Consider the following 138,472-nt stretch of genomic DNA (forward strand, 5'->3'; position numbering starts at 1 on the left):
CAAGGAAGAAAGGTAATAAAAAAGACCACAAATAAACTAATTACAGTATCACTTGTGAATGTGCAAAATTTAGAGGATAAAAATCACCGATCCAATACCTGAAACTAATACAACACTGTAAATTATACTGGAATTAAAACAAACAACATGCGACAACATGGATGGAACTAGAGCTTATCATGCTTAGCGAAATAAGTCAAGCAGAGAAAGACAACTATCATATGATCTCCCTGATATGAGGAAGTGGTGATGCAACATGGGGGCTTAAGTGGGTAGAAGAAGATTCAATGAAACAAGATGGAATTGGGAGGGAGACAAACCATAAGTGACTCTTAATCTCACGAAACAAACTGAGGGTTGCTGGGGGGAAGGAGGTTGGGAGAAGGGGGTGGGATTATGGACATTGGGGAGGGTATGTGCTTTGGTGAGTGCTGTGAAGTGTGTAAACCTGGTGATTCACAGACCTGTACCCCTGGGGATAAAAATATATGTTTATTAAAAACAACAACAACAACAACAACAACAACAAAACACAAAGAAAGTCTAGAGAAGATGATAACTTTGTGAAAATAACTAATTCAATTCTAGACAGGCAGTGTTTTACGTGAAATTAAGGAGGAAAGGACAATACTCGAAACATGTATTTAAGATAACTGCACAAAGATTATAGTTCAAGGCTTAAGACAAGTAACAGTGGAATGTGAGAAGAGACATGGCAGAAGCTTCTTGAATGGCCATCCTAACTGGAAGCCCTGAGATGCTGATAGCCCATTATCCTCTTGGTTCCATTCTCTGTCCTTCATGTCCTTTCATTCAGAGGTAAAGTGAAAATGAAGGGAGTGGTTTGGAGATACCTACCCTAGAACTCAAAACCAAGGGCAGGATACCAGGATTGTCAGGTAGCGCCCTTGAGAATGTCAGAAACACAGATTAGAGATTGCTACCACAAGAACATGGTAAATTCAGCTATTCTCTCACATCTGCTGTTTTGTAATCCTTAATCTGTTGCCTTAAACTGTAAAAGAGCCTTATTTTGGGGGGTGGCAGGAACACAGTGAAGAGACAAGACAGAAAACAAGGCCTGAGAGAACTCTAAGGGGTTAGGCTGAAGCGACTGTTCAATCCCTGTGACCTGTTTCAATAAAGGAGATCTGTATGACAAATCTGAGCCTGGGGATGATCTTAGGGCCAAGAATTATAATTATACAGTTTCTAAAACCTGGGGAAAATACAGAAAGAGAAGATCCAATATGGAGAAATGACCTTGGAAAAACGGTCATGATTATCTTCCTCAAGAAAGAAAAGGTGTCAGCAGTCACAGAAAACAACTGTAGGAGAGCAGAACCAGGACGGTGTTATGCCATGGAGACCAAAAGAGTTTTAAGGGCAGCTGATTAAGGGTATTAAATAATGCACAGAGATTAAGGAAAAGGAAAACGGAGAAGAAAAAAAAATTGGCAATTTGGAAATTTCTAGTTATCTTTAAGAATACAGCTTCAGAAAAGCAGAGTAGTCAGAAACCAGACTACAAATTAATTAAAAGGATAAACACTTATTGAAAGCTTCCTATGAGAAAAGTATCCTAGTAAGTGCTACAGGGATTATCAAGAGGGAGTAAAATGGTCCCTACTTTAAAGCAATTTGGGCAACTGCGTGGTTCAGTCGGTTAAGCGGTTGCCTTTGGGTCAGGTCATGATCCCAGGGTTTGGGATTGAGCCCCACGTCAGGCTCTTTGCTCAGCAGGGAGCCTGCTTCTCCTTCTCCCTCTGCCTGCTGCACAGCCCCCGCCCCGCTTGTGCTCTCCCTCTGTCAAATGAATAAATAAAATCTTTTTTAAAAAATCAAGCAATTTACAGTCTAAGGAAGAGGGTGGACAAGTTAGGCAAGGACTAAAACAAAAATATAAACGTCTTAGGTATCTTAAGAGACACTGATACATACTGGTACCAGATTTCAAGAGACTAAATAATCACACTCTGTTTGATGGGGGAAGGTGACAAAAAATCAGGAGAATCTCAGGGACCCAACCTTAAATACTAGGTAGTAACAGTAGTACAATAACAAACTGTGGCTGATATTTCTGTGGGCAGAGAAAGGAAGGGAAAGGGCCTAAGAGGAGTAACAACAAGCAAAATCATAGCAGTGGAAAACTCACAGTATGCTAAGAACAGTTAGGAAAGAGCATTGATTAATAAGTGGCTCCATTGCATCAGAAACTTTACATATATTACTCTATTGAATCCAGACATTGGGTAGATATTATCATCTACAGCTAAGATTAAGAGTCCTTAAGAGGTTAAAGATGGGTCCAAGATCACAAAGGCACAATGCTATTCCACCTGTCTTACACCACATAGCCCAGTTTCACTGGGAATTATAGGCAGAGACCTAGTATGTGGTGATACTATACTGAAAAGTGGCTGGCACTCATATTAAAGAGCATATCTAAGAGCAAATGGTATATATGTAAATTTCACGATCAACTCCAAAAAGAAAATAGCAGCTACCAAACAATGAGAAATTTAATAGCTTGCCCAAAGTTATGGTCAGTAAGCTACAGAATTCAAACCCAGGCTATGCTCCAAAAGCTGTACATTTTATACTACTTCTGCATATTGTGTTATAAATGAAAAAGATACAAAAATGTTCAACCTCACTAATAATAAAAAAAAATTATAAAACAATAAAATAAAATTTCCATTTGTCAGAGTAGTAGAATTTTTGAAGATAAGAACACCAGTGTGGTCAAAGATGTCATTAAATCAGCATAGTCATATACTGGGTGGTAAAACCCTTTAGAAAGCAATCTGGCTAACACAGCAAGACAATAAAGGTAATCCTATAGTTTCCGAGCATTTCCCAAAGCTTTTGTTATATAAAATACTATTTCCATATGATAATAATAAAAGTTACCCCCCAAAATCATTAAATAAGTTTGGCCAATTATGGGTTAAACACAGGAAAGCAATTTTATTTTATCGGCAAGACTTAATGTGTTCTTATTCACGTGACTACTCACAATGGGAGTGTGATTTACAGTTTTCCCAGATTTATCTGACCACAGGAACCTTATTTATTTATTTGCTATTTATTTTGTTTTTACTTATTTTGTAGCATATCTTATAGGACTACTAAGCATTCCGAGGATCATATTTTGGGAAATATAGCTATTTGCTTTGATCCCAATTATATAAAATATAGATAAGCTACATATGTACACAGAAAAACTAAAAGGAATTGTAATTATAGTTATCTTTGGGTTCTAGAATTACCAAATATGCGTGTGACTTGTATTTTTATACTGCTTACAAAAACATTTTCCAAGGTTCCTATAATCAATATGAATTAAATCAATAAATGCTTATTCCCTATAACCCAGTAATTCTATTTCTGGGAACTCAATCCTAAGAAAATAACCCCAAATGCAGGCAAAAAATTATGCACAAAAGTATTCACAGAATTCTTCTAACAAAAATACTGGAAACAATCTAAAAGTTCAGTAACAGGGATGACTGGGTGGCTCAGTCAGTTAAATGTCTGCCTTTGGCTCAGGTCAGAGCCCTGGGATCCAGTCCCACATCAGGCTCTTTGCTCAGCACAGAGCCTGCTTCTCCCTCTGCTCTTCCCCCACTCATGTTTTCTCTCTTTCTCTGACAAATAAATAAAATCTTTAAAAATAAATAAATAAATAAAATACAAGTTCAATAACAGAAGAAACATAAGAGAAAGCGCATGCCTAAGCAATAAAACACTCTGCCAATATTTTAAAAAACTATAGTTTTCAAAGAATTTCTAATAGCAAGGAAAAATATTTATAGCATAAGGTTAAATAAAAAGGCAAAATATAATTATATATACCATCTAATTAAAAAATGTTTAAAGGAGCGCCGGGTTGGCTCAGTGGGTTAAGCCTCTGCCTTCAGCTCAGGTCATGGTCTCAGGGTCCTGGGATTGAGCCCCGCATTGGGCTCTCTGCTCAGCAGGGAGCCTGCTTCCTCCTCTCTCTGCCTGCCTCTCTGCCTACTTGTGATCTCTCTCTCTCTCTGTGTCAAATAAAATAAATAAAATCTTTTAAAAAATAGAAAAAAAAAATTTTAAAATGTTTTAAAAATGCACAGAAAAGGGGCGCCTGGGTGGCTCAGTGGGTTGTCTCTGCCTTTGTCTCAGGTCATAATCTCAGGGTCCTGGGATCAAGACCGCATTACCACATTGGGCTCTCTGCTCAGCAGGGAGCCCGCTTCCTCCTTTCTCTCTCTGCCTCTCTGCCTACTTGTGATCCTGTCAAGTGAATAAATAAAATCTTTTTAAAAGAATGCACAGATGGGCACCTGGGCGGCTCAGTGGGTTAAGCCTCTGCCTTCGGCTCAGGTCATGATCCCAGCATACTGGGATTGAGCCCCCTATCAGGCTCCCTACTTGGCAGGAAGCCTGCTTCTCCTTCTCCCACTACCCCCGGCTTGTCAAAATCCTTCTCTTGCTGTGTCTCTCTCTGTCAAATAAATAAATAAAATCTTTTTTTTTTAAATGCACAGAAAAAATAAAGATCAGAAGGATATGTCCCAAATTAAACAGAAGACTCTGGGTGAATGATTTATATTGAACAAAAATTACATAAATAAATCTGTACTTAAGGAACAGTATTCTGGCAACAGTGTGTCATATGAACTGGAACAGAGAGAGAGAGACTGGAGATAGCACAACTATTTAGGAGGTCACAGCAATATTTTCAGGATAAAGGAAAATAGAATTTTATCAAGGATGAAGAAGGACTCAAGTACTATGCTTGATACTTTGCATATATAATCTCTTCTGATCCATACAATAATCCTTACGAACAGTAATACTTACAGAACCATTTGCTGGGCACTTTGTATGTGCCAGAAATGTACATCCTTTCATTTAAATTTTAATTCTCACAATAATACTATGTGGTAGGAGTTATTATTCCAATTTCATTGATGAGTGCTTGCTTTGGCAGCACATATACCAATTTCATTGATGAGAAGACTAAAACTTAGATTCCTAAGGTTTAAAATTCCCAAGGCCATGTACCTGACAAGTATTGAAGATGGGATAAGGATATCAGCAGTAGGAACAGAAGAATGACATTTTGACAACTAGTGTATGGCAGGGGATGGGGAAAGAGAGGAATAAAAGATGATGCAACAAATAAAATACCTAGTGCTCTGATCTTGGTTTCTTGATACTATTCTCTAGTGAAAGGAATAGGGGCTCCTTGGAGAAAGGCTGATTCTAGGACTGGGACAGGAAATAAAAAGACGAGCCTGGAGCATCTTCTAGCGCCAGAAAGTAAGGAAGAGCTAAAAAAACAAAAACAAAAACCTACACTGTTGGGGGTAAGTCAAAGGGACATAGGGCCAACTAAAATTTTCCAATGTCCAAAGCTGGAACATTTGAGCAATAAAATAAATAGTAGATTATAGCCTAAAGTCCATACTGCTATAAATAAATGATTGAATAAATAAATGGAGAAGAGATAAATCTGCAGAAAAATTCCAAATAACATGTATAAATACTCCATCCTTAAGGAAGGAAGTGTAACTTCCCTCTTTATGGGCCATGAATAGAGACTTCTATCTCAAGTGCAGTATGAAAAAGATAAGGGAAATAAGGGTAACTTTACTGTGGAGAAACCTTACAACACTACTTCAGCCAAGTGATCATGGTCAGTATCAACAGTAAAAAAATCGTTATGGAGCGCCTGGGTGGCTCAGTGGGTTAAAGCCTCTGCCTTCGGCTCGGGTCGTGATCCCAGGGTCCTGGGATAGAGCCCCACATCGGGCTCTCTGCTCAGCGGGGAGCCTGCTTCCCTTCCTCTCTTTGTCTGCCTCTCTATTTGTAATCTCTGTCTGTCAAATAAAGAAATAAAATCTTTAAAAAAAAATCGTTATGATAGGTACCCCTGATATGATGAAAATGTCACTTTTCCTCTGAGGTTATACACCAAAAACACGTAACCCCAGTCTAATCATGAGAAAAACATCAGACAAATTCCAAAAGAGAGGCATCCTATAAAATACTTGACTAGTATTCCTCAAAACTATCAAGGTCATCAAAAACAAGGAATAGTCTGAGAAACTGTTCACAGCCAAAAGGAGCTTAAGGAGACGTGAAAACTAAAAGCAATGTGGTATCTGGGATGGGAACCTGGAACAGAAAAGAAAGTTAGGTGAAAACTAAGGAACTCTGAATAATGTACAGACTATAATTAATAATAATGGATCAGGGGCACCTGGGTAGCTCAGTCGGTTAAGCAGCTGTCTTTGGCTCGGGTCATGACCCTAGGGTTCTGGGATAGAACCCATCAGGCTCCTTGCTCAGCAGGGAACCTGCTTCTCTCTCTGCCTGCCACTCCCTCTGCTTGTGCTCTCTTCCTTTCTCTGACAAATAAATAAAATCTTAAAAAAAAAAGTATCAGTATCAGTTCGTTAATTGTAATAATGGCACCGTACTAATGTAAGATGTTAATAATAGGAGAAACTGAGTGTAACATATATTGGAATTGTACCATCTTCCCAAGTTTTCTATAAATCTAATACTGTTCTAAAAAGTAAAGTCTATTTAAAATTAAAAAGGGTCGGGGCACCTGGGTGGCTCAGTGGTTTAAGCCTTTGCCTTCGGCTCAGGTCATGATCTCAGGGTCCTGGGATTGAGCCCCGCGTCGGGCTCTCTGCTCAGTGGAGAGCCTGCTTCCCCCTCTCTTTCTCTGCCTGCCTCTCTGCCTACTTGTGATCTCTGTCTGTCAAATAAATAAATAAAATCTTTAAAAAATAATTAAATTAAATTAAATTGAAAAGGGTGATGGTGCAAAAAGCTGATCTTGGTTTGGCTAAGTGTCATTAACAGAAATAAGGAAGGAAAAAAATACAATGATTTTGGGCAGACTGACTTTAAGGTATGACAGTGTATTTAAGAATGAAAGTTATTCGCCCATCAATTAGAAAAGAGAATAGGCGACCAGGAAAAGAGGGTGGCACTAGAAACAAAACTAAAGAATTAAGGGACAAATAAGCAGTAAGGAAATGAAAACAGTATGTGGAGACCTGTTACTCAAGAAATCAGGCTGTGAACAGGAAAGAAATGATAAGCCTTGACTTTTCAATGAAACAGAAAGTTGGCGGGGGGGGGCGGGCAGTGAAGCCATGGTGGGGGAAAAAAGCCATGACGGAATGTAAGCAAAGGAAAAAGAACTGCAGAGAAGCCAGGATCTTGGCAGAAATTAACACTAAGTTTTATTATACTGAATGTGCTAGTTTTGTGCTTTTTCTCTAGCCATGTGCTATGGCCTAGACATTAGAAGCCAAGAAAATAGATGATGGGTATGATGCAAGATAACAAAAGTGCTTGCTAAGTATAGATCAAAATAAATGAAGAAAAGCAATGAAGATAGTATCAAAGTGGCTAGTCACCAAGGTCTAGCAGAGCAGCATCAAAGGTAGTCATGAAGGTACTGGTAGATGTAATGAAATGGGAAAGGTCAAGAACCGAAGAAGGGCAAAAAGCAGATTCTCTGGATACCAGAAACAGGTATGTGAAATAGGATGTGAAAAAGTAACTGGTACGAAGGCTAAAGTAAGTGATGGAGAGCACCTAAAGGGTAAGCAGTGTCACAGAGGAGGTCCCGATTACAGTGATTCTGCTGTGCAGCTACTTTTTTGTTTTAAGAATTTATTCATTTATTTGAGAGAGAGAGAGAGCAAGCAAGCACTGGGAGGAGCAGCGGGAGAGCAACAAGCAGACTGTGCTGAGCCCAAAGCCTGATGCCAGGCTGGATCTCACAGACATTGAGACCACCACCTGAGTTGAAACCAAGAGTGGGACCCCTAACAGACTGAGCCAGCCGGTCGCCCCTGATGTGCAGCTACTTTAAAAATACAAAGAAGGGGGGCGCCTGAGTGGCTCAGTGGGTTAAAGCCTCTGCCTTCGGCTCAGGTCATGATCTCAGAGTCCTGGGATCGAGTCCCGCATCGGGCTCTCTGCTCAACAGGGAGCCTGCTTCCCTTCCTCTCTCTCTACCTGCCTCTCTGCCTATTTGTGATCTCTCTGTCGAATGAATAAATAAAATCTTTTAAAAAAATAAATAAATAAAAATACAAATAAGGGGTGCCTGGGTGGTTTAGTTGGTTAAGAGACCGACTTTTGATGTCAGCTCAGGTCTTGATCTCAGGATTGTGAATCCAAGCTTCAAGTTAAGCTCCACACTGAGCAAGGCCTACTTAAGGAAAAAAAAAAAAAATACAAATGACAATCAACCATCTTGTGCTGAGGAACTATAAGATTAGAGTATTCCAAAGATGCTGGAGACACAGAATAAGAGCAAGAAACACTGGAGGAAAAAGTGTGATGCAATAGTCCTGGGCCCTTGTGGGCAATAAATGATGGCCCTGAGGTTTTAGAGAAAATGCTATAATTGCATGGTGATACCTTCCATAAAGATTAGAGAGACCATGGTAGGTTAATGATCTAGAAATAGTAAGAGAAAGCAAAAAAGCAGTGTGATTCCTTCTTCTACATAGCCACAGAGAATAGAAGATACCTCTTAGTAGGAGGGTAGGGTGAAACGTGGTACCTGGATTTTCATGAAATCAGTTTAAAAAGAAAATAGTTGGACGTCTGGGTGGCTCAGTCGGTTAAGTCGCTGCCTTCGGCTCAGGTCATGATCCCAGGGTCCTAGGATGGAGTCCCACATGGGAACAGAGAGCCTGCTTCTCTCTCTGCCTCTGCCTGCCACTCTGCCTGCTTGTGCTCTCTCTCTCTCTCTCTCTATCTCTTTCTCTGACAAATAAATAAATTTTTTAAAAATCTTAAAAAGAAAATAGTTAAAAATAAAGAAAAGTGTACTGGACAATGAGTAATATTTTCAAAGCACACATTAAAAGGAGTCAGTAGATGAAGGACCCACTGAGTAGAGAACTGGAGAAGAGAGGTTCTGTGTACCACTTTGAAATGTGAGGCTGGGGAGAAACAGCAGAGACCTGGCTTGTCCTAAAATACCATAGGAGAGGTGGGCTGAGATGTAAGGAACATGCAAGGTAGCAAATCAAGAAGCATAAAGGGCACATTTTAAAACACAGCATACACAGAGTCAGTTCTACAGAAGATGCACATACACAAGTGAAGGCTACAAAAAACAGTTAACACCTTGCCTTGTAGATTTTATAAATTGCTTTTACATATGCTATCTTATTTGATCGTCACTACGTAGATATTCCTATGCACATTTTTCTAAAGATGAGGAAATTAGGATGGGACAAAACCAGAATGAAAACATTGATTTCAGTTTTCAACACATAAACCTCCATACACAACGGACACTTCAGCACCTCAATCAGCCAGGCCAGAAATTCTTCTCTAACCAGAAGTAACAATGGATTCTATGAATTTGTCAGAGGGCTTGAGAGGCCACACTAGACACCTCCTGTTTGCCTTCTTCCTACTCAGATCCCTCAACTTTTATCACTATCACCACCAGAGAAAATACAGAAGAGTGATGCCATCAGGAAGAAAACTCAAGCTGAAAGTTATATTAGGTTCTTCTTCCCTTCACACCTCTGAACCTCAGTGACCCAAAATTGAAGACGAGGAAGAGAATGTTAAAAATATTATATAGCAGTAAAGAGATCTTTAACAGACACAACTTCGAGAAAGAGAATCAAAACGAAGCTGGGGTAGGGCAGGAGGCAGGTACAGCAGATAGATGGGGGAGGGGAACAGAGGAGGAAAAGCTAGAATTGGAGGGAACTGAGCGTGTAGGAGCTCCCAAGACTGGAGAAACCAAGAGATATGGGATCGCCAGCTACTGGAGAAAAACTAAGGGCCCGTGAGGGTTCTGGAGCAGGGACTTCCACTGAAGGACCCCAGGGTTTGGGTGACCGGAAGCAGAGACCCCCAAACACGAGACCAGAAGGGGGCGCAGGTGACACCCCATAGGAGAGAATGAATGGGGAAGGCGGTCCGGAGGGCGGGGCAAAAGGAGGGGCCCCGGGATGGGCGGGGCACAGACCCCTTTCCAAGTCCGAACCCCTGCCCCGAGAGCCCGGGGAGAAGCGGCTCCGCGCCTCCCGCACTCACCGCCGGTCTCGTCAGTTACATAGGGAGTCGCCATCTTGAAAACGCAAACCACTTCCGGCGTGAGCGGGCTGGGGTCCCGCCCCCCTCCCCACCGGAAGTGGAGTCCCGATCATAGCCAGCCACCATTTTAGTCTTAAAGGGAGAGTACACCATTTCGTGGAAGGAGGTGGAAGAGGCAGAAGGTAGAAGAAGCTAAAGACTTCAATAAATAAAAGCCGTAGGCTCTGTTACTGCCACGGATACCAATACTGGGTGCCTGCTCCGTGTAAAGCAGTCCTCTGGTTGCCGAGAGAAGTTCCGAGGCACGGCCCCTCTCCGTCATCCAGGACCTTCCAGGGAAAAGGGGGCAAGACCCACCTGTACCCGGAAAGTGGGGCCGAAAACTCAGAATATTCAAGCCTTAGCCTGCACCGAGGTCCCAGAGCGGCTTGGGGAATGGGGCGCGCAAACTCTGGGAACATACTGGGGCGCACCAATATTGTCAGGGGTGAATGGAAGACCCCCCAACTGACCCTCTCTTAGGAAGTGGGGCGGTCGAAATCGCGTGTCAATTGCCCTCGGCTACCCAGCTCAACCCTCGGGACAGAGATCCGCGAGAGGGGCGTGCAAGGCAGAGTGTGCTGCCGGTCGGTCACCTGTCCCCAAAGCCTCAGGGCTGCTGGCGATTTCCACGACCGAGGAGGCGGTGGGCCGGGTTGGGCGGGCAGCCCTGGCTGGCCCTGCCCCTGGGGCGGCCGCGAGGATTCGGGCGGCGTAGTGAGGACTGATCCGAGTTTGCTCTGGCCTTCGACCCCGGGAACCTCCTCAGGCAGGGCCCCGGGGTCAGAGGGCAGAGTGAAGGCTTCGGGGCGGAGCCAGTTAATATTCTAATGAACCTCGTCCAGGTCTGGGCGCTGGGGATCCAATGTTAGTGTATGTGCTGCCGAAGCGAGCACGGGCGCTGGGGATCCAAAGCCGGGCAACTCGCCAATAGTCGGGGCTTGTATGGTCACTCCCTTTGCAGTCCGGCCCGCCCCGCGCCTCCCTATTCTTTAGAGGAACCCTAGTGTTTTCCCTCCCCCGCTCTTCTCAGCCACTGTCGTTCCTTAAGGGCTAAATCCTGCTAAACTAGTTTACCCTACAGCCTGGGAGTGGCCGGCTGCAGGTTCCTCTCCTCAGGTGTTGACTCTCCCAACTACGTTGTTTTTTGTTTTTTTGTGTTTTCTTTCCCCCCTTTTCATTGTTTTACCTTCCTCCAAATTTCCCACTTTGGCTTAGGCTAATGTCCAACTCTACCGCTGGAACCCGTAGAGAGGGGCAAATATTTGTGACTACCTCTAGCTGTGTGCCCACTTAAAAAATAAAAAGGTGAGAGTAATGACCGACCAGGAACTGTCTAAAGCTTTGACATGAAGCTTTTGAAGTTTTCTCAGGTCACAGCTTGTCTTCCATCCCATGCTTTACCTTCTGACTTCCACCAGAGGCCCAACTCAAAAGGTCTCAAAAAGACTCGTTTTAAAACTGATTTGCATTCCATACACACTTATTGCAAGTGTTCTAACACTGCCATTCTTAACCCCTACTCTCTTTCAACAATGTGCTCTGGGCTCACTGAGTCAGCATCCTGTCCTTAGCCTTGTTACTAATGATTATCACAGGTGAGAGTGTGGGCTTAAACCTTTAGAGGGATATGTTGCACCTTTCTGCAAGAGTGAATCCTAAAGTGGCCCCTGTCCACCACCAACCTTAACCCTCCCTCCCCTTGTGCCGCTAGACATTTTGCCTCTGTTCTGGGTTGGACAGGAAGTGAAACTCAATTGTCTTCCCAGCAGACCTGACTGGGACCCAGCCCTGAGCCCCGGATGTGCCCCCCCTACCCCACACAAACACACACCCTGTGAAGGAAGAGGAGAAAGAAGAGGCTGGGGAGAACAAGGCTGTTGTTTTTTCCTTTCCCTTTGTTCATTGCGGTTTCTTTCTTTCTGATTTTTGTGATGTGGTTGATTAAAGAAATGAGCACCTGGAACAGTAGGCATTATACGCCTCCTCCTTAGATGTTTCTGGGCCTTTCTTCCCCTCCTACCCTCACCAATAACTGACGATGTATGATGGACCACAGATCTTAAAGAAGACACAAAGAAGCTTTGGGTATGACAGATTTCATCCTATTCCTTAGAGAGATCACCCCGGGCCCCACTTTGAAGTCTCAAAAAAAAAACCTTAACAGGAGCAATTTAAGTGCAAGTAGAGACATATCCAAGGATGGAGTGAAAAACACAGGTCATATGTAATGTGTTATCACCACTAGCATTGTTTGCAAGCAAAGCTGAGTGCCTTAAGGTTTAGTATCATTCTAGATGAGAGAAAACTGCAAGAGGTGCTAGGAGACTTGTTCTTTCTTGTATTTTGTATGTTTAGGATAGCTTAGAGTGGGGAGGCTTTACACATACACATACACACACACCAAGCCACTCTTTACTGCAGTCCTTAAGTTGTGCTATGTCTTTGGCTGTCTACAGAACTAAGCACAGGACCTAGTGCATAATGGGCCTTCAAGAGATTATGATTCCTTATGACTGAAGAGGTTATATAGGTAGGGGACAGGCTCAGTGGGTGGAGCATGAGTTCAAGCCCCATGTTGGGTGTGGAGATTACTTTAAAATAATAATTTAAAAAAAAAAAAAAAAAAAAAGGAAGGGGAGAAAAAGCATGGGAATAGCATGGCCCTTGTCTTTTTAAGACTGGGAGACAGGAGCAGAGAGACAGACCTTCTCCAACCCCTGCCTCCTTCAGATCTCCAGTTCAGGTACAACAATACTCCCAAGCCCTATTTCTCAGCAGTTACATTTCTGATAAAAATGGAGGTTTTTTTTCCAACAAGCCTGTATGGAAACATTCAAGAACTGCTTAGATCCCTTCATTGCCACTAGAGGGCCTCATGTAGTTATGTCTTCTCTCCAACCCCCACCAAAAGTATGTCTATATTATGTGTGTGGATATGTGTGTATACACACACATACACACATCACACAATACAACCTTCCAGTCAGAGCTCTCCCCTCCCCCTCTCTTCTATCACCAGGTGTAAGAGGGAAGATTCCAGGAACTCAAGCCCTGTTACTGTGCCCTAGTTCAAGGACGGGTAGGAGGGGGTTAGCCTGGGTTGGGGCGGGGCCAGGGAGGAGGATGCCTGGGTCCCCAGTTCCTACCAGTAAGTCCTAGGCCTCTGTCTATCTCCGTTGTACTCACCGTCAGTCCCGCCATCATCCATGCTGCCCCAAGAGCCTTAACAACTTCAAAAACAGATTCCAGACAGGAGGAGCTGAAAGGATCTTCTCTCACCCCTACTTCTGGCAGGGGCCTTTTACAGCACCTGCCAAGGTCAGCAGGTAAAGTGGGAGGGTTAGAGCATGGAGAAAGAGTGGACACCGACCTGAGTGCTCCTCGCACCTGAACAACCCAAGAATTAAGGGAAGGCCCTGAGTCTTGAGAGAAGGAGGTGTACTTATATTGGGGAAAACAAGTCTGAGCCCTCTGGGGTTTGGGTTTTAGAGGGGTGAAAAACCTAGAGGCAAAGGTGGGCCTCAAATAGTGTTAAACACTGGGGAGCCCATGGGAGGAGGGAGGCATTTGTATCTCACGATGCAGTGTCTGGGACTCTGGGCTTGCTGCTGTGGAATCTTCTGAGTATGAATTCTGTCAGTGGTGGATGGAAAGGAGTTGGGGAGGGAAATCCCTGGATGGGGGCAATTAGGAGAGGGTCAGACGTTGCCTGGGTGGGCCCCTGCCGAGCTGTGCCATCAGCGGCCCTGCCCTCTATCATGACCTTCCAGGGCTGGGATGAGGGGAGAGGCTAATGGGTTGATTAGAAAGACTGGAAGATGGATAGAAACCGAGCTGTCCCAAGGCGGGAAGAAGATGAGAAGCGCAGGATGTGGAGAAAGAGGCACAGGCCAGAACTCTGGAGATACTGGGGGGGGGGGGGGGGGGGGCGGCTCAAGCTTGGTGAACTGGAAACAGGGGCCTCTCCAGACCGGAGTTCCCGTAGTCGGGGGCGCGGACACTAGGCGCGGGCGGCCAGGCCGGGGCGAGGGGCGGGCAGCTGTGTCGTCAGGAACGGGGCGGCCTCGCGGCGGCCGCGCCTGCCTGGTCGGTCCCCTCCAGCCCCGCTCGGGCTCCAGCTCCCGCGCCGGCGCTTCAGCTCCCACCGCGCGCCATCCGCAGGCAAGGTAGAGACCCCGCGCGACCCCCGAGCCTCCCACTCTCCCCACCCCCCCCCGGAGCCGGAGGGGGCGGGGGCCGCGGGAGGGGCCGCCGCCGGGCTGGGGTAGGGCTGCAGGGCCGAGGAGGAAGCCCCACAGCTGGAGCGGGTAGCTAGAAGGGTTTGCGCCAGGACGTGGGGGGCAGCTGGAGGGCTGGGCCAGAGCTCCGTAGGGAGCGTCTCCCCCAGACCTTCCCCTCCATCCCCGCTGTCACTCGGAGGGATGGTGAAGCTTGGCTCCTAGGGGCCCGAGTCAAGCGAAGTCCGTTTTGGAACCTCCACAGCGCTGCGGGGGGTGCACAGGGGTTCTTCTTTGGCCTCCTGGTGCCCAACTTCCCACCCCTACCCTTTCCACACCTGTCACCGGGAAGTTTCTGAAACTACCTGGGTCTGAATCCCCACTTTTCACCTCTAAATGGGGGAAGTGAGCTTTACTCAGGAAGAAATGTGACTACTACTGGGCATCTCTTCAGCCTCATTACTATGAGCCCACATCCCCCAACCATGCCAACATCGTAACTTCCTCCTGTACTACATACTCTCTCTCTCTCTCTCTCTCTCTCTCTCACACACACACACACACACATACCCTTAATCAGGCAACATTACCATCTGCAGTGTTCGTGGAGGCTTAATGAATTTTGAGACTTCAAGGCTAATTATTCCCTTGCCAGGGCCACTGACAAGTAACAGGGATGGGCAAGAAAGAATAGACCCTCCCTCGGTCCTGGGAAAGAGGAGGAGGATGCAGGCCCTGTTGTGGTTAAGAGATTCAGAAGTCCAGGTAATCAGGCCTGGACCTGCCTCTTGGGATTCTTGCTGGGTCAGCCTGAATGTTCTGGGGGCATAGCTGATTCTTGAGTAATGATGAATTTATATGATTTGGAATGGGAGTGATAAATATTGAAGTGAAAAAGGAAACTTTAAATATTGGCACTGGCCTTGGAAATCATATTTATCTCTTGGTTATGAGCAATTTTGGTATTTACTGTCTAAAGTCTAAAGTAAGATCTAGAAAGTAGAGGCGCTACAATTTAATGGAATGGACAAAGGACAGGATGTCTGGAATTTGGGTATGATCCTGAGATTGTGGCTCTCTGTCTGGGCCTCAGTTTCCTCCTCTGAAAAGTGTGAGAGTTGGTACCTCCCAGCTCTGAGGATGTTCCAGGAGTCTCTGCCTCCAAGTCAGCTTCTTACTTTCTCACCTCAGGTTGGTAGGGGTGGGCAGGGAACCAGAGGAGGGAAAGGAAGGGTGAGTCACAGATAGCTGGCAGGCGGGCAGCAGACCTCACCCGCCCAACCCTGGCATTCGCCTGGACTAGCCCAGGTTATAGCCTCAGGGCTGGGATGGAGCAGGGAGGACAAAATTGGACTTGTTACGGTTTGTTAGGGTCCAGGATTCTAACAGTTTATATGCCTTTCAGCAACATGGGCAGCAAAACTTTTGGTGAGACAACTCAGGAGGACAACTGAAAAGATACCAGGAGCCCTTTGTCTGAGGTCCCAGCCCAGAGGTGTCCTTGGACCTTGACAGTCTAGCTTCTAGCCACCTCCTCACCCTCCCAAAGGCAGAGTGCAGGATCTCAATACTCCATGTCTATGCCTGAGATGACACAATGGGGCAAAGGGTATGACTGGGCTTCCCTGCTCTTGAGAGCCCCTTGAACTGATGACTTCCTGGCACCATTTTTCCTAATGTCCAGATGTGTTTCTCCATGTACCACCTTTGTATAACAACAAGAACAACAACAAAAGTAAGAGCTAACATTTACTGAATTCTTTCTTTGTGCCGTACAACTGCTTCCTCTGTGCCTTACAATACCTAAGTTTATTGCATGTATTATCTTACCTAATCTCCATGCTGTGACTGATTTCTCCAGGTATACATTTTACCAATGAGGAAACAGATTCAGGAAGATGAAATAACTCACCCAAGAGCCAGGATTCTAATCCATGCCTGTCTAGTTCAAAAGTCCATTCCTTAAATTCTACTATAAATTACATGCAAGATCTGGGGGAACTAGGAGGGGTCGATGTGAAAAGAGAGATGTGTCTTCTCTCCTGTTCATCGTCCCTCTTTTGCTCTCTCCTAGTCACTTTCTCTCTCAGATTTCATTTCCTAGAACCTTGGAGCCATCTAAGAATCCCCAGGGGTAATCAGAGAGACTAATTAAGTCATAGAGGCCCAATTAGCCCTAAGACTATTATGTATTCATTAGATCTGTTGGCAGTAGAAGTTGGATTATAGTCATTGAAAAGAGCCAGATAGATGGAGTCCTTTCTCCAGAATATCAGTGTCCTAGGATCCCCTTTTTAGTGTTCCCAGAGAGCCCGCAGAGGAGGAATGGTATACTACATAGATGTGGACAGCAGAGATGTCCCAAGTGCAGAGGCTGCAAAGAAGATTCTTGCACCATCAGAAAGGAAATTCTTGTAGGCCCTAACTGCCTCCTGGAGCCTTACCCAACAAACCCTAAATAAATGGGCAAAAGAGAGGAGGAAGCCCCAGATGGAATGCCACAGTAAGTGCTTTTTAGCAAAATTCATTCATTCAACAAATATCTATTTAGCACCTCCTATATGTGTTACAAATTATTTCCTCTTCCTGTCAAGATGGATACTCTGGCATCCCATTTAAGCATATTTGACTAATATTTTCGAACCTATGGCTCCCTAACTTTGCACAATGATTTGTATAAACAATATGGAGGACCTATACCATGTTGGGCACAGGCTTAGGAATTAGGGATATAGTGGGAACAATACTGACAATTCCTGCCCTCATCGAACTTAGCTTTTGATAGGAGAAGACAAACAGTAAACAAAGAAACAAATAGGGGCGCCTGGGTGGCTCAGTGGGTTGAGCCGCTGACTTCGGCTCGGGTCACGATCTCAGGGTCCTGGGATTGAGTCCCGCGTCGGCCTCTCTGCTCAGCAGGGAGCCTGCTTCCTCCTCTCCTCTCTCTGCCTGCCTCTCTGCCTACTTGTTCTCTCTCTCTCTCTGTCAAATAAATAAATAAATAAATAATCTTTAAAAAAAAAAAAAAACAAAGAAACAAATAAATTAGCAAGGTAATTTCCACTCTTGGTAAGTTCTATGAAGGAAACAAAGGAGGCTGCTGTGCAAAAGATTGGGGGGTGCTTTGGGAGGGAACGATCGGGGAAGGTCTCTTGAAGGAGCTGACGCTTCAGCTGAGGCAAGAAAGCAGCTCTGCTAAGAGTGGGGAAGGCTGTTCTAGGCAGAGAGAACAGTAAGTCTCATGGCCCTAAGCAGGGGAGAACTTGGCTTGAGGAACAGAAAGGAGGGCAGTGAGATCAGAAGGCAGTGTGTGGAGGGGAGAGTGGAACAAGAGGAGGACAGAGACAGGCAGGGGCCCCATGACATGGTTCTTGGGGTAGAGCTTTGACTCCCACTTATCACCTGCCATGGGAAGTCCCAACCTCTTCAAACTCCAGTTTCTTCCTGTGAAGAATGGCTCTACCAGGAATTTCTTTTTTTTTTTTTTTTTAAGATTTTATTTATTTATTTGACAGACAGAGATCACAAGTAGGCTAAGAGGCAGGCAGAGAGAGAGGAGGAAGCAGGCTCCCTGCGGAGCAGAGAGCCCGATCTGGGGCTCGATCCCAGGACCCTGGGATCATGACCTGAGCCAAAGGCAGAGGCTTTAACCCACTGAGCCACCCAGGCGCCCCTACCAGGAATTTCTTATCTCATAAGATCTAATTGTAATTGTTAGTACAATAATAAGTACCATTTCTTGTAGGCCTTCTGTATGCAGGTGTCATACTGGGTACTTTTTGTACGTTATTTGCCTTAATCTTCACAGTAGTGGCAGATAGGAATCATTCTTCCCATTTTACAGATGTCATGTGTCCCAGTCACACAGCGGTATCAGAGCTAAGAACAGAACCCAGATATGACTGACTAGTTCTGCTGGACTCCTAAACACTGCTGTACTACACCAGTGTGAGATATTACTGCTATTGCTGTTACTGAATCATCCAGTCGAGTTGACCTCTGAGACTTGGCCCCAGGGCCATTGGGCACTGTGATCCACGTGATGGCTCCTCCTTGCTCCCTGGGTCTTCTAGCTGCAAGTTAGGACTCCTTGAACACTGCTAACCTAGCAGGGTGCAAGGAAAACCCCGCGTCTGAGATTCCCGCGCTCAGCTCACCCTCCTACTAGTGGGAAGCGAGGCAGATACTCAGAGCCTTCTTCCCCTACCTCCTCCCAATCTCCGCGCGCCTGGGTCCCCGCCCTTCCCCGGTGGAGCTCTGAAGGGCGCTGGCGAGGCGGGACCGGGGCCAGGGACCTGGCCAGAGCTGGTTCTGTGTCGCGCGTCAGAAGCGCGCTAGAGGTCGTTGAGGGGCGTGGGTGGTTCGGGAAGTGGGTGGCTGAACCCGGCTGGGGACCGAGGCTGGAGGCGGAGCAAGATGGGATCGTGGCCGGGGAGGCGTGCCACAGAAGCAGTGAGAACCACCCGAAGGGCCGAAGGACCAGGACTGCGGGATCTGAGAGGGGAGAGATCGCAGAGACTGAGGGTGGCAGGAGAAAAGGTAGAAACGGGGGAGGGACATACCCACAGAAACACATATAGATTGGTAAAACCAGGTGGGGGGGAGGGTGAAGAGAAGGGGATGGGGGGAGAGTCAGAAACGAATCACGACAGATTCGGGGAGAAATCAGAGAGATGGAGAAGGATCCAGAAATGGAGGGGAGAGAGTCAGAGATGAGTCAGAGAAACAGACACAGAGGACAGACTCAGTTAGGGAGAGACAGACATAGGGGAGAGGTAAAACGGGAAAGGAAGTGACTTGGGAGGGACTCAGAGACAAGGAAAGAACAGAAATAATAGTGGGAGTGAAGAATTAATGGAGCAGACAGAAGCAAAGTCAGGCAGACAGATGGCTCCTCCCACCACATACTCTTCCCATCTCCCTCCAGACCTACACTCGGAAGCGCAGGTTGAGACGCGAGAAGTACTACCAAGCTGCCTTTTTGGTATTCCTTAAGAAAAAAAGAAAAATGGCCAAGGAGAAGGGCCTAATCAGCCCCAATGATTTTGCCCAGCTGCAGAAGTACATGGAATGTGAGTCTTCCTCTCTGTCCTGAAGTTCGGGAAAAATTATCCCAGACAATCCCTACTCCTCATCCCCCCTTCCCCTCGTTTCCCCAGTGGTCTTAAGCCAGTTGGCTCCTGACATAATGCCAGGGAATATGGCTGGGAAACAGAGGAGAGGGAGATGGGGCGATGTCTGTGGTCTCGGCTTTCCACCCACCTTCTCTGAATCTCCAATGCCTGCTCCAAGTTTCAGAGAAGAGATGTAAACAGAGGTACCACTCTGGAGCATTTGAAATGTTAGTCTTTCGATATTTCTGTCTGCATTTCTGTGTTTCTTCCTGGAATTTCTTCTTTCTTCATTTGACTAGAATCTTTTTTCCTGCTGGATGTCTGGGTGGGACTCCGTCAGAGGGCAGGGAGAGCCCAACCAGACTAATGCTCTTCCCTCATCCTCTTCGTACCCCAGACTCCACCAACAAGGTCAGCGATGTCCTAAAGCTCTTTGAAGATGGTGACATGGCTGAATATCTCCAAGGAGATGTGAGTGGCAACTGGGAAATCCTCTCCTTGCCCAGCTCCTCCCATCTTTGATTTTGCTACTCCACTGGGATCCCCAACTTCCAGGAATTATTCTGGGCCCTCCCCTTTCTGTTCTCCCTCTAGATACCCCAGTGTCCATTGTTACCACAGCTATTGCTATAGGAGAAAGCAAGAGATTCTTTTTTTTTTTTTTAAGATTTTATTTATTTATTTGACAGACAGAGATCACAAGTAGGCAGAGAGGCAGGCAGAGAGAGGGAGGAAAGCAGGCTCCCCGCTGAGCAGAGAGCCCAATATGGGGCTCGATCCCAGGATCCTGAGATCATGACCTGAGCCGAAGGCAGAGGCTTAACCCACTGAGCCACCCAGATGCCCCAAAGCAAGAGATTCTAATTGAAGACTCAGCCTTGAGAAGAAACCATAGTCTGCCCTGGATACTTCTTAGCCCTTCACTTGTCTCTGTCCTTGCTACTCCTAGTTCTTCAGTCCCTGCCTCCCATCCTGCACACTCCCCAGGGTAATGCTTACCCTTCTCATCATAGGCCATTGGGTACGAGGGATTCCAGCAATTTTTGAAAATCTATCTGGAAGCAGATAATGTTCCCAATCACCTAAGCCTGGCACTGTTTCAGTCCTTCAAGATGGGTCACTTAGAAGACACTGTGAAAAATGGTATGGTCATGAAGGTGGGACTGGGCTGGACTTCCAGAAGAAAAATCAAAGTAGTATGGGTTTTGGGGTGAGAGTTGAATTGAATTACATTTTGGAGACAGGGTTGGGGAAGAGAGGTGAAGGATGGCCATTCTGGTCTAGGAGGTGGAGGGAGGAAAGTTAAAGGGAAGAGTTGGAACAAAGGAAAAGAGAAGAGCCAGAGTGGAGAGACCCCTAACCTCAGATCTACTCTCCTTTCTGTAACCAGATGTGGTGTATCTCAGTGATGTCTCCTGCTACTTTTCCCTTCTGGAGGGTGGCCGGCCAGAAGACAAGCTAGAATGTGAGTTGCCGTCCTAGACTGGGGGAAGGAAAGAAAAGAGAGTAGAGGGGAGGGGGTATTTCCCAGCCTTCCTTCCCTCATTTTTTCAGGACTCCTAAAAGCTGACAGGGCCAGACAAAGGTGGGGCCAGAGTATGGGCTCATTTCCTCTGTTTCCCTAGACTTCTTATCCCTAATGCCACGCCAGTTCCCATGTCCTGTATGTTTTTATGTGGGTGGCCTGGGTTTTTCTGGGGTTGTGGGAGGTGTGTTCTGTCTCCCCTATTAGATTCACCAAGGGTTGAATCCAGGCCTGTTTCCCCTCCCTTTTTGTCTCCTCTCTCAGTCCCAGTGCCAGGCTCTGGGCTCTTCATCTAAAAGATGTCTCCCACTTCTTTATTTCCCCTGTATTCTGTTATGAATTTGGGGGGTATTCCTCACAAACTGACCCTGGCCCCCCTAAAACACCCCACAGTCACCTTCAAGCTGTACGACACGGACAGAAATGGGATCCTGGACAGCTCAGTGAGTTGGGGGACCTGTATGCTGGCCAAGGGAGTATGTGTCCATTTGTCTGTGCCCTCCTGTCCCAACTCTTCCAGGATCTTAAGAAGCAGAGGAAGTTAGAGGGAGAAGCCGAGTCCTCCAGGACTAAATTTGGGAGTGGGTCCCCAGATCTTGGCTCCTTAAAGAGGAGGCTAGAGACATGAATTGGGGGCTGCCTTGCAAACATACCAACACACATACACACTCATTTACTTGGCAGAGATACTTGAGAATGAGAGGTGGCTCTTGGGTGGCCCAGGAACCCTGATTTCTAGAGAAGAGTTTGAATGGTGGTAGTGAGGTGGGATATGGCTGTGGCTCTTACCTCTTGGCCCCCAGGAAGTGGACAGAATCATCATACAGATGATGCGAGTGGCTGAATACCTGGATTGGGATGTGTCTGAGCTGAGGCCGGTAAGGCAGTTTTTCCTTCATGTCCCTCCTTGTGCCTTCTCTCTAGTGAATCCTGCATCTATCTATGCCATTTCTGACAGGCGGCCGGGTTCCCTTGGCGAGGATGGCTGGGCTGGATGTCCTAGGGGGCAGAGGTGTCAGACCACACCAAAAGTCCCCTCCATTCCCGGCTCAGATTCTTCAGGAGATGATGAAAGAGATCGACTATGATGGCAGCGGCTCTGTCTCCCTGGCCGAGTGGCTCCGGGCAGGGGCCACCACCGTGCCATTGCTAGTGCTGCTGGGGCTGGAGATGGTAAGTAGGAGAGACTTGTGGAGAACGGTAAGATAGCTGCCTTGGGTTGTGTGTACCAAGGGCTGGTGCTCTAAGGGCCCAGGCTCTCCCTAGCATCTACTTTGTCCTCCCAGACTCTGAAGGACAATGGACAGCACCTGTGGAGACCTAAGAGGTTCCCCCGACCAGTCTACTGCAACCTGTGCGAGTCCAGCATTGGTCTTGGCAAACAGGGACTGAGCTGTAACCGTGAGTGGTGGAGCTGGGGGGTGTGGGGGCAGAGGGACAGCCCAGCTACCTGCAGGAGCATGCTGCTTTGATCTTCGAGAGATCTGGGTTCAAGTCCTGGGCTCTGCCATTGGCTAGTTAAGTGGGAAAGCCATACAACTTTCTCTTCCTTCCCTTCAATACAGTTGACACGTAATGTTACATTAGTTTCAGGTGTACAGCATAGCCACAGAACATCTTTAAGCCTCAATTTAAAATAAGGTGTCCTTGACTGAAAATGAGTACTGTGAGCATTGAATAAGTGGATGCAAGAAAAGTACTTCACATGGGGCATGTCCATACTGTTAAGTCTGCAATAAAAATTAGCTATTATTATTGTTATTGCTGTTGTTAAATCTAGGCCTCCCTGGGACGCCTGGGTGGCTCAGTTGGTTAAGCAGCTGCCTTCGGCTCAGGTCATGATCCCAGCGTCCTGGGATCGAGTCCCACATCGGGCTCCTTGCTCAGCAGGGAGCCTGCTTCTCCCTCTGCCTCTGCCTGCCATTCTGTCTGCCTGTGCTCGCTCTCTCTCCCTCTCTCTCTGATAAATAAATAAAATCTTAAAAAAAAAAAAATCTAGGCCTCCCTTGCATCTTCCAACTGAGTTCCTGGCATTTAGAAGGAGTGGGAGTAGGCATGGGGTAGCCATTGCTCTTTCATGGGGAAGAGTGAGCAAAAGGCACAGGTCTTGGAGGTGAGCCCCCACACTGTCACAGCAAGGGCTTATATGTCTTGTTTAAGTGAATAATCCCGCCTTACACCCAGGTAAAGAAGAGATGGGGGAGGCGCTGTAACTAAGTCTCTGACCCTTTTCCTTCTCGCCCAGTCTGTAAGTACGTCGTTCATGACCAGTGTGCCATGAAGGCCTTGCCTTGTGAAGTCAGCACCTATGCCAAGTCTCGGAAGGACATTGGTGTGAGTGATCCCAGGCCCACCCCAATACCAGCCGCACCCTGGCCCTGCCCTTAGCCAGTTGCTGCCCTCAGCCCTTCCCCTAGTCTCTGCTCGGACCCTCTCGGACAAGGGATTGTCTTTCTCCCCAAGGTCCAGTCACACGTGTGGGTGAGAGGAGGCTGTGAGTCTGGCCGATGTGACCGCTGTCAGAAGAAGATCCGCATTTACCACAGTCTGGTTGGACTGCATTGTGTGTGGTGCCACCTAGAGGTCAGTTTGGGAGGACTCCAGCCTCTGCCTTGGGGCTCCTCCCTAATCTACCCTCTGTGCTGGTCTCCCTGACAGCAGCTCTCTCAGAGCCACAGTTGCCCTTGCTCCCAAGGACTCTCTTTCCAGTACCAGACCCTCAGAGTTGAGAGGTGACAGGTTCCCTCCATGATGTCTGCATACCCACCTTGTCTTTCAGATTCATGATGACTGCCTGCAAGCCATGGGTCATGAGTGTGACTGTGGTCTGCTCCGGGATCACATCCTGCCTCCATCTTCCATCTATCCCAGTGTCCTGGTGAGACCCTTAGACAGTGGCTAGGAGGGGACAGGAGGAGTGCATCCCTGATTTAAACACACTTACACACATACACACACACACACACACACACACACGCACACGCATGCCATGCCCTTTATAGCAGAGAGTCTATACTTTCAGGATTTGAGTCAGACCCTTATTTGTTTAGGGATTCACATACAATCCAATTTTCTTTCCCTTTGGTTCTCTCCCTTTCTAGGCCTCTGGACAGGAGCGTAAAACTAGCAAAACGAGCCAGAAGACCATGGATGACTTACATTTGAGCACCTTTGAGGCTCTGCGGGTACATGAAGGGGGTGGGTTTTTCTTGGCTGGAGCCCTCATAGGAGGGAATGAAGTGGGAAAGATGGGGAATGGCATTTGTTCTCTACAAGACTCACAAGCATCTCTGGAGACAGGCTAGCCTTCTGCCACTGTCTCTGGGGCCCACCTTAACTCTGAGAAAATCCTGTTTTCCTTATCCTTGCTTTGTTTTCTTTTCTTCCCAAATGCAGATTGACCCTGTTTCTAACACCCACCCGCTTCTGGTCTTTGTCAACCCTAAGAGTGGCGGGAAGCAGGGGGAGAGGTGAGAAGAGACATACTGGGTCTTCTAAGTTGGAGAAGGAGGACCATAGAGGTTGGGAATCTGTGTGTATGGAGGAGGCACCTTGAGAAGGACATGAAGAGGGTGGAGTACAGACTGTCCATCCCCTACCATAAACTCTCCTTTTTCCCTCATACAGGGTGCTTTGGAAATTCCAGTATCTACTCAATCCTCGACAGGTATTCAATCTCCTAAAGGACGGTCCTGAGCCAGGGTGAGTATAGGTTGGGGACTGTATTGTAGTGTTTGTATGTGTCTGCCTGTGTGTGTTGGGAGAACAGGGCTAGGGAACCCCAAGAAAGCAGAATCCAGAATGCTGCTTTTACTAGTGTCATTGAGTTCTCTGGTTCAACTTTGTTCTGCTCTCAAAACATGAAAATACCAGTTTCTCCCTAACCACTGATGAGTGGCTATAACTTTCCCAGTTGTATTTTTTTCTCTGACCTTAACAGAAACAAGTCTTTTGACAAAGGGAAAGGGGGCCCTAAAGAATAAGAGATAAGAAGTAATCTGCCTGTCCAGGAGTTGGTAGATTCAATCCTATTGTCCTTCCTCATCTTCTCTCTTCCCTTTTATCTCAGGCTCAGATTCTTCAGGGATGTCCCTGGTTGCCGGATTTTGGTGTGTGGTGGAGATGGCACAGTAGGCTGGATTCTAGAGACCATAGGTCAGTACAGGGAGGGGCTCTGGGAAGGGCACTGGGGCACTGGCCTTCTAGAGCTAACTCCCTTCATCCATCCCCTGACCTGCTTTCCTAGACAAAGCCAACATGCCTGTTGTGCCTCCTGTTGCTGTGTTGCCCCTGGGCACTGGAAATGATCTGGCTCGTTGCCTAAGATGGGGAGGAGGTAAGTGGTTAGAAATTGTTTTCCTGGGAGAGGGAGGGAGTTGGGTAGGAAAGGAAAGGCACATAGAGAAGGTGTCTAGGCATTGTTATAGAAAAGAGGGTTGGGGAAGAAGAGGGACACAGATGGGTGGTTACCAAAGTGGATTGTCCCCAAGGAAGAAAGCTTGGGATGAAGCAAAGACCAGTCTGAACCTAGAAGGGTCAGGGTGACAGTCCTCTTCCCTATATACCTAAAAATATCTTTCTGTTTCTCCCAACCAATTCTTAGGGCTCAGGGAATTCAGAAATACAGAGGACAATGTGGGAATAAGAAAGGTTGTAAAAGAGCTAACCCAGATGTTCAGTGATGAAGCTAGCAGGGATCTTGGCTGTGATTCATTCAGCCACTCAGCCAGTTAATCAGGGGTCATTCATTCATTTATAATCATTTCTTCCTAAGTCAATTGCAACAGTTTCTTAAATATACTCTGGTCTCCCTTCAAAAAGAAAGAGTTCAAAGGATGGTCTAGTAGATAAATAGGTCAGGGTGGAGCAGGTTGAGCCTGAGTTGTCTTTTTTTGAGGCTGTTGGACTCAGAGTCCAGCTCGGAGATGTTGCAGAAGTTTATAGAATAGGGGTCTGCTAAGGAAATTGAAAAGCACTCTAGATAGAAGTTGTGTAAGGCCAAATGAGCCACCAAACAGCATGGTAGTGCATGCATTCGGGAGTGTGAGCCATTGGTTATGAGTGGGACACGCAGTACAAGGTGGGAATCGGGGGAGGAAGGACTGAGTTGAACCGAGTCCAGATTATGGAGGGTCATGAATGCTGTGCTGAGGAGTTTTGTACTTTATTCTGACAGAGATTGAAAGCAGAGAGCCCACAGAAATGATTTGTATTGTTTTGCATTGTTTGCTTGCAGTGTTTTGAATTTTTTAAACCTTGCCTATTTCTAAGAAGTGGGTTACATGTTTTAGTTCACCACGATCTCTTCAGCTCTCTGCTAGTCACTCATTCACTTCACCTTTCTAGCTGCTGAGGCATTTGAATGTGCAAACCCTGAACCATACGAAACTCTTGAACTTATGAAAAATGTAACTCAAAGAAAAAATAGGCATATATATGCCTATTTGCATATACTTACATATATAAGTTATGTCCTCTATATATACATATGTAAAAAAAGCTGTTGTGTATATAAAGAGTTATTCCAGAATGTAGAAATATCTTTGAGTACATATTATTATAATCTAAATCTCATATTAGGGGCACCTGGGTGGTTCAGTTGGTTAAGCATCTTTCTTTGGCTGAGGTCATAATCCTAGGGTCCTGAGATGAAGCACCAAGTCAGGCTCCCTGTTCAGCAGGGAGTCTGCTTCTCCCTCTCTCTCTGCCCCTACGCCCTGCTCGTGCTCTCTCTCTCACTCATTCTCTTTCTCAAATAAATAAATAAAATCTTAAAAAATAAATGTATATAAGCATAGAACCAATTTTTTACCAGTTTTTTTTTTTTTTAGATTTATTTATTTGAGAGAGAGAGAGAGTGGACAGGAAGAGGGACAGAGGAAGAGGGGGAGAGAAACAGACTCCCTGCTGAGCCCAGAGCCTGGGAGCCTGTCTCAGGGTTCAATCGCATTACCTAAGATCATGACCTGAGCCAAAATCAAGAGTCAGACACTTAACAGACTGAGCCACTCAGATGCCCCTGGCCAGTTTTTAAATCTTCATCATTTAACTTTGTGTTGACTTAAAATACTAGACACTTTGAGATTATGTATTTTGGGTCTTTACTGTGTGTTCTGCAAATGAAACTGTCATAGTAGTTTCTGCCAACTCAGCCTAAATCATGAAATAATGATATAAATACAACACTAAATTTGTTTTTGAAAATTTGTGTTGATACTGAAAAAAATCACAAGATTTGCAGAAGAAGAGATGAAAGGAGTACCACAATGGGAGCTCTGTGGAGGGTGGATTGGAGGAAGGAGACAGGATAAAAAATTACCTGTATTGCAATAGTCTGGTCCAAAGACACTGAACCCCCAAGCAACGACAACAGCAGTGCAGTTCATGACACTTGGTAACCAATGGGTTGTGGAGGATGAGAGGACAAGTCTAGGACATTTTCTGATTTGTGGAATGAGCATATGGGATGCCACTTAAGATAGAGCATACGGGAGGAGAACCAGTTTAAGGAAGATCGATTCCATTTTGCACATGTTAGGTTGGGATGTCAGTGGAGCACCCCGAAGGAAATGTGTGCTGAGTAGTTACAAATAGGTATTAGAAAGATACATGTTTGAGAGTCATCTGCTCCTAGGAGATAACTGACATCCTGAGAGTAAATGGGTTACCTCAGGGAAAGAAGAGAAGAGGGACAAGGATGCAATATCTGATTTGAATGCCCTATTTAACCGTTGAGCAGAGGAAAATCCATTATTAAAGATGTCTGTGTTAATGTACTATTGTTACTATTAGAAATCAATATAAACGGTGGCTTAAAACAATACAAATTTATTATCTTACAGTTCTGGAGGTCAGACATCCCAAATAGGTCCCACTGGGCTAGAATTAAGGTGTTAGCAGGGCTGTGGGTTTTTGTTTTGTTTTGTTTTTTAAAGATTTTTTTATTTATTTACTTGACAGACAGAGATCACAAGCAGGCAGAGAGGCAGGCAGAGAGAGGGAGAGGAGGAAGCAGCCTTCCCACCAAGCAGAGAGCCCGATGTGGGGCTCGATCCCAGGACTCCGGGATCATGACCTGAGCTGAAGGCAGAGGCTTTAACCCACTGAGCCACCCAGGCACCCCAGAGCTGTGTTTTTTCTAGAGGCTATAGGAGAGAATTCTTTGCCTTGCCTTTTCCAGTTTCTAGAACCTGCCTGTATTCCTGGGCTCATGGCTTTGCTTCCAACCCGCAGCGTTATCACTCCAACCTCTGTTGCCATTGTCACATTGCTTTCCATCCACTTATTTCTTACCTTCGTCTTTCACTTATAAATAAGGACCCCTGTGATTATATTGGACCTGCCCAGATAATCCAGGATAATCTCCCCACTTAAAAATCCTTAATGCCAGGGTGCCTGGGTGGCTCAGTGGTTTAAGCCTCTGCCTTTGGCTCAGGTCATGATCTCAGGGTCCTGGGATCAAGCCCTGCATCAGCCCCTGCATAGGACTCTCTGCTTAGCAGGGAGTCTGCTTCTGCCTCTCTCTGCCTGCCTCTGCCTACTTGTGATCTCTGTCTGTCATATAAGTAAATTAAAGCTTTAAAAAAAAAAAAGTCCTTAATGCCTAGAGTAGGGGCAGCTGGCTGGCTCAGTCAGTAGAGAATGGACTCTTGATCTCCAGGTCATAGAGTTCAAGCCCCATGTTGGGTGTAGAGCTTACTTTAAAAAAAATCCTTGGGACGCCTGGGTGGCTCAGTGGGTTAAAGCCTCTGCTTTCGGCTCAGATCATGGTCCAGGGTCCAAGGAGCCCCACATTGGGCTCTCTGCTCAGTGGGGAGCCTGCTTCCCCCTCTTTCTCTGCCAGCCTCTCTGCCTACTTGTGATCTCTGTCTGTCAAATAAATAAATAAAATCTTTTTTTAAAATCCTTAGTTTAGGGGCGCCTGGGTGGCTCAGTGGGTTAAGCCGCTGCCTTCAGCTCAGGTCATGATCTCAGGGTCCTGGGATCGAGTCCCGCATCGGGCTCTCTGCTCAGCAGGGAGCCTGCTTCCCTCTCTCTCTCTCTCTCTCTGCCTGCCTCTCCATCTACTTGTGATTTCTCTCTGTCAAATAAATAAATAAAATCTTTAAAAAATATATTAAAAAAAATCCTTAGTTTAATCACATTATCAAAGTCTCTTTTGCCATGAAAGGCGACATATTCACAGACTCTGGAGATAAGAATGTAGACCTCTTTGGGGCACCTGGCTGGCTCAGTCGGTAGAGCATGCAACTCTTGATCTTGGGGTTGTAGTTCTAAGCCCCACACTGAGTGTAGAAATTACTTAAAAATAAAATCTTTTTTTTTTTTTTTTTTTTAAAAAGAACTCAGGGGCGCCTGGGTGGCTCAGGCGGTTGAATGTCTGACTCTTGGTTTTGGCTCAGGTCATGATCTCTAGGTCAGAAGATCTCAGGCTGGGCTCCTGGCTCAGCAGGGAGTCTGCTTCCCCTCTCCCTCTGCCCCTTCCCCGTACTCACGCACAAAGGTGAATGTGTGTGTGCTCCTTCTCTCTGAAATAAAAATTTTTTTTAAAGGCTGGAGACATCTTTAAGGGATCACTATTCTGCCTGCCAAAGATACTAAGAAGGAATAGTCAGAGAGGGTCCTCTGTAGCTTAGAGAAAGGCATTTTAGAGGCCAAATGAGTTTCATGAGTTAAAAAAGAACTAAAGATATACTGTTGGTTTTGGCAGGAATTATTGGCAATCTTTGCCAGAAGAGTTTCAGCAGGGTGGCATGGCAAAAGACAAATTACATTGGGTTGAACCATCAGTGGAATATGAGAAAGTGGAGACTTACTTTTTTTAATCTTTTTTTTTTCCTGATTACAAAAATAATCCATGCTTGTGGTAAAAAATAATTCAAACATTTCAGAATGCCAAAAAAACTCCCTGTGATCTACTCCCTTAAGTTTTGGAATCTATTCCTCCATATTTTTCTTTCTAGATACATACTAATATGTACTTAAACAATGAGATCATTCTATTGATGTTCTTCTTATTTTTTTTTTAAACTAAACATTGTGGTTATCATTATATTTCAGTACAGTCAGATTTACCTCACTCTTTTTACTACTGAGTAGTATTCCGTTGTATGGCTATGTCATAATTTATTTAACCAGTCCCCTATTGATAGACATTTGGGTAGTGGCCAGTTTTTTATTACCAGCCATGCTGCAGTGAACACCTTGCACATCTATCTCTGCACACAGATGTGAGAATTTCTCTAAGTGATATTTCTAGAATTGCTGGCTCAAAGAGTGTGAACATTTTACATTTGGCTAGTTATTTCCTTTTTTTTTTATTTTTTTTTAAAGATTTTATTTATTTATTTGACAGAGAGAAATTACAAGTACACTGAGAGGCAGGCAGAGAGAGAAGGAAGCAGGCTCCCTGCTGAGTAGAGAGCCCGATGCGGGACTCGATCCCAGGACCCTGAGATCATGACCTGAGCCGAAGGCAGCGGCTTAACCCACTGAGCCACCCAGGCGCCCTAGTTATTTCCTTTTTAAAAGTTTTACAAATGGGGCGCCTGGGTGGCTCAGTGGGTTAAGCCTCTGCCTTCGGCTCAGGTCATGATCTCAGGGTCCTGGAATCCAGCCCTGCATCAGTGTCTCTGCTCGGCAGGGAGCCTGCTTCCCTCTCGCCCTCTGCCTGCCTCTCTGCCTACTTGTGATCTCTTTCTCTCTGTCAAATAAATAAATAACATCTTTTTAAAAAGGTTTTACAAATAAGAAATAAGTAAAAGTTACACAAATAATATATCAGTACATTTTCACTGTAAAAGACTTTAACAAAGTAAAGTATGTAAATGTTCACATATAGATCTCCTCCCTCTACTCCCTACCAAATCCCATGTCCTTCCCCAAAAATAACCACTGTGTCCTATTTGTATTCATTTTCCAGTTTTTATATGTACACACACACACACATACACACACACACACACACACACAACTTTTAAGCAAACATAAATGGGAACATACTACAGAGATTGTTCTGGGACTTTTTTTTTTAAGATTTTATTTATTTATTTGACACAGAGAGATCACAAGTAGACAGAGAGGCAGGCAGAGAGAGAGGGGGAAGCAGGCACCCCACTGAGCAGAGAGCCCGATGCGGGGCTCGATCCCAGGACCCTGAGATCATGACCTGAGCTGAAGGCAGCGGCTTAACCCACTGAGCCACCCAGGCGCCCCTGGGACTTCTTTTTTCATTGAATAATATGTCCTGGAGATCTTTCCATGTTAGTACATATAGATTACATTGTAAATTCAACAGTTGTATGTTATTTCTTGGCATGAATTTGCCATAATTTATATAACCTTCCCCTGCTAAAGGGCATTTAGACTGTTTCCAATTTTTTGTTGTTTTAGAGAGTACCTCAGCAAACATCCTTGTACACACACAGCCTGGTACAGGGCTCCATCCCAGGACCCTGGGATCATGACCTGAGCCAAAGGCAGACGCTAAATGACTGACCCACCCAAGTGCCCCAATACTGACCATCTTTAATCTGCGTATTAGTCATTTGTATTTCTTCTTCTGTGATTGGCTTATTTGTGTTATTTGCCCGTTTTCTACTGACTTTCTAGATTTAGTGATTTATAAGCAGCTTTCAGATGTTGGTGAAGTTAGCCTGTTATATGTGCTAGAGATACTTTTTCCAATTTGTATTTTTTTAGGTGTGTGTTTATTTAACCATATAGAAGTTTAAAATTCTAAAGATTTATTTATTTATTTATTGGGGCACCTGGGTGGCTCAGTCATTCAGCGTCTGCCTTCGGCTCAGGTCGTAATCCCAGGATCCTGGGATCAAGCCCCGCATGGGGCTCCCTGCTCAGTGGGGAGTCTGCTTCTCCCTTTCCCACTTCCTCTGCTTGTGTTCCCTCTTTCACTGTCTCTTTTCCTGTGTCAGATAAGTAAATAAAATCTTTATTAGAAGAAGGTTTATTTATTTGAGAGAGACTGCATGAGTGCACGTGCATTGGGGGGGGAGAGGCAGAGGGAGAGGAAAGAATCCCAAGCAGACTCCCCACTAAGCATGAAACCTGATGTGGGGCTTGACCCCACAACCCTGAGATCATGACCCTAGCCAAAACAAAGAGGCCGATGCTCAACGGCCTGGGGCACCCAGAAGCAACAGGAAGTTTTAAATTTTAACATAACTGTATTTACCAGGGACACCTGGGTGGCTCAGTCACTCTGCCTTCAGCTCAGGTCATGATCCCAGAGTCCTGGGATTGAGCCCCGCACAGGGCTTCTTGCTCCGTGGGGAGCCTGCTTCTCCCTTTGTCTGCCACTCCCCCTGCTTGTACTCTCTCTCTCTCTGATGCATAAATAAATAAAATCTTTTTTTAAAATTGTATTTATCAGTCTTTTCCCTTTTTTGGCTCCTAGTTTTGTATTATGCTCTAGAACAGCCTTTTCCACTCACAGATTTCAAAAACATGCACTCACGCTTTCTGCTAGTCCAAATTCTGCTTCATTTTTTGCATTTAAATTCTTTGGCTCGTCTTGAATTTATTTTGGTATAAGGAGTGACTTCTACATCCACCACCCTTTATTGAATAATCTGTCTTTGAAATGCCATCATATACTAAATTCCCATGTATATTTGAGGCTATTTGTAGGCACTCTGTTCCTTACTACTGAACTTTTTATTCTGTTCATTGTGCCAGTGTCACAGTGTTTTGATTCCACTGCTGCCTGCTGCATTCTTTCTGGTAGAATAGGGAAAGAAAGTGTGTGTGAGAGAGAGAAAGGGAGAGAGATTCCTTATTAATCACTCATCTTTTTCAGCAGCATTTTGTATTTTCCAGGCTGTTATCTCTAATCTTTTAGATGAACTTTGGTTTTATTGTTAGATGCATACACACATTGGAAACTTGGACTCTCTATGACAGTGTGGAGAAAAGGGTCTGCTGGGGCTGACCTTAAGATTGCTCCATGGGAGGAGCGCCTGGCGGGTTCAGTCAGTAGAGCATGCAACTCTTGGTCTCAGGGTTGTGAGTTTGAACCCCACATTGGACGTAGCGCTTACACTTAAAAAGAGAGAGAGAGAGAGCTATGGGACTTAGGACAAAGCACCCTACCCTTTCTTTCTTTTTTTAAAGACTTTGTTCATTTGTCAGAGAGAGAGAGAGCACAAGCAGGGGAAGCTCCAGGCTCCCCACTGAGCAAGGAGCCTGATGTGGCACTTGATCCCAGGACTCGGGATCATGACCTCAGCCGGAGGCAGATGCTTAACCAACTGAGACACAGAGGTGTCCCATACCCTACTGTTGCACTGGCTGGGGCTAGGAGGGTCTGGTCTGCAGAATCAGGGCAGAGGATCACTAGGAATCTGTCGGGTTGGGAGCTGAGAAAAGGGCCCTCTGAGACCCCTGGTTCAGTTCTAATCTGTCTTCTCCCCCATCCTTAGGATATGAGGGACAGAATTTGGGGAAGATCCTCAAGGATTTAGAGATGAGTAAGGTGGTACATATGGATCGATGGTCCGTGGAGGTGATACCTCAACAAACTGAAGAAAAGTGTGACCCAGTCCCCTTTCAAATCATCAATAACTACTTCTCCATTGGTGTGGTCAGTGAAGTGGGGTATGGGGGCTAGGGAGGAAATATGGGTTAAGCAGCAAGAAGCTAGAGCTGGTTAGAAAGAGGAGGTAGAGGTTAAGGGAGCTGTGACACAGGGAAATGGTGGGTGGGGTACAGTGGTGAGAGTTGCAAGAAAAGACCATGGGACATACTGCTACCGAATAGGGGAGTTAAAGAGAGTGTTCTGTGCTGAGAGAGGAGGCAGGCCTCTGATCCTACATGCCCTGAACTCCCCAGGATGCCTCTATTGCTCACCGATTCCACATCATGCGAGAGAAATATCCTGAGAAGTTCAACAGCAGGTGAGGGAAAGGAGGGTGGGGGTGGACATACACAGTGGCAGGGACCAGGCAGTGGCCAAGTTTAACTCAGAGCACTTACATGGCCCGTGGCACCTCTGAGAAGCCCCTTAGCCAAAGCCATCCTCTTCCCTAAGGACCGGAGTCAGGAGGTTGATGTCCCCTGTCACTTAGCCTTCCTCTGCCAGCACTGTGTAACTTGTCCCCTTCCTCTTGGGCCTTATACTGGCACTGATACAGAATGAAGAACAAGCTATGGTACTTTGAATTTGCCACTTCTGAATCCATCTTCTCAACATGCAAAAAGCTGGAAGAGTCTTTGACAGTCGAGGTGGGTATGATGAGACCCAACCCTACATGCTTCTCACTTATTTATTTTAGTCTCTCCCTCCACAGGTGCCCTCAGGAACTTCCCCTATTCTTAAACCTATTACTTCAACCTCCCAGCTCTCCAGTCCCAATGTCCCAGGTTTTCAATACACTGGTCCCTATTTCCTGCCATCCTTTGCAAACCCCCAATTCCTGGCCTTCCCAGTTTGTCATCTGGTGGGGGGAGGAGTGGTGTCCATGATGATGCCAGGAGAGAAGGACTTATGCTCTCCTCTTTCTCAGATCTGTGGGAAACCACTGGATCTGAGCAGCCTGTCACTAGAAGGAATCGCTGTGCTGAACATCCCTAGCATGCATGGTGGTTCCAACCTCTGGGGTGACACCAAGAGACCTCCTGGAGATACCCATGGGATCAACCAGGCCTTAGGCACTACAGCTAAAGTCATCACTGACCCAGATATCCTGAAAACCTGCGTACCAGGTGAGCAGCCTTGGGAGCTGAGTGGGCAGGACTAAGGGGAAGGTGTGGCTCCCTTTGGAGGCACGCTGCTCCTACAAAACCCATCTCCTTACTTCCTACCCACAGACCTAAGCGACAAGCGGCTGGAAGTAGTAGGGCTGGAGGGTGCAATTGAGATGGGCCAGATTTATACCAAGCTCAAGAATGCTGGACATCGGCTGGCCAAGTGCTCTGAAATCACCTTCCAGTAAGGAAAACTCTGGCCAGGGGCTCTGAGGGAAGGAGGAGGGCCAGGAGAGCAGAAGGGTCATGGGGATAGTAGGGGGGAGCTGTACTAGGAGATCTTCCTCAGTAACAAAAGTCTCTCAACCAAGCTAAGAAACAGTTTTGGTATTCAGTTGGTAAAGAAATCTCCACCAATCTGCCTTGGCTTCCCACAGCACCACAAAAACCCTCCCCATGCAAATTGATGGAGAACCCTGGATGCAGACACCCTGTACGGTGAGTATTGCCTTCGCCTGCCCAAAACTGAACCCTCAAGCTTCATGGATCCTAAACCTGCATTCCACAGCTTCCTTACTCCATCCCATCTCAAGTTCCCCTGTGCATCTTTCTTCCCAAATCACGGTTTCTTAGCCCCTGGCCTTCCTGCCATGGCCTCTCTAGGACCCTGGTAAGTCCCCTACACCCCACAGATTTACCCTCAAATCTCTACTGCTCTAGTCCCAAGGGAACCAGGTCCTGCCTCTGAACTTGACCCCTTCCCTTCCAGATCAAGATCACCCACAAGAACCAGATGCCCATGCTTGTGGGCCCACCCCCTCGCTCCTCCAATTTCTTTGGCTTCTTATGCTGAGGGGGACACCTCAGCCTCCAAGCCAGCCTTGAACCCACCTCTTCGTTCCTGGACTCTACTCCTAGGCTCTGTACATTGCTGCCATGCCCTCCTGCCAGCTCAGGGGAGTCTTCCTCCACCCTCACGGTATTTATTATCCTTGCACCACCTCTACTATTCCCCATGCACACATACACCCATGCGCGTGCGTGTACACACACACACACACACACACACACACACTGAAAGTGCCTCATCTGAATAAAATGACTTTTTTCCCCACACTGGGATATCTGTTAAGTAAATGGTACACCTCCTTCCCATATACCTCCCCTCCTCAAATGACATAGATACTCCCAGAAGCCAGGTCAGGTTCTGAGTATTTATTCCAGGTAATGGTAGTCTCCAAGGGAAGACTGGAGAAAAGATAGGTATGGCTGTCCACCCTCAGCAAATCACAGCATCACGTGAGACTACTCAGACCTGCTGCTGCCCACTGAGGAGGGGCCTGTTCTCACCAATGGGGCAAGAGCGGAAGACCCGGGGCAGCCGCAGCCAATGGCTGCTACCATGTGGCAGCTGGGGAACGGGGAGAGCTGAGCCCTGCTTCAGAAGTCTTCGCCTGAAATTGGGAGAAGAAGGCAGAAACTGATTAGCAATGGACAAGGGAAGCCTATCTGTGCTTCTCCAAAACAGAGGCCCCCGGTTTACTTGACCTTGATCCTAGCTCCCTCCCATTCTCACCAACAAGTTTCATCTTGTCTTGTTTTTATGGTAACCTCTGTCCATTCCCCTGTTACCCTACAAGCTTCCTGGCTTTGAGGACCTTGGCATTCTAGGCCTGAGGATCTGCCCTTCACACATATGGGCAGAGGACTCCGGTCACCCAATTTCCTCCACTCTTTTTTTTTTTTTAAAAGATTCTATTTATTTATTTGACAGACAGAGATCACAAGTAGGCAGAGAGGCAGGCAGAGAGAGAGGGGAGGAAGCAGGCTCCCTGCAGAGCAGAGAGCCTGATGCAGGGCTCGATCCCAGGACCCTGGGATCATGACCTGAGCCAAAGGCAGAGGCTTTAACCAACCCACTGAGCCACCCATGCGCCCCTCTTTTTTTTTTTTTTTTAAGATTTTTATTTATTTGACAGAGAGATCACAAGTAGGCGGAGAGGCAGGCAGAGAGAGGGGGAAGCAGGCTCCCTGCTGAGCAGAGAGCCTGATGCAGGGCTCTATCCTGAGATCATGGCTCTATCCCTGAGATCATGACCTGAGCTGAAGGCAGAGGCCTAACCCACTGAGCCACCCAGGCACCTCAGTTTACTCCACTCTTGATATTATTTTTTTTTTAAGATTTTATTTATTTATTTGACAGAGAGAGATCACAAGTAGGCAGAGAGGCAGGCAGGGAGAGGGAGAAGCAGGCTCCCTGCTGAGCAGAGAGCCCAATGCAGGGCTTGATCCCAGAACCCTGGAATCATGACCTGAGCCGAAGGCAGAGGCTTAACCCACTAAGCCACCCAGGTGCCCCACTCTTGATATTATTAATAACAATAGTCATCAGTGGGGCGCCTGGGTGGCTCAGTGGGTTAAAGCCTCTGCCTTCGGCTCAGGTCATGATCCCAGGGTCCTGGGATCGAGCCCCGCATCGGGCTCTTTGCTCATCAGGAGCTTCCTCCTCTCTTTCTCTGCCTGCCTCTCTGCCTACTTGTAATCTCTGTCTGTCAAATAAAATAAATAAAATCTTTAAAAAAAAATAGTCATCAGTATCATCACTTATTATACTCCTACTTCAGAGCTGGAGTATAATATGGTGCTTTACCCATATTATCTCTAATCCTTACAACGGCCTCCTATGGCAGATACTAGTTTTCCTACTTAGTAGAGGCTCAGAGATGTTAAGCTGCTTTCCCAAGGTCCCTCCAGCCAGACTACAGCCCAGGTCCATTTAACTTCCAAGTTTGGACTCTTTCCTTGGATACCATGCTTCTTCAAAAGAAGTGGTGGTTTCTTCTCCTCTTGAGGAAAAATGAGTAGTGGTAATAAGGGATAAGGGGGTGTGAACTAGACAGTGGGACTCTCACCTATATATCAGAGATACAAGCACCGTAGCCATCAACACCAGCAAGATGCCCACAAACAGGGGAGCCTGTCCAAGGCCTGCTTCTTGACCTGTGAGCAGAATCCCAGGCTTCGGTTAGTGTCTGCTCCCTGCCACATAGCCTCTGCCCATTCCCCCTCTTCATCCTAACTCTTGTCCAGGTACCTACCAGGCATTACAAGCTGGGTGCTGACCATTGCCAGACTGTTGGCATCGGCCAAAGACACATTGAGGCAGTAGGTCCCTGAGCCACCCTTTAGGACTTGGTGTAAAACCAGCTGGCAGGCAGGGCTGGGTGGCACAGGCTGACAGAGCCGCTGGGCAGGGGGCTGGCAGCCTGGTGAGGAGATGTCCATGCAAGCTTCCTTGGGCAGTCTGCAAGAGGTGTCCAGCTTAAGTCAGGGCAACTGGGAGGGAGCACTAGACACCAGAGAGCAATGCAACAGTCAACCTAAGAGTTCTCAGGACAACTAGTGGGACACTCACCCTCCTTGGCAAGAAACTGTCAGCTCAAATGCATCCCCTTCGCTGGATGGCACAGCCTGTAGGATCTCAGCTCTCTCAATACCTCCTGCAAAGTTACAAGAGTTTAGGTCTGGGATGCCTCTACCAGGCCTCTCCAAAGGCCCACGGAGAGGAAAACCCTAGGCCTGCTTCCCCAATCCCATCCCTGCCTTCAAAAGAAAAACGCTGGGATTTGAGTGTTCTTGTCCCGCTTAGTAACTCCCTCCAAGGTATGCTTCCACTGGCCGGCCTTAGGCAGTACACACCTCCCTCCACCAGCCCCCAAAGCAGTCAAGACTCACGGACAATGTCCAGGGTGAGAGAAAAGGAGCCGTATCGATATAGAACACAATCCAGGGGGGTCTGTCGCTTTGCCAGGATTAAGGTAGCTGCATCATCCAGCAGGGGACTCTGGGAACCTGGCAGGAGAGGATTGAAGAAGAGACAAATGACTCACCTGGAAGTAGAGGCCACACAGGCATTTTTCTAGGTAGACCCAGAGCTGGTGGATCATGACTTGGAATCAGAAAAAACCTGGAAAACCTCATTTTACAGATAAGGAAACTAGAGCCCAGAAGGAGGAATAGGCACCCTAGAGTCACACAGTTAGGAGTAGAGTTGGAGTTTTAAGAAATCCCAAATGTGGGCGCCTGGGTGGCTCAGTGGGTTAAGCCGCTGCCTTCGGCTCAGGTCATGATCACAGGGTCCTGGGATCGAGTCCCGAATCGGGCTCTCTGCTCAGCAGGGAGCCTGCTTCCCTCTCTCTCTCTCTCTCTCTCTGCCTGCCTCTCCATCTACTTGTGATTTCTCTCTATCAAATAAATTAATAAAATCTTTAAAAAAAAAATCCCAAATGTTTCTCTCCCCCCACATTGTGCTGGGTCCTTGTCTAGACACGACACAAGTGCCACCCTGTCACGCCTACCTTTTCAGCGTTCCTACCACAATTTCAGGTTGACCTGCTTTAAGATAGAATCCAGGGGTGGGAAATGGTGCCAGAATCTGAGACAGAATATTATGCATTTATACTTGCACAGAAAAGTGAGATCCGATTATTATGTAAATGACCGCAGTGTGTTCCCTGGCCTTCTCCTCAGGGAATAGCTCTCCTCAGGGACAGAGAAGCAGCAAACACTCGCTCCATGGCCCAGGGGAGACCCTGGTTTCCTGGTTTCCATATCTATTCCATGTTACTAAGAGGGACTTGAGGGCCTAAAACTAGTGGGAGCTCTGATGGGATTCCATTGATGAGCAAAGGATTGGGTATCATCTGTGGCCTAGGTAAGTCTTTGAGCTCTTCAGAGTAGTGACAAATGCCCCACCCCAATGAACCTCGTTCACACTGGCCCTCTTACCTGTAATACCTTCCATAGACACAAAAGGGTTGGCATCTGGACCCTCAGGCTCAGGTGTGGGCACCTCTCCAGCTGTGGACTCCACCGACTCTTTCGTTGTTACCTGTGCAGCTGTGGTTCCAGAGGGCTCTGCGGTTGACCCTTCACGGGTTGTACCTGCAGTCTCTGCAAGTGTGGTACCTGTGACCTCTGAGCTTGGAACCTGCTCAGCTGTAGTACCTGTGCCCTCTGTGCTTAACACCTGTACGAGTGTAGTGACCTCCGTGGTCGGCATCTGCACAGCTGTGGTTCTGGAAGGCTCCGCAGTTGGCACCTGACTACGTGTAGTACTTCTGACTTCTGCAGTAGGCACGTGCTCAGCTGTGGTGCCAGGGGCCTCTGCAGTTGGCACGTGCCCATCTGTGGTGACTGGAACTGGGGAGGAGCCACAGGATGTGAGAGGAATGGCAGCCTGCAGCACCACCTGGGCAGTGATTGGGCCGGACTCTAGGTAAGTGTGAGTGACCACGAGGGCCCGAGAGATGAGGGTCCCAGTATGGTCTCCAAAGTCCCAGGTGTAGGAGAGGTCAGCCCCAGACAAATAACCACTGGGGTCATGGAGCTGGAGGGCAAAGGTCAAAGGATGATTTCTCAGGAAGTGCTTGTTCCCTCCATCCAAGGCCTGCAGCTGGGACACACTCACGGAGAAAGGCACCTGGTCTGGGATTGGAGCCAGAAAAGGTGAGAACTAGACGTGGGCCCCAGCTTCTTTCACAGCCACACTCTCCAACTCAAGCTGACTGGACCTTCACTGGCTCCAAGCCCCACATTCTTCCGCCCACGTCTTCCTGGCTCTGCCCTTTTAAGGTTACACACCATTTCCCTTTTCCCCATTCCATTTTCCCCTTTCCCTTCTCTCCTTTCCAGTCAGGCCAGGCCTCCCCATCTTTTACCTCCTTGCAACGGGCTCTGCCCCTTCCTGAATCCTTACCCGTAATGGTGAAGGCTGAGCAGGAGTGAGCAAGGGGCACGTAGCTCTGGGACTCTCTGCGGTGGTAGACAGTCACTTCCATGGTATGTGTGCCCAGCATTGCCTTGCCTGTCACAATGCTCAGTCCTGACACTGGGCCCCCCAGAACTTGCCAGTATTGGCCTGAGGTTTTTGAAAAGAAAAGCAGGGGTTGGGGAGGTACTGATCAAAGGCAACGGAGGGGAAGGATTAGAGACAGGACATCAGAGAAGGAAGGTCAAGTAATCTATTAAGTATGGTTATTTCTGATAGTATTTGGAAGGTTGTCCTATGAGGGTCAGGAAAGGAATCCTGGTAAGGGGCTCCATGGGATAGGACAATAATTGGGGAAGGGACCGCAGAAACAATTATAATGTAGAGAGTTGGAGGGGGCTAGGTGCTATAGAAGAGGAAAGAGCCATGGGGGCAATGAAGATTACGGAAACTCACAGAGCAAAATGAAACAGGATCAGGTAGGAAGAGGTGAATCCAAGTATGGATGACTCACCCCAGGTCTTCCAGACATAAACAAAGCTTCTTGTCTGAGACCAACGGCCAGGTGGGCAGGCCTTCCCATCAGGGAAGATGCAGGCATCGTTAGGTACCTGGGGATACACTGGCTGTCCTCTCCACACCTGGCTCCCTGAAGGGTAGACAGGGAGTCATCCTTGAAACCTGACATTCCTTTCTATACATCAAAACCCCTACCAGGGCTCCCAGAGGGGGGCTGTGGGAATACTCCTTAGCTACATACTATGTTCCCTTTGCTATCACCCATTTGGGGTGGTAGCAGAAAGAATGGAAACTGGAATTAAAGATCCATGTGTACTCAATGACAGACAGAGGAAAGAGACTGGAATATCATATATCAACATGTTTACAGTGGTTTGCCCTAGCTAGTGGGATAAAAACAATAAGAGCATCAGCTAACACTTACTGGGCCTCACCTTAGCCTAGGGCAGGTATTATGCTCAATTCTTTATATATTATCACATTTTAATCCTTACAACAAACGTTCAAGGTGGGTATCCTTGTATCCCCATCGTAGAGAAGGCAATGGAAGCACAGAACAGCTAAGTAACTTGCCCAGGGTAACATGCTATTTATAAATTTAAATCTATGTCTGTCTAAACTCTAGGTCCACTGGGCCTTTTGTCCCCAATTTTGCATACTATATAGATTTTTTTTGCTTAATCTGTGTTTTTAAAATTTTTTTCTACAACGAATATTACAGAATATGTATATAATTTGCTAAAAAAGTAGAGTGGAAGGGGGACATTCCTTGAGCTCATGGGGGGAGCCAACCAATCTGAGCCCTTGGAATAAGGGCCTGGAGTAGAGAGGTACTCACCATTGATGATGGTGTTGTTGGCCCAGACGACTTGCCCATCTGGCAGCACCTTTTGGCTTTCGGGGAAGTGCAGGGCAATAGAGAAGGAGGCATTTGCCCCAACCAGTGTAGGCCCGTCATTACTGACCTTCAAGGACACCTGGCCACCTGGGAAGGACTAGCTGCATTAGCCGGGACTCCTTGGTTTTTCCTCCCCTTATAGCTTTCCCCTTCCCATCTTCCCCAAGCTCCATTCAACCCATATCTTGCTCCTCTCGACATCCCATGCCCTCCCTGGAAATTGCCAATTTCCCACCTCTCCAGCAGTCAGGCCTCTGTATTTCTGCCCACTCTGGATACAGCTGCCTGTTCCAGGCTTTAGTTGTAAGCTGCCTTGGGACACCAAGCCAGTCCTGGTCTCTGGGTCCTGTAAAGAAGGTACCATGAAGGCCCTAGGTTCACCCCTCAGTCCCTTGTCAGGAGATTTTATTTTATTTTATTTTATTTACTTTTTAAAATATTTTATTTATTTATTTGACAAATACAGATCACAAGTAGGCAGAGAGGCAGGCAGAGAGAGAGAGAGGAGGAGGCAGGCTGGCTCCTGCTGAGCAGAGAGCCTGATGTGGGGCTCGAACCCAGGACCCTGGAATCATGACCCGAGCTGAAGGCAGAGGCTTTAACCCACTGAGCCACCCTGGTGCCCTTGTCAGGGGATTTTAAATTACTGAATAGCCACCATGTGCTAGGTACAAAGGACTTAAGAAATGAATAAGATACGGCCCTGGAGGGATTCAAGACATGTCCATACAATTCTAATAATTCAAGGCACTGCTTAATATGAGCCATAACAGACATGCACAAAGTGCAACAAAACAACAGACTAAAGGGATTGGTTCCACTCTGGCAGATTGGGAAAGACCACTGGAGTGAGGAGTTTGCCTGTGGGATAGAGCACTCTGGGCAGAAGGACCAACACAAGAGGATGCATGGAGGCATGATAGAAACTTCCCGTGTGGTTGATACACACTGTAAGAGATGAGGCCAAGAAGACAAGTAAAGGCCCTGAGTGCCAAGCAAAGGAATTTGGCCTTCATTCTGTAGGGTAGGCCACAGCAGGAGATTGTGTTTGTTTCATTGAGATATAATTCCTATAACATAAAATTTACCCTTCAGAAGCTTTTTGAATATGACCAGATCTGTGTTTTAGAAGGACCGCCATGGCAAGCAGTGTAGAGGATGGATCAGAGGCAGGCAAAATTTGGGAGTGGGGACCAAGCAGACAAAATTATAACTGACCAAGAGAGAGGGTTGAGAAAAAAGGATATGATCTGATATGATCATATTTCAGGCTTCTCCTACCCATTTGATTTAGCAATGGCATGGGCATCTGAGCTCCCTCATATAATATGAAAAAAGGATCTAGGGGCGCCTGGGTGGCTCAGTGGGTTAAGCCTCTGCCTTTGGCTTAGGTCATGATCTCAGGGTCCTGGGATCGAGCCCTGCATCGGGCTCTCTATCCTCCTCTCTCTCTCTCTGCCTGCCTCTCTGCCTCCTTGTGATCTCTGTCAAATAAATAAATAAAATCTTTTTTTAAAAAAAGGATCTATATATGCCTCACCCAGGTACAACAACTATCAACATCTTGCCACATTTGCTTTATCTGTCCTTTGCTGTTTTTGTTTGTTTATTTGTTGGCTAAAGTATTTAGAAGCAAACTGCAGACATCTTGTTCTTTTAATTCTACAATTTCAGTACATATCTGTAAAAAATATGAACATTTTCTTGAATAAGCACAATGTCTTTTCAATGGACAAAATTATAGAACCCAATTCACATAAAATTTCATGAATATCTAAAAATATCTTATGATTGAAAAAACCAGAATCCAAAAAGTAAGCACAATCTTTTAAGAGGCTCAGGTAGACAGGTATGAACAGAATATTTCCAGAATACATTAAGGAAATAGTAAAGAAAAAGACTTGAAACTGCAGCATAAAAGAGGGAAGTCAGATCAAGGAGAACTTCCCAGAAGTCTAGAGACCAGGGATCTAGAGAGACACAGGGGATAGTGGGATATGATATCTATATTTTAGCACAGGAGAAACTATCTTCACTCCATTTCTAATGTGTATTGGAAACCTAGCTGAGTCTGCGGGGGGGGCGGGGGGGGCGTCTAGAATCATCTCATTGAGCATCCCACCACTAGAGTAAGAGAATCATAAGATATCCCATTCTTTCTTCACTCCCAACCCTCCCTCCTCAGAGCAGCACGGGACATTCCAGACCCTCTCACCACCCCCACCCCCACCCCTTGCTCCTGTCACGAGGCCCCAATCCCCCAGAGCCTTTTCATGTGATGCTCAGCTGAGACCCCTCTGCCTGTCTCTTCCAGCCCTAGAACAAAAGCATGAGCTATGTTCACCCATCCCCATCCCAAAGAGGGGAGGTGGTACCTCCTTACCTTTTCTATCCAATGCCATATTCTTTTAGTCCTCACTTATAATACCCTATCCCAAGTGCCGGAGTCATTCCCTAAGTCTTTCATGTATACCCTTTTGAAGCCCCTGCTCCAGCTCATTGTCCAGGGAGCCTCAGAATTAGGACCACAATGACCCACTAACCTTTTGCCCTTCCAAGCAGATGGGATTATTTTCAAGCTCAGTCCCAAATCTCCGCATAGTGAGGGAGCTCAGATGCCCATGCCATCGCTAAATCAAATGGGTATGAGAAGCCTGAAATATTGCTGGTATCTCCCATGAGGAGGGGAAAAACCAGAGCAGGTGTGCAACCACAAATTCACACTTGTTCATGTCCACACACCACACACTCACCTTCTGTGGCCCCCACAGCCAGAAGAGAACTCATCACAGCCATAAAGAGAAGGCATTTCCTCAGCACCAGACTCATCTTGTTCTTTCTTCCAGCAACGAAAGACGCTGGGGGGCTGGGACAAGCCCCTATATAGGAGAGGGGTGCTCATTTGCATAGCCCTTCCCCCTCTCCCTCCAGGAGAAGCTTGGGAGGGGCAGGAGGACCAAAGAAAGGCAGAACTGACAAGGGATCCTGGTCACTGGACATCCGCTACTCAATGTCAGTTTTTGGTTTCACTAGGTCACACCCTTATTGACTGGGAAATCGGAAATAATTGGTGGAAGGTCAACTACGTAATATGTACCCGACACATAAAATTCATCATAGGCTGGTGAATCAATCTAGTTTTGAGTCAAGCCAGGAAACCTCTCAGAAACAGAGGCCCTGCATCCCAAACCACAGAGACAGAATAAGGTGGATAAAGACGCGGGACGAACATCTTTGAGGCCCAGAAAACCCATACAACGAGATTCCTAGCTTCCTGCTATTAAAACAGATTTTCTGGGCCAGGTGGAATTTAATCTTAGGACGAGACACATTTTCCTAGGGTTGGTGAAACGGCAAATTAAAGATCAGGAAATCCCTACAGATTCAGAAACAGGTGAGAAACTCGACTTCAAACCAGGTACTTGGAAAAAGACATTTAGCTTCCCCACCGAGACAGAAACTTGTATTAAGTAGCCTCAGAACTAAACTTGCGTAAAGTGGAGTCATTTGCGGCGGCTAGGGCGCTGGGCTCACCCCCCGCTCTGACGTTAACCAATAGGAAGGGTTAGGGGCGGAGCTAGGGAAACGCGGGAAGGAGGGGCGGGGCCTCTGGTGGCGGTAGGGAACTGGAGGGGAGGCGGCAACATTGTTTCAAGTTGGACAAATTGACAAGAGCGAGAGATACACTCCGTTCCATCCCGACCTGGGGCTGCAGAGCTGGGCCGGTTTCCCCCTCCTCCACTCCCCGAGAGCCGGGGCCAGCCTTTTGCAGGGTTCCCAGGCCCCAGCTCCAGGGCCGGGCTGACCCGACTCGCTAGCGCTTCATGGAGAACTTCCAAAAAGTGGAAAAGATCGGAGAGGGCACGTACGGAGTTGTGTACAAAGCCAAAAACAAGGTGACGGGAGAAGTGGTGGCGCTTAAAAAAATCCGCCTGGACACGTGAGTGGCCTCTGTACCCGGGACTCCTCTAACTCGGGAGCTCCTTGAGTGCCCCCCGCCCCCACCCCAAGAGGCGGGTAGCCGTCCAAGGACCGGAAGGTAGCAGGGAGGGACTTCTTTTGAAGTGGAGAGGTGGGTTGGAGGACAGTGAAGGGTTTCCCTGTGGAGAGTACAGGGCACTGTAGAATCTACGGGAAACTTCCTCCCCAAAGCCGAGTGATGCCCCCAAATGTGCAGTCAGAAAGACTCAGAAAGAGGAAGGAGGCCTCAGAGATGGGGTCCAGGACTCTCCGTAGAGTTGGGTTTTGTGGGAACCGGTGAAGAACACCTTTCTGAATGAAGAGCCCTCCTCACTGCCCCAGCCCCACCCTCATCTTAGAATTCTCTACCTCTTTCAAAAGAATGGCAGTTGAACCTCACTGGCCCCTCTAGGGAGGCTGGGTGCTGCTACTCCTATTTCTTCCCTGTTACCTTCTCTCTTCTTCACCTCCACCAGAAGGCTTTACCTACCTACCCTAGGAAAAGAAGAAATAATGACCTTAACGTATCCAAAAACCACTCCCTGTCCACCCATGAATTAACTCCTACAGCACCCTTTCTCTTTTCTCACTTTCCTAGGGGATGCTGGGGTGGTCTGTCATTGGGAGGAAAAGAATGACTGGGCTGGGGGGAAAGGAGTATTTGTAACCACATTCCTATCTCTGCTTTCTCAACCTCTCCAAGTGAGACAGAGGGTGTACCCAGTACTGCCATACGAGAGATCTCTCTGCTTAAGGAGCTTAACCACCCTAATATTGTCAAGTAAGTATACACCTAGAAAGCGCTCTGACAGTGAAGGAGGATGTGTTCTGTCTTTGTAGCCTGGGTATTACTCTAACTCACCTCCATTTCTGGACCTCCCTTACCTAGGCTGCTGGATGTCATCCACACGGAAAACAAACTCTACCTGGTTTTTGAGTTTCTGCATCAGGATCTGAAGAAATTTATGGATGCCTCTGCTTTGACTGGCATTCCTCTTCCCCTCATCAAGGTAATCCTTCTCATAAACTCCTCCCCAACATGGGCAAGTTTTGTGGGTACTGAAAGGGGGCAATTCAGACAGAGTGATGATTTTTAATCTTGGCTTCCTTCCCAGCCCTCATCCCCCTACACACACACACACACACCTTTCTTTTGTGGCTCTTTCACTGCTCATTATGCTTATTAACCCCTGGGCTGGTCAGGAGAATCAAAGAAGTTGAAACTCTAGTGAGTCAACTTTGTAGCACAGGTGGAAAGTCAGATGAAACTCAGATAAATGGGACTTGAGGGCACTTGGTAGATTCCTCCAAGAAGCCCTTCCACTTGTTTGGTAGGAGAAATAGTGAATCACTGCTGTCTGTTCTAGCTCTGTGTTCTTTACTCCCTGAGCTACTTTCACTCTATCAACAAGCGTTTATTCAATGCACATTGAGCACATTCAATGTGCTAGGCACAGGATATGGAAAAGAGATGCAAAACTAAATAAGACCTGGTCCTTGTCTTCACTGGAAGGGCCTCTCACTCCATGGGGAGATACAGTTTATAAACATGTCATTATAATCCAATACAGTAAAAGGCTGTAGTCAAGCTTTGCAGGCAGAGAGTAGACCCTAATAGCTCACTGTGGTAGAGGAACAAAGTCCTCTCTCTCTTCTTTGTCAGAGCTATCTGTTCCAGCTGCTCCAAGGCCTAGCCTTCTGCCATTCTCATCGGGTTCTGCACCGAGACCTCAAACCTCAGAATCTGCTTATCAATGCAGAGGGGGCCATCAAGCTAGCAGACTTTGGACTAGCCAGAGCCTTTGGAGTCCCTGTTCGTACTTACACCCATGAGGTGAGACCCTCTCTGCATTTCTTCTCTGAACTTCTGGAAGGTGTTAACAAGGACATTCACAAAATTACTAAACCTACCTGGCCAGCAGTTTCTCTCTCCACTAGATGGAAAGTATCTCTGGCACCCCAAGAAGTTTTAGAGTATGCACTGAGTTCATACTGTGGGGCTAACTGGGCTTTGATAGGTACCAAGCCAGGAAAGCTGGATGGCACACTGTTAAAAATTAGGACCGCTTGTCTCAAGTTTTCCAGGAGGGTTGCAAATTATGGGTTCAGAAAATATGGTCCTCAGAGTCATGGGCGAGGCTAACTCTGGTCTAAGAAGTTGTATGTAATCATTTAATAAGGGAAAGTCAGAAATTGGGAAGGAAGAAGGGAAAGAGAGCAGAGTAACACTGAGGAGCTGAGATGTGGGAATCACCATGCCCTGTGCACCACCCCTCCTCTTCCTGCTCTTGTCCCCAGGTCGTGACCCTGTGGTACCGAGCACCTGAAATCCTTCTGGGCTGCAAGTACTACTCCACAGCTGTAGATATCTGGAGCCTGGGCTGCATCTTTGCTGAGATGGTACGGAGGCAAGCCCAAGTTCCACCCAGTTCACTCTTCCCCATATTCAAGAACACCAGAATTATTTCTCTGCCTAGACCAGTGGCACTTCTGTTATCATAGGACTTCTTTCTCCAGAGTAGCACCAAGGCGGGTAGGGGGGAAAGGACAGGACTGTTGTCCTTGATGTCAACCACAATGTTGGTACAGCCTCAGACGGCCTTAGCACTTAATACACATCTCTTATTGACATACTGAGCTAAATCTGTAGCTGTTTTAGCTTTAATTTGCATTTATTTGGGAGAATAAGTACCTACCATTCCGTGCCTCCTTCATTTGGCCTGTAGACCTTATTGTAGGGTTCCAGGAGTACAGCGAAACCAACTGTATTCACCTTATCTATACTGTTTATTTAAACTACAAACTTAAATCATGTGCCCCTCGACTTCTGGCTCTTCAGAATGAAGAATCCCCGAGCCCCAGACTTTTATAGGAGCTTTTGTCCCCTTTAATATAACAGTGGAGTGGGCTGCATTTTCAAATCAAATCAGCAATTTGTTTTATGGTCCTTTATTTGGGTTGTAACTGGGGGCTTAGAGACCATTAGCCTGTATGTAAAATGTGCATTTATCCCCCAGTACATTACCTTACAATTGCCCATATTCCTCTCTCAATTCATCAAAAAATATTTGTTAAGCACCTAGTGTGTACCCAGCACCATGCTAGGTGCTGTGGGGAACACAGAAGAAATGGAAGACACAGTCTCTGCCCGCTGTGCTCCTATCTAGAAGTGGCTGCATCACAAGGAGGGGGGATGACCGCAGTGTCTACCCCACACCCCGTGAGTGGCTTGGGATCCCTTTGCTACATGTCAGTGGCACCCCAGACATTCACCCCCTCCCAGCCCCACCCAGCCTTGGGGATCTGCAAAGGCATGGTTGGGGGAAGGAAGGAGGGGGCAAGGAGAGAGATGAAGGGACTTCATTGTCTCAAGCTCTGTGTGACTGACCCCATGAAAGGCCCTGGGGAGGGAGTCATGGGGCCCAGCTGACCTTCCACTGCCTGTGGGAACCTCCTTTGCACAGGGAGCAGCTTTGACTGACGTCAGTGCGGGTCTTGGCCTTTTCTCTTTCCCCATTTTCAGGTGACCCGCCGGGCCTTATTCCCTGGAGATTCTGAAATTGACCAACTTTTCCGGATCTTTCGGACTCTGGGGACCCCAGATGAAGTGGTTTGGCCAGGAGTTACTTCTATGCCTGATTATAAGCCAAGTTTCCCCAAGTGGGCCCGGCAGGATTTTAGCAAAGTTGTTCCTCCCTTGGATGAAGATGGACGGAGCTTGCTATCGGTGAGAGTTGGGGATGGGCACCCGTTTCCTCTCATTTACTCCCCTAGGGCAGGTTTTTTTCCAGGATGAAGGAAGATGAGACCCTGGACTCTGGGTCTTGGCATTTCCCTAGCCCCTGCTTTTCTCTCTCCCTATTGGCACACCTATTCAAATATAGGGAGGAGGGAATTGGGGTTAAAGGAATTCTGGTTTCCTGATTTCTTGGAACACCTGCTGCCCATGTAGTCCACTGTCACATCACTGAAGTCAGCATACATCTCTCCCTCCAGCAAATGCTGCACTACGACCCCAACAAGCGGATTTCGGCAAAGGCAGCTCTGGCTCACCCTTTCTTCCAGGATGTGACCAAGCCAGTACCCCACCTTCGACTCTGATGTCTTTCCCCCAGCCCCTACCCCAAGTCTCACCCTCTCCTCCAAAGGGCCCTCATTTGGCTTGGCCCTGGGCTATTTGCCCTCCGTTCTGGTCTGGCTGCCTTCACACCCACCTCCCCCTCTTAGCCAGCCAACTTGGGATATAAGGGGTAGAGGGGAGAAACAGGTGAAAATGAAAGGAAGCTTCAGTATTAGATGCACTTAAGTCCCTCCATCACCCTCTCCCCCTCCTCTTAGTCATTGCTGAGGAGGGCTGGTATTAAAAAAAAAAAAAAAAAGACTGACTCTTTCCCCCCGCCCCCCACATAGGGTTTGCCATCCCAATCTCTGAAAGCCCTGAAATTATTTCCTGTGTTTAAGATGACAGACACACCAAGCCTTCTGTGGCCACTGTGTAAGACCAACTGATAGCAGAGGACCTAAGTTGGAACTTTTGAAAACCAAGCAAAACAAAAACATAGGGAGAGCCCTGTTTTAAAGAATTAGGTTATAAAATAGACCAACCAGTTTATACCCTAGTTTTAGTGTTTCATCTCACCTAACAGTCTAGGAGACTCAAGACTTCCAGTCTCTGTAGCCCTGATGGGACTACAGTAGAAATGATTGCCCCTAGTCCCCCTATCTGTCCCTCCTATGGGCAAGAGGTGTTTAGGAAGCTCTAGGACAGGGACTGTGCTTTACCATGGCCTTATGAGGCAAGGAAAAGTTGTCTGAATGTTTCTCTTCCTTTTAAGATTCTTAGTTCTTAATGTCCTAGGTCCCATCTTCCTCTGAAGGCCAACCCCCACAGGAGTGGAAATTAGGGTTTAGACATCATTTTGAGAATGCTGACACGTTTTTAGGGCTGGGACTGAATGAGGGCATTGGGAAAATTTTTTTCTTTAAAAGAAGGATGAACAATTATATTTATATTTCATTCAGGTTATAGTAGTTTTTTAGGTAGGAATGGGTGGATGAGTTGCCATGTGCACCTTGGGATTTTGTAATGCAAATGTTTAAAAAAGAGTATTTTTCCTTTTTATGATTTTGTCTCTCTTCTCCCACCTCTTCAAGTGTTCTTGCTATTAACGTTATTTGTAATTTAGTTTGTAATCATTAAAAACAAAAGTTCCTAGTTTTATAGTTTATCACTTTCCTCCTTTAATTACATATTTATTTACTGAAAGAATGATGTGAGAGAGAGAATATGAATGTGTATATGTGATAGCTGGTTTCAGAGCTCCCCTTTTACTAATCTCTCTGTGCAGGGCTACCCACCTCACCCAGTTTAGCCACTTTTATGCAACTGGGATAGTGCTGAAAGTGGACAAAATGGGAACTGTTGCCCCCATTTTATTGCTGGGGAAACAGAAACCTACTTCACTTTCCCCACAAACCTGAATCATCCCCTGAAAACACACACACACACACACACACACACACACACACACACACCCCACATACATATACATTCAAGGTGGCAATTCCAGAATTTCAGAGACTTAGGAGGGCCTCAGGAGCAGCAGTGCGGCTGGTAGTGGGCTCCAATGGGAATTCGCCTGAACACTGAATTTCCCGGTAAGCTCGTCGTTTTTCTGTTTTATTGTACATCACAGTTTTCTAAAGATACTTTAATCACATTTACATACGACTCAGAATATATCAGTTGTCTGTATGAAAAATTATAATGGAGGGTGATAAAGTCTCCCCAAGCTACCACTTAACTGGAGTTGCCTCCGTCTCAATCCCACCGAAAAACATCTCAGACCGCCGGCACCGGCCACCCCAAAAACTCCTGTCCTCTGAGGCCCCACAAAAAAGAGGTCGCATCGACAAGAGTGCCACTTAAATTCCCAGGCTCTGGGTCCTTAGGTGAGATGTTTCTTTTTACGCCGTCAATTTGTCATAGAGGGCGGGGCGCCAGGGTCAGCCCCCGCCAAATCCGGGGGGAGGGGCGAAGGTCAGCAGCGGCCTTCCTAAGGCTTCTTTCAACCCCGCCTTGCCTGCCATTCAAGTTCCGAATCTTCCCAGTACTGGTTAAAGCTTCACTTGGACCCGCCTCCATCACTCACCTGATTAGATGTTTATGAGTCAAAAGGCGGAGTCATGAGGTTGTCGAGATATTATTGGTTGACATGTACGCCTGTCACCAGCGCACCGCCCCCGTCTCAGAAAGCTTGCTCTTTAATGGCCCCCCACCTCGTCCATCTTCAGAGTTTCCCTCTCTATATTGGTCTGGGGCCCCGCCTGTCCAGTCCCTCGCTCGTACTCGTTGGTGACCGCGCCGGAAGAGGCCCGCCTTTCTCCAGAAGATTGGCGGATTAGTGCACACATCGCCCACCCTTGATGGTAGGCGGGTAATCGTGCTATTGGCTGGGGCCCCCGCCCCAGGACGAGGAGGAGGAGGAGGGGCAGGAGGGTTTGGTTGAGCTGCAGCTGTTTGTCTGTTCGACACAGGCTTCGGCCCGACGGGGGAGACGGAGCCCCAGGTACTGCGCTGATGGAGCCCACAAGGGCAGGGGCGGAGGAGCCCGGGAGAGGAGAGCAGGCTGGCCTGAGAGCAGAGGCGGATCTGGGCCTCACCAAGGGGTCAGAGTGGCCCACTGGAGAGGGTAGCAGGGAGCCGGGCCCCGGCAGGCCCAATGGGGGCGCTGAGGAGGGGGTCGGGCGGGCTGGGAGCGCAAAGTTGGTGAGGCCCAGGAGGCGGCCAGGCTGTGTTGGCGGGCCAGGGGCTGGCGCGGGAGGCCCCGGGCTGTGTGAAGGCAGAGGCAGGCCTCATTGAGCAGCGCTGAAGAGGGAGGAGCTGGGGGAAAGGGACGGGGCCACGAGTGAGGTAAGGCCATTTGCCAGGAGGTGAGGAAGGGTCAAACCTGACGCCCGGGCTGCGAGGGTAGCCGGGGCTGGGGTTCTCGAAATGTCTAATTAGAAGGGCCTGAGAAGCCTTCCTAGTTGGGTAAGGGGCATTCTCTAAAGGGAAAGTGACAATTATAAAAATAACTAGGGTGCCCCTGAGTTGAGCCGAGAGCGATTTGGGTTCATTGAGTGAGAACGGAGGCAAAAGAGGAAAACTTTACTAATCTAAAAGACTAGTTAGTTGGAGAAGTGGCAGCAGGGCCTGGTATCAGTTAATGGGAGCTTCTGGGAATGCTCAAGGGTGGGCCAGAGGATCTGGGTCTTGGGGGACCCACTCTTTTGTTCTTTTAGTATTGAGATGTGGTAACCTGAAGTTTTTGGGTACTCCCGGGGTAGCTAATGAAGACAAAAGTTTAAAAAAAATTTTTTTTTCTGTGGCTGTTGAATGTTCCAAACTCAGCCCCTGCACTTTCTTTCCCTTGGTTTATGGTGCAGTCTCTGTTTCTTGTTACCAGCCTCAGCTGGGTTTGGGTGCAGTCCTGTGAAAGAGCTAAGAAGTTGGATTTCGGGGGTGTTTGTTTCTCACTTAATAATCTGGCCTATGGTGGATACTGTATCTCTGACCTAGAAGCAGGTAATCAGTGATTTTGTTATCCACATTTGAAAGGGGATTAGAGATCCCCAGCCACGATGAGATCTTCTGACGACAGTTGGTGAAACTTTTGTGGAACTTAGACTTGGGTATTTCCCAGGCAGGTAATGGTTAGGTGGAACCAAGCCTGGAAATGAGAGGTGATATCACTGAGGAAGGGATTTTAGGAAGAGTGAGAAATTCCATTCTAGAAAGTTGGCATCACCCCCTTTTCTTTGTGTACTTCTTCAGGAGCCCAGGTTTCTGTGCTGTTAAGGAAGTTGAATCAAATGCCTCAACAGTAAGGCATTTGAGGAAGGGGGTGAGTAGAGAAAAAGAAGATGGATGACTAAGGCATAGGAGTCCCCCCTCTCCATATATATATATATATATATATATATATTTTTTTTTTTTTTTTTTTTTTTTTTAATTTGAGAGAGAGAGATCACAAGAAGGCAGAGAGACAGGCTCCCTGCCCTGCAGAGAGCCTGATGCGGGACTCCATCCCAGGACCCTGAGATCGTGACCTGGGCGGAAGGCAGAGGCTTAACCCACTGAGCCACCCAGGTGCCCCTCCCTCATATATTTTTAATGGTCTGCTGACCTCTTTAGTCCCCCATAGATTGAAGCTTATTGGATTTTCCCTTATACTTCCTCCTTTTACCTTTTTTTTTTCCTTTTACCTTTTTATACAAACATGTTTTATAACTACATTTCTTCTTAATTACAAAGGTAATATGTACATATTTTTAAATATTCAGGCTGTACAGAAATGTAAAAAGTGTAAACCTTCCCACATATTCCTCCCTCATTACATCCAGAAAGGTCAAAGACTAGAGACAGATCAGACTAATCTCACTTTGCTTTAGGGGATATGCCACCAAAGGCAATTCTGTTTTCATGTTCTCACCAAACTCTGGTCTCTCATTCTTTCCAATATTCCCTTCTGGAATGATGCTCTATTATTTATTGTGCTCCTTTCACTGCTCATTTGTCTTCCTTCTATCAAAATCAACAAGCAGAAAGGTCTATCTAGGTTATCCCTCACCTTCTTAAAATTTAACATGGAGTGTCTTCCGTCCCGACCTGTGCACTGGACATCCTAGGAAATGCCCAAATAGATGGCCAATACTTTTTCTCTTTTATGGGCAGGAAAGGAAGATTAGGTAAATCATTTGTTTGGGAGAATTATTGGATCTCTGCTAACGTGAGGAATTTGAGACCTCTATCTTCTGGTTCATGGTCTCTGCATGTTCAGATTATATCACTGACCTTTCATTAACCTAAAAGATGATGGTTCTCCTAAAGGGCCTCTGGATCTGTCTTTCTGTAGTGATGTGAGAAAACTCTCAAGTTTCTCTGGATTTGAAATTGTTTTCCTCTACACCTCAGTACAGTTGGGACATTTCATTCTGCCACCTTATTAATTGAATTTGTCCTTACTGGCTTTAGAAACCTCTAGTTTGCCCAGCCTTTGTACAGTGCCCTCAGAAACTTTATGTACCTCAAGGAGTTTTTATTTTCCTTCTGCAAAGCAGTCCCAGAAAAAATTGTGTGTGTGTGTGTGTGTGTTAATCATCTCTATAGGTTTTGCCATTATTCTCTACATTCTTGTATACCTGTCCCTTTCTTATTTACTTTTTTTTTTTTTTTTTAAGTAGGCTCCATGCCCAGCAGGGTTGAACTCAATGACCTGAGATCAAGAGTCAGATGCTTGGGCGCCTGGGTGGCTCAGTCGGTTAAGAGGCTGACTTTGGCTCAGGTCATGATCCCAAGGTCCTAGGATGGAGTCCCGCATCGGGCTCCCTGCTCTTCGGAGAACGTGCTTCTCCCTCTCCCTCTGCCTGCCGCTCTGCCTACTTGTGCTCTCTATCTCTCTCAAAAAAAAAAAAGATGTTTAACCCGCTGAACCATCCAGGTGCCCCTCCACCTTCCTCTTAATCAAAGCCTGACTTCAAGAAACAGGCTTACACAGATCTAGAGTTAAAAACTGTATTTGGAGAAGAGGGCTGTCTCTCTTTCTTCAAGCCATACTTGACTACAAGTCATACCTTGTAACTCTTAGTTTGCTCGGGAGTAAGGATTGCTTTTCTGTAGTTTGCTTGTTTGTATGCATTGATACAAATTTGACTTCTAAGGAGACATAGGGTAGGAGAAGCAAGGGTATAGGCTGCTCCCTAATCTTAAAGCATTTCAGATTGGAAACCAAAGTGTAAGAGAATGAACTTAAAATAAGGAAATGCAACAGCCCTCTAGGAGGAAGAATAACTTAAAACCCTACACAATACGCTTCCACTTCCTAAGAGTGTTGTAGGAAAGATTTAGTCATTGAACAGTAACTGAGCTTAGTAAGGAGCCAACCAGGTGAACAAAGTGTGTGCAGATTTCTGGGCCAGATTGTGGCTGTGGTTTAGGGGCAGTGGGTACCTTTTCAGAATGTCCTCTAGCCCTCATAGTTTTGGGTTTTTTTAACTTGCGTTTCTCAAGCTCAGGAATTAATAGAGATAATGACCCAAAGTTTTTCAGCAATTTATATTAGCTGAAAACTCAGGGAACTTTGTTTTAAGCCACAGTTGCTTCAGTCTTAGGGTGGGAGGGCTGCATATGGGGTGTGATTAGGCCATCTGAGCATAGTAACGGGTGACAGGAAAAGCAGTTAGCCCATGTGAGTTGCAACAGTACTTTGTGGGCTGGGTCCCAAGAGGGCCCTGCATCCAAGGGAGATCACAAAGAGGCCAGGGAGAGAATTGGTTTTCTGAGGACTATTAAAAACATCCCCAAATGGAACTGAGTAAGAAACTATCCAGATGACACAGGGGAGGAATAGATGAAGGAGGGAAGTAGGACTGCTTTAGCCTTAATTTAGGGAACATTTAGTGAACACCTACTAGGGACCAGACATTGTGCTGTGCTCTGGAGAGTCAAAATGACATAGAAAAAATAGTTAACACTTCTTGAGAAGTTCATAGTTCAGCAGAACAGATACACACAATTAACTCATGTAATATAAGGACTGTGATAAAAGTATCATCTTAATGCTGTAGGACCCTAGAGGAAGCAGTGATGAATTCTGCTGGGGTGATAGGGTAATTATGCAATTTTACGGAGAAGGTGACATTTGAGCTTGGCCTTAAAAGATAAATTAGGAGTTTACTAGGCAGACAAAGTAAGGAAGGGCATTCCTATCTTTTCCAGGTCAATAATAAAGAGCTTGTACTACCATGCTGATAAGAGATAAGCATGCTTTTTACCTCTTGGGGAAATATAAGGGAGAGAGTGGGGAGAAGTGGAAGGACTCTCTCATTTAAGACTGCAACTTATTAGTTAATCTTGAATCAACACAATAAAAAAGACCTGAGCCAAGTAGTAGAACTCTCAGTTCAAGATTTTAGTGTTTTGGGGTCTAAACAAAGTTGAGAGTTGAAGGTATTTACTGGCTTTTGTCCTGTCGTCCCTAATCGGTAAAGCTTTTAGATTAGTCCCCAGGTCCACAGACTCCTGTAAAAATTACCACTCTTTCCCTATTACCTTCCATTAAATTATTTCCATTTCAACTGTCCTGGCAGGGTTGGTCAAGACCTTCTAGAGAGGCATAGTGTGAGTTCTTCTGTTAGAAGAATATGGAACTGGATTCTGGTTCTCAGGGAAGGCCTACCTTGTTTTTAATCCCAAAGGAAGTACTTACCTAAACTGAATAGAGGTAGAAACTAATCAGTTTAAACTCTTATTCCTGTCCTGGCATCCTCTCCAGAGCTCAGTTCAGAGTTAGCATCTCCTGCTTCCTTAAAAGGTATAGTGATACATTATTACTATCAAGAGTACATGACTAGGAGTACTTGCTAAAAGATTTAGCTGTCTGTATGATAACACCTGGCAAGTTGATTAATGTTTTTTAAAAGGTTTTATTTATTTATTCATGAGAGACAGAGAGAGGCAGAGGGAGAAGCAGGCTCCCAGAGGAGCTGGGAGTCCAAAGTGGAACTCATGACCTGAGCCAAAGGCAGGTGTTTAACCAACGGAGCCACCCAGGTGCCCCAAGTTGTTTAATGTTATTTGTAATAGCTGTCTATGTGGTAATACTTGGCAAGTTGATTAATATTATGTGCTTCAGTTTCCTTACCTGTAAAATACAGAGACTGGACTAGATCTCTAGACTGCCTCTTATCTGGGAAACTGACCTTTATGGGGCTGACATTTAAGTGTGGGCTAGACTCCAGTGCCTATATATCTGGAAGTTAGTCTCTGTTAGTAGGTAATAGACTTCTAAAGTCTTCATAATGTGGTTGGCATAGAGACTCAAAGATGCCAAGTGGAAGGGGGCCTGAAGAATAGTTTTGCTCTAGCTGGGACCAGCAAGCTAAGAAATCTTTCCTGTTCATACTTTCCTGAGCTGCTTAGAGGTGCTGCCCATGATAAAGAACTTGGCCCTTCATCCTCCGCCTTGCCCCTCCCCGGTGGGCTAATGCCATTGTCAGCCCTCAATCAGGAGGATTCTCCCTTGTTAATGGTCATTTTTGTGGAAGTTAAATCTGATTTTTTTTTTTTTTCTCTTACAAACTGAAAGCATTGAAGGGAAGAATAACTTCCTTGTCCTCCCTTTTTTTTTTTTTTTTGCCTCAGGTTTGAAGGTAATCATCACACCATTTGGCCAGGTGGCTGTGGTTTCTTTTTTGTCTTTGAATGGATGCCTATTGTCAACTCTTAGCAAAAAAAAAAAAAAAAAAATCACTAGAAATCATTTGTTTTTTTTTTTTTTTTAAGATTTTCTTTCTTTATTTGACAGAGAGAAAGTGAGAACAAGTAGGGGGAACAGCAGGCAGAAGGAGAGGAAGAAGCAGGCAGGGAGCGTGATGCGGGGCTCGATCCCAGGACCCTGGAATCATGAACTGAGCCAAGGCAGACACTTAACAGCTGAGCCACCCAGGTGCCCCAAATCATTTGAATCTTATGTATATTTCACTTCTGTACCCCTGATCTTTTGAGAGCCTGGCCATTGAGGCTTTGCATAAAAAACATGATACCCTATATACACATTGGGATTAAAGATTAAGGCACAATGATGGGCAGCCTATCAATTACTGTGAACAGGGAAGGTAAGACATTATTGAGGTGACACATTGGGGTAGGAAGTAGTTTTTTCTAATAATTCCTAATCTGTGACAACCCAAGGTTGCTTGGTAGCAAGAAAGTTTGCTGATTTTGTCTGGGCTCTGGCTTAATTTACTGTCTGGAGGGGGTGACGGATTTTGCAGCGTGAATGTGTCTGTGATTATTTCCCATCTCCACATTTCCCGTACTCCCTCCCGTTTTCCTAGGCCTAGAGCCATGTGTCTGCCTGTGAGAATTCAGTCCATGCAAACTCCCATGTTTTCTTATTGTAAAGTAGGAACATTGAGGCTTAGTGTTCTGCCCCTTGGATCACATGCTTTGAAATGGGTGAAAATATGAGCAAATAATTGGGGTGCCTGGCTGGTTCAGTGGGTAGAGCATATGAGTCTCTATCTCTGGGGTTGTGCGCTCAAGGTCCACCTTGGATGTAGCGCTTACTTTTAAAGAAAAGTGGAGGGGAGTGAGCAATTAAGTCAAAGAATCTAGTTAACTTTTCCTGTTGTGTCTTAGAGTATAGCATATATATGTCACCCGAAGGAAACTTGATCAGTTTATCATCTGTAGTTTTCTTCCCCTCTCTGGGGTCATCTGTTTTCTAAAGTGTAGCATTATGATGGCCTATCTTTTGTTACGAAACCGTGTATAGGAAGTGCCACATAAATATGTTTTAAAAAATAATTCCTCAGGGCCCCTCGGTGGCTCAGTGGGTTAAGCCTCTGCCTTCCGCCTAGGTCATGATCTCAGGGTCTTGGGATCAAGCCTCCTGCTGAGCAGAGAGCCTGCTTCTCTCTCTCTCTCTCTCTCTCTCTCTCTGCCTCTCTGCCTACTTGTGATCTGTCAAATAAATAAATAAAATCTTTAAAAATAATAATAATAATTCCTCACAGATTCTGAGATACTCTAAGAGAAAAAAATTTCCTAAATGTACTCAGAACTTTGGAATTGAATTCAGTTCTGTTCTTTGCTACTTTTTCTTACTCACCTCCCTCCACAAAGATCCTTACAGATAAGGAAACAGAAAGGCAAAGGGGGTAAGGAGCCTAAGATCACAGTGGCATATAACCGGCAAAGCAGAGAATAAAACTCAACCTAGCTTGATTCCAAAGCCCTTCCCAACACCACACAGGACTGCCCCTGTCTAGTTTGGCTTCCCATTTTCATAATTGCGTCATAACTTTAGTAGCAGGGTTGGAGAATCCTCTGACCCCTGGAGAGCTATATATTCAGCCCTCAGCTTAATTTCATCTAGAAATGCTGTAGTAACCATAGGCTATACCCTACCCCAAAACTAGACTTTTTCCCACCCTTATTAACCCATCTTTCATTGTCACTTCATCTCTCATTGTCACTCTCCAAAGCAGTGTTTTTTAAACTTTTTTTTTATCATGACTCATAATAAAACATTTCATATCATAATTCAGTGTGTACATAAAGTGAAACATTTTCACAGAGTGATTCTTACTATTTGCAGTAGACTTGTTATTTTTTATTCTGTTTCTTCTTTGCTTTTTCCCCCAAATGCATTCCACCAAGTGATTTCAGGGTCACTGTTGGTTTACAGTTCACAGTTTGAGAATGAAAAGAGCTAAAGAACTGTGTGACTAGTGGTTAAGAACCTAATTAAGGGGTGCCTGAGTGGCTCAGTTAAGCTTCCCACTCTTGATTTCAGCTTAGGTTGTGATCTCAGCTTTGTAGGATCGGGCCTGTGTTGGGAGTTGCTTGAGATGCTCTCTCTCTCTCTCCCTGCCCCTCCCCTGCTCCAATGTGCGCACGCACGTGCTCTCTCTCAAATAAATACATCTAAAGGAATAAATAAATAAAATAACCTATTTTTTTAAAAGATTTTATTTATTTATTTGACAGAGGTCACAAGTAGGCAGAGAGGCAGGCGGAGAGAGGAGGAAGCAGGCTCCCTGCCAAGCAGAGAGCCTGATTTGGGGCTCGATCCCAGGACCCTGAGATCATGACCTGAGCTGAAGGCAGAGGCTTAACCCACTGAGCCACCCAGGTGCCCCTAAAATAACCTATTTAACTGATTCTTGCAGTACTGATTCCCAGAATTTAGGATTTTGTGGGCCAACTAATTTATTTTTTTGTTAAAGGTTATATTTAGGGTACCTGGGTGGCTCAGTCCCTTGAGTGTCTGCCTTTAGTTCAGGTTGTGATCTCAGGGTCCAGGGATCTGGTCCCACATTTTGAGAATGAAAGCTAAAGAACTTTAACTAGTGGTTAGGAACCTAATTAAGGGGGGGGGCACCTTGGTGTCTCAGTTGGTTAAGCTTTCCACTCTTGATTTCAGCTCAGGCTATGATCTCAGCTTTGTAGAATCCAGCCTGTGTTGAGCTCCCCACTCAGTTGGGAGTCTGCTTCTTCCTCTGTCCCTGCCCACTCTTGCTCATGCTCCCTCTCTGTCACAAATTTGAATAAATGAAATCTTTTTAAAAATAAAGATTTTATTCATTTATTTGAGAGAGAGCAAGAGAGAGCAGGAGCAGTGGGGAGAGGGAGAAACAGGCTTCCCACTCAATCCCAGAACCCCGGTAGCATGACTTGAGCTGAAGGCAGACACTTAACTGACTGAGCCACCCAAGTGCCCTAATCTGTTTTTTTTTTTTTTTTTTTAAGATTATTTATTTATTTATTTGAGAGGCGGGGAGAGAGAGAGTAAAAAAAAAATACAAGCTGGGTAGGGGCAAAGGGAGAAGCAGACTCCCTGCTGAGCAGGGAGCCCGACACAGGCTCAGAACCAAAACCTTGGGACCACACAACCTGAGCCAAAGGCAGAGGTTTAACCAACTGAGTTACCCAAGTGCCCATGGACCAGCTAATTTAAATTTGAGAGTTTTTGCTTTCCCATAATATATGGGTATTTAGAAAGCTTACTACTGCCTATCAACACCATTATTTTTTAAAGCATTAAAAATTATTTAGAAAACTTTTAAATACATTTCCTAAAAAAATTAAAAATGCGTATTTACTGTTTTAAAAAAAAATTGTTTAGGGGCACCTTAGGTGGCTCAGTTAAGGGACTGCCTTCAGCTCAGGTCATGATCCTGGAGTCCCAGAATCAAGTCCCACATTGGGCTCCCTGCTCAGCTGGGAATCTGCTGCTCCCTCTGACCACCTCCACCCCCCTCCCCACAACTGCCAAGCCATGTTCTCTCTCTCCCTCTCTCAAATAAAATCTTAAAATAAATGAATAAATTAAATAAATAAAAATGGCGTAGAACGAAAAAAACTGAGTCCTTCACTTACTACCCTTATCAGTCCCACTCTTCTCAGAAGTAACCACTGTTAACAGATGAGTATGGATCCTTCCATACTGTTTTCTTTCTTTCTTTTTCTTCTTTTTTTTTTTTTTTTAGAGATTTTATTTATTTATTTGACAGACAGAGATCACAAGTAGGCAGAGAGGCAGGCAGAGAGAGAGAGAGAGAAGGAAGCAGGCTCCCTGCTGAGCAGAGATCCTGGGACCCTGGAATCATGACCTGAGCTGAAGGCAGAGGCTTTAACCCACTGAGCCACCCAGGCACCTCTCCATACTGTTTTGTTTTTGTTTTTTTTTTTAAGATTTTATTTATTTATTTGACAGAGAGAAATCACAAGCAGGCAGAGAGACAGGCAGAGAGAGGGGGAAGCTCCCTGCTGAGCAAAGAGCCCGATGGCGGGGCTCGATCCCAGGACCCTGGGATCATGACCTGAGATGAAGGCAGAGGCTTTAACCCACTGAGCCACCCAGGCGTCCCTCCATACTGTTTTCTATGCAGAATTTGGTTTTACGGAAATAGAAGCTAACAGGAGCTAACCATATGTTTTGTTCTACAATCTTTTTGTTTTGTTTTGTTTTGTTTTAAGATTCATTTATTTATTTGAGAGGGAGAGAATCTCAAGCAGGCTCCACACTGAGTTGGCAGCCCAACACAGGGCTCAATCCCACCACCCCAAGATCACCAACCCAGCCAAAATCAAGAGTCAGGCACTTAACCAACTGAGCTATCCAGGTGCTGGCCTCTCTACATCTTTTTTTAAAAATAGGTCTCAGAGATTTTTCCACATAATATATATATTTCCCTTTGAGAATTAATACTAAGTAAGTAAGAAGTTAGGGACGCCTGGGTGGCTCAGTCTGTTAAGCATTGGTCTTCAGCTCAGGTCATAATCCCAGGGTCCTGAGATGGAGTCCCACATCGGGCTCCTTGCTCAGCAGGGAGCCTACTTCTCTACCTGCTGCTCCCCCTGCTTGTGCTGTCTCTCTGACAAATGAAATCTTTAAAAAAAAAAAAAAAAAAAAAAAGAGGTTAGAAATCTTATTATAAAGAATATTCTTTTAACTTAGATAAATTTAGGGGCATCTGGGTAACCAACAATTGATCTCAACTTAGGTGTTGATCTCAGTGTCCTGGGTTCAAAGCCCTGTGTTGGCTCCATGCTGGATGTGGAGCCTACTGAAATTTTTTTTTTCTTGATTAAATTTAGTTTTTTATGAAAAATTTGCTGTATTTCTCTATTTTTTTAATCATTTCATCAGAAATCACTGAAAACTTCAGAAAATAGCCTGTGTATTTCTGGATTCTTAGGACTTACTGTCATGAGGTATATAAAATACCTAGTAGAATCAGAGTAATTTCTTACATTCCTCTGTCTTTTTTTTTTTTTTTTTAAAGATTTTATTTATTTATTTGAGAGAGAGACAGTGAGAGAGAACATGAGCAAGGAGAAGGTCAGAGGGAGAAGCAGACTCCGCATGGAGCTAGGAGCCCGATGTGGGACTCGATCCCAGGACTCCGGGATCATGACCTGAGCCGAAGGCAGTCGTCCAACCAACTGAGCCACCCAGGCGTCCCACATTCCTCTGTCTTAAGTTTACTTTGGGACTTTTCTGAGGTCTTGCTTCTCTCTTATTCCCCTGTGTACTTCCTCTTTACACTTGTTTTTTCTGTGTTTTTTCTCTACTTCTTATAAAGCCTGCCTTTTAGGAATATATTAGTTAAAATTAATATTGAGATATATTTTAGTATATTAAGTTGATCTTTTCTGTGAATCAGGGCCACTAACTAACAATATTTATTTTTTTAACACTATGCTAAACACATCTTTTCCTTAATCTTTACTGCTACTCTATGAGGTAGGTATTTTTTCTGTTTTATGAAGGTGGAAGGCAAGGCTCTGAAATTTCTTGATGTCATTAATAATGACTAGTAGCTTAATGTTCATTGAACTCTTGCCAAATACTTCAGTTATTTCTATTATTTAATTCTCACAACAGCCTTCTGAAGTGAGTGCTCATAAGGCTATTATCCTATTTTACAGATGCAATGAATGCACAAATAGATTTAGTAACTTGCCCAAAGCTTCACAGCTAGTAAGCAGAACCGTAAAATAAATCCAGGGAATTGGACTTCACAGTCTTTGTTCCTCTGCACTGTATGATTTTTTCTGTTTTCCTGTCTTTACTATCTTTCCTAGCTTTACTAGAATTACAGATTGTTACTAGAATCAACCTTGGAGAAAGAAGAGATTAATTGGAACAAAGTATAACCCAAGCAAAGCTTAGATTTTAGACAGAGGTTTTGTATGCGCTGATCATGCTCACTCCTTTGATGTCATAGTTCCCTTCCCCTCAGAGTCAGAATGGTGAAGTATATTCAGGTTCGGATGATTAGACTCTCAAAGTCTCAACCTCTCTCTGTCTCTTCCTCCACCACCAGCTTTCCAAGCCTCTTGAAAGGTAAAGGTAAAGAAGTTCAGTTTATTTTCATCAAATGTTTATTGCTTGAATTACCCTTACGGGGCGTCTGCGTGGCTCAGACCTAACCTAACCTAACCTAACCTAACCCGTTGGTTAGGCATCTGAGTCTTGATTTTGGCTCCGGTTGTGATTTCAGGGTCCTGGGATCAAGCCCCATGTCCACCTCTGCACTCAGCGCAGAGTCTGCTTAAGATTCTCTCTCCCTTTCCCTCTGCCCATCCAAACCCTGCCCCCCCAAAAAATAAATAATAAAAAAATTCTTTTTAAAAAAAAGAAAGAAAAAACTTATCCCTATATCATCCTCTGGAGACTCCTGTGTGTGTTTAGAAGGTACACCCTCTTTCTTTGCCTCTAATACGGAGGGCTGCAGCTGTTAGGCCCATTTAATGTGGGGTTATCTAATCCCCAGGCACCAGGAAGACAGCTGCAAATTGAGAGTAGGTGAGGCCTACGGATTTTTCAATTTGATATATTCTCAGACTTGGAGAGGTGGCAGGAGCAAAGTGAAAGAGTTGGTGCTGAATGTGGTCTGTTGGATGTCTGTCTTCTGGCAAATGGACCCTGGTTAGAGTTTCAGAAATGTCAAGAGGATTACTGGATTGTATGAAGGATATGGAACCAGAGGAACCCCTCTGCTCTTAGGGAGGGTGACTCATCCCACACCCCTAGAATAAATCTTTCATTTTGAAAGCTAGAAAAAAGATGGGAGCCAGGGGGGAGGCCAGTACCAGGATACTGGGGATCTAGGGTACATGGTACATTTGGGGGGTGCCTGGGTAGCTCAGTTAAGCATCTCACTCTTGATTTCAGCACAGGTCATGACCTCAGGGTTGGGAGCTGGAGCCCTCCTTAGGCTCCATGCTGGCTTGAAGCCTGCTTAAGATTTTCTCTCCTTCCTCCTCTGCCCCTCTTCCCCCTGAAAAAGGAAACAAGAAGTCTCAAAAGTTGATCGGTTTGCTGTTTTTTGAAGACCTGGGGTGAGCATCTGGCTCTTGATTTTGGCTCAGTTCATGATCCCATGACAGGGGTCATGGGATCGACCCCTGTGTCCTGCTCCAGATTCACTCCCTCCTCCCACTTGTGTTCTTTCTCTCTCAAATAAATAAATCTTAAAAAAAAAAAAAAAATGAAGACCTGGTGGGGAATTAATGGGAAATAAATGTATTTCACACAGTTTTCAGTCTCTCCATATCAGCTCCCTTGGCAAATGAGAATTATGTTGTATGGCAAACTCCACTTCAGATGCAATTGTTTTTGTTTTTTAAGATTTTGTTTATTTATTTATTTGAGAGAGAGAGAGAGAATCTGAGCAGGGAGCCTGCCACAGGGTCTGATCTCAGCACCCTGGTATTGTGACCTAAGCCGAAGATAGATGTTTAACCAAATGAGACACCCAGGCACCCCTAGGTGCAATTCTTATTTTATTGCTCCCCGTTATTACCACTGAGTGTCAGCTGCCTGGGACCCTCTCAGTGGGATAACCTTTTAATGGTGGATGATTTTAATTGTTAAGTCCTCATAAGAGCAAAGAAATGAAGAGATTTATCTTTTTTCTAAAACTGATTGCAGCTGCAATGTCCTTGTGTTTAATTTTACCCACTTTTTTCTTGCAGGACTGTTGAAGCCTGAAGTCCCCTCCCCTTTCCCCTTCCCCCCTTTGCCGCTTTGTGGCATCCCCCTCCCTCCACCCTTTCCCATTCTCATAATCTAGCCATGACTAGCAGAAGCACAGCCAGGCCCAATGGGCAGCCCCAGGCCAGCAAAATATGCCAGTTCAAATTGGTCCTGCTGGGTGAATCTGCAGTGGGGAAGTCTAGCCTGGTATTACGTTTTGTCAAAGGGCAGTTCCATGAGTACCAAGAAAGCACCATTGGAGGTGAGTACCTCAGGGAAAGAAGAGGGACAATGTTGAAGGGAGATGTAGGGACCTGACTATGGAGCTGGCCTTTTTAGCTGCTTGGAATGGAAATCCTTTATAAAGCAGGAAAAAAACCTGCCATAATGCCAAAAAGAAGGTGTATGTTTGCCCCTTGCTTCCTAGAAAGAAAATTAGAAAGGTTGATTGCACACCTAGAAAATCACTCATTTTTTAAAATCTCAGTTTGTCGTCTTCCCATGTTTTTCTTAAGTCATTTGAAGTTCAGTTGAGTGTCACCTTGAGCAGGGTTGGTTTGGAACAGTGATTCATAATAACAAATGTGTATCAAAATCACTTGGAGAACATTTTCATCCTGACATGCTTGGGCCCTACTCTAGATCTACTGATTAGTATTGGAAATAGAGTGAGGTTGGTGGAGGTATAGACAGGTGTGTTGGGAAAAGCTCCTTAGATGATTCTGATAAACATACCTGGTAAAAGAGAGGCTGGAACTAAATACAAAAGATAAAAGGCATCTGCCTTTCCCATCTTTACTACCTTCTACCTTCTGCTACCCCCAAAATAGGGCCCTAGTTCAGTAAAAGATCTTTTATGAGAACTTCCATGTTAACTCCTTCCCCGCTTTTACTAGTCACCTTGGAAATGTGGTGTTCTTGGACCAGCAGAAGATATATAAAAAAGTAACAGCCAAATAATATTGATAACTATGGGATCTGCCATCAGGCTGTAAAGTCTTCTAACTAATTATTAATGTGACCTTTATCTGAAGCCTATTTTCTGTCATCATCTCTTATTCCTCTATTTTGGTTAGAAGTGAGATGACTGGTATTGTCAGTTCTTCTCTCTAATCTTCATAGTTTGTGTGTCCTCATTCCTTAGGCAGAGAAGCTTCTGGCAGGAGGGTCTTAGCTGAAGGCAGTCTTAATCCTGGTTCTAGGACCTGTACACAAGGAGGGGAATGTAAAACCTTTTCCTTAGCTCAATGACTTGGGTGGTGACTGGTCTTAGAGAATGGAGATATTGTGAAGGGGGCTGGGATTTTCCCATTGATCCTCCAACTTACAACTTCTTCCCCTCCATTCTCTCATCCGTAGCGGCCTTCCTCACCCAGTCTGTTTGTCTAGATGACACAACAGTCAAGTTTGAGATCTGGGACACAGCTGGGCAGGAACGATACCATAGCTTGGCCCCCATGTACTACAGAGGTGCCCAAGCTGCCATTGTGGTTTATGACATTACTAATCAGGTAAGTGGGCTGAGAAGATTCTCCTGCTTTTATTTATAGGAATTAAATTAGGTGGGGAAGAGAAAACCAGGTCTTAGCAAAATAAAAATATAAATTGTACTTCCAAGTGCTGGTGAGACTGAGGTAATGAAGTATCAGACACAAGTGGTTTCAGTGAAGGAAGGCTGTCTAGGAGAGGTGAGTTTTGAGACTGGGTTTTGAAGATGATGGGCCTGGATTGGCAGTCTTTCCGGCCAACCTTTCTCTTCCTCATGTTTTTCTAGGAAACCTTCGCCCGAGCGAAGACATGGGTAAAGGAACTACAGCGACAGGCCAGTCCTAGCATCGTTATTGCCCTGGCGGGGAACAAAGCTGACCTGGCCAATAAGCGCATGGTGGAGTATGAAGTAAGATGGCCTGGAGAATCCCTCTGTAACACGCTCCCTCGGTGCTTGGGACCTTTCTTCCATAAACCTGCCCTCTCTGAAAACCTCACCTGAGGACATTTTATCATCTCATTTCCCAGTTCCACACCAAGTTAAATACAGCAACACTGTGACCCTAATGACAGCCAGGAGATTTTAGAGGAGACAGAAGTAAATTCCAGAGCAGAGGGGTAGGGAAGTACCAGGTATGGGGATACCAATGTGAAAACGGGAAAGAGGGAACAGTTGAATTTGAGGAAAGGGACTATTCACGTGTCACAGCCTAAAAGCCCCCAACCAACTTACATTCCTCATAATTAAGATTCCTGGCACCTGCTGGTTGGATTAAGCTGTCTAGACCACCAGTTATCCTTAAGGGAGTTGTCACCAAAATATGGGTCCAGGGCCAGCTGGCTCAGAGGGGCAGTTAAAGTGAGGGAACCTAGGATGTTGCCTAGCTCTGGTGCTACATGGGAGTGGAAAGGCAATACTTGTTCCTACCCTACATTCTGAGTACCAGTATACCCACCCCTTGCAGGAGGCCCAGGCATATGCAGATGACAACAGCTTATTGTTTATGGAGACTTCAGCCAAGACAGCTATGAACGTGAATGATCTCTTCCTGGCAATAGGTAAGGTCAGAACAACCTGGGGTCTTCGTCTTCGTCCCTTGCCTCTAGATAAGATCACTAACCCAAGTCATAAAGATGGAGGGGAGTGTCTCCTCTTGTGAAAACTTTAGGTATAGAAATATCTTAACTTTCCATTATGACCTCAATCCTTTGGCTGCAGCTTTAGCCACCCCCCCCCCCCATCTTCCACATAGTTACAGGTGAACCTTACCCTCTTCAAAACATTCTTTTAATCTTCCATATTTCCCCCTTCCCCATCCCCCACCCATAGTCCTTTGGAGGGATGACTAAAATCTACCATACTTTTTTCCTTCTCTTTTTATCTCTAGCTAAGAAGTTGCCAAAGAGTGAACCCCAGAATCTGGGGGGTGCAGCAGGCCGAAGCCGGGGTGTGGATCTTCATGAACAGTCCCAGCAGAACAAGAGCCAGTGTTGTAGCAACTGAGGGGGTGGCTAGCAGCAAACAAGTATGGAGCTAGCACGAGAGCTAAGAAATAACCTCCATCCCCACCCCTCAGCACACAGCCCCTACGGTAACAGCACACTGAGCCCTGGCTCCCAAGGGCTGCCTCCTGACAGCTCCGTCATGGCACTTTTTAACGCTTCAGCAACCAACACCAGGCAGCTGTTGCCACTGGCCTCCTTACCCCTACTCTGGGGCTTAGGGGTCAGATCCCCCAGGACTTACCTTCCAAAACAAACTTTCTTCACTTTGTATTATAGGTGCAAGACAGAGACCTACTTATCTTTCCTCCTCCTCCTCCTCCTCCTCCTCCTCATTTTTTCAGAAAACATTTTTTCGTCTTTGCCCTTTCCCTTTCTGCTTTTGGTCAGTCCCTGTTCTTGATCCCCTTTTCCTCCTCTCCCCAGGATGGAGAAGGTGATGAACCCAGGAACTGAGGAAGGAGATTTCCAGTTCAGTCACATTAAGGGCCCTGGGGGGAGAATAAGGCTCAGAGCAGGAGGGAGTAAGGAAACAGTTCCTTTTTTGGGAGAGGGGGGTTGGAGTTTCTCATATGAAAACACTGCAGTCTCCACGAGTTGGCCTTGTGGAGGGTGTTTATAGGTAGAGGTGAGAAATGGAAGGCAAGCTCTTGGGTACCGGATAGGAGTTGTGTTAGTTAACTGGGCAGAGGTGGAGGAGGTGGAGATGTAGTGTCACCTGTGGCTCTGGAACTGTTCCAAGGCCTAACTACCCCCTCACCCAGCCTCTTAGGTAGCTCCTCCCCCATAGTGGGGGAGACTCTGGACCCCAGAGTCCTCCAAAGAATCTTCACTGGTTGCCTGCATCTTTGGCTCTGCTGTGATCTAATTAGAGGAGGGACCAGTTTCTGATACCCATCCTCTGATTTATACATATGCATTTCCCCCCACCCCCGGCCTTTAGATGGCCTCAGCCCCAGCCACAATATTCCCCTGCAGTTTGCACTTTAATTGGTGGTAGTTCAGTTGGGATACTTGTTTTATGGGGGTTTTGATTGATTTACCTGCCCTCTCACCTTTTAATTAAATGGAACCCAAGGTAGTATATATATATGAGGTTTTGGGAGGGGCTGTAGAGAACAGGACCAGTGGCAGCTACTTAAGCCCTGTCTCCACTGCTTGCTTCCTCCAACTCTGATTCTTAACCTATATTCTTGCCAACCTAGCTCTCGAGTATAGGTTTGCCTTTCCTGGGGAATTAACTGAGCAACTGGAGAGCGGTCTCAGGATAGCCTAGGCCATGGTATGGGAGTAAAGAGGGGTCAGGCAAGAGGGAGGAGTTTTCTGTCCTTTCCCAAGGTTCATGTTCAATGATCCACCCATTACCATGTCTTTTCTACTTCCCTGTAAATAGGTATGATCTTTATTCTCACTGTACAGTCTGTTCTGTCCTCCACCTCCCATCAGGACCTTTATCTTTTTCCCTTTGTTAGTATGTTTGGTTTAGTCCCTCCATCCTTATCCTTATACCCACCCCCAGCCAGTGGTTTAATCCACATACCACTAGGGGCTAATACCACAGAGGCCTACTTGTGGCCCCCTCATACTGTAACACCTGTTCCTGTGGATAGGGAACAACTGGCACTGAAGGTCCGTCACAGCTGTCTCACATCACCAGGGAACGTGGGTCCTTTCTAAATCTCTAGCCACTCCTCACATCCCTCATCAGGTATTTTAGGATGTCTTTGGGAAGTCATCAAGGCAAGAGAGAACTCTGAACTCCTTGTTCCAACCCAGAGTTTTGGGAAAATTGGGGGAAGTAAGATAGGAAAGGTCACAGTGACCTAGGATTGGAACCTTTCTACCCTTTGATTTGCAGACTGCCTTCTGTCTCAGAGCAGCTGAAAAATCCTTGGAGCTGAGACTCTGAAGGACCCAGCTTAGGTTCTTCCACTTAGGACTCATTTCCCTTCCTTTTCCAGGGGCAGCCTTAGTTCCCGTGGCCCTGAAACACACATACATTTTCCCTTTCCTTTCCCAGCACCTACCAGCCTCCCAAAGCACCCAGTGCGTCCTTATAAGTGGAAGAACTAGGATAGCTCTCTTAGATTCCTTAGAAATGAAGGTTTTTTGGGTTTTTTGTTTGTTTGTTTCTCTCTGCATCTTTCCCCATGGAACAGGAGTGAAGTGTTTCATTGCCTTGGGGCTGGGAAACCATTTCTCCAGGCTTCTTCTCCCCTTCACAGCCCCCTGTGGAACAGGATTGGCCTTAGCTTCTGGGCCTATCTGCTGCCTTCCTTCTATTTCCTACTAGCTCCTCTGCTTTCCTTTGAGCTCTCTTGGGCTTGGGGATCTTAGTTTTTTATTTCCCAGCTCTTCATTTTTTTTCTTCTGATCAGTTCTTTTGAGGGTGGGGTATCCTTTTCTTTTCTTCTAAGAAAGCATTTGCCTTTTTCCCCTTTTCTTCCTCTCCCAACATAACAATCGTGGTAACAGAATGCGACTGCTGATTTACCGATGTATTTAATGTAAGTAAAAAAGGAAAAAAAAAAAAAGAAAAGAAAAGTGTATTGGAGTGTTGCTTCTTTTTTTCTTTCTCTCTTTTTTTTCTCTTTGCTATTCTTTTTTTTTTTTTTTTTTTTTTTTTTTTTTTGCTATTTGTCTGATTCAAGAAATTTGGAAGAAAGGGCTTCCAGTGTTTTATCAAATCAGAAACGCACCCTCTTCTACATCTTGGTTATCTCCTTATTCCCTTTAATCTTTTCTTGAATAATGACATAGCCCATTTTGGAAAATATTCCCTTTATTGCTGTGAAACTCTATTCCCAGGTCACTAGAGACCTTATCAAATCCGACCTAGCTTATTTTTATAGGCTTCTTAATGGAATATATATTGGTGGGGGAGGGAGAGATCTCTGGGCAGACAACTGATGAGACTGGAGGAAGAGGTCATATTTGTGAATCCTTTGAAGACGCAAAAGTTTATGTGCATTTCTACAGGGAAAGGGTGCATTGCCTTATTGGTATCACAGAGGGGTCCATGACCTAAATAAGGTTAAAGAAATCATTAAATTTGCGTTTGTGATTGATCATGTGGCTTCTACCCCAACAGGAAAATTTCTCCTAGATCTGATCTTGTTTGCTATTGTACTTGAAGCCCTTCAGTCCTTCACAGTCTAATTGGGGGAGAAAGATTGGGTCTGGTTGCAGGACAGGAAACAGGACTGGTGTCAAACAAAGCTGGCATTGCAGACCCATCTGACAACTTACCAGCTGTGGCCTTGATCAGGTTTCTTAGCTGCTCTCTGCCCCAGTTTCTTCTGTAAAATGAAGAAAATTTGAGGTTTAAAGGTCAATTATGTTAAAGTACATGTAGGACACACAAAGTGACCCTGTTATTAGGGAGAAGTCTTATCCTCTGGCTTCAGACAGTACCTAACTGATTTTTCTGTATCCTTGGGCTGAGCCTGTTTTTCAAGGCTGTTAGGATAAGTTGGGCATCACATCTCTCCAAAGATTTAATTGAACACAGCTGAGTTGGAAATCAATTTCCAAAAACCTCTAGGCCAAAATCACCTTTTCCCTGTCGAGTCCCCTTTCCCTCTGTCTCCTAGTACTCCCTCCAAGGTTCCTTGATTCCTGGCAAAAGCTCTAGTTCACTTTAGGAGAGCAGAAAGGGAGAGGAAATGATCTTCCAAAATTAAAGATGAAACCTTCACTTAAAGTAAGGTTGTAGGTCAACCTTCTGAACTCTAGGGGGCAGTGTGGGTACGTTTGCCCCAGGTTCACAGCCGGCCAAATAACTAAAATTTCAGTCCTGCACCAAACGATAAAGGGTAATTGCAAACGTCGTCTTAGTGCTCTCTACTCTGAGATTATGAGCGATTATAATCTTCCTACTTTGGAGTGTTAAAATGTTATTGCTCTCGTTATTACCAATGATTTTTTAATTGAGTTAACTAAGGAAAAAATGGCTCTTTATATTGGTTCCATAATTGGGGACGAAAATCAAGTCCAAGGGATCTCAAAGTCTTTGAACCACTGTTTAGGTTTCATTTCTGCTTTTAATGTTGGATATAAGAGAATTGACTGCTTGACCTTGTTTTCACTAAAAGACAAACAAGGCTGTTGTAGTTGCAACACAGAGGTTTGTCAAAAACAGGGTAGAGGCGGAGCTCACAGCCGGGAGAAAGGCGGCTGGATTTCAAGGCCTCTTCAGTAAACGCACCTTGTGTCTCAGCTGTTAGGGGCAGGGCGGGGCATCTCAAAACTTCCCACCTTCAGCCCAGCCTTTGGAATCCTCGACACCTTCCATTGCCCGGTTCCAGACAACAGCGAGGGTCCCATTCCATGTCTAGCGGGGATGGAAACAAAACAGCCAGTTTTAGCCGGGAGCCTTCGTGGCGCCCCGCCCGGCTCAGCCTCCAGGAGGCGGGCACAGCAGCTGGGAGGCGGCCCGCGGCCAGCCAATGGCTAGGGGACGAGCTGAGAGGCGAAAGTGGTCCTTCACTCCGGCCCAACGTCATGGTGCTGGCCCCGCCCCTTTGCCCCCAGTCGTCTGGAGCCGGGCGGGTAAAGCAGCCGCCAAGTGGACCGAGAGGACGCCGAACCGGGTAAGGTGGTTGGGAGCTGAGAGAGGGAGGAGGTGGAGGAAGGCCTGGTAACGCAAGCAATGGCCGGGGTCCTGGGACCCGGGAATGCTCCGAGGCCAGTGGGTTTGAACAAAAACTGCGGATACCGCCTCCGCTCCCGCTGCCCAGCTGCTACTAGGGGCGCGGTTGTTGCTGCGAGACACTTGTGCCAGCAGCTGGGCAGTGGCATGGAACTGGGTGGTTGTGCTTTGGAGCTGGATATATCTTACTACCTAAAGTGCCCCCAGGGAGTGAGGGGCCACCACCCGGACAAGGGGTGTGGCATCTGTTTTAGAGCAGAAGGTTGCTTCTCCCAAACCTGGGACACTGAGCTGACGGAGTTCACCTGTAAGACAGCCCTACTTGGACCACTCCAGCCTGGTTATTCTAAGTGGGCTGCTGGCATCGAGGGCAGGTGGGAGGGAAAGAGAGGATCCCATGGCCCAGGGGTAAAATGCAGACTCTGTTCCTGCTCCTTTCACCCTTGCAGTTTCCCTGTCTGCCCCCTTCAGCATTTCACTAGCAATTGGGACTTCTCTCACTCCTTCCTATTTTGGCATTCCTCGAGTCTACGATCTATTCAGTGCTCTGAGGAAGGAACTGCTACAGGGCAGAGTGGAAAAATTCCTTCTCTAGCCCATCCCCTGACACCTGGTCCTTAACTTCCCAGTTTGCTGAGTTCACAGGCATGACCTAGACAGGGCAAGGGTGGGGACCCTGGGCTGGGGTCCAGTTCCCAGCTGGATTCTATTTTCTTTTTCCCTAGGGTTGGTAGAGCAAAGGAGGGGACTGAAAGGTCTTCAAAGACAACGTTATTACCTGTTTGCTTCTCACAGCTATTCTGCTAGGTACCTCATTCCACAGACAAAGACAACAGTTTTGAGAGGCTTGGTATCTTGCCCAGGCAATGGGGCTGGTTAACAGCAGGTCTGGTTTCACAAACCCAAAACAGTTCCACTCCAGAATCTGAGCTCATTCGTCTCATTAGGCTACCACTACCTTTTTCACCTTTTTGTCCCTATCTAAGTTAATCTGCCCCTCAGTTGTCCTCTGCTGACTTTGGAAATAATAAACCAGCAAACTGGACTGTAGATATTTTGGCTTCTGTCCTTTAGGCCCTTGGCCTGGATCACTGTTCCCTGTAGTGGACAAAGTAGAGAATGGAGGATGGGAGATAGGTGATTCTAGAAGACCAGCCCCCTCTCTGTTGCCCCATTCCCATCCAGCCTGTCTCTACAGTCTCTCTGAAGTCCTTTAGGTTTTCTCTAAGGACCAATTTGGACACACACACACACACACACACACACACACACACTTCCATCCTTTGGCCTCATTACCATGATAAAGTATCCTTATTTGCCCAGGGAGTTCCTTGCTTACCTTCTGTCTTCCTTCCACCCATTTCCTCAAGTTGCCCTATTATCATCCCCTTCTTGATCCTGGAATCTTTTTCCCACAGGTCTGCCACAATGCTGCTGCACAGGGCTGTGATCCCGTGTCTCCGACAGGCCTGCAGGTAAGCCAACGGATCCTAGAACTCGTCTCCTGGCCCTTATCTCTCACTCCCAGTATCTTTATGATGTTTAACCTACCAGATAAGATAGTTGTGGTGACTGCCAGGGAGGGAAGGGAAAGCCATAACTCACGCATTTGCCCCACCCATCCGTAGACGGACAATAGTCCCAACTGAAGGAACCAATGGCCAACCTGGTAAAACCCAGGTTTTCACTTTCTCTCCCATATGATCTGAACTGTGCTACTAAGAAGACCTCTCTCTCTTCCAGGCTCCAATCAGTCCCCTCAAGGCTCTGCATTCGGGCTTGCTCTACAAATGATTCACTTCAGCCCCAGTGCCCCAGCCTTGCCTTCTCTGGTGCTAACTCCAGCACTAGGGGATGGAGAGTCATGGGGACTCTGCTAGGCCTCGGTGCAGTGTTGGCCTATCATGACCACCGGTGCAGGGTAAGTGGGGGAGGAAGGGACTTCACTGTCAAAGTAGAGGAGCCCTAGTAAGCTCCCCAGACAACCCAGTCTATTAACACAGAGCCCATGGTGATACTGTCTTCCTGAAGACTAAAGATGGAGTCTACTACCTCTGTTTCACAGTGGCCATGACTTTATGGGTTGGGTCAGGGTGAGCCAGAGTGATTCCTTCTTACTATTTATGTTTCTTTGTGGCTTACCCCTGCCCTGCCTGCAGGCTGCTGAGAAGTCATCACGCATATATACCAGAGAGGAAGTGAAATCTCACAGCAGCCTTGAGACTAGGATCTGGGTAACTCTGGGCTCTGAGGTGTTTGATGTTACAGAATTTGTGGATCTACACCCAGGGGGACCATCAAAGCTGATGCTAGCAGCAGGTGGTCCTTTAGAGCCTTTCTGGGCCCTCTATGCTGTTCATGACCAGGCCCATGTGCGTGAGATACTGGCTCAGTACAAAGTTGGGGAGCTGAGTTCTGAAGACAAAGCACCCTCCACCTTGAAGACCTCTGACCCTTACGCTGATGATCCTGTACGTCACCCAGCCCTGAAGGTCAATAGCCAACGCCCCTTTAATGCAGAGCCTCCCCCTGAACTGCTGACAGAAAACTATATCACACCTAACCCTATCTTCTTCACCCGGAACCATCTGCCTGTACCTAACCTGGAACCAGAAACCTATCGCCTGCATGTAGTAGGGCCACCTGGGTGTCAGTCACTGTCCCTATCCCTGGATGACTTGTACCAGTTCCCCAAGCACGAGGTCACGGTCACTCTTCAGTGCGCTGGAAACCGACGCTCTGAGATGACTCAGTTCAAAGAAGTAAAAGGTCTGGAGTGGAATGCAGGGGCCATTAGCACTGCACGCTGGGCTGGGGCACGCCTCTGTGATGTGTTAGCCAAGGCTGGTCACCAACTCCGTGAAACTGAGGCCCACGTCTGCTTTGAGGGACTGGACTCAGACCCCACAGGGACTGCGTACGGAGCATCCATCCCTCTGGCTCGGGCCATGGACCCTGAAGCTGAGGTCCTGCTGGCATATGAGATGAATGGGCAGCCCCTGCCTCGTGACCATGGCTTCCCTGTGCGGGTGGTGGTTCCTGGTGTAGTGGGTGCCCGCCATGTCAAATGGCTGGGCAAAGTGAGCGTGGAACCAGAGGAAAGTTACAGTCACTGGCAGCGGCGGGATTACAAAGGCTTCTCTCCGTCTGTGGACTGGGACACAGTAGATTTTGACTCAGCTCCATCTATTCAGGAACTTCCTGTCCAGTCAGCCATCACAGAGCCCAAGGATGGGGAGACCGTACAATCAGGGGAGGTGACTATCAAGGGCTATGCATGGAGTGGTGGTGGGAGGGCTGTAGTCAGGGTGGATGTGTCTCTGGATGGGGGCCTAACCTGGCAAGTGGCTGAGCTGAATGGAGAGGAACAGCGTCCCCGGAAGGCCTGGGCCTGGAGGTTATGGCAGCTGCAAGCGCCTGTGCCAGCTGGGAAAAAGGAATTGAACATTGTTTGTAAGGCTGTGGATGATAGCTACAATGTGCAACCAGACTCCGTGGCCCCAATCTGGAACCTGCGAGGTGTGCTCAGCAATGCCTGGCACCGTGTCCATGTCCGTGTCACCCCATGAAAAAGTGAAGTGGAATTACCTACTCCCAGAATCATTTTCTCAACCCCTTCCATAACCATCCTTTTCCCTCATTACCACAGAAAAACCTTTCCTTTCATCATCACTTCTTGGATCACAACCTTGTACTATGCCTTCCTAAACCACACATAGATACATGCATTGCACATTTCCAAGCAGGCATCAGCTCTCCTTCGACACTATGTTACATAACTCCTATTGTGCCCCTTGTTGAGAGCTGTTGGGGCTAGAAGGGGGGGAAATTCTGTAAACAAGCACTCTTCCTACCCAACCTCCACTGCTAATGTATACCACCACTTTATTCTACTCCTCTTCTTGGGAGTTTTCAGAGAATGTGGATACATCTAAGAAAAGTGTATATGCAACTTTCTACTTTCTACTTTCCACTTTCTGGGTTGCCAGGGAGGCAATCCTGGTGAAATCCTACCCCTTTATAGTTCCACTTTTCTAAATACATCAATAAAGTGTTTTAAGTCTACAACTGAAGAAATGATTATGACTTGGGACTTCTTGAGGCTGGAGCGACAGCATGTTGCAGGAGGGAGGTGCGCTGGTACTGGGATGTGTAGTGAGATAATCCAAAACAAGGTGGGGGGGGGGGGGAGGAGAGAAGGGAAGTTGGTGCAGGGACGTCTAGAAGTGCGACTTCCTTCTCTGCGGTCAGCCGGCATCTGTAGCGTTGCTTAGGTGACTGACCTCAGAATACCTCCAAGAGTTTTAAAAATTGACATTATTAAGCTCCTCCCCGCCCCTCCCCATTCCTACACTTGGAAGGAAAGGCAAAGAATGCTGAGGTTAAAAACAGTATTCTCTTAGTAGGGGCAGGGCAAAATTTGGCACTAGGGGCAGATATGCCAGGGCACGAGGGGGGTGTCCAATGTGCGCCCAGTTGGCAAATCAGATGCAGATGAAGGGGCATGACCGCGCCTCTCCGACTTGAATCTTTCGGTGCTCGGCTACTCTCCCCTAGCTCTTCTCCCTTTTCCCCAGCAGTCTCCCCGGCTTAGGGACGCTCGGTGTTCGGCCACGCCGCCTGTCGCCTAGTAGTGGGACCGGAAGTTGTTCTGGGGAGGGGGGACGGCTGTGATGGGGGGGGTTGATGGGGGGGGCCGGTCCCTTCTCAGGTGAAGCCGCTGATGAAGATGGAGCCGCCGCCGCCGCTGAGCGCCCGGGTCCCGGGTCCGGTCCGGTTGCCTCCGCCTTAGTGACCCCACTCCCCCCGCACTGGGCCTCCCGGGCCAGAGTGGGGGACCCCTGCGGCCCCGCCCCCCTCTTCCCCAATACCGTCCCCTCTCCCACACCCCCCTAGCCTGCGCGCGCGCGGAGCTGCCTCAGGTGAGTAAGGGGCGGGGCTTGGGCGACGCGCTGGGGGCGGGGTCTCTGTCGCCGGGGGCGGGGCCTGAGGGGCTTGGGCGTGAAGTGAGGGGAGACGGGGGCGGGGGGCTGGCGGGAAGAGGGTATAGCTGCCTGGGCTGTGGCTCGAGGGGAGGAAGCTGGCCCGGGTGCTGGGAGAGGTTGGCGTGAGGCTTAAGGTTTAGGGGAAGGTAACTGGAGAGTCAAGGGGTCCTAAAAAGGCGGGAGATGGGCCAAAGCAGAGGACGGAGGACAGCCAGGGGCTGGGTGCGCGAGGCTCCTCGGTGGGTATGGCTGGGGTAGAACAGATAAAGAGTGGAGAAAGGAGAAGCAGAGGGGTACCTGGGCAAAAGTGCGAGGGACTCGGGGTTAGAAGAAGGTTAGAGAAAAGGACATAGGCCTAGGTGAGGAGACCTGGGAGGCAATGGAAACGCGGTAGAGAGGAAACTTAGAGTGGAAGTGAAAAGTGCTGTCGAGGGTACCATGTAGGGTGAAAAGTCTATGGAACCTGAGAAGCAGGTTCCTTCCTGGGAAGGGAGAGATTCACTGCATATGAGTCCTAAGAAAGAACTGTAACAGAGGAAGCCCTGGGACTGACAACTCTAGGGAGACACAGACTTGGGAAGTGGTTATAAGCTAAAAGAGGCTTCCATGTACCTTCTCATACAGCCCCATCCCCAGTTATTTTCTTAGCCCTTGTCTGCTAGAGTTGTAGATCCTCAACTTGGGAAATTTCTGTTTGATGTCTATGCTTTAAAAAAAAATTTTTTTTTTTAATTTGTAATTGGTCCTGTCTGGAAACAGTTGGGAATTTAATGGAACACAGACCTTTAGGTATGAGATGTTCAGGAAATAAGGTACCCCATTTCTCTCTCCAAGGTAAGAATTTACTAACTCTGCTTCCAGGAAGATCTGATGCATTATCAACCGAAATGTGTCAAGTTTTGCACACCTTCTTTCGCTTCAGTCCCTCCCATAAATAAAACTGTCTACTATTGTGGCTCTTACAGATCCCCCACCGACATGTTTCATAGCTCCACCTGTGTCCTAGTCTACCCCTCCTGAGCCCTCAAATCGTCAGTCAGTCGTGAGCTGCAAAAGTTCCTGGTTTGCTCACATGTCAGTTCTAGGCCTTCCATCATCATGGCCAAGCAGAAGACTGTTGAGGCCTGTTGTTACCCCCTTACTGCTACTTATGGACTTGACCTGTGTGAAGGTACATGTTTATATTCTTAGGAAGCATTAAAAAACAGGTGTCTGACTGCCTACAATATTTCCACTTAAGATAACTCAGATTCTGAGGATAAAATCAGGACAAGGGCAAATCAAACAATCTTTGAAAATGTAGCTTCTTATTTGGTAGGAGCATGTGAGAATGCCTAACTGGGAATCCCACATCTCCTCATGGGTCTGTCAGTAGGTCAGTGAATCTTGCTTTGTCGTGTGCGGGGACTTCAGCCTTCCCTACAACCACCTAAAGCCGGAGAATCTGGACAACTCCCTGGGTCATGAGAATAGTCAGACGAGTGGCTTATGAGATAAAAATAAAGTCTTGAAAGAAGAAAATAGTGTTGCATTGGGAAACAGGATAGGTCTCACCAGAGTTTCTGGGGGTGGGTCGCAGGGTGGTGGGAGCTGCCCTCAGTTTGGCCCGTTGAGAATTATGTCTTGCCCTCGTCAACAGATGCTGATGTCTCAAGCACAAAATATAATGTCTTTCTTGCCCACCAAGTGCAGTTAGTTAGTTCAATTGTAGCTCCTGGAAAATCCCCTTTCTCTTAGTAGGTTAAGGGTAGAGCACATTTTGGGACTTGGCTCAGAAAGAAGTCCTGACTTTTTTCCAGTGAAAATGCAACTGGACGTTTCTTCTTTATTTTCTCTTAGTTTAAATCTGCAACTTGTATTTCCCAGCATGGGAGAAACATTATCCCACCTTTTACCTCCTATTAACATCCACAAAGGAATTATTTTCTCCCAAACTGGCCATCTTTCTTCCCTCAACATACACACAAAATAACCAAGGAAAAAATTAAGTAAGTTATTGTTGGGCCAGTATTTCTAGGCTCCTTTTACTTTAGTGGAACAAATAAGATTGTGGAGCCCTGTGGGTATAGACAATGCTATAAGCAGAGGGACTCCCTCTTTTTGTTGGTCTCTTGACCCTGCCAGAAGAAGATTGAATTCTAAGCTGTTTGATTTGCCTCCTCTTCTCAAAAGAATTGTGGATTCTGTATTGGGAACAGGGAGACAGTTTCAAGGTTTATCTGACGAAAGCATCTAAGAAAGGACAGTGCTGATATGAATGGCTTGTCCCCTCCCACCCCACCAATGGGAATAGCATCAACCTTACAGACTCTGCTGGAATACATATGCTGGTGTAATCCTTAGGTCAAGGAGTCCTGTTTCTACCTTAAAGAGACCTAATGAGCATCTAGGTTGGCAATTTCCTCAGGCTCAGATTCTCTAACATGAGAGAAGAGAGGATGATTTCTCTTCCCATCCATAAACCTGTGTTTCTAGTTCAAGGGTTTAAGTCACTAAGATGCAGACCCCCAAACTGTTCAACACCCAAAAAAGAAGGTAAGCATGGTGACCCCAAACCTTCCCACTGTGGCAAGATTTAACTTTGTACTATAATGGAAAAAGACTGGTTAGCCTGGTAACCTGGGTTCTATTTGTCTTAATTCTGTCACTAACCAGATGGGTGACTCAGCTTAATTTCTTCTTCTGTTAAAAACCAAGAGATTGGATGGGGTGCCTGGGTGGCTCAGAGGGTTAAGCCTCTGCCTTCAGCTCAGGTCATAGTCTCTGGGTCCTGGGATCGACCTGCATTGGGCTCTTTGCTCAACAGGGAGCCTGCTTCCCCCCACCCCACCTGCCTCTCTGCCTACTTGTGATCTCTCTCTCTCTGTGTCAAATAAGTAAAAATAAAATCTTTAAAAAAACAAACAAACAAGAGATTGGAGACCATCTCTCAGCTCCATTCTAGCTCCAAGATTCCCCAGGTCCTACAACATTCCTGTCCCGGCCCTCCACATGAAGAGAGGCTTACTAAATTGGATTGTCACAAGATTCTCTGTTAGTGGAGGAGCCCAAAAACATCTTTCTGGTCCAAACAACAGTGAACCCTTTCGAACAGCATGCGTTAGAGACTTCCAGTCAGGACTGCCACCAAAGGAAATGGTTTCTGTCTACCCTACCCCAGTCAGAAGAGTTCATTGAGAATTCCATGTAATTTCAAACCTCACTTGATAGATAGAGCTAACTTTGTTTGGGGGCATCTTTGGCTTCAAAAATAATTATTATTAAATTCAAATTGAACTCTGCTGCCCTACTTCCCTCACCCCTGCCCAAACATACAGCTGAATAGCAGTGACTTTGTGGGGCCTTTCTATAAACACAGAGCTCAAATACTCAAGGGTATATCTGAAAAACCCAGAGAGTATTATCTCATGTGCATCATACCTAGCGATTTAAACTGTTTAGTTTGGCCCTTTCCTTAGTTCCTTAAGTCCTAAGATGAGACATGGGAGGGGTAGAATTGTTTCTCCTCCCACCCATAAACCTTAGCCTTCTCTCTCTCCCACAGTCTACATGGGGAGGACAGGGAAGCACAAAGGACAAGAGAAAAGATGCATCCATCTGAGATCTAAAAGGAGACAATGAGATGATATTTTCTCACTGTCCAGGTGTTGTGTTTCCAGCTCCTACCCCTTCTTGTTTTAGAGACTGGCCATTCCTAGGATGACCTGAGAATTCATCCCCTTAGCCCTGCTCCCCAAGCACTTGGATAATGAAGTCGAGCTGTCTTCATCAGTATTATATTGTACATAGAAGGTCACCATCTATAGCCTGGTGAAAAAATGAGTCAGATCTTTTTGCTGTAAAGACAGACACATGAGGGACGCCTGGGTGGCTCAGTTGGTTAAGCAGCTGCCTTCGGCTCAGGTCATGATCCCAGCGTCCTGGGATCGAGTCCCACATCAGGCTCCTTGCTCCGCAGGGAGCCTGCTTCTCCCTCTGCCTCTGCCTTCCACTCTGTCTGCCTGTGCTCGCTCTCACTTCTCTCTCTATGACAAATAAATAAATAAAATCTTTAAAAAAAAAAAAAAAAAAAAAAAAGACAGACACATGAGCTGAGAAAAGGTTGGTGGGTTTCCTTCAGAGGGCACTAGGTTGACCCTAAAGATCATTTCAGAGCTGTAGACTGCTGGATGTCCAGGTCTGTTTCCTGGAAAGGGGCAGGTTGTCAGTCAGGCTGCTGACAATGCCTCCTTCTACTTCCTCCCTCAATCATTTACCTCTTTCCCCTCCCCAATTATGCAGAGCTCTGAAACACAACCCTGGCTGCCAAGAGACTCCAGTACGTTTTCATGTTGATTTCATTCAGTTCACAAAGGTAGAGACAAGAGAGGATGATGCTGTGGGTTTGGTTTACTTGTAGTACCTGAACTGCTGACTCCCAGGCAGGTGGAAAAGTTCTGTCTTGTTAATAATCACTGCACTCCACTTCAGGTCCCAGGTCCTAAGGGAGACTAGAGAAAAGATGTCTGCTTCTCCCTGCTGTAGTTCGGGAACAATAACCAAAAGGATGGCACAGATCCTTGCCGCTCTCTCCACTTCCACTCTCTTTCCCAACAATATCTTCCTTGCTACCTTTCTACACACTAGACCACATGGAGTGTATTTTAAATTCCAATTGTGGAGTGTCACTGGATCAAACAGGATTCTTTAGAGGATTTGAAGAGCCTTAAATACTTGTGATGTCCATCTTATTTCAGGCGTTCAGAGCCACTACATAGAGAGAACTTGACTTTCTGACATTTTTGTCACCTAATAGTGAAAGCGGTAGGGATATTTTTGTGGAGATAGGAGGTTGGGGGCGGGGATAGCCAATGCGTGACCTGCCCTTAGGAGTCAGACCTTGGATCCTTCGTGACATGTTGCTTGTCAGGAAGTGTGGTGGGAAATCATCTGTCTAGAAGGAACGTCTATTCCTGCCCTTTCCTGTTCAGACGCAATATTGTGCTGATGGGAGAAAGTCAGGGCCCTAGAGGACTCTTTTTTTTTTTTTTTGAGGACTCTTGTTACAGTGCCAAGTGGATTCAAAAGAACAGGGAAGAAAATCTTTGTCTCCAGAGGTTACAATGACCAACCTTTCCTCCCTCCTCACAGAGACACTTCCTTTTGAATTGGGAAACTAGCTATTTCTAGTTGCTTTGTATTCAGCTCGCTGAACTGAATTTACAGTACATATGTGCCTACCTCCATCACTAAATGACGCCTAGGTTGCTATAAAGCCAATTTCTTTCCAAGATCTTTGAGCCAAACCTGTCTTGTGTAACTAACTTCTCTCTTTTTATACCTCCTCCCCCTACGGTATGTCTCCAATTGGCAGTGCCTAATTTGACCCAGTTCCTCTAAGGAGACACTAAGATCTGCCTGCCTGGCCAGGCAGGGGAGGAGGTGCTTTGACGGGCGGGGAGTGGGAAGGTTGGGAGGAGGGATGTGCTGCCTGGAGACTTGAACAAACAGTGAAGTACATCTACCGATTTGCTCCTGGCTCTCAGAATACCAGGACTGGGAACAGCAGAATCTCCGTCCGCTCTCACTTCCAGGGTTACCAACTTGGCATGAGGACCTGCTAGAGGCAGCCAAACACTGATTTTGCCCAAGATGTGTCATGGAGCACCTGTTAAGAGCAATTAAGAAGCAGAAGAGCTCAGTTTACTGCTAGGAACAAAGTCCAACTCAGAAAACAACTCCTTCAGACCCTTCTGGAAATTGTTTTGGGACCATTTGGGCAGGTGTCCAAGAATGAGATGCACTTCCTGAGCCAGTACTCGCTGAATGCTCTCCTTCAACTGTTCTGCCTACCTAGTGCTTATCTAGCCCCTGGTTCATTTGTGTTCTCTCTCTCTCTCACACACACACACACACGCATACACACACATACACACACACCACACACATTATATTACATTAGCATATTTCTCCCCTTAGAGCCTGCTCAACTTGTTCTTCTTTTTAAGTAACAGACCCCACTCCCTCGGGGGTCACACCAAAGGAAGAGATGCCTTAATTGATGTTAGAAGCAGGGAAAAGCAAGAAGATCCATGGCTTTTGAAAGGAAGCAAGATGGTTTAATGGGAAGAGCACAGCTCAGAGCAGTGGGAGACCTGTGTTCTTCTTCCAGTCTCGCCATGAGCCCAGAGACAAGTCATTTAATCTCTCAGAGCCTCAGTTTCTCCAAGAGAAAATGGAGGAAATCTTGCTCATTCTTGCTTCTCCTGCATGGAGCATGGGGAGGAAGGAAGGGAAGTCACATGTGGCATCTTAGCTTTGCAATTTCGAAAAATCCCAAAGGGCAATTATGGAGCTAATGATTCGGAAATGAAAGGGGCCCCATGAGTACCAGACCGCCCTTCCTCATTCTTTGAATCTCTGCCTACCACAAGTTCTATGGCTAGTTCCAGAGGGTATGGGTTTGCTAATCACTATGGTCTTGGGGTCTTCTAATCATTACCCCTAAGGGAACCTTCAAGGAACTACTCATTATTGTGGCTTGCTCTAGCAGTCTGATCCCAAAGCTCAGTCCATCCCAGGGAGGATGTGAAGAAAAGAACTGAAAATAAACTTAGATAATTTTTTCTTCCACACCCGGACTTCCCGGGGTGAGACTAGGATTCTCTAATGAGATCTAAGATACAGCTGCTTTGTGAAGCGAAGGAAACCCCATGTTTCGGGTTTTCTCTTGAGACTTTTCAGAAGAGTATGATGTCTCTCAGCACCCAAATGACGTGGGGGAGAGGGGTGAGAGGGTAATAGATACTTTTCCCCCTGTGCATCCCCTGGAATCCTCCACCCTTGCCTCTAACGGTATAGTATTACAAGCAAAAGATTTTCATCCATCTGTCTCAGAGAGATCTTTGAAGAGACCAGGAATCCTGAAGTCAGCTCAGGCTGTTCCCTTGCCCCACTCTTATGCCCCCAAATCTGCCCCTGGACTATTTATTTTTTATTATATGACTGGTGAAATCAATTTTGGAGGTATGTAAATTTCCACCAAAGATATTTTTTTTCCTCCTCCCACAGGCTCCTAAGGAGATAATTCATTGGAACAAATTATCACTTTTAATTGTTCTCAGTTCTTGATTTGTTTAATACTCTACTGCCAATTACTGCTCCCTTCTCTTAAATAGACTAACCTGCATTTTAAATTCAGTCTTCCCCCTTTTAAAAAAAAACAAACATAACGAAGTAATTGACAAGAAGGTGGGGGAAAAGCCACTTAAAGTTTTAATTTGTTTATTAGACCTTCAGTGGAGGACTCCTTGCTGAACCTGAGGTGGGCTGCTCTCCATCTTCTACTTTCCTGTCCCCCTCCCTCCCCTACACACCCCCAAAAAGAATCCCTTGAGACAGAATCCAGCTTCTTCCCCTTGTTACTACCCTATTCTTAAAGTATAGCGCTTCTGTGGGGCTGGTTTCTTTGCCTCCAGAAGGCTGGGCTATAACCTGTCTCCTTTCCCACAGTGTCAGCTCCACCTACAGGAGGAGGGTCTACTCTCCAAACAACACAACTGGGACCACTCTGGAGTAAGACAGTGTTTCCACTCCAGAGGCTGGGGAAGCCTGCAGAAGTTGTAGGTTGGAGTTTGTAAGTCGGCGTACACTGTCTTTATCATCAGGACCAAGTAGGAGGTTTTTGTTCTTTAGGCTAGGGTTGGAGCAAACTTGCTAATTCCAGAATGTTAGAGAGAAACCTCTTCCCTTCCCAGATCTGGCTTCTAATCACAGCTATTTTCTCTTTCAGCAGACTCTAAGATGGACATAGAAGACTGCAATGGCCGCTCCTATATGTCTGGTATGCCCTCTTGTGCACTGTGTTTATAAGGGGCTGGGAGCAGCCACTCGCCTGTGGAGCAGAGCGGAGTCCAACCCAGCCTAGCACAGGACCTCAGGTGCCCCGGTCACAGAGCTGCCAGTCACGCTTGGTAGTGCTTGGTAGCATGAGTCTATTTTGGTCATTTTATATTCCCTAAATAGAGATTCTCTTCCCAGACTTCTTGGGGGATAAGGGAAGGGGAACGGAACAGGAGGGAAATACAAGTGGGGACTGTGAGACATAGTCTGAGAGGAATGATTTAAAGCAAAGAGATAGAAGGAAGATGTAGGTCCTTCTCCTATACTCTGCGGTCACCAGCCCAACACGATACTCTGTCCCAGCCAGGTGGAGAGTGGGGCAGGGTTTCAAACCTCCACGGCTTGTAGGGGCCAGGTGGATATGTAAATGAGCGAAGGAGAAGAGGGAATATGAGGGACTGTCATGTAGAGAGAACACATATCCTACTTCAAGAAGCAAAAGCTCCTCAGTGTGCACCAGTCACAGTTGTGCCAGAATGTGTATCCAGTGTGGCCAAAACTTGCAATTTTTCAAGAGAAGTCAGGAATCCAGATTTTATGTGAAGTGTCTCCATTTTAGACTAAGGACTCAATATTTTCAAAAATGTTCCAAGGAGAAAGCCAACCTTGTCTATGGGCTGAATTCAGCCAGTGGGCCAACAACATAGAGCTTTTGAAAGAAAGATATAGAGCCCAACTCTTATTTCTACCAGTCCTTTCCAATGGTCCTAACATGCTGTGGCTTTACATACCTGCCAGATACTCTCACTGAGGCCGAAGAGATCACTGCTTGTGTGAACGGCTTTTAGAGATAGGAAAGTAATTGGGGTCTTCTCAGAGTTTAACAAGGTGAAAAGAAATGAGGACCTTTATTGGGCTCTCTCTCTGACAGTTCAGAGAAGGGCCGAAAACAGAGCTTGTCTCTAAGACAGAGGAGTCATTTTTTGGAGCATTAGAACATCAGGGCAAGAAATGATCATAAAAGGTAAGGGAAGCCAGAATTGGGTTTTGACATGATGAGGATGCCCGTCAGAGATCGAAGCACCGCCGTAGAAATGACCTATAGCTTATTTTTTTTTTTTTTACCCTGAAGTGGGACCAATGGAATTATGGGCACGTTCAAAGGATGATAGCAAGATGGGTCAGACACACATAGCAGAGTCATTGGGAACACCTGGGTAAGGTAAGACACTGACTCTGACCCCTTTCTTATTTAAGGAGGGAAGGAGTTGGAATGGGTAAAGGCATTTGATATCTGCCACATGCTGGCCTGAGTGACAGGGATCAAGTAGACTAATGTAACTGAAAAAGATCTATTGGAACAAAATTCATGGCCCTTCTGAGGAATCAGCCAGTCCTTCTCTGTCCCGCTCAGTTAAGCCTACTCAGAAATTCACTACTGAGCAACAGCCCACCCCCAGACCTTGTTTTATTGCTGGGGAACGGGTAGACGAATAAATACCAGTCCCTGTCCTAACTTAGGTAAATGAGAAACTGGGAACGTGGCTGGGGAAATATCCCGAGGAGATCTGTCTCTGGAGAATGTGGAAGAGGAAAACCTCTTAGAGTGTTTGCTTCACGTGCTATGAAACCAAATTGTCCTGCTTTCAGCAGGTTGACATTTCCGAGGTAAGGGAAGCCTCCACACAGGTTGGTTTTTGGAATGAAGGGGGAGGCCAGAAACCCCTCACCTGTGTTTTGAGAATTCTAGATGCCAGCAACTACCCTAGAGAATGGGAAAAGGGAAAGCCAAGGGAGGGCTAACATTAGTTCTGAAGAGTAGCCCCTGCAGGGCTGGGCATGGCTGAGACGGTCCACGTGAGGGGCATCTGACCCATCTCTCCTGGGCCAGTATGCAAGCAGTGGGAAAGCCTGTTGTGTGCACCCCTCCTAAAATACACTCCGGCCCTTGAAGATCATCACAGCTCTTCTGTCTCCTCACTTGGCCACTCGATGAAGGGGGTATCTCTCCTGTTCTTCAAAGAGACTTTCCCACCTCACAGAACCTAGTTCAGAAAATCCATCCTCTCTCCCCTTGTCTCTTTCTAAAGGGGCGGGTCCCTCCCTCCTGGGGTCTTGAGAGTCTATTAACTTACCACACCGATTCTCTCCCCACCTCCATTCCCTATCTTTCAGGGGAAACTGAGTTGCTCAAACCCAGCTTGTGCAATTAATTGAAAGAGCAGTGCTTGTCCCAAGTTTTCTGGGACTCTGAAATGTTTAAGGGAACCTTAGAAAGGGACCCAGGGGTAGGCAGCCCAAAGTTTCACGGCCCCTCCCACCCCCAAGTTCTTGGAATCAGAAAACCTAGTCTCCAAAGTAGGTCAGCACGGCAGTGAGCAGCTCCTCTGGAAGGGAAGGAGCAGAGGCCTTGTCTTGATAGAAGGCGGATTCATCCAGGCTGTCGGCTGCTGGGCCCCAGGGGCACTGGAAGGGAGGCGAGCGGCGGAGGTGGGGAGACTATACCAGGATTTTGCCCGGGATCTGAAAAGCTCAGGGCCACAGAGCAACACTAGCCTGAGACCAGACTGCTGGGTCTTCTCGCCGCTGGGAAGGAGGGGGCTGTCAGTCCCCAGATCTGGAAAGCGACCTCCCTCCTGGAGGAGGAGGGAAAGGAGGGAATCTGAGTGCCTGAGTTTCGTGGGGGAGGGGCTTTCTGCCGATTTGAGAGCCTTGAGGCTGCCCCATGTCCTGGGCCCCATGACCTCTGGGGCCTTGGCTTCCCCAGCTGGCAGAGGATTGGGCCTTCCCTGGGGGCCCCCCTTTCTCCCTCCCACCTCGAGGGCCCATCCATCTCTCTCTCTCTCACACACACACTCTTGCCTCTCTCAGGCATTTGTTGTGCAGTTCCTCTTTGTCTGCTGGGCACGAGGGCAACGGCATCTGGCTCCCCCTCCCTGTGCACACCCCCCACCCCCACCCCTTACTGGCTTGGGAAAGGGATGCTGTAGCCTAGCATCCCCCCAACCAGACACACATATACGTTCTCTCCAGCCCCCTCCCCAAACACATCCCAGCGTACGCTCGCTTGCGCTCTCCCTCTCTCCCTCTCCCTCTCTCCCTCTCTCCCTCTCCCTCTCTCCCTCTCTCTCTCTCTCCCTCTCTCTCTCTTTCTCTCTCTCTCTCCCTCTCCCTCTCCCTCTCTCTCTCATACACACACACACTCTCTCTCTCTCTCACGCACACACACACACACACACACACACCCTGGGCTGAGCTCTTCTTGCTGGCTGCAGCCGTGGGCCCCTGCTCACCGTGCCGCTGCCTGCGAAATGACGGCGGTTCCCCTCACTTCCAGGAATCCACGCTTCCTGGAAGGTGAGTGGCTGGGCTCACCCCTGCCTGCCACCGAGACGCAGACATGCACACACCACCCGCACTCCCTCGCCGTTTCCAAGGCGGCGGCCGCGTTCGCACCCCAGGGTCTCACCGGCAAGGGAAGGATAATGTAAGTTCAGGCAGAAGGTGGCTAGTGGAGGGGGAAGGGGGGGGGTTGCCGGGGCTAGGGAGCCAATTCAGTAACAACTCCCAAGCCTGAGGAGAGGGAGAGGATGGGGGCTGTGTGTGTGTGTGTGTGTGTGTGTGTGGCGGGGGAGGGGGCGTTCCTCCCTATACTTGCGGAGGATGGGAAGGGTGTTTGGTGTTGCTAAGCAAAGACTGTGACTTGGACAGTGGGAGCTTGTGGTGACATCTTGATTAGGCCTTGGGGACAGATGTAGAGCTGCCCAGGGTGAAATGCCGAGACAGGCCTGGGTGGGAATGGGTAATAGAATCAAGGTAAAGAGGAGCCTTGGCAGCGGACGCCTCACCCTGGAAGAGAGATCTGAGGGGCCTCAGCCTCTTCCCCACAATAGAACTGGGGATGGGCGTCTTTCTTCGCTCCTGGACCCACTGTTCCCTGCTAGCAGGTTAGCATCCTGCCACCCCGGAGCCCATGGTCAAGAAAGAGGAAGCAGTTAGGATGAGAGCAGAGAAGTGTGGAGGTTCTCGGACCTCATGGCTGTTCCCTGGAGGCAGCCACTCTTTGAAGGGATTGAGGGAAGGGCAGCAGGAGTGGAGGGCTAGTCTCCTTTAGCATATGAAACACATTTAGCTTGTGGGACATTGCCCTGTTTCCTCTCTCTCGCTCCTGCTTTTCTGCCCTGGACCCACCTCCTTGTTCCTCTGATGTCAACCTCATGATTTGGCTTTACCCTTTGGGGGTTCAGCCAATCTATGATGACTTTGACCAAGAAAATTTCTCTGAGACCCAAGAGTGGCCTTAATTCTTGGCTTTGACAGTCTGGGATTTCTTGGGAGTCCCAGGCATTTGAAGTTCCCTCCCTGGGGTTTCTGGGACTGACAGAGGAACTGCTGAACTTCCTAAATCTGTCTCTAGGCCCCTTTACCCTCCGGCTCGAACTCAAAATCCCTGGGTCCCCAGAAAGACTTTCTGGCCCCTGAAACAGATTCATTTTTAGGTATTAGCCCCATAAAAGCAGACTTGAGCCTATTTTCCCCAGGGAGGGCAATGGCATCAAAGAGCCTCTCGAACCACTAGTGTGGCTCTCGAGGCACCTGCTCTTCCTCCTGTTCCCAGGCCTTAATAACGAAAGGCACAAAGGATGTTTTCCTCTTAATGTTCCCAAATATCCCTTTAAGCATATTTTCCTCATGGATCAAGCCTCCGGCTCCAAGAGGCGGTCTCAGCCTAGTAGGCTGGGACTAGAGATGGATTTCTAGCAAGTTCATTCATTGTTTTAGGGGCAGGGACTCAGCACCAGGGCCCAGAGCCCAGTTCTTCCCCTATTACTAACATCAAGTGATTTAGGGCAAGTCAGCACTAACGTCTGAAAAGGAACAAAAAGGTACCCCTTTTTAGCCCCTTTAACTACAGAAAACCCTCCCACTTAATTGAAGGACATATTTTAAAACTAGGTCTGAGTCTACACATCTCAACCCTCAACTCTGAGATGCTTACTTCATGATAGGTGTGTGGTTCTGACTGGGGCAACTTTTCTAGATAACCATGGTTCATCTATAGGCCCCCAGCTGGGACAACTCGGTTTCAAGCTATAAGACATTTTCTATAGCGAGTGAACAAATTTCCTCAGGCTCTGATGGGAAAGAATGGGGGAAGTGGGACTTTTAGAAGAGGATATGAATGGGAAATGGTCCCAAAGTCCTGAGTGGTTGTTTTCTTCCCACTGACCAAAGCTGGAGAGGGATCCCTCAGGAGGGTGTGTTCCGGATTTCTTGCCTCAGGCCCAAGACTCCAACCATTTTATAATGGAATCTTTATTTTGTGAAAGTAAGTATGTGCATAGCTGGGAAATTGGGAAAAGTACTAATAGGTGGACTTTAGGGATGACTTTTAGGGCTCGTGTCTCTCTCTCTTTCTCTCTTCCATATTTAGGCTGTGTGTACACATCCATGCATGTTCACGTTAGCAGATAATGTAGGCGGCTATGGGTGTGTTTGCCCCGTAGGTATGTTCTCTTTATATGTATATCTACATCTGTGATATGTGTCTGTGTCTATGTGTGTGTTTACCTATATGTGTTTTATTTCACCTATAAATTTGTGCAGAAGATTGTGGGGAGGAGGGATTTTTTTTTAAAGACATGATTCATATCTCCACGTATGTTAACTAATTTTTTAAAGATACAGATGGAACTCTTAAAACTCATTTTTATAAAGCGGTTTGTCAACACGTTAACAATGAACATAGTGAGAATAAACTCATTGTTTTACTGTCAAGGAAACAGCAAGCCGTAAATATGTGACTGGAATCATATCTGATAGGAGGCATTCTAGAGTAGTCAAATTCACGCTGATTTCAGGTCGATCGGGCCCAATGCTCCTCTGCTGAAAGACAAGTGACTCCCCACTGGCTCTGGAGATGGGCTCAGGACATAGGTGCTTACAGTTTCTGATCTGTCCAGGTTCCACCTCTATCAGTTCTGTGACCTTAGACAAGTAGCACAGCCTCCATGGTGCCTCAGTTTTCTTATCTGCAACATTAAGTTCGTATTGGCACCTGCTTTACAGGGTCGTTGTGAAGGTGAAATGAGAGAATTCATATAAAGTGAATAGAACCATGCCTGGCACAGAGTAGGCACTCAATAAATGTTAGCGGCTATCATTATGATTACTATTATTATCATTAGATTCAGGGACCATTCCAGCTGCCCTTCCTACAGATCCCGAACCTGGTGTTGGGGGCTCCGGAAAGGAACAGTAGGGAAGAACGTCTGTCCTGAACCGCCTCTCTCCTGAGGCCCCCATTTTCCTCTCCACCCTGGCCCGCCCAGCCCCAGCCCTGCTTCCTGTGGACGTCAGGCAGTGATGTTCTTCCCCTCAGGCCTAGATAAAGGTAGGGTGGGCAAGACGCAGCCATTGAGCTCGCAGAAGTCTGCACCGGGCACCGGGGCTGACGAGGGCACAAGGTACAGTGCCGAGCTTACAACGCTGCCTTGTACGTGGCTACTAGATCAATGTTTGTGAAACATCATACAATTTTGAAGAGGTGAGGCGACAGACGGTCAAAGGCTCCAGCCACAGCTTCACCTGTCCTCTTGTTCTCTCCTCCAAGGTAGCGGGGACTCATCTCTGGAGAAGGAGTTCCTCGGGGCCCCAGTGGGGCCCTCGGTGAGCACCCCCAACAGCCAGCACTCTTCTCCCAGCCGCTCACTCAGTGGTAAGTGCGACCTCCTGCCCTGTCCCTGCCCTGGCACTAGGTGCCCCCCACTCCGCCCATCTGTGTTTGGCCCTCAGCTCACCCTCCATGGGCAGCCATTTCCCCATTACTGCCTCCCTCTGGTTTTCTGCTTCAAGCCTCTACACATCTACAAGAAGTACGGACCTCAGCATCTAGGGTCTTCCTGACTTCTGAAAGGAGAGTGAACGGTGGCTGCCACACTAGGGTAGAATTAAAAGAGGCCTGGCTGGGATGAAGGCAAAGGCTCCAAAGAGAAATCTTGGAGTTGGAGAAGCAAGTACATAGGAATGGTCACAAGGTAGAGCCAGATAGGAAACAGAGATGAGAGGGATCTCCTTATCACCCACCCCTTCCTGCTCCTGGGCCTCATTCTCCTGCCTGGATAGGTCCCCATGACTGCCTCTTCTTGCTGGCCCTAGATCTGTGACATTCTCTAAATGGTTGGAATAGCCAGGAATGTAGGTCAGAGCTAGAGCCAAGGCTTTCTCTTCAGTGGCTCCTCCCTCCTTCATCCCCCTCTCCAGATTTTAATGGAGGGATTCTATCTTATGGAGAGGGAAGATGATGTGAGCCATCTCTGTCTTCCAGTTTTGCTCTCTCTTTAGCCTGCCATCTCTTTGGTCTTCCTAAGACCATTTTCCCGCCACTGTTACTTGCTGGCTTCCTGCCAAGGGCCAAACCCGACATCTTTCTTAATGTCAAGAGAATGGAGAAAAAGACTCCCCTTAGCCTCCTCCCCTCCCCAGTGGAACAGATGACCTCCCATGTACCCAACTTTTTTCTCTTGGAGCCTATTTGCCTGGGCGGTGAGACGGGAGGAAAAGGTTATTGCAGGTCCCAGCAGGACCACCATATCACCACCCGGGAGACTTCGGGTGTTGGCCTCTTCTAAAGCCTGTGTGTCTCAGGGCTGGGAGAGGGCCTACTGGACATCAGGAGGACCATTCTGGTTTGCGGGCAGGTTCCCCCCTTTGCCTGTTTCTGTCCTAAACACCATCCCACCCTCCAGCCAACTCCATCAAGGTGGAGATGTACAGCGATGAGGAGTCAAGCAGACTGCTGGGGCCAGATGAGCGGCTCCTTGAAAAGGATGACAGTGTGATCGTGGAAGACTCGTTGTCAGAGCCCCTGGGCTACTGTGATGGAAGTGGGCCAGAGCCTCACTCCCCAGGGGGCATCCGGCTGCCCAACGGCAAACTCAAATGCGACGTCTGCGGCATGGTCTGTATTGGACCCAATGTGCTCATGGTGCATAAGCGCAGCCACACGGGTGAGTAAGCCAGGGAGTCCGGAGGAGCTCCCGCGCGGGCTGGACAGGCAGAGGCGTAGGACACCGTGTCTGCAGTGGGGCAGCCTCAGAAAGGGAAGGGTCTCTCCCAGCACACCTTCCGGCTGATGGAAAAAAGGAGCGATGCCATTTGGAGTCCCTCAACACTCATACTTCTCTGGCGCTTTCATCAGCTGTTGTTTGTTATAAAGAAAAGCTGATATTTCTCTCAGGAGGGGAGGGAGATGATGGCGTGGCGTCCAGAAGGGTCCTAGAGTCCAACAGGGACAGGACTCCAGGGTATTATCTGGGCCCTCCAGTGTCAAGTTTTAAATGCACAAATAAACAAAAACAAAAAAAGGAAAACAAAAGCCTCGTCTCAGCTTTCTGAGGCTTTGAAGGCTCCCGGGGCACAGTGGGTCTTATAGGACTCAGTTTTGGGTTCATGGGCTTTTGGCCCAGAGTTGCAGGCCTGGTGCCCTTTGCCCTACTATTAGTCTCTGCTCCACACCTTCCCAGGGTAAGACTGTTCCTGAGGGAGGTTTAGAACGCAGGAATCTTGTGTGCGTGCCTCAGCTCTGCCCCTCAGAAATCCTCCTGAGCACCTGCCCTCAGGCAGGGTGGGGTAGAGGGCGCAAGAAGAGGTTCAACCTTCAAAACTCCTCTCCCCCAGTCCTCAGTGATCTGTTGCTTCTCTTGCAGGTGAAAGGCCGTTCCACTGCAACCAGTGTGGTGCCTCCTTCACCCAGAAGGGGAACCTTCTGCGCCACATCAAGCTGCACTCCGGGGAGAAGCCTTTCAAATGTCCCTTCTGTAACTATGCTTGCCGCCGGCGTGACGCGCTCACCGGCCACCTCCGTACACACTCGGGTCAGTGACCTGTTTGGTGGGAAAGGAGGAGTGGGACCTCAGTACCCCAGGGAAATAGAGCTCAGTGACTTCTCTTGTCTTCAGGGAGTTACGTGTCTGTCACTGAGGAGGCCAGAGCACCCACAGAGCAGATAGGGCCCTGCCTCTCTAACCCCTCGTCTGGGCCCCATGGGGAATTTAGGGGACTCTTTGATGAGGTATTTTACATCTGCTACACTCTGTGACTTGGAGCAAAAGGAGCATGGGTGATGTTCTAGGCTCTTAACAGTCACCCGCCCTTTGTTTTTTAAAGTTCATGCTACTGCCAGAACCATCTGTACCCCCACCCCACCCCCATACTTCTGAGCACCAGAAAAACCCTTCCTCACATTTCCATGTGCCCATCATCCATCATCACCTCCCTCCATGATACCAGAGGTCTTGGATCACCACTGTCTGTCTTCTCCTTTACTTCCTACTGGTTCCTAAAAATATCCATGGGCCTCCAAACTCCAGAGAAAGAAAGGAGGCCTAGGAAAAGCCTCTGTTCCCCATCCCAAGATGTTGTCCCCTTCCCAGAGGCAAGAGCAAATCGCCAGAGTGTCTAGAGGTTAGTGTTTGGATCCGTGCCAGGGGACTGGACTATCCAGTTTTCATGGCCCCAGCCAAGACTCTTGGAGTTGACATCTATCTGAATCAGCTACGCAGACAGTATTTTTGAAGTATCTTACTAAGTTTTAAGCCTGGCCTTGCGAAGAGACCAGGAGTCAAGCTGGTGGGAAGGAAGAGCTCAAGATTGGGAAAAGACTGGGAAAAGACAGGAGGAAGGGCAGAGGGGAAAAAATTAGTAGAATCTGTCCTTGGCAACTTTCCTTGCTATTTTTCTCTTTTCCTAAACTCTCTTGGGCCAGGATTTCAAGGGACAGAGTAATCACCTCAGCAGGCTTTCCCCAGCCACCTACCTTGTTCTAGGTTCTCTCACCTTGGAGCAGGCTTTTTGATCTATAAAGCTTTTCGCTTGTCTCTTTGTGTGATCCTCATTACAATTCCAAGGTACATGGTATTATCCTCACTTTGCTGACAAAACTAAAGCTCCGGGGGAGAAAGAAAAAAAAAATTGCTAGTCACAGAGCTATTCTGCAGCCTTCCTGGACCCCATTAAGTTTCTGTGCTACAGAATCATACTCCTTTTCCTTAGAAAAGGGGTGGCCTCCCCTGCTGGTTTGGAACAAGGATGGCTTGATCCCAAGAATTGCTGAAACAAAAACAAGTCCCCCCGGGTAGGTTTTGGATGTTGTTCTGTAGGAGATTATTAGGAACAGAATTAGATACAGGTATCCCACTAGGTTCCATCTCTATGAGATGCTTTCTATGTAACCCACACTGTAAGAAAAAAGGGTCCCTCTCCCAGATGTTAAACCGTTTCCCCAAAAGTCTTAGGTGGACAGGGACCATGGCATTCACCTCATCCCCCAAAGACTAGGTTTTACAGAGTAAGGTCAAAATGGCATGGATAGATTGAATCAAGGCCTGGTTTAGGTGTGTACATATAGGGTGGAGGTAATTACCAGCCTCCTGAAGACACCTCCTGCCTCCCTGCTCAATAGTAACAATATATGTAAAATAAGATTTTTTAAGAGAGAGAACATAAGCAGGGGGAGAAGCAGGTGGAGGGAAAAGCATACTCCCTGCTGAGCAAGGAGCATGATGTGGGGCTCAATCCCAGGACCCAGGGATCATGACCCGAGCCAAAGGCAGATGCCTAACCAATTAAGCCACCCAGACGCCCCAAGATATGTAAAACAAGATACACAATACCTTGTTCTCTCACTTTTATCTCTCCTCTCACAAATATTACCTCTCAAAAGTTGTCTTTTAGGGGCACCTGCATGTCTCAGTTGGTTGAGCATCCAACTCTTGATTTTGACTCAAGTCATGATCTCAGGGGGGTGAGATCGAGCCCCACATTGGGCTTCATGTTCAGTGAGGAGTCTGTTTCCCCTCTTCCTCTCCCGCACTCACTCTCTCTCAAATGAATAAATCTTAAAAAAAAAAAAAGTGGTTTTTAAAGGAAATATCCATCTCAGTTTTCCCAACTTCTTTTCTTTGGGAGAAACAAAAAAAATATTTTTTTTCTTTTTAAAGTAATCCCTACACCCAGAGTATAGTTCTGAGACCCTGAGATCGAGAGAGATCAAGAGTCTCATACTCAGGATGCCTGGGTGACTCAAGTCGGTTAAGCATCTGCCTTTGGCTGGGATCCAGCCTCCTGTAGGGCTCCCTGCTCTGCGGGAGGAGCAGAGGGAGAGGGAGAACCAGACTCCCCACTGAGCAAGGAGCCAGCCATGGGGCTCATCCCAGGACCCTGAGATCATGCATGACCAGAGCCGAAGGCAGACGCTTAACCAACTGTGCCACCCAGGCGCCCCTAAATAAATAAAATCTTAAAAAAAGAAAAAGTCTCTTGCTCTTCTGACTGAGCCAGCCAGGTACCCCAGAAACTAAGTCTTTATAACTTGTTCTTTCTTTTTTTTTCTAAAGATTTTATTTATTTGACAGAGATTGAGAGAGAGAGAAAGAGCGTGAGCATAAGCAGGCAGAGCGGCAGGCAGAGGGAGAGGGAGAAGCAGACCCCCTGCAGAGCAGGGAGCCTGCCAGGGGTCTCCATCCCAGGACCTCTGGATCATGACCCAAGCTGAAGGCAGCATATAACCGACTAAGCCACCCAGGTGCCCCTAACTTGTTCTTTATTTTTAAAAAATTTACAAGACCCTCAAAGTTGATATTCTTTTTTTTTTTTTTTAAGATTTTATCTATTTATTTGACAGACAGAGATCACAAGTAGGCAGAGAGAGGAGGAAGCAGGCTCCCCGCTGAGCAGAGAGCCTGATGTGGGGCTTGATCCCAGGACCCTGGGATCATGACCTGAGCCGAAGGCAGAGGCTTTAACCCACTGAGCCACTCAGGCGCCCCCAAAGTTGATATTCTCTTCCTTTTACTCATCTCCTTTATTTCCCTCTCTCTTCTTCTTCTCTTCTCAGAATTTCTCTGTCAGTGATGGTTTTTCTGGGGCTCTCTTGGTAGCTCAGTGTAGAGAGACAGAAAGAAAAAGAAGCAGTAGAACGAGGCTAGGGGTGGAGTAAAGGTCAGTGAAAACTGCCCCTCCCCACATTGCCAGATCTAAGGGCTCTCATTTCTGTCACCCCAGCCCACCAATTTCCCCCAAACCAAAGCAGATAGGTCATAAGCAAAAAATCCCCTTGTCTGATAAACAGGACTTGCACCCGCCTGCCACATGGAAAGGTTAAACCGCAGTCTGGGCCCCAGAATCTGAGACCCTAGGGTGGGGCCAGCCTGTATGGGATGATCCTCTACCAAGTCCCTGACTCCTCCCTGTGAGCAGCAGTTTGGCCGCCATGAGCCCTACCCCCGCCACACCCCCGCAGTCCCAGGCTTTAGGCCCCGGGTCCCCTCTCTCTTCCCAGGGCTGCGCACTGGCCCCCTTTTCTATGTTTGCCACTGAAGGTAGGGGAGGAAAGACTAGCAGAATTCCCTGGAGCCACACCCCTTCCTCCTCATGCTGGGGTCCATTCACTCCCAGGGGGCCTTGTAGAGCCCCGGGCACCGGGAGGCGTGACCAATGTGGCGTCTCTCCCATCTCCTCCACAGTCTCCTCTCCCACAGTGGGCAAGCCCTACAAGTGTAACTACTGTGGCCGGAGCTACAAACAGCAGAGTACCCTGGAGGAGCACAAAGAGCGGTGCCACAACTACCTACAGAGTCTCAGCACTGAAGCCCAAGCTCTGGTGGGCCAACCAGGTGGGGCTGTCAGCAGGCCTGGGGGGAGGGGAGGGGTGAGTGAAGGGCAGAGCCAGAGGGCGTGCAGGGCAAGGATGACTCCAGCACCCCCCCACCCCCCCACCCCACCCCCTCCGCCGTCCACCCCTGACAAAGAGATGAGGTCTTTGGAGAAAGGACGGTTCCCTCCTCGGTCCCGGAGCACTCCAATTGGTGCAGAGCCCTGTGGTAGGTGCTGCAGGAAGGTCCAGGGGTCAGGGACGTTCCGATCTATGTCCTCAGTCTAAGGGGAGAGAGAAAACACAAGGAAGTATAAAACCAAGGGTCAGATGATGCATCTGTAATTGTCCTCCCAATTACCTGGAACGTTGCTAGGATGAGCTCTAGATAAGGGGAAGTGAGCGGAACCCAGTTTTCCAGGTCTCGGGATGCCCTTCCTTGGCTACCAACTGGCTGATTCTCTGCAGGCAAAGGCTGCTGAGCCACTGCTGCTCCGCTTCAGCTGCTACTACTTGCCCCACCTCCTTCCCTCTAGGTGATGAGATCCGTGACCTGGAGATGGTGCCAGACTCCATGCTGCACTCATCCTCGGAGCGGCCAACTTTCATTGATCGGCTGGCCAACAGCCTCACCAAACGCAAGCGCTCCACCCCCCAGAAGTTTGTAGGTAAGAGTCCAACTGGAGGGGAGACCTCAGCTTTAAGCCACAGCTCCTCTAAACCGGAGCTCTGGTAGCCATCAAACCAGCTGGGCCTGGAGATTTGATGGAAGGGAAAAAGTGGTCTGGTAGGCTCCGGTGCTCAGAATCCATCCCCAGAACAGAAGGGGCATGAAAAGGAAGAAGGTACCTCGAGAGGGTGTGGAGGGCTCTTGTGGTGGTTGTAAGAGGAGGGTGGTCAGGGAGCTCAGGTTCTCCTAGGTTTTGAGAACAGCAAGGACTTCCGCCTGTGGGATCTGAGACAAGGGCCCTGAGAGTCAGAGGGAGGAGGTATGAGTATGGGGTCCACCCACCTGGCCTTGAGGTTCGATCTCTAGCTTTATAAAGGGCAATGAAGGAAGTGTTAAAGATCAGCAGGGGCTGGGAACTGAGTCCTTCCCTACAATTATAGCTGGAGTTGGGGAGCGGCCCCACAGAGGTCCTGACCTTGAGGGAAGTGAATGAGGGCTGGTAAATAATGTTACAGCCATCCCCAGGATAAGCAAACAAAGAAGTCATCCTGGGAAAACTCAGGAATTCTCCAAACCCAGCTCTGCTGAGATCCTCTCCTCCGCAGGTGAAAAGCAGATGCGCTTCAGCCTCTCAGACATCCCCTACGATGTGAACTCGGGTGGCTATGAGAAGGATGTGGAGTTGGTGGCGCATCATGGCCTAGAGCCCGGCTTTGGAGGTTCCCTGGCCTTTGTGGGGGCAGAGCATCTGCGTCCCCTCCGCCTTCCACCTACCAACTGCATCTCGGAACTCACACCCGTCATCAGCTCTGTCTATACCCAGATGCAGCCCCTCCCTGGTCGGCTGGAGCTTCCAGGGTCCAGAGAAGCAGGTGAGGGACCCGAGGACCTGGCTGATGGAGGCCCCCTCCTCTACCGGGCCCGAGGCCCCTTGACCGACCCTGGGGCATCCCCCAGCAATGGCTGCCAGGACTCCACAGATACAGAGAGCAACCACGAAGATCGGGTTGGGGGGGTGGTATCCCTCCCTCAGGGTCCCCCACCCCAGCCACCTCCCACCATTGTGGTGGGCCGGCCCAGTCCTGCCTACGCCAAAGAGGACCCCAAGCCGCAGGAAGGGTTACTGCGGGGCACCCCGGGCCCGTCCAAGGAAGTGCTCCGGGTGGTGGGTGAGAGCGGTGAGCCCGTGAAGGCCTTCAAGTGCGAGCACTGCCGAATCCTCTTTCTGGACCATGTCATGTTCACTATCCACATGGGCTGCCATGGCTTCAGAGACCCTTTCGAGTGTAACATCTGCGGCTACCACAGCCAGGACCGGTACGAATTCTCTTCCCACATTGTCCGGGGGGAGCACAAGGTCGGCTAGCCACCTACCTACCGCCCTCCCTTCAGTCTGCCACTCCACTGCCTCCCTACAGGAGTCTAGCTCTTTCCCCATTCATCCGAAGGAGCTTGGCTCGGTAGCCTCCTCCACTGGCTACCAGACTTCACACTTGACCCTGACCCCTCCTTGCCTATTCTCCTCTACCCTGACTGACTTAAGCATTGTGATGAAACAGGCCTTTTTGCTTATGTTTCTCCTCTTCCTCTTCTCTCATCCCAGTATAGTCAGAGTTATTTATTGATATAATTTGTGGATTTTTCTTTTGGCTTTTTCTCTTAACTTTGATCAGTCATCCGCCACAGCCCACAGACCGCTCCCACTTTAGGCCTAATTTTTCTTTCTTTGATGCAGCTTTCTCTAACAGCCCTCGGGGTAGGAAGCTCCTCTTAGTCCTAAGAGTTTTGAGCTTCTCGAGTTAAGTCCTCACCTTTTGCATTATCTGATTCTTTCCTTTTGATGCTGATCGCTCCCTCTGGCCCTACCTGAGCTCTGTGGCATTATATCTCCTCTCTGGGACCCTCCCACCTGGTACTCCATACCTCTTGTGCCCTCTCATGTTAGGCAGCTTGCACTATGCTTGAACAAATGAAGAATTTCCTCATTGGGAGGTGGGAGGGGCTGAAGAAACTCTCCCTAGGCACTGTGGGGCTAAGGGTCCTCTTGACGTTCCCCTAGTAATATGAGTTCCTCAAAGCCCACATTTGGGAATCTCCCTCTGGGATGTGATCTGTCTCTTCTCTCCTCAAACAACCCCCAACACTGCTACTCTCTTCAACCTGCCAGTCTACTCAGTGGTGGTTTTCTCTTCTTGGAGTGCCCCAATTTTATATTCTCAGGGGCCAAGGCTAGGTCTGCAATCCTATCTCTGACATGTTGGGAGCCACAGGTGCCTAACTGGGAACCAGGGCATGGGAAGGGGGTGGGTTAAAATTCTTCTCTTTCTCTTCCACCTCTGATCTTCTTCACTCTAGTGACCTTCCTAGGCTCTCAGGGGCTCCTGCCGTCCCTCTCCTATGAGAAACTAGTGGGTTGCTGCCTGATGACAAGGGGGTATCTCAACCCCTCAGTCATGCTGCCTTCTTCTTCTCCCCGCTTTAGGATTCACCCTCATTCCCAGGCTTCTTGCCCCTGTTCTTAGGATCAGTGGCAGGGAGAAAAGGGTGTCTCTTTTCTCTCTTCTAATTGTCAGTATATAACCAAAAATTATCCCAGGACGAGGAAGGGCATTTGCCCCTCACCTCATTCCATTCTTGTCCTGGCAAGAATGGGATGGGCGCAACTGAACCGGGGGTCATCCTCTACTGCCCCCCTCTACACTCAGTTCCCAGATGTAGGGCAGGAGGGGCCTTGCTCCTCCTGGCTACAGCAGAGACCCCTGGCTTTTTGGGTAACCTAGTTAGTGAGAAGGGGGCAGGAGGAGATATGCTCCCCTGTGAGTGGAGTTCTCTACAAGCATTTCCTGCCCAAGGCCACAGCTCTCCCATTCTCTGCTTCCTTGAGATTCAAACCAAAGGCTGTTTTTCTATATTTAAAGAAAAAAAAAAAAGAAAGTAAAAACCAAACACAGCACCTCACAAGTTGTAACACTTGGTCCTTCTCTCTCTCCTTTTCTCTTCCCTTCCATCTTTCTTTCCATATGTCCTTTCCTTATTGGCTCTTTTGCCTCCTACTTTTCTCACTCCCTATCAGGGATAATTTAGGGGGATGGTGAAGGGTTGGCTAAGGAAAAGACCCTGGGATGGGGGCTCCTAAGGGCTCTAAGAAGAGTCTACCTTACCCTCTATGGGAAGGGAGACCCTAGAAAAACTTTTCTCCCTTCCTTTTCTCCCCCATTATGTAGTCTCCCTAAGAGAACCAGATTGTCAAGGAGGGGCATTGTGGGTTGTTTCCTTCTTGACAATGTAGCAATAAACAGATGCTGCCAAGGGCAGAGGATGGGGTTGGGGGCTACCTGGAAGGAGAGTAGTCTCTAGAGAAGGCGAGAGGCTTCTCAACAGTACCCCAGGGAACTGGATCCTTCTTTCAGGATGGCAGCAGAGCTGAGATTAATATCTAGGGTTCTCCTCAACTGTTCTGGTTATTGAGCCCCTTCCCGGTAGACCTACCCCTTACCACCTCTTCTGCGTCTGCTGTGTATCTGGTGACACCTCATAAGGACTAGTCCCTTCTGGGGTACCAGAGCCTTAGGGTGCCCCATCCCCTCCCCCAGTCAGCTCTGGCACCTGTAACCTCCTGGAACATGAAGGACTATGCTCTGAGGCTATACTCTGAGCCCATGAGAGCAGAGACTGGAAGGGCAAGACCAGGTGCTAAGGAGGGGAGAGAAGGGCACTCTGTCTCTCTCCAGACCATCACTGCACTTTAACCAGGGTCTTAGGTACAAAATCCTACTTTCCAGAGCCTTCCAGCTCTGGAACCTCAAACATCCTCATGCTCTCTCCCAGCTCCTTTTGCATAAAAAAAAGTAAAGAAAAAGAAAAAAAAAAATTGAAACCCACATGGAGAAAAGAGGTGTTTTCCTTTTATATTGATATTCAAGACCAACACCACACAAGAAAATTTCTAAATAGACACTTTTCCAGACCTTTGTTTTTTTGTGTCTGTGTCCAAGCTGCGGATGGGATTTTGTAATACTTTCAGCAGCTTCTTTCCTTGTGTACATAATATATATATATTATATATATTTTTAATCAGAAGTTATGAAGAACAAAAAGAAAAAAAAATAAAACACAGAAGCAAGTGCAATACCACCTCTCCTCTCTCTCTCCCAGGGTTTCATTTGTAGCCTATGCTTGGTGTCTCCCTTGGACCTTACCCTTTCACCTTGCCCTCCTCTTCCTTTGGTTCTCCCTCCCCCTTTTTTTAAAGAGTTTTTCTCCTTTCTCAAGGGGAGTTAAACTAGCTTTTGAGACTTATTGCAAAGCATTTTGTATATGTAATATATTGTAAGTAAATATTTGTGTAACGGAGATATACTACTGTAAGTTTTGTACTGTACTGGCTGAAGGTCTGTTATAAATAAACATGAGTAATTTAACAACCCCTCGTTGTTTTTTGCAGACTTTACTGTAATTTTCTGCTGGGAGGGAGGGGGATCTCCTTGCTGCACATTGTACCAACTACTGAATGTTTTGAAGGTGAACAAGTCTACGACTAAGACAAAGCCAAACAAGAATGCTCATGCTGTTGCTACAGAACATAATTTTCAGCCTACAGTGAAAAGTCGAGATTTTCCTACCAGGAGTCCCTCCAGGATAGAGAAAGCTCAACTTGACTATCCATCCAAAGCAGAGGTTCATCAAACATTTTTTGAGTACCTACTACATGCAAAACATATTATACGCCCAAGGAAATGCAAGTTACAATAACATGAATGATGATAATAATAGGTTCTACCTCTTCTTGAGAATAAGTGCCAAGACTGTGCCAAGTATTCATGTAATTGTAGAAACCACCTAAAAGTGAATATTCCACTATTACTAGTGAATATATAAAAGGCCAAGAGAGAATAAACAACTTATCTGAGACTCATCAACCAGACCATCTTGGGTCTGAATTTTGGGAGGTCCCATTGACACTCTAGTTTTTTCAACTTCGGAGACAACTGGGTGGTTGAATGCCCATGGATAGCACTCCCTTTCAAAGCTGAAGACTTTCTGAAGGGTCTTCAGGGTAAATGGAGCTTATATGTAGGAAAGTATATTTCAGTCACAGGCCAGACTCAACTGAGTGGTGAAATCACTTCAGTGGGGCTTGAACAACATTTATTAAAATAATGCAGGAAATAGAACATATCATTGCACTTTATGCCCTAAGGGCAAGTACTGTTCCCTGAAGTTGTGTTTCAGTTTTGTACGTTTGTGTAGGTACTGAGAACCAATGTAAAACATATTTATGCTATGGGTTGGAATCAAAATCGTTTAATCGTTAAGTTACTCTGCCAGGGGCGCCTGGGTGGCTCAGTGGGTTAAGCCGCTGCCTTCGGCTCAGGTCATGATCTCGGGGTCCTGGAATCGAGTCCCGCATCGGGCTCTCTGCTCAGCAGGGAGCCTGCTTCCTCCTCTCTCTCTCTCTCTGCCTGCCTCTATGCCTACTTGTGATCTCTCTCTGTCAAATAAATAAATAAATAAATAAATCTTTAAAAAAAAAAAAAGTTACTCTGCCGGGTTATATACCTCCACCCATTTTTTTGTCAGGCAGAAGGCAGTATAGCGTAGTGGAGCCAGGACACCTCTTGCTAACTCTGTGCTTTTCAGGGGTGCCTGGGTGGCTCAGTGGGTTAAGCCTCTGCCTTTGGCTCAGATCAGATCACGATCTCAGGGTCCTGGGATCAAGCCCCAAACCGGGCTCTCTGCTCAGTGGGGAGTCCGCTTCTGCCCCTCCCTCTGCCTGCCTCTCTGCCTACTTGTGGTCTCTCTCTCTGTCAAGTAAATAAATACAACCTTAAAAAAAAAAAAAAAGACACAACTCTGTGTTTTTCAGCAATCTCAGTTTTTCAATCTGTAAAGGGAGGATAATAATAGTATCTACTTTTTTTTTAAAGATTTTATTTATTTATTTGACAGAGAGATCACAAACAGGCAGAGAGGCAGGCAAAGAGAGAGGAGGAAGTAGGCTCCCTGCTGAGCAGAGAGCCCGATGCGGGACTCGATTCCAGGACCGCGGGCCTCGATGCGGGGCTCGATGCGGGGCTCGATGCGGGCCTCGATGCGGGCCTCGATGCGGGCCTCGATGCGGGCCTCGATGCGGGCCTCGATGCGGGCCTCGATCCCAGGACCCTGGGATCATGACCTGAGCCGAAGGCAGCGGCTTAATCCACTGAGCCACCCAGACACCCCAATAATAGTACCTACTTTATAGGCTTGTTGAAGGTAAAATGAGTTAATATTTATAAAGCGCTTACTACAGAGTCTGGCGCTACGCTAACAGGAGCCAGGGATGTTTAAAGAAAAAAAAAACCAAAGTGAGAAACCCATGTATTTGCCCAAGGCCCTTCGTAGGTTTTGTCCGTACTGGAAGGAGGAATTAACAAAATATTTTGTTTCCCCCAGGTCCCCGCTCCCTCACCACCCCTCCACCCTGCCCCCGTCTTCGGTTTCTCAATCCTACACCAAGTAACAGTACTGTCGGAGAAACAAGCCGAGAGCGGCCCCCGGTGGCACAGCGCCGCCTTCGGTCTAAGAGCTTGGGGGCTAAGGGCCCGCCAGCTTCGCACTACAACTCCCATGCTCTCCCCGACACTGACCTCGAATGGGGGCGGGGGGGGTGCGACTTGTGGTGCTGCGCGGGCAACTTCCGCGCATAACGTCGCAAAAACCGGATAATTACGGCACCCAGAATTACTTCCGGGGTAGGGAGTAATACCCGGTGGGGCTTGCTGAGAGCGTATTACCCTAGTTTTCTTCCGCCATCCGGCTAAATAGTCCCATGGTCACATCCTACCACGGATAACACAACCCGAGAAGCGCCTTTCTACGCTTACATTTCAGCGTAAACGCTGAATAATAAAGAAAATCTGAGTAAAGTGGCCTGCCGCTCTCGCTATACGTCTCCTAAAACAGTCTTCCTGTGTGCGCGTAGGGATCTCGTACTATATAAGAGAGTCGGAGCCGGCGCTATATTCTCTCTCGGGTCCCGCTTCCAAGATGGTGAGTTGTAGCGCGTGGGTAGTGGTAGGGGTCCGCGTGGGGACCTGGGAGGAACAGATTCTGAGGTTGTGGGGACTTGAAAACCTGGACCATGGCGGAGAGTACACAGAGTGTCTATTTGCTTCGACCTTGGAGGGATGTGCGGAGGGGCTGAATGTCTTGAGTAGTCATTCTGGGGGCTGCCGGCACGGTTGTAGCCGGTAGGGGGCTAAAGTTGGGGAAGCTGCGCCCTCTTTGTAACAGGATCTTCATTCTGATGCAGACCAAGAAAAGGAGGAATAATGGTCGTGCCAAAAAGGGCCGCGGCCATGTGCAGCCTATTCGCTGCACCAACTGCGCCCGTTGTGTGCCCAAGGACAAGGCCATTAAGAAGTTTGTTATTCGGAACATAGTAGAGGCCGCCGCTGTCAGGGATATTTCCGAAGCCAGTGTCTTCGACGGTGAGTGAGCTGCTGGCACACCTGCAGGCTCTGTTCGTGGGCTCTTCTAGGCAATTTCTGCGGGCCTTTAGAATTACTGTTGGTAAAAGAGACCAGTACTTAGCTTAGTTTGCTTTAGCCTTGTGTGGACAGAGGGGGTCCTTGTGTGATAGTGCAGTCTTTGGGTCATGATTTGTGGTTATCTGTTCAGAGATTGGGATTGCGAAAGTGTTTTAAAGTTTATATCAGCATTTGGATCCCTAGCTATAAATATGGTAAGTGGAGCACCCTTTCTGGGTTTTTGAAGGCTGGAATGTTCCTTATAAAGATTAGATGTACGGGGCGGGGGGCGCCTGGGTGGCTCAGTTGTTGGGTGGCTGCCTTTGGCTCAGGTCATGATGCCCGGGTTCTGGGATCGAGCCCGCATTGGGCTCCCTGCTCAGATGAGAAGCCTACTTCTTCTCCCTCTCCCACTCCCCCTGCTTGTTCTCCCTCTCTTGTTGTGTCTTTCTCTGTCAAATGAATAAAATCTTTAAAAAACAAACAAACATGTACAGACTGAGGGTTTTTTTTTAAAGATTTTATTTATTTATTTGACAGACAGAGATCACAAGTAGGCAGAGAGGGAGGAGGAAGCAGGCTCCCTGCTGAGCAGAGAGCCTGATGCGGGGCTGGGTCCCAGGACCCTGGGATCATGACCTGAGCCAAAGGCAGAGGCTTCAACCCACTGAGCCACCCAGGCGCCCCCAGACTGTCTTAATAAGGAATGTTTCGATAACGAAGGTGGTCTTACTTGGTCAAAGGTGATACTTGGAGCAGTGTGCTTTCTGTTATTTTGATCATTTATTTTTCTTAAGACAAATTAGTTTTCTTAGGCAAGGAGAAGGGGCCCAGGAACAGGCATTAGGACTGGTGCAGCTTCTGAAGAAGCTGGATTGTTGGTTTATTGCCAGTAGACTGTGGATTTAGTACCCGTGGTGAAAAGGATTAAAGGGGATTATTCGTTTGTAAAAATGTACGTGTTACCAAAAGCTGAATGGTTGCTTTGGAAATCGAACTTTGTAGGCGTGCCTGAGAGACACTTAAGTAGGTTTATTTTTGACTGATAGAATGGGAGGACAAGTGCAGTGTGGGTATGTAATACCTACTGTTCTGCCTCTTTCTGTTTCTTAGCCTATGTGCTTCCCAAGCTCTATGTGAAGCTACATTATTGCGTGAGTTGTGCCATTCACAGCAAGGTAGTCAGGAATCGCTCTCGTGAAGCACGGAAGGACCGAACACCCCCACCCCGATTTAGACCCGCGGTAAGTATCTTTATTTCTCTCTTTTTCTTTTTTTCTTTAATTTTATTTATTTGAGAGAGAGAGAGAGAGCGAACAAGCAGGGGGAGGGGGAGAAGCAGGCTCCTTGCTGAGCAGGAAGCCCTTGACCCTGGGAACATGACCTGAGCTGAAGGCAGGTACTTAACCCATTCAGCCACCCAGCCACACCCCCATGGTAATTATCTTTTAAAAAAAGAGATGTGGAAGCCCAGAGGGGTGATGGATGAGAGACAACATGAAGACCCCAGGAATCTCAGATTAAGGTCTGAATAGGTAAGGTAGTTTACATCTAAAACATTTGTTTGGAGACTCTTCTAAGGAGGAGCTGTTAGAATCTATTTCAGATGGAGTTAGTGTGTGATCCGCACGGACCAGTTTTCCATGCATGTATGGCCCAGGTGCATTGTTAGTGATAGGAGGATAGGAGTCAAGTTCTTTGTGGGGGGATTCATTCATTAACGTTCTAAAATTTGCTGTTCTTTTCTTTTCAGGGTGCTGCCCCACGACCTCCACCAAAGCCCATGTAAGGAGCTAAGTCCTTAAGGACTGAAGAAAAGTTCTTCTCCAGAAAAAGAAATAATAAAAGGCAATTACACTTCATATAGCATGTTGAGTGTATGTTTTGTCAGTGTAGGAGTTGTATGTGTCACAAGGAGTGTAATTAACTTTTACATTCAAGTGTGGAGTACCACATAGTCTTTTCATGGGGGAGAAAGTTTATCCATGTAAGTAAAACCTCAACTTGGGTTTCTTTTTTGTGTTCTTGGCCTTCCCAACTTGCATAGCTGTGAGGGGGATGATGAGGTACCTGTGTTAGGTGTTAGGTTAATGCGACCTTTCTAGTAGATGAAGCTGGTGTCTTAAAAATAGAGGTATGGAACTAGGAGGGTCAGGAAAAATGTGAGTGAGGAGCACATCAGGAGACAATTTATAGACTGGGTTGTGCCTAACCCTGGTGGGGGACACAAAGACTTCAATAGGAAGTGCATGACTTAGCCTTTTTTTTTTTCTTAGATTTTATTTATTTATTTGACAGAGACACAACAAGAGAGGGAAAACAAGCAGGGGGAGTGGGAGAGGGAGAAGCAGCCTTCGAACTGAGAGGGAGTCAGATGCAGGGCTTGATCCCAGGCCCCAGGATCATGACCTGAGCCGAAGTCAGACGCTTAACGACTGAGCCACTCAGGTTCCCCAATGACACGGCTTTTAAGGAGATCTGTATTCAGGGGTGCCTGGGTGGCTCAGTGGGTTAAGCCTCTGCCTTCGGCTCAGGTCATGATCTCAGGGTCCTAGAATCAAGCCCCACATCAGGCTCCTGCTCAGCAGGGAGCCTGCTTCCCCCTCTCTCTGCCTGCCTCTCTGCCTAATTTTGATTTCTCTCTCTGTCAAATAAATAAAATCTTAAAAAAAAAAAAAAGACCTGTATTCAGGTCTTCCACTTAATAAAATTCATTTATTGGACTTGGTCTGTTGCTAAACCTGTTTCTGGCCAATTTGTATCTTTCTGTGGTCAGTTTCTCTAATAAAGATGTTCAGGATACCAGAAGCACTCCTAGAAACTTGTGGTAGTCCCACAAGAGGAAAGTTTCCACACAAAGTATGGAGGAGAGCTATATCTAATTCTGTGACAATGGTTTGTTTTTTTGTGGAGTTCAGAAATTAGTTACTAGGTACAGATAAACATGTTTGAAAAACCCATTTGGGAATTGATTGATAATGATTGGCTTTGCTAGTGAAGTTACAGGATTCCTCCTCCCCCAACTAAGCTAAGTCCATAGTTTGGAAATTTTGATTGAAATACACATTTCAGCTTGGTTTCAGCTCAGGGTCTTAGAATTGCACTGCATCAGCCTAGGGCTCAGCAGGGAATCCGTTTCCCTTTCTCCCTCTGCCCCTCCGCTCCTGTATGCACTTTCTAAAATCTCTTAAGATTTTTTATTAAAGAGTATGAGCAGGAGCAGAGGGGAAAGCAGACTTTCTGCTGTGTAGGGAACCCCACACAGGGCTTTGTCCCAGGACCCTGAGATAATGACCTGAGCCAAAGGCAGATTGACTGAGCCACCCAGGTGCCCCCTCTTTAAGATTCTTAAAAAAAAAAAAGCATTTTAAAGGGAGGGTCCCTGGTGACTCAGTTGGGGTATTGGTTTGGGTTAAGGTCAGGATCTCTGGGTTGAGAGATGGACCTCCGACTTCAGTGTGGAGTCTTGCTTGTCCCTCCCTGTGCTCCACCCCACTCCCATGCATGTGCTCGCTCACTGGCTATCTCAAAATCAAAATACACATTTTTCTGAGTGTCTATCCGAAGGAATATGATAACGAGGAGTAGAGTATTTTGCAACCTAAAGCTGGCTCTTATTAATTGAACTCTAACTGAAAAAGAACAAAATGAAGACTCCCAACTTGCTCATGGTCAACCTACTAATGCATGTGCTGGAAAAGCTGGGGCAAATCCTGAATTTGTGAGAACACATTGTAGGTAGGAGTCCCATCATTTCAGGAGGCCCAGCCCATGAGACAAATGCTCCTTCATCCTTTATGCTGTAATGACCTCTTTACACTAGGAGTAAACACTGGGTAGAAGAAAAAGGTCTGAGGTAAAAATGCTAAACCTGGTTCTCTCAAATGCCAGTTTATTAAGTAATACCAGATTCAGGTAGTAAATCAGGCCATGTAACCACTAAGATACTTCTTGAAATTTCATTTTATAGGTTTAACTTTTTTTTTTTTTAACAGATTTGATTTATTTGGCAGAGACAGAGAACATAAGCAGAGGGAGTGGAAGAGGGAGAAGCAGGCTTCCACAGAGCAGGGAGGCTGACGCAGGGCTCAATCCATGGACTCCAGGATCATAACCCTAGCAGAAGGCAGCTTCTTAAGGACTGAATCACCCGGATGCCCTCCCTTTTTTTTTTTTTTTTTTTTTGAGATAAGGTTTTTGTTTTGTTTTGTTTTTTAAAGGTTTTATTTGACAGAGATCACAAGTACGCAGAGAGAGGAAGGGAAGCAGGCTCCCTGCTGAGCAGAACGCCCGAAGTGGGGCTCAATCCCAGGACCCTGGGATCATGACCTGAGCCGAAGGCAGAGGCTTTAACCCAATGAACCACCCAGGCACCCCTTGAGATAATTTTTAAATGGCTCTCCCAAGACTGGGAGTTTAAAAGTTGATTTGTGGAGTTTTTTTTGTTTTGTTTTTTGTTTTTTTTGGTTTGTGGATTTTTTTTTTAAAGGTTTATCTTTGTAATGTAATCTAAGTAATGGGACTTGAACCCACAACCCCCCAAGATCAAGAATCCCTTGCTCTTCTGATGTGTACTTTTTTTTTTTTTTTTTTTGAGAGAGCCCTTATGGGAGAATGGTGGAAGGACAAGCAGACTCCCCCTCAGCAGCTCTATTCCAGGACCTTGAGATCATGACCTGAGCCAACTTAGGCACTGACCCACTGAGCCACCAAGGTGCCCCAGTCTTACAGTGTGATCCAGGGGGCCTGGCTGACTCAGTTGGAGTGTGCAAGTCTTGGTCTTGGGGTTGTAAGTTCAAGTCCCACATTGGGTATAGAGATTACTTAAAATCTTAAAAAATGTGATCCTATCTCCAGGGAGCATATGCCAGAGCCTAACAGCTAAGAATTGGTTGAGCAATTTCTCTACTTGCAGATAATCCCAAATTCATTGAGATTTTGGAGTGCCAGAGATGACCAAAGAGATTTTCATGTGCTTCAGGCTCTAAAGTAGACCCATCTCCCAACCAGATACCTGTTGCAAATAACTCAGACCTTGTCTTGTCTGATGGGCAGTCAGGACAGGATTTCCAGCTAGGGAGAGACCTCCTATCATGCCATTAGAAGTAGCCTACAAGTCAGCTTGAGTTCTCTGATGTTTGGTAAAATGAATGGCTTCGTCTGCTAAGCTCTTGTGGACTAAAGTTCTGGTAGTTGGTCACAAAAAAGGCGGTATAGACATCTGAGTCTCCATCTCCCACTCCCACCTACTTTGACTGGACTTGATTAGGTGGGAAGAAGTCCATTGCAATCTCAACACCTCCCTAACTTTCTGAAGTGTGTTCCAGTTTCAATGTATAAAAGTATTCAAGCCAGGTAGAAGTCTCTGGGCTAGTCAGTCTCTGTTCGAATGCCTGCCTTGAGGTAATTGGATTTGAGGTCAGTTCCCCGTGGTAATCAGAGCTTTTACTGATGTCCTGGACCACCCTTTGCCTCAAGCCCAAGTCTTATACTTTGTTTTGTTTTTTTGTTTTGTTTTGTTTTGTTTTTAAAGATTTTATTTACTTATCAGAGAGAGAGGGGAGAGAGCAAGCACAGGCAGACAGAATGGCAGGCAGAGGCAGAGGGAGAAGCAGGCTCTCTGCCGAGCAAGGAGCCCGATGCGGGACTCGATCCCAGGACGCTGGGATCATGACCTGAGCCGAAGGCAGCTGCTTAACCAACTGAGCCACCCAGGTGTCCCCTTTGTTTTGTTTTTGCCTACATTTCCATAACTTACCATGTAAGAGAACAAAATTATTCATTGTCTGTCATACTAGGTTAATATCCTGCTTTATACATTTAGTTCATACATTTATTCTTTTAGTAACTACTAGGTATAGAAGGGTGTTGACTTCATATGCATTAATAAGCTAATAGGCTTGTTAAAAGAAACTGAGCCAGTAGATTAAAAACAGGCTAGAATCTAAATTTGTTCATTTTTTCAATAAGTTTTATTTGCCACTGTGTTTGGCACTTAGTTTCTCAGTCCAAGTCTCCCATTAAACAGGGCTGTCAGGTTAAGAACGTAAGAGAGTAGACTCTTAGATGTAATTCTCACATCTGATAATTCTGGCTATGTGAGCTTGGGTGAGTTCCTTAACCTCTCCAACCGCTTTCTTTTTCATTTTCTTTTTCTTTGTTTTTTTATTATTTTTTTAAGGAGGCTCCATGCCCAATGTTAGGTTTAAACTCAAAACCCTGAGATAAGAGTCCTATGCTAGCCAGGCACCCCTCTCTCCAATTTTCTAATCTTTAGGTGATCATTCCTATTTCACAGTATTTTTGTGAGGTTTGAGTGGTATGAAACAATCACTCAAGAAATAAAATGTGTCGGGACGCCTGGGTGGCTCAGTTGGTTAAGCAGCTGCCTTCGGCTCAGGTCATGATCCCAGGGTCCTGGGATCGAGTCCCATACCAGGCTCCTTGCTCGGCAGGGAGCCTGCTTCTCCCTCTGCCTCTGCCTGCCTCTCTGTCTGCCTGTGCTCGCTCGCTCTCTCTCCCTCTGTCTCTCACAAATAAATAAATAAAATCTTTAAAAAAAAAAAAAAAGAAAGAAAGAAAATGTGTCAACCTACAATGTGCCAACCATTTCTAAATACTGAAGATCCTAGCAATGGCCAAGATAAAAATACATAGAGCTTACATTTTAATGAGGGAGCAGGGTGAGAGGGTGAGAGGGTGTAAGGAAGGACTATAGTTTTATATAAGTTTTATTTAAAATGGCCTTATGTCTATAAGGTTGATAACATTTTATCAGAAAACTAAAGAAAGCAAGCCATTTGGATAAATGGGGGAAGAGCAAATGTCTTCAGGAAAGAGTATGCCTGGCACGTCACAGAAAAAAAGCAAGGCAGTCTGGATAAATTCAAGTGAGCTAGAGGAAAGTGGTTCATGTCTACAATCCTTTATATGAAGTCCTTGACGCCTCACTTGCTTTGGAATTTGTTTTGACTTTAGAGCAGTGATAAAGAGCATATACTGCTAAACATATAACATCTTCAAAGGGATCTGGAGTAGTACCCAAGATTAAAACACATTATTATTTCTGTAGCAAAATACAAGAATAGTCATGTAAATTACCCAATATGAGTTTCAGATCAGGTTTTGTTGCCATAGGAGTTACGAAAGTACTGGGTTTTAGAGTTGCTTTGATTTGTCTACTGCGATAAAAGATTGTGTACCTACCAATGGTACACAAAGTTAGATCATGTGGGGCCCTGTAGGCCCTGGCCAGTTCTGGACTTCACTCAAGTTGTGATGGTAAACAATGAGATGCTACTTCACACTCTCTAGGATGGCTTTAATAAGAAAAAGACAATAAGTTCTAGACAATGTGTGACAAAGTTGGAACCCTTGTACACTGCTGGTGGGAATGTGAAATGATGCATTTTGGAACACAGTTCTCAAAAGTTCCAGTTAACATATGACCCAGCCATTCTACTCCTAGATGTATACCCAAGAGAACTGGAAATATATATTCACACAAAAAGTTGTATATGAATGTTCATAGCAGCATTATGCACACTAGTCAAGAAGTAAACAATGAAAGTGTTCATTAACTGGTGAACAAGTGTTCATTAACTGGATAAACAAAATATGGCATATCCATACAAAGAAATATTTGGCCATGAAAAGAAATGGGGTGCTGCTATATGCTACATTGCTGAACCCTGAAAACATGCTAAGAGAAAGAAGCTAGTCATAAAAGACCATATGTTGTATGATTCTATTTACATGAAATGTCCAGAATATGCAGATCTATAGAGATAGAAAGTAGAGTAGTGTTCACCTAGGGATAGGAAGGTGGGAGGAGAGGGGAGTGATTGTTAAATGCATGGAGTTTCTTTTAGGGGTAATGAAAATATTCTAAAAGTGATTAGTGATAGTGACACAGCTTTGTGGACCATACTAAAAGCAGTTGAATTGTATACTTTAAATCATTGAATTATATAGTATGTAAATTATAGCTCAGTGCAGCTGTTATAAAAATAAAGCATGAAAAAATAAAGTGTGATGGTAACCCATGAGAGTTGTTTTTGTTTCTTTGTTTTTTCCATTGGAGACTTTTGAGCACAGCAGTGACATGATCTGACTTAGATCTGTGAGTTCAGGATAAATCTTGGCTATTCATTTTATTATACCACAACTAGCTCTGAAATGCTAGATGAGTATTTCCCGACTTCAAGAACCTGTGTGCCTCTTTTGGTATTTCTCCCGTACCTACATTGAATTGACTCACTTCTTACATATATTTATCATGAAAAAGGAAATCATATCAATATTCTAAGTGGAAAACAAATTAACTTTTGCCACAAATAGAAGGTAATTTTTAAAAAACTACTTAAGCTTTTAAATTTAAAAAAAAAAAAGAGCTTTTAAATTAAAAAAAAAAAGTTGAGGGGGGGCACCTGGGTGGCTCAGTGGGTTAAGCCTCTGCCTTTGGCTCGGGTCATGATCTCAGGGTCCTGGGATCGAGCCCCACTTCGGGCGTTCTGCTCAGTGGGGAGCCTGCTTCCCCCACCCACTGCCTGCCTCTCTGCTTACTTGTGATCTCTCCCTCTGTCAAATAAATAAATAAAATCTTTAAAAAAATAAATTAAATTGGGGTGCCTGGGTGGCTCAGTGGGTTAAAGCCTCTGCCTTCAGCTCAGGTCATGATCCCAGGGTCCTGGGATCAAGCCCCGCATCAGGCTCTCTGCTCCGTGGGGAGCCTGCTTCCTCCTCTCTCTGCCTGTCTCTCTGCTTACTTGTGATTTCTCTCTGTCAAATAAATAAATAAAATCTTAAAAAAATAAATAGATTAAATTAAATTAAAAAATAAATTAAAAAAAAGGTTGGAGAACCTGGACTGCCCAGTCAGTTGAGTGTCTGACTGTTGGTTTTGACTCAGGTTTTGATCTCAGGGTCATGAGATCAAGCCTGTGTCAGTCTCCACACTCAGTCTCCTTAAGATTTTCTCTCCCTTGCCTTCTGCCCCTCCCCCACATGCTCGCTCTCTCTCTAAAAAAAAAATAATAATAATAATAAATCTTTAAAAAAAGTTGATTGCTATTTTTTATCACCAAAATGATTTTTATCACCAAAAGTGATACTACCCGGAGTCATCCTATATATATCCATTGGAAATGTCTCTTGAGCTGTAAGCTTATGAGGTCAGGGACAATGTCTAGATGGTCAATTATATTGCCTGACATACAGTAGGTGCTCAACATTTGTGGATAACTAAATATGCTGGGCTTATTGAAAAGTCAGGGATGAATGAAGTCTCCTTTGTGTGACTAAGAATCACCTGTGCCAGTTGAATAAATTTCATTCCTAATCCTACCTCCACAAAGCAGGATTCAAAGATCTTGAGTGTATGGGGCACCTGGCTGGCTCAGTTGGTAGAGAATGTGGCCCTTGATCTTAGGGATCCTGAGTTCCATCTCCATGTTGGGCATAGAGTTTACCTCTAACAACAATAACAAAGGTCTTGAGGGTGGAGTTTGGGAATCTGCATTTTAATAATTTCCCAAATGATTCTGATACAATGGGTCTACAGACCATACTTTGAAAAATATCAAAGAATTGTACTAGAAAAGAAAAAGAATATGCATGATTAGGTTTTCTCTAGTTTGGGAATAGAAACATGGAACTTACGGAGTTACTTCAGTCATGATTGGTGGTGAAGGAGTCCAAGATCAGTTGAGAGAGAGGGGAAACCAAAAAAGAACTGATTGAGAAAAATAAGGGTGGCTGAGGGACTGAGGGTGTTGAGCAAGAGGGCAAGGTCAAAAGGCATAGGGGATGTGGTAAAACATATAAAGAAATATTTAAGACCTATAACAGATACTTTTATATCCACCTCCCAGCTTAAGAAAGAAAGGGCTACCTGTAGAGTTGGATCTGTCTGTGAATTCCTCACTGATTGCACCCACTCTCTCCCTCCCAGTGGTAACCACTACACTGAAGCTAACTTCATCATTCATGTGAATTTCTTTGTGCTGATATTTTATATATATATCTTCACATTTTAAATCCAACTGAAAATGTTAAGTGGACAGATACAAATGTTTGGAGTTTAAGGGAAAGAGGCCTAGGCTGAAAAAAATTGGGGTATCATCACTTTATAATTGGTTTTTAAGCATGAAATTGGATGAAGTTGGCTAGGAAGGGAATATATAGATGGGGAGAGAGAGAGAGAGAGAGAGAGAGAAGACTAGAGACTGAATTCTATATACTTCAAGGTTTAGTAATCAGGGAGAGGAGGAGAAACCAGCAGGAGACAATAGGAAAGGCCAATGAGGTAGGAAGGAAACTAGGATATGATGAGGGTCCTAGAAGTCAAGTGAAGAAAATATAAGAAGGAGCAAGTGATCAACTGTGCCAACTGCTGTTCATAGGTTAACTAAATTAAGAATTGAGAATATGGAATTATTGGTGACCTTGATGAGAAATTTTAATGAAGCTAGTTCAATGGTAGTGGGTTATCAAAACTTGTTAACATTAGTGTCACTAAAGCTGGTATACAACACCCCATTGTTAAATTTGACTGGTTTAAAAAATTTTTTTCAGTGAAGAGTTGGGGGCAAAAGCATGATCATAATAGGTTCAAAAGAGAATGGGCAGAATGTCTCTAACATATTATTGTTAAATATGATCCTAACTGTCGAGAGAGAATGGGATGGGAGAACATTGAAGACATCTTTTTCAAACAGATTTGCTAAAAAAGGAAGGAGGACAGTGGCTGGAACACTGCTGTGGGGTCAAGACAGGGATTTTATAAGATGGTAGAGGGGCGCCTGGGTAACTCAGTCCTGAAGTCTCTGCCTGCGGTTCAGGTCATGATTCCAGGGTCTTGGGATCGAGCTCTGCATTGTGCTCCCCACTCAGTGGGAAGCCTGCTTCTCCCTCTCCCACTCTCCCTGCTTGTGTTCCCTCTCTTTCCATGTCTCTCTCTCTGTCAAATAAATAAAATCTTTAAAAAAAATAAAATGGTAGAAACATCATCATGATTGCTTAAGGACGGGAAAACAGAGAAATAGAGAAAAGTAGGTGATATTGGAGACAGAGAAAGCCATGTACTTGAACAGACAAGGGGTGGAGTCCAGGGCACGGATGAAGAGGTTGGGCTTGAGTAGGAGCACAGACAGTTTACATAAATAACAATTTAGAATACATAATGTAAAAGCAGATGGGTTGGGTAAGGACCTATTTAGCCAGAGTGACTCCATCTTGGCTAAAAGCCATTTTGTTGTTTGTGCAGTAAAACTTAAACTGACCCTGCCCTCCCCCCACCCCCCAAGAAACTTACTTAGAAGCCAGTCTGGGAAGCCAGTAAAATATGGTAGGCTAGTTCCTAATAAGAGAGCCCAGAATACAAGGCCAGGTCGGCCAGTTCCTGATAACAGAGCCCAGAATACAAGGACGAGTCAGGCCAGGTGGAGACATCCAATCAGTAAAAGTACACATGCTGTCTCCCTAACCACCAAAGAATGTAAACTCCGCCTTTTGGGCGCCAAACTTAAGCGCCAGTTCTAACCAGAGTAATAGGTTAGTTCAAACAGCTACTAAAGGGTAAATTGTAATTCAATTGGCCACCTGCGTGTGACCTAACATGGCTATGCAACTTTCTCTATGTGTTACAATCTCATTGGCCACCTATGTGAGGCCAGGCTTTTGCTCTATAAAAGGTAATCTGTAAGATGGGGAGTGGTCGCTCTCTTCGGAGGTGGCCCTGACCGGTCAATCAGTCAATTCTTAAGCCTGTAAGCTGGGGGTGGTCGCTCTCTTTGGAGACAGCCCTGGCCGGTCAGTCTGACTTCAAATGCTTAGCATAGAATAGAGCTTTGCAGAACTTTCACCTTGTCTCAGTCTCATTCCCCTGGCCGATCAGTCTAACTTCTAATACTTTAATAAAACTTTAAATAACTTTCACTTAGTTTCATTTAATAACGGACCTAACATTGGGGGCTCATCTGGGATTAAATAACGAGAACTGAGCCAGCATCAGAATTTCTGGGAAAAGCCTCCAGAGGTAAGATCCTGTTTGTCTGTCTGGTTGCGGAGCTCCAGGGGTATGGCCCACTGGGGAGAAACTGGACGCAGTATTGCTCCCAGGGCTGGAGTGGATGTGGGGATGCCCCATCCCTCCATTGGTGAATCGCCAGGGGTTTGGGTCCCCCGGGCGGGCAGGGGACCGAAAAAATCCCCACCAGCAACAGGTTGTGTTTTTGAGTTGGGATTATATCTTGCACACCCTTAGACTTGATATCTGGTTGAGGAAGGGCCACTGGGTATGTGGTTGTCTTTTTGTCTTTTTGTTGTCTGTTGTGTTGTTTGTTATGTTTGAAGGAATGGGGCAAGCAGAGAGTTAGGGAACTCTGACTCCTATCTCTCCGTTTCTCCTAATAGATATGGGGCTTCTCCCTTACTCATTTCTTGTGTTAATGGCTATAACTGGAGCCGACTGTGGTTAGTCTAACTCGAGACAGAGACTTCAAGGAATATTCCCAAGCAGCTACCAAAACTCCCTTTGTTTGGGGGAAGTTCTCTGTCTTCTCTGGCTTGATATGGATAGCCTAACCCCTCCCTCCTTGCTGGCGGGAAAGCATGGCATCTACTCCTCTGTTGAAACTAATGAGCTCTAAAACTGGAATCCTTTCTCTGCCTTCTGGCAGCACTTTGTTCTTCTGTCTTCCCCTTCTGTTTCTACACCAACTTGGGTATTGCCTGCATAGCTGGCCTCTAGACCATCTTTGGTGCTTCCTGCACCATGGCTCCTTCTCTGTCAAGGAATGAGAAGAGCACCCCCTGGACCTAACACCCCCCTACTCCAGATCTTCCCACCCGTGTCTCAGGTAAACATTCGAAATGAGTGGGCCCAGGTGGAATGTAAATCTGTATTTGAGCTAAGTTAAGTTTGTTGGTTTAATTAAGATAGACATGTCTTTGAAGTTACAGCAGTAAATGTGAAACCTTTATTCTATCAAAGTTTACTAAGGTCAAATAAGCTCATGTTATTTGTTAAAATCTGTTAGCAAAAAATGACTGGACTGATGGTTAATTGTCTGTCTCAAAGTTTTAATGGGTAATTGTTAAAGTAGCTTTCAAAGTCTTTGGTAACCTGAAACTTTAAAGTTTTAGATGACAAATTAAATTAAATTATGGACATCTAGGTCTTAACCAAATGGAATAAAATGCTAAAGCATTGAGTACTCGATATAGGTTTGTGCCTTTGACTTCCTAATGCAAAAAATCTAAAAATATTTAAATCTGTTGGTAAACACGTTTTGTGCTTAACTGATTCATAATTTGCCTCCTAAAGAATTCTGTTATAACAGTTCACAATTGGTTTATATTTAGTCTTCACTAGAGATTAAGATATTTCTAAGAGTACAAAATTCTACTAACTGTAAGACTGATGAAAAAAAAAACAACAACAAAAAAACCCGGGATGCCTGGGTGGCTCAGTTGGTTAAGCAGCTGCCTTCGGCTCAGGTCATGATCCCAGCATCCTGGGATCGAGTCCCACATCGGGCTCCTTGCTCAGCAGGGAGCCTGCTTATCCCTCTGCCTCTGCCTGCCATTCTGTCTGCCTGTGCTTGCTCTCTCCCCCTCTCTCTCTCTGATAAATAAATAAAATCTTAAAAAAAAAACCATCCCTGTATGTAGGAAAGTAGGAGATATGTAAGAAAGATTTAAGAAATAAAAATGCATTTTGTTAAAGATAAAGGAAGGTAATTTTGTCCTAAATGAGAAGGTTGTTTGGAAGAAAATGGCTTGGGACAAAACCTACATGCAAAAGCAAGTTGTAGAAGGTTTGTGAAGGGAAATCTTCAGAAAAGGAATTTTAGGTATGGTCAGGACAGACTAAGATTAACTGTACACATGAAAAAGAGGGCCTAAGAGAGTGAATAGTTTTATCTTAAGGTAAAAATATCTGGTCGCACCAGAACATGAAAGGAGATAAACTTGAGGGTATGAAATAAAGTCATAGAAGGCTTAGGGAAAGTAACTTTTATTTGCCTTGGTTTATGGGTTTAAAAGAAAACAATAAAATATGTTGAAAATTTAACCATATTAGATCAGTTTTGGTGGATTTATTCACAAGAGAGAAAAAAAGGCTAATGAATCTTTTCCTGTAAAATGTTTCCATTCAAATGAGACATAGTATTTTTTTTTTAATTTTAAAAAAGATTTTATTTATTTATTTGACAGACAGATCACAAGTAGGCAGGGAGGCAGGCAGAGAGAGAGGGGGAAGCAGGCTCCCTGCTGAGCAGAGAGCCCGATGTGGGGCTCCATCCCAGTACCCCGGGATCATGACCTGAGCTGAAGGCAGAGGCTTTAACCCACTGAGCCACCCAGGCACCCCGAAATGAGACATAGTATTTAAAAAAGAAAGACTAAATCCCTGTGTCATGACAAATCTATATTGGCGATCCACTCAAGTACAAAGTTTTCCTAGATTAATTGATCTACTGTTTGGGGCACCTGGGTGGCTCAGTGGGTTAAAGCCTCTGCCTTCAGCTCGGGGCATGATCCCAGGGTCCTGGGATCGAGCCCCATGTTGGGCTCTCTGCTCCGTGGGGAGCCTTCTTCCTCCTTTCTCTGCCTGCCTCTCTGCCTACTTGTGATTTCTCTCTCTGTGTCAAATAAATAAAATCTTTAAAAAAAAAAAAAAGAAGAAAATGTACATGGTTTTCTCTTTACCTGCCCAGAAAAAACAGTTTCTATGTTTTGTTTTATCAGGTATTTAACATACATAATCCTATTTAGGCATGTGTTTTATTATTTTTATTTTTTTAAAAACTTTTTTTTTTTTAAAGATTTGTTTATTTGACAGAAATCACAAGTAGGCAGGGAAGCAGGCACAGAGAGAGGGGGAGGCAGGCTCCCTGCCGAGCAGAGAATCCGATTCGGAGCTCGATCCCGGGACCCTGGGATCATGACCTGAGCTGAAAGCAGAGGCTTTAACCCACTGAGCCACCCAGGCGCCCCTAGGCATGTATTTTAAAAGATTTCAACAAACTTCCTCAAGATTAAAATATTGAGCAAAATCTTGATTCTCTTATAAAATGAGTTTTGTCTTAAAGGAGATTCACATAAAGAACTTTCAGGACAAAGACAGGTCTTTGATATGTTAAAAACCTAAAACTGGGGCGCCTGGGTGGCTCAGTGGGTTAAGCCGCTGCCTTCGGCTCAGGTCATGATCTCAGAGTCCTGGGATCGAGTCCCGCATCGGGCTCTCTGCTCAGCAGAGAGCCTGCTTCCCTCTCTCTCTCTCTGCCTGCCTCTCCATCTACTTGTGATTTCTCTCTGTCAAATAAATAAATAAAAATCTTTAAAAAAAAAAAAAAAAACCTAAAACTGAAACAGGTAAAATGTCCAGAAGTAAAAACTGCATTCAAACTAAACCAGAATTAGTAACATGGGAATAAACAAGCTAAAAGATTATAATGTTATGTCTCTTAATGTTTTATCTCATTTTAAACATTGCTGGTTCTCTAATGTTTGCTCTTCCAGACTAAGGACATTTTTTTCTTAAGTTATCTATAACTTACAGAAATGTAAAAATACTCATTTGTAAAGAAATCAAGACATTCAACTTTTCTCTCTATCTGAACCCTCTGAAACCAAAGGTCTCAGCAAGTATTCTTTCTTCCATGGTAATCAGTCATTTGCATAAGTTCAATAAGAATCTGTTCTCCTTTTAACAGGACACTATTAAAAACTCTAGTTATTTTACCAAGACTTTGACGGGAATGTCATATTTTAAAAAGACTCAGACAACTTAAAGGAACTAAGGTTGACTTTATAAAACCTGGAGCCATAAAGCCCCTTGAAACTGTTAGCCTGATACCTTGCTTACAGAGTTCCCAGCAGCCTCACCAGGTGAATAAAAAAATGTCATTTCCTGGAAGGTGCAGGAACCTCAGAATACTTTGGGGACCTCAGGAAGAGAAATTCGCCCAAATCAACAAGTATTGCAGGCATGTCTGATAGCAAATATATGGCTTGGCTTTTGGCCTAGATAGACTCCTTATAAAATTTCCAGCAAAGCAGATTCTAAAAGATCTATATGATCACTCATTGTTCTTACTGAGCTTATGTAGATAATTAGGCCAAATTTGTTAAAACTGGAACTGTTTTTTGGGGCACCTGGATGACTCAGTGGGTTAATCCTCTGCCTTCGGCTCAGGTCATGATCTCAGGGTCCTTGGATTGAGCCCCGCATTGGGCTCCCTGCTCCGCAGAGAGCCTGCTTCTCTCTCTCCCTCTGCCTGCCACTCTGCTTACTTGTGCTCTCTCTCTGTCAATTAAATAAATAAAATTAAAAAAAAAATTTCCTCTTACTTCTTTGTAATCTCACCATCCTGTCACTCCAAGCCCCCTCCCAAGGCAACCACTTATCTGCTTTTTGTCACCATAAATTAGTTTGCATTTTTCTAGAATTTTACATAAATTAAATCATATAATATAAACTTTTTAAATCTTGCCTTTTTGCATTCTGCATAATTATTTTTTGAGATTCATTGTTGCATGATTGCTTTTTATTGCTGAGTAGGATTTCATTATGTGGATTTACCACAGTTTATTTATCCATTCATCTGTTGATGGGCACTTGGATGCCTTTCCAGTTCTTGGCTATTATAAAACTGCTATAAACATTTATATACAGGGGTGCCTGGGTGGCTCAGTTGGTAAAGCCTCTGTCTTCAGCCCAGGTCATGATCTCAGGGTCCTGGGATCGAGCCCCACATCGGGCTCTCTGCTTAGCAGGGAGCCTGCTTCCCCCTCTCTCTCTGCCTGCCTCTCTGCCTACTTGTGATCTCTATCTGTCAATTAAATAAATAAAAATTTTAAAAAAGAATGTAAAGCTTTGCATAGCTATTTTAAAAAAACTATTTATATACAGAGTCTCTGTGGACATATGCTTTTGTTTCTCTTTGGTAAATACCTAGGAATGGAATCACTGGCTGGATGAGTCACACTGTAAGTATATACTTAACTTTTTAAAAAACTGTAAAAAATTTTTTTAAATTTTTTTAAAAGATTTTATTTATTTATTTGACAGAGATCACAAGGAGGTGGAGAGGCAGGCAGAGAGAGAGATAGAGAGAGAGAGAGAGAGAGAGAGGAGGAAGCAGGCTCCCTGTTGAGCAGAGAGCCTGATGTGGTGCTTGATCCCAGAACCCTGGGATCATGACCGAGCCGAAAGCAGAGGCTTTAACCCACTGAGCCACCCAGGTGCCCCATATTTTTTTTAATTAAAAAAAAAATTTATTTATTTATCTGACAGAGAGAGAGCACAAGCAGGGGAAGTAGCAGGAAGAGGGAGAAGCAGGCTTCTTCCCAGGCAGATCAGGGAGCCTGATGCAGGACTTGATCCCAGAATCCTGGGACCATGACCTGAACCAAAGACAGATGCTTAACCAACTGAGCCACCCAGAATTCCAGTCAGTATGAATAGTTAGATGGGGAAACCTTGTCTACATAGTACCCGGCATAAGGTCATACATATGCCCTGAGGAAACATGCCTATACATTGTATGTTATGTAAAGGAGACTGAGGCTTCTCCTTGGACAGAGATTTTAGAATTATAATTTAAGTCATTCCAGAGGTCACACCATGATCCATCTGCTCTTCCACCAGTCAGGTTTAGCTCAAAAGTTCTGGGTGGCTCAGTCGTTAAATGGCTGCCTCGGCTCCATGATCCCTCGGTCCTGGGATTGAGCCCTATACCAGGCTCCCTGCTTGGTGGCAGGAAGTCTGCTTTCCCACTCCCACTCCCACTGCTTGTGTTCCCTCTCTCACTGTGTCTCTGTCTGTCAAATAACTAAATAAAATTAAATTAAAAAATAAGATCTGGGTGGTCTGAGCAGTGGGAGGTCTTGTCAGGCCAGTCACATCACCTGGAGGGTGGTTTTGGGTTTCATTTGTCTGAGTTAAGGAAAGCTGGAAAGAAGAGCTTAGGGAAAAAAAGGTTAGTCAGGTGGTGGACGTAAAGGACTGGTCATGGGGTGTTGCTGGTGACAATAGTGCTGTCTTCTTATGGTTTTTAATTCATTTTTCCATAATAACTAATGATATTGAACATTTTTTCAGGTGCTTAATTGCCAGATATATCTTTTTGGTGACATGTCTGTTCCAATCTTTTGCCCATGTTTTTAAAATCGGTTTGCTTATTTTTATTGAGTTGGTTTTTGGTTCTTTTTTTTTAAGTAATCTCTACACCCAACATGGGGGTTAAACTTACAATCCTGAGATCAAGAGTTGCGTGCTCCACTGACTAAGTCAGCCAAGTACCACTTTACTGAGTTTTGTGAGTGCTTTGTATATATATATATATTTTAACAAATATTTTATTTATTTATTTGACAGACAGAGATCACAAGTAGGCAGAGAGGCAGGCAGAGAGAGAGGGAAGAAGCAGGCTCCCTGCCGAGCAGAGAGCCCGATGCGGGGCTTGATCCCAGGGCCTTGAGATCATGACCTGAGCTGAAGGCAAAGGCTTTAACCCACTGAGCCACCCAGGCGCCCCTATTTTTTTTTTTTAATAAGTTTTTATTGAGAGGGGTGTTTTTGTTTGTGGAATTTTTTTGTTTCTTTTTAAAGATTTTATTTATTATTATCTTTGACAGAGAGAGAGAGAACACAAGCAGGGGGAGCAGCAGACAGAAGACAAGGGGGAAGCAGGCTCCCCACTGAGCAAAGAGCTGGATGAGGAACTTGATCCGAGGACCGTGGGATCATGACCTAAGCCGAAGGCAGACAACGGACTGAGCCACCCAGGCATCCCAGGAGGGTTTTGTTTTTGTTTTTGAGAGTTCTTTATTCTGAATGCAAGTTATTTCTTAGGTATATAATTTGCATATTTTTTCTTCTACTTTGTGACTTTTCCTTTTATTCTCTTAACAGTGTCTACTGAAAGTAGAAGTTATTAATTTTGTTGAAAAAAATTTGCTTTCTTTTATAGATCATGCTTTTGGTATTGAATCTAGAATAGTTTCTTTATTCAAAGTCACGGAGTTCTTCTCCTGAAAGTTTATAGTTTTAGATCCATGATGCACTTAAATTTTTGTATGTGCTACGAGATGGATCAAAATTCTTTTTTTTTTTTTTTGCTTATTTCCAATTTCCAATTGTTCCAGCACCCATTTGTTGAAAAGACTATCCTTTCTCTATTGAATTATCTTTGCACTTTTGACAAATATCAATTGACTATATATTTCTAGACTTTATTCTGTTCCATTGATATATTTGTCTATCTTTATACCAATATCATTATCTTTTTTTGAAGATTTTATTCATTTGTTAGAGAGAGAGAGAGCAAAAGCAGGGGGAGCAGCAGGCAGATGGAGAAGTAGGCTTCTCACTGAACAAGGAGCTCAATATGGTACTCAATCCCAGGATTCTGGGATTGTGACCAGAACCAAAGACACATGCTTAATGGCTGAGCCACCCAGGTGTCCCCGAATATCATTATCTTGATCACTGTAGTGAGTGTTGAAGTCAAGTAGGGTAAGCTGCCAATTTTGTTCCTCTGGCACTTTATACAAAAAAAAAAAAAAAAGTTTGAGATTTGGAGGATTGCACTGAATGTATGGATCAACTTGGAGAGAATCTGACATCTTAACAATATTGTTAAGATATTGTTAACAATATTCCACCAAAGAGTGCAGAATATCCCTCCATTTGTTTAGGTTTTCTTTAATTTCTCAGTATTTTATAAGAAAACTCAATTTTGAAAGCTCACTTAGAGTCAAACTAGGCATACACTATGGGTCAGAAAATTAGCCAAATCATTGAAGGAGTAGAATCAAGTTATAAAGGCCTGGGTTGAAATCCCAAATTTTACCATCTATATTATATTGAGCAAGTTATTTAAACTTCTGGTGACCTAATGTCCTAATCTGTAATGTGAATAATACTAGTAAATTCCTTATGGTGTTTTGAAGATTAAATGAGGTAATAGGAGGGCACCTGGCTCAGTGAGTAGAGAGTGTGATTCTTAACTCCAGGTTCTGATTTCAAGTCCCACACCGGGCCTAGAGCTTACTTAAAAAACAAAATTAAATGAGGTAATATGTTCAAGACATTTAGGATAGCAGCTGGCACACAGTAAGTACACAATAAATGTTACTTATTATTACTATTTATAAGGCATCTCATTTACATTTCAATTCCTGAGACACCTCTCCTTTTAGATCCAATCTTTGATGATACATTCCTAGCATTTCAGACATTCCCTTTATTTTTTTTTTTTCAAATATTCCCTTTAATGTTAGCCTCCCGTTTACACTAAACACAATCTACCAGCTTAACTCCCACTGAAGCTAAAGGCTCACTGCTCTTTCATTTATTTCTATTGATTTTCCATCACAAGATTGGAGATTTTATTTTTCTGTTTTTCACTATTTTTTTTCTCTCTCTCTCTCTCTCTCTTTTTTTTTTTTTAGAGAGAGAGAGAGAGACAAAGACAGAGGGAGCACGAGCAGGGGGAGGGACACTAGGGAAAGGAAAGGGGATTCCCTTTTCCCTTCCCCTAGGGAGAGAAGGGGATTTGGCCACTGGACCAGTCCCAAGACCCCAAGATCATGACCCAAGCTGAAGTCAACTGCTCAACCAACTGAACCACCCAGGTCCCCCTGTTTTCTACTACCCTTAAAAGTTTATGGGGTGCCTGGATGGCTCAGTGGGTTAAAGCCTCTGCCTTCGGCTCAGGTCATGGTCCCAGGGTCCTGGGATCGAGCCCCATGTCCCCGCATCCAGCTCTCTGCTCGGCGGGGAGACTGCTTCCTCTCCTCTCTCTCTGCCTGCCTCTCTGCCTACTTGTGACCTTTGTCTGTCAAATAAATAAATAAAAATCTTAAAAAAAAAAGTTTAATAAAATTGCAAAATACAATGTAACTATGGTATTCCATTTTTTAAGTGGGCAGAATCTTTTCTTCAAGTGAGCATCTCTCAGAAGCTTAATATTGTAACTGGTGAAAGTTTGCACTTGCTGGAGCAGGACATATATGTGTCTATGAGGGGCTCACACTCTTCACTTCTCTTCCTTCTGCCAAAAACACCTCCAGGGTTCCAGGAACATGGTTAGAAAGAAGAAAGGAAAGAGAAAGAGAGAGAGAGAGAAGAAGGGAAGAAAAGAAAAAAAAAAAAAGACAAGACAAGACAAATACTTCAATGCTATAATTGCATAACAGCTCCAAAAACAAAGTAACTGGCAGAAAGCAAACTGTTGACTGTTTCAGGAAGCATCTTCATATAACTGTATGATGGGAATAATTTGCTGATGAAAGGAGGTTGAGGTACAAATATATAATGTGCAAAATCACTGGTGTGGAGAGATGAGCCTAGAAAAGCTAACTCCTGTGTTATCCATCAGAAAGCCCTTGGGGACAGAGGCTTAGAATTCTGCTGCCCAGTTTCCTCTGAGGACTTTCCTTCCTGGCCTCTCTGTTCCATGGGCACACCACTCTCAGTACCTGTCCCAACTCTTGCCTAGTCCAAATGTACCTCACCTTCTGTATGAAGGTCATGGTTTTCTGGTCACTCATGCGCCCCCATTTCCGTATCTTTAAACACAACTAAGTTGCAAACCCCAGATTTGAGCTAATTCCAAATTTTGTTGTCTTTATTCTTTTTTTTTTTTTTTTTAAAGATTTTATTTATTTATTTATTTGTCAGAGAAACCGCGAGCGAGAGCGAGCACAGGCAGACAGAGAGGCAGGCAGAGTCAGAGGGAGAAGCAGGCTCCCTGCGGAGCAAGGAGCCCGATGTGGGACTCGATCCCAGGACGCTGGGATCACGACCTGAGCCGAAGGCAGCTGCTTAACCAACTGAGCCACCCAGGCGTCCCTGTTGTCTTTATTCTTTGCCTAGTTGCCTTCTAAAGCCAAGATGCCAATCTCTGATTTTTTTAAAAGATTTATTTACTTATTATTTGAGAGAGATTACAAGAGAGCACAAGCACAGGGTGGGGGGCGCAAGGCAGAGGGACAGAGGGAGAGGGAAAGACAATCTCAGACACACCCCCTGTTGAGTAAGCGTGGAATCTGATGTGGGGCTCTGTCTCCCAACCTTGAGATCATGACCTGAGCTGAAACCAAGAGTTCCACCCTCAACCACTGAGACACCCACACACCCCTAATCTGTGTATTCCTGATGGCACCTATCTCTAGCAAAACAATGAATTCTAGTCACTCCCTTGGGACAGTTTTCCCTGCCAGGTGAGTTAACTCAGGGGTTTAACTATAAACCCCTAAACTAAGGGTTTAACTATAAACTAAGGGTTGTTTTCAGCACAGGATTAGGACTGAAGTGGTAAACTGCCCTCTTCTACTCTAGGGACAGTTTTGTCCAGGAAAGATCTTTTCTGTATAAATACAACATACCCTCTTATGACTCTGTAAGTAGGCCATATTCCTACTAACCTTCCCCAAACCTCATTAAAAAGAGTTTTTTTAAAATGCATTTACTATGTTTGTACATGGAACATTTCTAGAAGGATCTCCAAGATTAAAGTGGATAAGGAGATAACAGTGGTTGCCTCTGGGGGTAGAACTGGGTGACTGGAGGACAGTGGGAGGAAGGTTTCTTTTTCAGTTGCTGGGACACTAGTCCCAGCCACAGCTGTTGCCTCTCACCTAGATTACAGCAGTGACCTCATCACTGGTCTTCTCGCCTCAACTATTACCCATCACTCTTCATCGCCACATAGCAACATTCATATTAATGAAAAAATAAATCCAATCTGTCACTTCCCCACTTAAATCTGTGGATACAAGCCTCTGCCTGATCTGGCTCTTCCCTTCCTCTCTGACCTCCTTCCCATGATTCTTTCTGCTCCAGCCACATGGGTCTCCTTTCTGTTCCTCAGGCACTCCGAGCTCATTCCTTTCTCAGGACCTCAGATCAACACACAACTGGCTCCTTCTCATTCAAGACTTGGTGCAAACATCACCTCAGAGAATCTCCCTCTGATATTGTACCTAAAGGAGCCCCTCCCCCCACACACCAGTGATCTCTTCCCAATACTTTGTTTTGTTGTCATCATACCACTTACTACTGAAGGTATTTCTTGAATTATCTGTTGAATGTCTTCCCTTCCTAGAATGTAGGCTCCTTGAGGGTAAAGGACTAGTCTCTCATTTTACCATTGTTTTCTCAGCATTTAGAGCAGTGCATGGTACTGAATGAATGAATCTGTGCATAAGGTCATGTAGGAAGGTGTCAGGTGGTGGACGGTTGTATTACTGACAATGGTTGCTGTAACAAATTACCACAGACTCAGGGGCTTAACACAACACAGGTTTATTATCTTCCAGTTCTAGACATCAGAAGTCTGAAATGGATTCTACAGGGCCAAAATCAAGATACCAGCCCAGCTGAGTTCTTTCCGGAGGCTCTAGAATGCATTTCCTTCTCTTTTCCAGATTCTAGAGGCTATCTGCATTCCTTGGCTTGGGGCCTCTTCCTTCATCTTCAAAGTCAGCAGCATAACATCAAATTTCCCTGACACTCATGCCCCCCTTTTATAAGGACCCTTGTCATTTCACTGGGCCAACCCAGATAATGCAGGAAAATTTCCCCAGCTCAAGATTCTTAACTTAATCGCATCTATTAAGTTTTTTTTTTGCCATGTAGGTAACATCACCACAGGTTCATGGATTAGGGTATGGACATCTTTAGGAGCCATTAATCTACTACGACAGCCATAAACCTCTGCCCTGGAACCTATCCTGGTTATCTTAACTCAAGCACTCCATCTACCCTGAAACCTTGTCAGACCCTGTCCCCTGCATAAACTGATAACCAGTCCTCCATTTGTGCCTGCTTCAGACAGGTCAATGAATCTATTTACCTGCCTGCCCCTCCATTAGGGCTGTGAGCCCTTTGGGGCAGATTCTAATGTTATTCATCTTTGTGTCTTCAACACCAAAAACACTGATGGCTTCGTTAATTAACTGATTCATTCAAAAAATATTTATTGAAGGCCCAGTATGCTCAAGTTACTGAGAATATAGTGCTAAACAAACACAGGCATGGCCTCTGCCCTCAAAGAGCTTGCGGTGGTCTATCTAGAAAGAGAGGCAAACTATCCATAACCATAAAAGGAGGCCAATGAGAGGGTAAGTGCAATGGAGAGCATAGAAGGAGAATCTATCTGCTCTTATCTGGAGGTGTCAGAGAGGGCTTCCAAGAAAGTCCTGGTAGATGTCACAGATGAGAAGGAATTAGCCGTAAGTGGAATCTGGGGGAGAAGGTGGCAGCCCCCATGACCACAACTAAGGCAGCACCACTACCTCCATGAGCCCCCCCACACCATAGGGTCCAGCCCAGTGAGCAGGTGCCCACAAGGCAGCCACATGCAAGGGATGCATTAGAAATGAGTGCTTCAGGAGTGCCCAGCTGGCCAGGTTAGTGGAGCATGCAATGAAGAGATGGAGGGAAGAAAGGAAGGAAGGAGGGAAGGAAGGAGGGAAGGAAGGAAAGGGAGAAATGAGTGCTCCTGGGAAAACTTTGAGGGTCATAGGTATCTTCATTATCTTGACTGTGATGATGGTTTCAAATACATATGTCAGAGCTTAACTTACACACTTGCATTTTACTGTATGTCAGCTATACCTCAATAGGGCTGTTAAAAATAGTAACGAACTGGGGCACCTGGGTGGCTCAGTTGGTTAAGCATTGCTTTCTGCTCAGGTCATGATCCTGGGGTCCTGGGATCAAGTCTTGCATTGGGCTCCCTGCTCAGTGGGGAGCCTGTTTCTCCCTCTGCCTGCTGCTCCCCCTGCTTGTGCTCTCTGACAAATAAATAAATAAAATCTTTTAAAAAGTAAAAGTAAATCATTATTAAAAAATAAATTGATTAAGGGGTGCCTGGGTGGCTCAAAGGGTTAAGCCTCTGCCTTCAGCTTGGGTCATGGTCTCAGGGTCCTGGGATCAAGCCCTACATGGGGCTCTCTGCTCAGCAAGAAGCCTGCTTCCCCTTCTCTCTCTCTTCTGTCTCTCTGACTACTTGTGATCTCTCTCTCTCTCAAATAAATTAAAATCTTAAATAAATAAATAAATAAATAAATAAATAAATAAATAAATAAATAAAATTTTAAAAAATAGGAGCGCTGGGGTGGCTCAGATGCTTAAGTATCTGACTTTGGCTCAGGTGATGATCCCAGCATCCTGGGATCGAGTCCGGCATTAGGCTCCTTCCTCAGCCCAGACCCTGCTTCCCCCTCTACCTCTGCTGCTGTTCCCCCTGACTGTGTTCTTCTCTCTCTTTTCTCTCCCTGTCAAATAAATAAATAAAATCTATAAATAAACAAATAAATAAATAAATAAAATTTGGAAAAAAATCATTATCAAGTAGAGTTTATCCCAGAAATGCAAGAATGGCTCAGTAACAGAAAATCTAAAAATGAAATTTATCACATTAATAGACTCAATGATAAAATCATAGGATCATCAAGGAGAGACCTCCTCCAACCCCAAAAAAAATATTTTGGTAAAGTTCAATGTTATTTATTATAATTCTCTCTCTCTCTCTCTTTTTTTTTTAAGAGAGGAAGAGAGAAAGAGCGTGTGTGCACCCAGCCATAGAGCAGGCGGGGAGTGGGGGGTGCAGAGGGACAGGAAGAGAGAATCTGAAGCAGGCTCCTCGCCCACTGCCAAGCCCAATGCCAGGCTTGATCTCAAGACACCTAGGTCATGCATGACCTGCGCCAAAATCCAAGAGTTGAATGCTTAACCAACTGAACAACTCAGGTGCCCATGACCTTTCAATTTCTTAACCATCTTGTCCCGCATGATCTTTCCTCACTCCACCAATCGTAACTTAAACCCTGACATCACCAAAAAACTTTCATCTTAGAAACCTCAAACCCTGGGGCACCTGGTTGGCTCAGTCTGTTAAGTGTTTGGGTCAAGGCAATCCTCATCTTCAACAACCACGGGAAGCCATGGCTCTCCAAGTTCTACCAGACAGACTATAGTGAAGACACAGAACAGCAAATCATTAAGGAGATGTTTCATTTGGTATCTAGGAAAGGTGAAAAATTTCCTAGAAGAAGGATTGTTAACTGGAGGATCTGACAAATTGATTTATACACATTATGCAATATATATATAATTTAAGATTTTTAAAATTTAATTTCAATTAATTAATATATAGTATATTATTATTTTCAAAGGTAGAGATCAGTGATTCATGAGTCTTATATACCACCCAGTGCTCATTATATCACGTGTCATCCTTAATGTCCATCACCCAGTGACCCCATCCCTTCCCCCCTCCCCTCCAGGGACCCTGTTGGGCTCTCTGCTCAGCAGGGAGCCTGCTTCCCCCTCTTTCTCTGCCTGCCTCTCTGCCTACTTGTGATCTCTTTCTCTGTCAAATAAATAAATAAAATCTTAAAAAAAAAAAAGAGTCTCTCATGGGGGGCACCTGGGTGGCTCAGTGAGTTAAGCCTCTGCCTTCTGCTCAGGTCATGGTCTCAGGGTCTTGGTATCGAGCCCTGCATTGGGCTCTCTGCTCGGCAGGGAGCCTGCTTCTCTGCTTACTTGTGATTTCTCTCTCTCTGTCAAATAAGTAAATACAATCTTTTTTTTTTTTAAAAGAGTCTCTCATGGTTTTTCTCCCTCTCTGGTTTTTCTTGTTTTAGTTTTTTCTCTCTTCCCCTATCATCCTCTGTTTTGTTTCTTAAATTCCACATATCATTGAGTTCATATGAGAATTGTCTTTCTCTGACTGACTTATTTCACTTAACAAAATACCCTCTAGTTCCATCCATATCATTGCAATGGCAAGATTTCATTTTTTTAAAAAGATTTTATTTATTTATTTGAGAGAGAGACAGTGAGAGAGAACATGAGCAAGGAGAAGGTCAGAGAGAGAAGCAGACTCCCCGTGGAACTGGGAGCCCTATGCGGGACTCGATCCCCGGTCTCTGGGATCATGACCTGAGCCGAAGGCAGTCGTCCAACCAACTGAGCCACCCAGGTGTCCCCAGATTTCATTTTTTGATGGCTGAGTAATATTCCATTGTTTATAACTACCACATCTTCTTCATCCACTCATCCATCGATGGACATCTGGGCTCTTTCCATAGTTTGGCTATTGTGGACATTGCTGCTATAAACATTGGGGTGCAGGTGCCTTTTTGGATCTTTGGGGTAAGTACCCAGTAGTGCAATCGCTGGGTCATAGGGTAGCTCTATTTTAAACTTTTTGAGGAACCTCTATACTGTTTTCCAGAGTGGCTGCACCAGCTTTCATTCCTATCAACAGTGTAAGAGGGTTCCCCTTTCTCTGCATCCTCACCAACATATGTTGTTTCCTGACTTGTTAATTTTAGCCATTCTGACTGGTGTAAGTTATCTTATTGTAAGATATCTTAATGTAAGGTATCTCGTTGTGGTTTTGGTTTGTATTTCCTTGATGCCAAATGATATGGAACAATTTTTAATGTGTCTTATGGCCATGTGGCTGTCTTCTTTGGAGAACTGTCTATTCATGTCTTTTGCCCATTTCTTGATTATATTATTTGTTCTTTGGGTGTTGAGTTTGCTAAGTTCTTTACAGATCTTGGATACTAGCCCTTTATTTGATATGCCATTTGCAAATATCTTCTCCCATTCTATCTATTGTCTTTTGGTTTTTTTGGCTGTTTCCTTTGCTGTGCAAAAGTTTTTTTATCTTGATGAAGTCCCAGTAGTTAGTTCATTTTTGGCTTTGTTTCTCTTGCCTTTGGAGATGTGTCTAGGAAGAAGGTGCTGTGGCCGAGGTCAAAGAATTTACTGCCTATGTTCTCTTCAAGGATTTTGATGGATTCCTATCTCACATTTATGTCTTTCATCCATTTTGAGTCTATTTTTGTGTATGGTCTAAGGAAATGATCCAATTTTGTTCCTCTGCATGTGGCTGCCCCATTTTCCCAACACCATTTGTCGAAGACTGTCTTTTTTCCAATGGATATTCTTTCCTGCTTTGTCAAAGATTAGTTAACCATAGAGTTGAGGGTCAATTTCTGGGCTCTCTATTCTGTTCTATTGATCTGTATGTCTGCTTTGTAGCAGTACCATGGTGTCTTGATGAGTATAGCTTTGCAATAGAACTTAGAATCTGGGGGGCTGAGCCTGGGTGGCTCAGTGGGTTAAAGCCTCTGCCTTCAGCTCAGGGTCCTGGGATGGAGTCCTGCATCGGGCTCTCTGCTCAGCAGGGACCCTGCTTCCTCCTCTCTCTCTGCCTGCCTCTCTGCCTACTTGTGATCTCTATCAAATAAATAAATAAAATCTTAAAAAAAAAAGAACTTAGAATCTGGGATTGTGATACCACCAGCTTTGGTTTTCTTTCTTTAACATTTCCTTGGCTATGCAGGGTCTTTTCTGGTTCCATATAAATTTTAGCATTATTTGTTCCAACTCTGTAAAAAAAAGTTGATGGTATTTTGATAGGGATTTCATTAAATGTGTGGATTGCTCTAGTTAGCATAGACATTTTCACAATATTTGTTCTTCCAATCCATGAACATGGAATATTTTTCCATTTCTTTGTGTCTTCCTCAATTTCTTTCATGAGTATTCTATGGTTTTCTGAGTACAGATCCATTGTCTCTTTGGTTAGGTTTATTCCTAGGTATCTTATGGTTTTGGGTGTGATTGTAAATGAAATTGACTCCTTAATTTTTCTTTCTTCTGTCTCATTGTTCGTGTATAAAAATGCATCTGATTTCTGTACATTTATTTTATATCCTGCCTGTGCTGAATTCCTAGCAATTTTGGGGTGGAGTGTTTTGGGTTTTCTAAATAGAGTATCATGTCATCTGCAAAAAGTGAGAGTTTAACTTCTTTTTTGCTGACTCAGATGTCTTTTATCTCTTTTTGTTGTCTGATTGCTGAGGTTAGGACTTCTAGTACTATGTTGAACGGCAGTGGTGATAGTGGACATCCCTGCAATGTTCCTGACCTTAGAGGAAAAGCTCTCCATTTTTCCCCATTGAGAATGGCATTTCCTGTGAGCTTTTCCTATATGGCTTTGATTATATTGAGGTATGTTCCCTCTATCTCTATACTGTGAAGAGTTTTAATCAAGAAAGGATGCTGTAGGGACGCCTGGGTGGCTTAGTCAGTTTAGCAGCTGCCTTCAGCTTAGGTCATGATCCCAGAGTCCTGGGATCAAGTCCCTCATGGGGTAGGGGGAAGTCCTTGCTCAGCAGGGAGCCTGCTTCTCCCTCTACCTGCTTCTCCCTCTGCCTGCCAATACCCTGGCTTGTGCTCTCTCACTCTCTGTCTGTCTCTATGACAAGTAAGTAAGTAAAGTCTTAAAGAAAAGAAAGAAAGAAAGGTGCTGTACTGTATCAAATGCTTTTTCTGTATCTACTGAGAGGATCATATGGTTCTTGTCCTTTCTTTTACTTACGCAGTGTATCACTTCGATTGATTTGCAGATGTTGAACCACCCTTACAGCCCAGGAATAAATCCCACTTCATGGTGCTGAATAATCCTTTTAATATACTGTTGGATCCTACTGGCTAGTATTTTGGTGAGAATTTTTGCATCCATGTTCATCAGGGATATTGATCAGTAATTTACCTTTTTGGTGGGGTCTTTGTCTGGTTTTGGGATCAAAGTAATGCTGACCTTAAAGAAAGAATTTGGAAGTTTTCCTTCCATTTCTACTTTTTGAAACAGTGTCAGAAGAATAGATACTAATTCTTCTTTAAATGTTTGGTAGACTTCCCCTTGGAAGCCATCCGGCCTTGGGCTTTTGTTCGTTGGGAGATTTTTTTTTTCTTCTTTAAGATTTTGTTTATTTGGGACGCCTGGGTGGCTCAGTGGGTTAAGCCACTGTCTTCGGCTCGGGTCATGATCCCAGGGTCCTGGGATCGAGCCCCAAATCGGGCTCTCTGCTCAGCAGGGAGCCTGCTCTCTCCTCTCTCTCTGCCTGCTTCTCTGCCTGCTTGTCATCTCTCTCTGTCAAATAAATAAATAAAATCTTAAAAAAAAAAAAGATTTTGTTTATTTATTGGCCAGAGAGAGAGAGCACAAGCAGGAGGAATGGCAGGCAGAGGGAGAAGCAGGCTCTCCGCTGAGCAAGGAGCCCGATGAAGGACTTTGCCAGGATCAAGATCCCATGATGGTACCATGTCCTGAGCTGAAGGCAGCCGCTTAACCAACTGAGTCACCCAGGCATCCCTGTTGATAGATTTTTGGTTATGGCTTCAATTTCCTTGTTTATGGGTCTGTTCAGGTTTTTTATTTCTTCCTGGTTCAGTTTTGTTAGTTTATCTGTCTCTAGGAATGCATCCATTTCTTTCAGATTGCCTAATTTGTTTGCAAATAGCGGCTCATAATATGTTCTTAAAATTGTTTGTATTTCTTCAGTGTTAGTTGTGATCTCTTTCATTCATGATTTTATTTATTTGGGTCCTTTCTCTTTTCTTTTTGGTAAGTCTGACCAGGGGTTTATCAATCTTATTAATTCTCTCAAAGAACCAGCTCCTAGTTTTGTGATCTGTTCTACTGTTCTTTTGGTTTCTACTTCATTGATTTCTGCTCCAATATTTATTATTTCTCTTCTGCTGGGTTTATGTTTGATGGGCTGTTCTTTCTCCAACTCCTTCATATGTAAGGTTAGGTTGTGTATTTGAAAACTTTCTTCTTGAAGAAGGCTTATAGTGCTATATAAAAAGATGCCTTTGCTGCATCCCAAGGATTTTGAACAGTTGTATTTTCATTTTCATGGATTTTTAAAATTCTTTAATTTCCCGGCTGACTCATTCATTCTTTAGCAGGATGCTCTTTAGCCTCCATGCAACATGGTATTTTGTCTTCTGTGTAGATTCTTCAAAAAGTAAACTGGCATTTTTTATCTAATTCAAGTTTTTTTAAACTTTATTTATTTATTTGAGCGAGAGCAAGCATGAGCAGTGGGGAGGGACAGAGGGAGAAGGAGAGGCAGACTCCCCACTGAGCAGAGAGCCCGATGTGGGGCTGCATCCCAGGACCCTGAGATCATGACCTGAGCCAAAGGCAGATGCTTAACCCACTGAGCCACCCAGGCACCCCTGTCACATATACATAATATGTGTTGCATGAAAACATGACCTTTTTCTCTTAGTTTAAATAAACTCCAAGGTACCTGGACTTCTAAAAAAGAAAAAAAAAAATCAGGGCACCTGGTGGCTCAGTCGGTTAAGCATGTGGCTCTAGGTTTCAGCTAGGGTCATGATCTCAGGGTCATGGGATCAAGCCCTGAGGCAGACTCTGCACTCAGCAGGGAGTCTGCTTAAAATTCTCTCTCCTT

General features: G+C 45.9%; 8 protein-coding genes and 1 long non-coding RNA gene across 37 annotated transcripts in view; 6 read left to right on the forward strand and 3 right to left on the reverse strand.

Annotated features, from left to right (window-relative positions):
• PYM1 (PYM homolog 1, exon junction complex associated factor) overlaps positions 1 to 10,569 on the reverse strand; it is a 20,316-nt gene extending 9,747 nt beyond the window's left edge. The window contains exon 1 of the mRNA XM_032348564.1: positions 10,093 to 10,569. Coding sequence (XP_032204455.1) covers positions 10,093 to 10,126 — 34 coding nt within the window. The 5' untranslated portion in view covers positions 10,127 to 10,569. The remainder of the gene's footprint in view (positions 1 to 10,092) is intronic.
• Positions 10,570 to 13,252: 2,683 nt separating this feature from the next.
• Positions 13,253 to 35,721, forward strand: DGKA (diacylglycerol kinase alpha). 9 transcript variants are annotated; one of them, XM_032348552.1, is made up of 25 exons: positions 13,253 to 13,452; positions 15,757 to 16,086; positions 19,279 to 19,423; positions 19,863 to 19,936; positions 20,479 to 20,608; positions 20,856 to 20,930; positions 21,384 to 21,433; positions 21,794 to 21,868; positions 22,044 to 22,163; positions 22,277 to 22,391; positions 23,236 to 23,324; positions 23,454 to 23,573; positions 23,770 to 23,868; positions 24,092 to 24,175; positions 24,387 to 24,460; positions 24,618 to 24,692; positions 25,060 to 25,145; positions 25,237 to 25,326; positions 33,431 to 33,591; positions 33,840 to 33,904; positions 34,142 to 34,232; positions 34,514 to 34,712; positions 34,818 to 34,938; positions 35,132 to 35,192; positions 35,464 to 35,721. In XM_032348552.1, the coding sequence occupies exons 2-25, from the start codon at positions 16,036 to 16,038 to the stop codon at positions 35,545 to 35,547; spliced, it is 2,334 nt and encodes a 777-aa protein (XP_032204443.1). In that variant the 5' UTR covers positions 13,253 to 13,452; positions 15,757 to 16,035; the 3' UTR covers positions 35,548 to 35,721. The 9 variants fall into 9 exon arrangements, 8 of the variants coding, with proteins under 8 accessions (XP_032204443.1, XP_032204445.1, XP_032204447.1 ...); XM_032348553.1 differs by lacking the exon at positions 13,253 to 13,452 and adding an exon at positions 14,191 to 14,300; XM_032348554.1 differs by lacking the exon at positions 15,757 to 16,086 and having other exon boundaries at positions 13,253 to 13,460.
• A 173-nt stretch (positions 35,722 to 35,894) lies between these two features.
• PMEL (premelanosome protein) lies at positions 35,895 to 44,952 on the reverse strand. The gene is made up of 11 exons (XM_032348560.1): positions 44,635 to 44,952; positions 42,117 to 42,227; positions 41,822 to 41,968; positions 40,979 to 41,113; positions 40,453 to 40,614; positions 39,483 to 40,181; positions 38,430 to 38,546; positions 38,110 to 38,194; positions 37,793 to 37,998; positions 37,607 to 37,694; positions 35,895 to 36,148 (listed from the first exon to the last, which is right to left on the reverse strand). Exons 1-11 carry the CDS (start codon positions 44,708 to 44,710, stop codon positions 36,004 to 36,006), a joined length of 1,971 nt encoding a protein of 656 aa, XP_032204451.1. The 5' UTR covers positions 44,711 to 44,952; the 3' UTR covers positions 35,895 to 36,003.
• Positions 44,953 to 45,460: 508 nt separating this feature from the next.
• On the forward strand, positions 45,461 to 50,220 carry CDK2 (cyclin dependent kinase 2). 2 transcript variants are annotated; one of them, XM_032348561.1, is made up of 8 exons: positions 45,461 to 45,821; positions 46,545 to 46,622; positions 46,731 to 46,851; positions 47,505 to 47,675; positions 48,140 to 48,241; positions 48,918 to 49,061; positions 49,365 to 49,568; positions 49,838 to 50,220. In XM_032348561.1, the coding sequence occupies exons 1-8, from the start codon at positions 45,706 to 45,708 to the stop codon at positions 49,940 to 49,942; spliced, it is 1,041 nt and encodes a 346-aa protein (XP_032204452.1). In that variant the 5' UTR covers positions 45,461 to 45,705; the 3' UTR covers positions 49,943 to 50,220. The 2 variants fall into 2 exon arrangements, with proteins under 2 accessions (XP_032204452.1, XP_032204453.1); XM_032348562.1 differs by lacking the exon at positions 48,918 to 49,061 and having other exon boundaries at positions 45,463 to 45,821.
• Positions 50,221 to 52,308: 2,088 nt separating this feature from the next.
• RAB5B (RAB5B, member RAS oncogene family) lies at positions 52,309 to 71,417 on the forward strand. Its single transcript, XM_032348563.1, has 6 exons — positions 52,309 to 52,410; positions 65,877 to 66,139; positions 67,237 to 67,388; positions 67,652 to 67,774; positions 68,331 to 68,424; positions 68,754 to 71,417. Exons 2-6 carry the CDS (start codon positions 65,977 to 65,979, stop codon positions 68,867 to 68,869), a joined length of 648 nt encoding a protein of 215 aa, XP_032204454.1. The 5' UTR covers positions 52,309 to 52,410; positions 65,877 to 65,976; the 3' UTR covers positions 68,870 to 71,417.
• A 73-nt stretch (positions 71,418 to 71,490) lies between these two features.
• Positions 71,491 to 73,163, reverse strand: LOC116593916. The gene is made up of 4 exons (XR_004286985.1): positions 73,076 to 73,163; positions 72,590 to 72,592; positions 72,118 to 72,167; positions 71,491 to 71,892 (listed from the first exon to the last, which is right to left on the reverse strand). It is a non-coding gene; the product is annotated as an uncharacterized LOC116593916 (long non-coding RNA).
• Positions 73,164 to 73,190: 27 nt separating this feature from the next.
• SUOX (sulfite oxidase) lies at positions 73,191 to 77,592 on the forward strand. The gene is made up of 4 exons (XM_032348565.1): positions 73,191 to 73,460; positions 74,938 to 74,994; positions 75,263 to 75,440; positions 75,679 to 77,592. The coding sequence occupies exons 1-4, from the start codon at positions 73,198 to 73,200 to the stop codon at positions 77,086 to 77,088; spliced, it is 1,908 nt and encodes a 635-aa protein (XP_032204456.1). The 5' UTR covers positions 73,191 to 73,197; the 3' UTR covers positions 77,089 to 77,592.
• A 479-nt stretch (positions 77,593 to 78,071) lies between these two features.
• On the forward strand, positions 78,072 to 104,073 carry IKZF4 (IKAROS family zinc finger 4). 20 transcript variants are annotated; one of them, XM_032348567.1, is made up of 13 exons: positions 78,072 to 78,441; positions 86,279 to 86,326; positions 87,257 to 87,349; positions 87,458 to 87,547; positions 87,847 to 87,993; positions 89,663 to 89,812; positions 91,561 to 91,654; positions 92,939 to 93,043; positions 94,074 to 94,334; positions 95,034 to 95,201; positions 98,850 to 98,999; positions 99,514 to 99,645; positions 100,253 to 104,073. In XM_032348567.1, the coding sequence occupies exons 6-13, from the start codon at positions 89,726 to 89,728 to the stop codon at positions 101,011 to 101,013; spliced, it is 1,758 nt and encodes a 585-aa protein (XP_032204458.1). In that variant the 5' UTR covers positions 78,072 to 78,441; positions 86,279 to 86,326; positions 87,257 to 87,349; positions 87,458 to 87,547; positions 87,847 to 87,993; positions 89,663 to 89,725; the 3' UTR covers positions 101,014 to 104,073. The 20 variants fall into 20 exon arrangements, with proteins under 20 accessions (XP_032204458.1, XP_032204461.1, XP_032204462.1 ...); XM_032348570.1 differs by lacking the exon at positions 87,257 to 87,349; XM_032348566.1 differs by lacking the exons at positions 78,072 to 78,441; positions 87,257 to 87,349 and adding an exon at positions 84,422 to 86,119 and having other exon boundaries at positions 86,276 to 86,326.
• A 2,357-nt stretch (positions 104,074 to 106,430) lies between these two features.
• Positions 106,431 to 109,020, forward strand: RPS26 (ribosomal protein S26). Its single transcript, XM_032348589.1, has 4 exons — positions 106,431 to 106,679; positions 106,942 to 107,119; positions 108,272 to 108,402; positions 108,912 to 109,020. Exons 1-4 carry the CDS (start codon positions 106,677 to 106,679, stop codon positions 108,945 to 108,947), a joined length of 348 nt encoding a protein of 115 aa, XP_032204480.1. The 5' UTR covers positions 106,431 to 106,676; the 3' UTR covers positions 108,948 to 109,020.
• Positions 109,021 to 138,472: the final 29,452 nt, after the last annotated feature.

The sequence above is a fragment of the Mustela erminea genome, chromosome 6 (assembly GCF_009829155.1).
Source record: "Mustela erminea isolate mMusErm1 chromosome 6, mMusErm1.Pri, whole genome shotgun sequence".
NCBI classification, from domain to species: Eukaryota; Metazoa; Chordata; class Mammalia; order Carnivora; family Mustelidae; genus Mustela; species Mustela erminea.

Excerpts from the sequence above, each read along its gene's own strand:
- DGKA (XM_032348551.1), top strand. The coding sequence starts at position 18,768 with ATGGGATCGTGGCCGGGGAGGCGTGCCACAGAAGCAGTGAGAACCACC. Across the intron at positions 21,869-22,043 it reads ATGTGTCTGAGCTGAGGCCG|ATTCTTCAGGAGATGATGAA; the intron begins GTAAGGCAGTTT and ends TTCCCGGCTCAG. Across the intron at positions 34,939-35,131 it reads TGCTCTGAAATCACCTTCCA|CACCACAAAAACCCTCCCCA; the intron begins GTAAGGAAAACT and ends GGCTTCCCACAG.
- PMEL (XM_032348560.1), bottom strand. The coding sequence starts at position 44,710 with ATGAGTCTGGTGCTGAGGAAATGCCTTCTCTTTATGGCTGTGATGAGT. Across the intron at positions 41,969-42,116 it reads GAGGCCTGACTGCTGGAGAG|GTGGCCAGGTGTCCTTGAAG; the intron begins GTGGGAAATTGG and ends AGTCCTTCCCAG. Across the intron at positions 41,114-41,821 it reads CAACAACACCATCATCAATG|GGAGCCAGGTGTGGAGAGGA; the intron begins GTGAGTACCTCT and ends TCTACCCTTCAG.
- CDK2 (XM_032348561.1), top strand. The coding sequence starts at position 45,706 with ATGGAGAACTTCCAAAAAGTGGAAAAGATCGGAGAGGGCACGTACGGA. Across the intron at positions 47,676-48,139 it reads TTCGTACTTACACCCATGAG|GTCGTGACCCTGTGGTACCG; the intron begins GTGAGACCCTCT and ends TCTTGTCCCCAG. Across the intron at positions 49,062-49,364 it reads CAGTGTCTACCCCACACCCC|GTGACCCGCCGGGCCTTATT; the intron begins GTGAGTGGCTTG and ends CCCCATTTTCAG.
- RAB5B (XM_032348563.1), top strand. The coding sequence starts at position 65,977 with ATGACTAGCAGAAGCACAGCCAGGCCCAATGGGCAGCCCCAGGCCAGC. Across the intron at positions 67,389-67,651 it reads TTTATGACATTACTAATCAG|GAAACCTTCGCCCGAGCGAA; the intron begins GTAAGTGGGCTG and ends ATGTTTTTCTAG. Across the intron at positions 67,775-68,330 it reads AGCGCATGGTGGAGTATGAA|GAGGCCCAGGCATATGCAGA; the intron begins GTAAGATGGCCT and ends CACCCCTTGCAG.
- SUOX (XM_032348565.1), top strand. The coding sequence starts at position 73,198 with ATGTCTAGCGGGGATGGAAACAAAACAGCCAGTTTTAGCCGGGAGCCT. Across the intron at positions 73,461-74,937 it reads CCGAGAGGACGCCGAACCGG|GTCTGCCACAATGCTGCTGC; the intron begins GTAAGGTGGTTG and ends TTTTTCCCACAG. Across the intron at positions 75,441-75,678 it reads ATCATGACCACCGGTGCAGG|GCTGCTGAGAAGTCATCACG; the intron begins GTAAGTGGGGGA and ends CCCTGCCTGCAG.
- IKZF4 (XM_032348567.1), top strand. The coding sequence starts at position 89,726 with ATGCACACACCACCCGCACTCCCTCGCCGTTTCCAAGGCGGCGGCCGC. Across the intron at positions 91,655-92,938 it reads GGAATCTTTATTTTGTGAAA|GTAGCGGGGACTCATCTCTG; the intron begins GTAAGTATGTGC and ends CTCTCCTCCAAG. Across the intron at positions 99,646-100,252 it reads CACCCCCCAGAAGTTTGTAG|GTGAAAAGCAGATGCGCTTC; the intron begins GTAAGAGTCCAA and ends TCTCCTCCGCAG.
- RPS26 (XM_032348589.1), top strand. Across the intron at positions 107,120-108,271 it reads CGAAGCCAGTGTCTTCGACG|CCTATGTGCTTCCCAAGCTC; the intron begins GTGAGTGAGCTG and ends TCTGTTTCTTAG. Across the intron at positions 108,403-108,911 it reads CACCCCGATTTAGACCCGCG|GGTGCTGCCCCACGACCTCC; the intron begins GTAAGTATCTTT and ends TTTTCTTTTCAG.